This window comes from Chenopodium quinoa, unplaced genomic scaffold (assembly GCF_001683475.1).
Source record: "Chenopodium quinoa cultivar QQ74 unplaced genomic scaffold, ASM168347v1, whole genome shotgun sequence".
Taxonomy (NCBI): Eukaryota; Viridiplantae; Streptophyta; class Magnoliopsida; order Caryophyllales; family Amaranthaceae; genus Chenopodium; species Chenopodium quinoa.
In genome coordinates this window covers 2,682,736-2,825,192 of record NW_018744151.1, presented here as the reverse complement: position 1 = coordinate 2,825,192, position 142,457 = coordinate 2,682,736, and the positions used below count along the sequence as shown (strand labels likewise).

The window sequence follows — 142,457 nt, the reverse complement described above, 5'->3', positions numbered from 1 at the left end:
CAAAGTTTCATACGCGACTGGCCGCAACGTACGACCAGCCGCAATATACTTTTTTTTCTCTCTCTTCTCTATCTCCTATGGTCAAACGCAACGGTTAAAGCTAATACAACGGTCTGATGCAACGGTGATAGCTAATGCAATGGTTCAATGCAACGGATAAAACTAATGCAACCTTTTTGTAAGCTATTGCAACGTTCCTAACATAACCGTTGCATCAGCCTATCAAATGCAACGGAATTTTAGGCTACTGCAACGGTCCAAAAATGACCGTTGCACTAGGTGCTAAAATGTGAAAATTTAAAAAACACGCCTTGTTTCCCGCTCCCATTATTTTATCGAAACTTTGAAATCGTTATTCGGCGGGACATCATTATTTTTTGAAATAAATTCTCACCATGTACATACTCCTAATGTTTATCCTCTACTCTCTTTCTCTCTCCATATCTATCTTGTCTCTCTCTCTCTCTTCAAGTTCCAAACTTCCAACATCAAGCTTAAAATACTTTCAATTATCATATCTTTTTTGTAAGTTTTTGTTTTGTGAAATTTATTTCTTTAATTTTTTCATATTTGAAGTATTAATATGTTTAGTACAATTTTACTTAATTTTTGTTTATAATTATTGACATGCTAATTTTTTTTTATAATTAGCTATTACTAATCAATGAATATTTAGCTAATGCCTTGTTGTATTTAATTATTTTATAGTTAATTTATGTTGGTCATGATATATAGTTCTTTTCAAGTCCATACTATTTCATTCAATTCTTCTACTTCTATTAATTATGTTTTTAGATTATTTTTCTCTTGGGTATTTTGTTTCTTTTGCTCGTCTAGTTTTTAGATTATTATTTATGGGTGTTTCTAAATTTAAGTGTTATTTTTGGGTTTGTGGTTTTATTTAATTTTTTGACATTTAAATTAATTATATAGGCTTGGTTGGTATCAATATATCATTGTACTATGACAAATATTTATTATTACCTTCTCTAACAAATTTATCTAATAAGAAATTCAACTAACTTTTATTTTAATGTAAAGTGATGTGATTAAATGATTTTATTCTCTTATGTAATTAGTTGTTTGTTTTATGTATATAGGTACATGGTGATATGATGATGAACAACATGGTGTATATCAAGGAGGAAGAATGGTGATGGGATTATTGTGACAATATTGTTGGACAATTAGATACATATCAAATTAGGTTTTATAATCTCCTTAATCCTTATATAGGTTTATATATTAGTAAATATTTTGTGAACTATTTAGATAAATATTTTGGGTATGGAATTGTTTGCAAAGTCAAATATCAATGTAAAATTACTTAATGTATATATACATATTTCTAGAGGAAAAATAAAATGGTTGTTATATAATTTTGTTTACATTATTTGTTCTTTGTAGTTTTATTAATTATTTTATTTACTACGTGCATTAAATAATAATAATAATAATGATAATAATAATAATAATAATAATAATAATAATAACAATAATAATAATAATAATAATAATAATAATGATGATGATGATAATAATAATAATGCAGCGATTCTATAAAAAGTAATGAGTGTTGCACTAGAACTAAAAGACCATTGCATTAGGTCTACTACAACGGTTCGTAGGAATTCTAAAGAACCGTTGCATTAGGTTTTATTAACCGTTGCTTTAGGCTCTGATGCAACGGTCCATTGTTGATGGCATAGGACCGTTGCATCAGGTAAAATGAACTGTTGCATTAAACCTAATGCAATGGCTGCAAATGCTATGGTCCTTTCCGTTGCAATAGGTCTATAGCAACGGGTTTTTGCCCTATTGTAACGGTTTTTAGGGGTTGCATTTGCTCGTTTATGTAGTAGTGATACTCCTTTCATGAACTCTCTTCTATCTCTCCTCTCTCCTCTTTCTCTCTCCTATTTTCATCTTCTTTAGTTAGCCCACTCAAATCAAACAAGTTAAATGGAGCAGCGGTGGTAGGGGTAAGGAAGATCTTCGTACTCCGTCGCCGAAAAACAAGCTAGAGGTTTTAAGGTCAAATTCAGCCATGAAAACTCTAGATCTAGAGTTTTCATGACTGAATTTGGCCTTTTTAGCCATATTTCAAGTAAAATTCGAAGCCAATATTAATTTTGTAGTATTTGTTCGTTTTAATTTTTTTTTAAACAATTTTAATGGTTGTTAGTGGTACGGGAGTTGGTGGTGGTGTGGTGGAGTTTAAGATTTTGAGGACGGCGGTTGAAAAAAAGTTGGTGTTGGTGGTGGTTACGGTGGGTTTGGGTTTGGGTGTGGGTTAATGGTTACTAGGTCGGGGGTTACTAGGGGTCACTAGGTTGGTCAGGGGGTTATTAGGTCGGTTAGGGGTTACTAGGTCAGTTAGGGGTTACTTGGGGTAACTAGATCTGTTAGGGGTTACTAGGCTATGAATTACTAGGTCGGTCAGGGGTACTAGATTGGGAGTTATTAGGGGTTACTAGGCTAGTCAGAGGTTACTAAGTCAGTCGTGGGTTACTTTAAAAATGTGAAGACAAAAGAGTGGAAGGTGGGAAAAGAAGACAAAAGAGTGGAAGGTGGGAAAAGAAGACAAAAAGTGGAGGGTGGGAAAAGAGAGTGACTCGTGGAAATGTGAAGCGTCCTTTTCCATCAAACAATACTCCGTAGTTTTTTTTTTTTTTTTTCGTATAAGTTTCATTAATGCTTAATTGCTTTGTTTGTTTGGCATTCAATTACTACCATAATGAAGCGTCCTTTTCCATCAAACAATACTCCGTAGTTTGTTTTTTTTTTCGTATAAGTTTCATTAATGCTTAATTGCTTTGTTTGTTTGGCATTCAATTACTATTTACTACCATAAAATGTACGGAGTATCAACTATCTTGGTTTGACATGTTCTACTCTTGGACTACATAGACATAGTGCTTCAATTATTTTTCTCAATGGGTTGATATGTGCCACTTCAAACACAAACCTAAAGAAGTTACATTTACATTGATATAAAAAAAAATCTTCTTAAGACATTGATAAAGATGGTCTTAGGTCATGCCAGATCTCATGCTCAAAATTCGTATTGAAGAATTTATGAATAATATATTTAAGCCTCAATCCCGACTTATGAGCAATATAATGTTACATGTTGGACAGTAAATCGATCATGTTCGTGCGAGCTCTACACATAGCTTCGAGTGGTTTAGCCTTAGGCATTGTAAGTCCAACACCTTCAGTTAAGTCCACTTTGTCCTCATCAACCCTGTCCCAATCAAAGCATTGAACTAAGGTTGCCAAAGTTAACCCTATCACTTGATTAGCAAGATAAGCACCCGAGCAAGATCTCCTCCCAAGTCCAAAAGGGACCCAAGTGTATCTATAGTCTTCACTCTTTAATCCTTCAAACCTCTCAGGCCTAAACTCCAAAGGGTTCTTCCATAAATTTGGATCCCTATGAACCGCCCACGCGTTGATCATTATAGTTTTACCCTTGTCAATGTGATACCCTGAGATGGTTAAATCCTCGGATGCTAGGTGTCCGACTAGTAATGGGGCTGCTGGGAAGAGTCGAAATGTCTCGTTGATGATGCATTGGATGTAAGGAAGCTTAGGGATATCGAATTCCTCTACTAATCCACCATCACCTTTACAATTTTCGATTTCTTCTCTAGCCTTTTTGAGTACATTAGGGTGGTTAAGCAACAAGGATAATGCCCATTCCATTGTAACAGCTGATGTATCTGTTCCTGCTATCAACATTACCTATAATAATTCAAAAAAATCAATTCTAGTTTTTGTTCAAGTTATGCATCATTATTTTGTTGAGTTTTTTAGAACTTTGCTTTCGTCTGCATAGAAAATTACTAGTGTACATACTCTGTATTAGGCATGAATCAATCATACCAAGAGAATAACAAGGAATTTAAATCCAAAAGTTATGGTATACAAATTATACAAAACTTCATTGTAAATTATAGGCAAGCAGCCCCAACCTCATTTCTTAACTAGATACCGATTAGTTTAGTTGGTTAAACTCTTACAGGTACAACCTATGTTTACTCGAACTCTTCATTTCACCTCACATACCCGTGTCGGACCCTCGACACTCGGACATAGGTGGGACACTTGGGAACTTCATTTTAGTTCAAAATCATTGAAATTTTTCAAAAAAAATAGTCTGGTCAGACACTTGGACACGTATCTGTGTCAGACATGGGTCCCGGGTCCAAGTAACATAGGGTACAACACCACCTATGGACCGAGTTACATCTACATCATTATGTTTTGTAGCTTTCTATACACCAAAAATTTCATTTCTTAAAAATCAGTCAAGTTTAAGTAATTATTAATTTGACTGATTTTTAAGAAATAAAAATTTTGGTGTATTTCATTTCTTAAAAATCAGTCAAGAAATGAAATAATTACTTTTTTTTTTTCTTTCAAAAAAAAAAAAGTAATTGTTTCGGGTGAAAACAATGGGACCTTGTCGAAGGTCCGATGAAGTGGAGAAGACTAGATTCGATCCAAGTAATGTTGGGCCGAAGGTTTCCTGCACAGTAAACATACGTAAACTAGCCTCGGGGGTGTTGCCGAGGAAGGCCCCTCCGATGCTAAAGTCAGTACAGTGTGTAGAAAGAGAACACTATGCAAGAGAATTAATTGCTTGAGGCTTTGCTTGAATGAATGTACAAATGTAATATTGATGGCTTTTATACCTCTGCATACATGGAGAAGTTGGGCCTTAGCCCAATTGGCTTGCCTTGAGGACTGATCTTTGACTTTAGCACAATTGGAGAGATGAACCTTGACCTTGGGCTTTTAATTGGATCATTTAATGCCTAGGCCCAATTGGACTAAATTGGACCCAAACAACTTGCCCCCCAGACCCGATTTGAAAGGATGACGGGTCGGGTTTGATTTAATTAGAAAAGGAGGGAAGTGAATGATTTAATTAATCCAAAATTTTGAATTTAAACCGTAATTAAACCGTAATTAATGAGATAACAACAGTTAAGGCGGATAATTGTGGAAGTTGGACGGATAATGGGCAGTTTAATCGCAAGGTCGTGTGTTTAACGGTTACTTAGTGGGGTATTTAAGAGAAATTGAAACTCGGACTCCCCGTATTCCCATTTCTGGAGATATAATTAGAGGCGCGTCATCTCTCCTCACTTATTCACCAACACAAACCAAGAATTCTCGAGAGAACCCAAGAACCCGCATCAAAACTTCGCAAATTCCCCGAGCATTAAGCTTAGAAACTAGACTCGCCACTACCAATTCGTAAATCGGCAACTTTCGCTTCACATTAAGGTAAATTCCTTTGATTTTAGTTTATTTTTCTTCGAATTTGAACTCCTTCCCTTTTTTTTCGACTTTTTTCTTCGAAATTATCAATGGCGAGAGGAGTTAGGGGTAGAGCCCGTGCTCCAAGAAGAGCAAGACCAATTCCCGATCCCAGGAACAGGATTGGGACCTGGAATGGACAAAGAGCAGAGTCTGACCCTACTGAAGGGATTAGGGCGACTCCAATTTCCTCGGCTCCTCCTCAGAGAACGGAGGGGCCGAGCGCTTCTGGGCGGGACGATGAAGTTCCCGCTGTCCTTTGGGATATCCTTCCCGGGTTTTCAGAGTGGGAGGATGCCGAAGTAGCTTCGGCCATGATAAAGAACCGCCCCTACTCATGGTGGGTGGAGAATGCCGAACAGTATCGGTTTGCCGAACAAATTGAGTTGCATTACGGCATCCTTGAAGCTGATGGGTATTGGTGCCGAATGCCCGTGGCATCCGATAGAATCCATCGTCCACCCCCGGGGTATGTGGGGGTGTACACAAGACAACTTCAGTATGGGCTGAGGTTCCCTTTGGACGTATTCGTCCGAGACTTGCTGATCCATTACAATATTTCCCTATGTCAGCTAACTCCTACTAGCATCCGAAGGGTGATGACATACTTATGGGTCTGCAAGTTTTTCAGGTATGTGCCGAACCTGCACTGCTTCAAAAAGCTTCATCGGCTAGTGCCAAATATTCAAAGTGGGCACGGAAGTCATGGTTCTGGGTGGTACCGGATTGAGTCTCGGCCCCAGTACCTAACCATGTGGACGAACGACTCTTCAGACAAGGACTGGAGAGGTCAATGGATTTGGGTTAGGGCACCCACGGACCCGGGCCACCCTTGCGTCTTCAGCGCTCCCAGGTATCTTGCTGAGCCTGATCCCGACATGGGAAGTTTAGGTCCCCCCGAAGATAACGGCCCAGATCCGAACCTTAATCAACAGAACATCTTCGGCAAGCTGCCGAACCGGGGGGGGGGGGCAGTGGTCGAATGCAGCATATCCCGGAGACTTGGCTCCCCGATACACATTATGTCTTCCAAGAGAACATGTTAGCAGCTGTCGGCCTCAGCCGAAAGTTTAAGGATGGTAAGCTTCTTCGGTTGGGGCCGAGGCCTTTTATTTATCTATTTTCCTCCGTTTTCACTTCGCTCTTTTATGCTGTGCCAACCTAACTGAACTGACCTTTTCCCTCTTCTTTTTCAGAGCGGGACGAGACCAACGTCGGCATTAACTACACTCGTCTTGGCGTCAACCGAGAACGAGTTGTAACTGATCGGGTCCCCTCTATCACTGAACCGAGGCATAGGGAAGTTCATCTAGACTCTTCCCATTTCCAAATTGAGGTTGTTGCTCTGTATCAGAGGCAGAAGCCTTGGTGGAAGAAGAGAGATCCCTGGTTTCAGCTGCTAGACGAAGAAGCTGAAGCTGCCCGTACGGCCGAAGAGGTTGCACGGGTTATTGAAGCTTGTGAAGGAGGAGAAGGGTCCTCCAGGGCTGCTGAAGAAGAAGCTGCAGCTAGGGCAGCTGAAGAAGACGAGGCTTTGCTGAAGACCTCGGTGAGCTTTCAGACTTAATTTTATCTGTTTCTGTTTGTTGTTTGTTTTTTTTTTACTCACATTCTTCCTCCCCCCTGTCTTTTACAGTCCGAAGAGAGTAATAGACATAGAGAAGGGAAAGCCCCTGCTCGTCCCGAAGACCAGATACAAGAAGAGTCTTCAGACTCAGACATGGACGAGCAGCCGCTTCAGAAAAGGCGACGAAGAATGTCCATCATCGGCCTGCATGACTTTCAGCGGAGGCCGATGACCATCGACGTCGAAATAAGGGAACCCGAGGAAGGCAATGGATCGCCGAGGGTTCCCCGGCCACCACCTCAATCACCTCCAAAGACCCCTCCGCCACCTCCCGAGATGGAGGTGGATCAGAAAACTCCCGAACCTAAGGGAGGGGTCCAAGAGGAAGTTTAAGAGAGTGCTGCTGAGCACAGAAATGAGGATGCTGTGATGCCCAGTGCTGAGGGTTTCACAGCAGACATTGCAAGAAAGGTTGAGGCTTTCGTCCTCACACCTGAAGAAGAAGAAGTCATAATAATTGACTTTTCTGAGAAGAAGGGGGATGCCGAGCCATCCAAGATTAAAGAAGCTCCATCGTCATCCTTCCCTTCCTTCCAGACGCTGCAGTCTGGGGAAATGGGTTTCTCGGCCCCTCGAATTCCAATCCCAGATCACATCTGGGACCTCATATGGGGTCAGAACCGAGAAGGTGTTACAGCCTACTTCGGCGATTTTGCTGGCATGTCCGAAGTAGATAGGGCAAGAATCTGGTCGCTGAAGGCCACTGCTGGGATGGGCGAATCCAGCAGATCAGTTCCGGACCCAGCCAGGTCTAACCAACTGCTGATGATGCAGGTGATTCTCCTTGCCTTTATCTCTTTTTCAATTCAGCTCTTCAATTCAGTTTCAGTTATTATTATTATTTTTTTTTCTGTTGACTTGTGCTCCTGTTTCAGTTCGTGCACAATCAGACTCTCACTGTAGAGCTGATAGATACCCTACAAGATAGGGTAGATGCTGCCGAGCACGACAAAAAGGTAGCTAAGGAGGAGTTAAAGCTTGCTAAGCTGAAGCAAGCAGCAGCTGAAGAGAAGCAGCAGAAGGGTGAAGAATATGAGAAAAAAGCTGCTGAAGCCTTCAAAACCTTCTGCGATGCTATGGAGAAGGAAGTTTTTCCCCCACTGATGGAAGGGGAAAAATTCCTCCAAGAGCACATGGGAGTGGGCATCTCCAAATTCAAGGCTACCATTGAGAGCCGAATCCAGGAAGGAGCTGCTGCACAAGCTGAAGTGCAGCAACGGCTAGAAGCTCTTGAAGCCAGCAGAATGGCTGCTGAAGAGATGCTCCAAGCCAGGGATGTCCAACTCTCAGAGGCTGCTGCTGCTGCTGGAAGCTCAGAGAGCTAAGCTCCAAGAAGCTGAGGATCAGCTGAGGCCAAAAAGGAAGAAGTGGCCCAGGCCCAGACAGAGGCTTCCCAAGTTCAGCAGGAGCTGAATGAGCTGAAAGGTTCCTCCTCCAAGCTCGCCGATGAGCTGAAGAAATCCAAGGAAGACTTGGAGGAGACAAAGAAGAAGTTGGCTGATGCTGAGGCTCTACTCAAAGTCCGTGTCTATACCCAGGAAGAATATGAAATGGGTTTCAGAAACGGGTTCAGAGTGTGCCGAAGAGTCTGCCTTCATGCTGAGCCGAAGTTGGACTGGTCCAAATGTGTTGAATGGGTCCAGGATCCCGAAGACCCTCATATGAAGTATGCAACTCCAGTCGAAGCTGAAATCCTTAAGGCTGAGGAAGCCGAAGAAGAAGCTGAGAGAATGGAGTTGGAGGCTGAACAGAGGGAAAGGGAGGCTCGGCAGAGTGCAAAGCCTGCTTCTTCTGCTGCTGGGGCTGAGACCACCATGGGGCCCAACAATGCTGACCAGTCTGATCCTCGGGCTGAAGCATAGGAACTCGGGCAGTCGTCTTCAGAATCTTGCGGTTCATCATGCGCTCAACTTTAGACTTGCCGCTTTCTAAATTTTTGCCTTGTTTGTTTTTGCTTCAGCTTGCCTTGTCGTACAAAACAGTTTATTTTTTTGCTTCTGTACGTATTTCGGCAGCTGTTATTTTCCGCTTGTGGGCGGCTGCCGATATAGTTTCTTAACTTATTTGAACTTGTAGCTCAATTTCTGAGCATAAATTATTAATTTGATGTTCTTTTCTTCAGCTGCTTTGTTTTTTAATGCTTTACTGTTTCTTCAATTCTGCTGAACATAAACTTGCACTGGTAGTGCTTCTTGCCCCCCCCCCCCCCGGAAATTGAAGTATGGCTTCAGCTGAATAAACAATTTCTTTATTTCTTAAAAATGGGTATTCGAAACACAGGGCCAACTAAAGGCAATGCTTCGTATAATGGCTTTCTGGGATACAAGGCTCAGTTAAGGCAATATCCCAGAATTGTCCATGGACTCATGCCTTTGGAGAACAAATCTTACTGAAGCTTGACTTCAGCTGAAAGACTAAAGTTCTTTAAAAAGACGAGTTTGCCAGCAATCAGAAACACAGTTACCCGAAGGCGAAGGTTTCAGACGAGGCTGAATAAACAATTTCCAACAGTTGTTGTTATCCTTGATTTTCTGTCTATCATTGAAAAATGGATATCCGAAACACAGGGCCAACTGAAGGCAATGTTTCGGATAATGGCTTTTTAGGATACAAGGCTCAGTTAAGGCAATATCCCAGAATTGTCCATGGACTCATGTCTTTGGAGAACAAGTCTTACTGAAGCTTGACTTCAGCTGAAAGACTAGGGTTCTTTAAAAAGACGAGTTTTGTCAGCAATCTGAAACCCAGTTACCCGAAGGCGAAGGTTTCAGACGAGGCTGAATAAAAAACCCTTGGAGAGTAGATAGAACCGAGAAAACTTTGAAAGGATAAAAAGTTGCGAATATTTATATAAATGGCGGCTCCAAGGCCTTTCATTAATTCAAAATGTACTTACAAAGATTGTTCTGCCCCGAAGGGTTTACACATGATATTTTTTCAGTACATCAGCGTTCCAGTGATTTTTCAACTCAGTTCCATCCAACTGCCGAAGTCGGTATGTCCCTGGCTGAAGCTCATCACAGATTTCATAAGGCCCTTCCCATGCAGCTGAGAGTTTCCCATGGATTCGGCCTTTCTGAACTGCAGCAGCATTCCGAAGGACAAGGTCTCCAATTTTAAGAGGCCTTGCATGGACCCTTCGTTTATAAAATTTGCTGATTCTCTGCTTATAAGCGGTCATTCTGTCTCGGGCTGAGTCTCTTACTTCGTCGAGGAAATCGAGAGATTCCCTCATCAGTCGCTCATTCTCAGCCGAGAAGTGGTGCACTCGTAGGCTCTCAGAGCCAATTTCCACTGGAAGAACGGCTTCGGCACCATACACCAGTTCAAAAGGTGAATAGCCCGTTGCCACTTTTTCAGTTGTCCGAAGGGACCAAGGGTTCCAGGGAGCTCCTCCAGCCACTTGGACTTTTGATCTTCCACCCTCTTCTTGAGGGCATTTAGGATCTGTTTATTTGCAGCTTCGGCTTGTCCGTTACTTTGCGGGTGGCATACCGCTAAATATGCCAGTTTGATGCCGAACTGATCTGTATACCGCTTCAGTGGTAAGTTATCAAATTGCCTCCCATGATCGAAGACAAATACTCTCGGGATGCCAAAACGAGTGATGATATTCTGCCAGATAAATTTTCTGACAGTTTGCTATGTAATGTTCGAGGCTGCTTCGGCCTCGATCCATTTACTGAAGTAGTCAACACCAACTATCAGCCATTTTTTCTGGTACACAGCCTCTGGAAATGGTCCTAGTATATCCAGTCCCCATTGGGCAAACGGTAGTGGATTAAGGATCGGCTGAAGATCCCTTGCTCGCTGGTGGATAACTGGAGCGTATTTTGACATTTTTCACATTTCCGGACCAGCTCCTTAGCATCTGCGATCATGGTGGGCCAGTAATATCCAGCCCTCAATGCCTTGTGGGCTAAGGTCCTTCCCCCAATGTGGTTCCCACAGATGCCGAGGTGAATCTCCCGTAGGATATAATCTGCATTTGTTGGTCCCACGCATTTCAGCAATGGGGCTGAGAAGGACTTTTTCAGAAGTTCCCCCCTGAAGACAATGAACCTTGAGCTGGTTCTCTTCATCTTGGAGGCCAAAGTTTTATCTTCGGGAGTTTCTCCCCGAAGCTTGAAAGCTAGGATGGGGTCCATCCAACTAGGCTCTGGGTCAGCGCAGTACACTTCAGGTGCTTCGTCGACACTTCTCTCTCGACGCACTTCTACATATACAGATCTGTTCAGCTCGGTAAGAGTTGAACTGGCAAGTTTGGAGAGTGCATCGGCTTGAGTATTTTGACCCCTTGGGATCAGCTGAACCTCAAAAGTTTTCAGCTCTGCAATGACTGACTTGGTCTTGGCAAGATAAGCTATCATGGAGGGCTCTTTGGCCTCGTAGCTGCCGCTAATCTGATATGCAACTAGCTGAGAGTCTGTTTTCAGGCAGACATGATCGGCTTCCAGGGAGATGCACAATTCTAGGCCAGCGATTGCTGCCTCATATTCGGCTTCGTTGTTCGAGGCCTTAAAAGAAAATTTTAGTGCATACTCGAAGGATTTGCCTTCGGGAGAAGTTATCACTACTCCTGCCCCCGAACCGTTTTCGGTGGAAGATCCATCCGTAAACATGGTCCAGACTTTCTTTTCATTGTCTAGCGCTTCTTGGTATGAGCATTCGGCCAAGAAATCCGCTAGAGCTTGAGCCTTAATGACAGCCCTCGGACGGTAGCTGATGCTGAATTCGGTGAGCTCAAAAGCCCACTTGGCTAGCCTACCAGATTTTTCAACCTTGCCGAGAACTTTTTCCAACGGCTGATCAGTTAAGACCACTATCTGATGGCAATCAAAATAGGGCCTCAGCTTCCGAGCAGCTACTACTACCGCGAAAGCGACTTTCTCGAGTAGAGGGTAGCGAGTCTCGGCATCCGTCAGTGTATGACTGACAAAGTAGATCGGTTGCTGAATTTTACTTTCTTCCTTCAGCAGTACTGCACTGATGGTGGCTGGGCTAACGGCCACATACAGGTACAAAGTTTCTCCTTCTGCTGGGCTAGCCAGCGTTGGGAGTTGAGCCAGATGCTCCCGAAGCTGTTTAAAGGCGTCTTTTTGCTCTTCCTCCCAAACGAGCTCTTTTGTTTTCGGGAGTTTCAGGGCTTTGAAGAAAGGTAACCCCTTATCCGAAGCTCTGGAAATGAACCTCGAGAGAGCTGCCATTCTTCCGGTGAGTCGCTGAACATCCCGCTTTGTTTTCGGCTCAGGAAGGTCGAGCGCTGCTTTGACTTTGGAGGGATTGGCATCAATCCCCCTTTTGCTGACTATGAACCCAAGGAATTTCGTTGACTTCACGCCGAAGACACACTTCTTCGGATTCAGCTTCATTTGATGCTTTCTTAAGGTGGCGAAAGTTTCAGCCAGGTCCTTAACATGGTCCTCAGATTTTTTGCTTTTGACGATCGAATCGTCGACATAGACTTCCATGTTTCGGCCCTTTTGATCGGCAAAAACTTGATCCACCAGCCTTTGATAGGTTGCCCCTACATTTTTCAATCCGAAGGGCATCATTTTGTAATTGTACACCCCAGCGTTCGTGACGAATGCCGTCTTTGCTCGATCGTCGGGGTGCATGAAGATCTGATGATACCCCGAGAATGCGTCCATGAAACTAAGCAAGGCATGGCCACTTGTCGAATCGACTAGCTGATCGATCCTCGGCAAGGGATAGAAATCCTTCGGACAAGCCTTATTTAGGTCCGTGAAGTCAACGCACATCCTCCAGGTACCATTGGCCTTCTGAACCATCACCACATTTGCCAGCCATTCTGGATATTGGCAAGGCTCGATGAAGCCTGCCTCCAACAATTTTTTGAACTCGGCTGCGATGTCTCGGTTCTTATTAGCGGAGTAATTCCGCTTCTTTTGCTTAATTGGTCGACACGTTGGGTCAACATTAAGCTTATGGGAGATGAGGTCTGGACTTATCCCGGGCATATCAGCTGCCGAGAAAGCAAACACATCTCTGTTGTCCCGAAGGAGCTGAATAAGTTCACAACGGGTGTTCGGATCAAGGTCCATCCCGATTGTTACACATTTCTCAACGTCTCCTTCGGCCAACTCAACTGTTTCAGTCTGTTGGTCCATGTCCATTGCTGATGGACTGGACTCTTCAGAATCTGGCCTGCTGCCTATGTCAGCAGGTGTCCCAGTCTTTTTGTTCTTCGGCTGGCTCTCTGAGTCTTGCTGTTCAGCTGAAGAGCTAGCCTTTTCCCTTTCGGGCCCTTTACCACTGGGTACAGATCCTTGGGCCGAAGCACTTAGGCCTTTCGGCTTTTTTGTGCTTGGCTCTCTTTCTTTTTCTTTCTCCTCCTCATCCTTGTCGTCATCTGGGCGACTACTGGATGGCTTGAGGTAGTTGCACCTTCGAGCGTCCTTTTGGTTGCCCTGTATCCTCTCGGGGAAGCCAGCGTCTGAGACGTAAATCATCAGCTGATGATAAGTTGAGACGACCCCTTGGATCTCATGAATTATGGGTCTCCCCAAAATCACGTTGTACACTGAAGGAGCGTCAATGACCAAAAATTCAATCATGACGTTCCTGGCTGCCTCATCGCAGCCGATGGTGATAAGAAGTGTCACCTTCCCATCTGGATAAGTTGAAGCCCCGTTGAACCCGGATACCGGGTAGGGTACCGGCGTAAGGTGCTTGGGCTTCAGCTTGATTTGATTGTAGGCCTTTCGGAACAGAATGTTTGCACCGCTGCCACCGTCAACAAGGACCTTACTGACGTCGTGGTTGGCCACCGTGGCGATGATCACCAACGGATCCTCGTGAGGGAACGTTATCCCCCAGCAGTCGGCGGCTTTGAACGTCATGTTCGGCACCGACGATTGGGGAGACTGAATGTCAGCGTTGTTCACCTGGTGAGTCAAAGCCCTAAGGTGTCGCTTGTGCTCCCTCCGAGAGCATATTCCTCCCGAGATAACATTGATCGGAGAGAATTTCCCCTCCGGCTTTTTACTGTTCTTCCGGGGGAAGTCGAGGTCTTGCCGAGAGTCCTTTGCTGACTTCTCGGACTCTTTTTTCTCGCGGTGATCCGCGATGTATTTTTTCAAGTATCTCTTCCGGACCATGTCCTCTATCTGGTCCTTCAGTTGGATACACTCCTCAGTGTTGTGTCCCGGAGACTCGTGGAACTCGCACCACTGATTTTTATTTTTTCGCTGATACCACTCTGGGAGTGGTCTCGGCTTTCGGTAACTCTGCTCCTCCTTCGTCACGCTGTAAATTTTGGCGCGTGGAAGAGAGAGCGGAGTGTAGGACTCGTATCTGCCTGTGTATGAGGCAGATTTTTCCTTCTTTGGGTCGCTGGCCGAAGATTGCTCCGAGGCCTTTGACTTTCCCTTTGCCTTGGCCTTCAGACAAGGGTATTTGTCTTTGTTTCCCTCCCCCAAATTGAGGTTGGGTTTTCACTTTGTTCCATTCTTCGGCTCGGATGAACTTATCCGAGGCATTCAGAGCTTCCTCCAAGGTCTGCGGGGTATGCATGACCATGAAGTCTAGGAACTTCCCGGGCTGAAGGCCATTCTGCATTGCAAAAACGGCTAGCCCCTGGTCCAGCTGAGAGATGCTGGATGACTCGTTACTGAAATGGGTCAGATAGTCTCGGAGGCTTTCGGTTTCCCCCTGTTGCAGACTCATGAGTTCTGCAGTAGCCTTCTCTCGGCGGTTTGCCGTGGAAAACTTGCTCCTAAACTTGGAGGACAGATCATCCCACCCTGTTATGGAGCCTTGCTTTACTCCCTTGGAGATCCACGCTTGCGCGACCCCCTTGAGAGTGGTTGGGAAATATTTGCACCAAGTCGCTTCGGATCTGGGGCAAAGATGCATATGAGTCTCATACGAGGCCACGTGGTCCTTCGGATCCGAGGTCCCGTCATATGTGATGTGCGACGGTATTTTAACTGTGGGCACGTGCTCTTCCAGTATCCATTGCTCGAATGGCGAACTGGCGGGTAGCATAACAGCCTTGCCCTTGTTCCTGGCCGAAGGGACCGCGCTCCGCCCTCTTAGAGAGGTAGGAGTGGTTTTCGTCCCTGGCTGGGAAGTTTGGGCCTCGGCCGCAGGGAACGAGAGGCGACTGTGCACGCTCGGTTCCTTGCCGCCGAGTCGGTCGAGGACGCTTCGGCGAACAGTCTCAGGTTGTTCTCGGTGAGTGGATTCTGGCCGAGAAGCTGAGTTGCTGCTCTTATGCGTTTCTGGTCGGGAGGATGAGTATCCTTTGAAAAATTGAGGGTTCTTTTTCCTCTCTTTTTCATTTTTCCAGGTATCCTCTTCCCACTCTTCCAGTTCCCGGAAGGAAGGAAGCTTCCCACCATCACGGTCTAGCTTCCTCCGTTGATGTCGGGTATGCGGAGGAGTTCGATCACGAGGTGGTGGCATATTTTGTGCCCTCATTGCCTCCATGAGCACTGCCAGCGCTCTTGCCACCTCCTCCGAGTTGGGCCCCGCCAAAGGGGTCCTCGGCCGAGTATGGGAATGAGAGCGCACAGTCGATGGTTGGCTTTGGGGCACTGAATGTGTCCTATGATCGGACTCACCCCTGCTAGACCGAGAGTGACTCGGCCTATGATGAGAGTTATGAATTACGGGAGAAAGGGAATCCTCCCTGTATGATCCTCCCCCGAGCTGGCACCCTTGGGAGAGTTCCGGTCCGGCGAGGGTGATGGTGTAGGGGTTTTAGGCTTTTCGCCTGCTCCTTGACGGAGGCCTTTGCTCTTGCGGTTCTTAGCCATTGCTACTAAGATTATTGCAAGATGATCCTGGTTAGAAATTTGGCTTAAAGATTTTTGAAAGTCTTCCCCACAGACGGCGCCAAATTGTTTCGGGTGAAAACAATGGGACCTTGTCGAAGGTCCGATGAAGTGGAGAAGACTAGATTCGATCCAAGTAATGTTGGGCCGAAGGTTTCCTGCACAGTAAACACACGTAAACTAGCCTCGGGGGTGTTGCCGAGGAAGGCCCCTCCGATGCTAAAGTCAGTACAGTGTGTAGAAAGAGAACACTATGCAAGAGAATTAATTGCTTGAGGCTTTACTTGAATGAATGTACAAATGTAATATTGATGGCTTTTATACCTCTGCATACATGGAGAAGTTAGGCCTTAGCCCAATTGGCTTGCCTTGAGGACTGATCTTTGACTTTAGCACAATTGGAGAGATGAACCTTGACCTTGGGCTTTTAATTGGATCATTTAATGCCTAGGCCCAATTGGACTAAATTGGACCCAAACAGTAATTATTAATTATTTTTTTAAATAAGATAAAATTTGTGATTGTAAAACAAATAAAATCATGGAAAGGATGTCAAGAATAAATGAAAGATAGATAAACTTTAATATGTGCAATAATAAAGGAATACATACCATTATAAACCCTTTGATAATTTGATCAGAGTAAGTAGTAGGGTCTGACTCTTGCAAATCCAGCAACTTAAAAATCATGGCTTTAGTCTCCCCTTGATCATTTTTGGTCCTCCTACACTCTTCAATTAGACCATCTAAAAAACTATCCATCTTCCTCCTTACTGCCACCATCCTTCCCTCGACGTTTCGAAAACCGAAAAACCTCAAAAATGGCAAAGTATCAGCCACATTCGACAGTCCACTAAGCTCAAAAACCTCCCTCATTACCCCAAGAAAATTCTCAGCTTCATTACTTGAGCCAACATCATTTTCATCATCACCAAAAAACAAGTACTTTTTCCCTGTTAATATCCTAGTCAAAATGTTTAAGGACAACCCTGATAACTTTGAGCCTATTTCAACTCTAACAAAGTTTTCTTTACTACTTGAATACAAGCCTTTAACCAAAGATCGAACTTCTTCTACTCTTATACCCTCAAAGGAGCTAACCCGGCTCCTCGAGAGCAGCTCGAGGGTGGTTAGCCTACGTAGGTTCAGCCATAATGGACCATACGAGGCTGATCCAAGGGTAGTCCACTCATAGTGGATGTGCTTCCCTGCAAGAACTTGAGGCCTATTAGCTAAAACAATGTCGTTTTTCGTGAAACATTCTTCGATTGCATCGGGTGAAGAGATTACTACGACACGAAAAGAACCGAGATTTAGAGAGAAAATGGAACCATACTGCAAGGAAAGGTGTTGTAAGGTGCGATGAATGATAGGGTTTTTGAGGAGATGAAGGTGACCTATTATGGGTAAAGAAGGGGGACTTGGTGGTAGAATTTTGTGGCTGTTTTTTGTGTTTATTAGTTTGTTGTATTTTTGAAGGAAGAAGAATATGAAAAATGGAAATATGGTAGAGAATATCAAGGCAAAGAGCCATATTTGATCCATTTTTCTTGCTCTATAACACCAATTTTGATTTTATGCTCTTAATACTAGTGTAGTAGTTTGTAGTATAGTGTTTTTTTTTTTCTTTTTTACAAGTAGAAATAATGATCAAAACATTGCATTATTGGTGGCCACAAGAGCAATTACGTTGTACGATGACTATACTCATTAAGACAACAATCTATTTGGCACTACTTATAAACGTGTTCAATGGTCGTGGCAAATTTGTAATTTTTTTTTTTTTTTTTTTTTTGAGAAAAATATCTTAGTTGAATCAAAGTGATAATCACATGTATGAACTGTATAAGATCAGCACTTCAGCAGCAAGATTATCTAAATCAGGATCCAACTTGATTTATGATTTAGATTATCTGAATCAGAATCCAACTTGATTATGATTTGACCTATATTGTTGTTGGGAAGATATTGTCAATAAGACAATAAGCAATTGACTCCCTATGTGAATACGCCCTTTTTTTTTCTTTTAAAGAGAAAAAAATAACGATGTGTCGAGCTCTAGCTAACCTTATGAGTTTGTCTAAAAATAAAAAAAAAAACTAGCCTTATGACTTACTTCCTCCTTTCTTTTTTATTTTACCTGTCTTTTTTATCACACTTACCAATGCACAATTTTAATGATCAATAATTTTAAAACTACATAAGTAAAAGTTATAAAAGTTATTTCCATCATTTTTATTTACTTGTAACACACTATTTTGGCACGCATTTTAAGGGAGATAGGTAAAACAGATAAATTAATTTTAAAAATTCTATTACCGTTGAGTAAAAAGGAATAAGATGCTACAATTTAAATTTCATAGCTTAATTCATTCGTTTACTTAGTCTAATCGTCTTCTCAAAAAGCGTGATAAAAGGTGTGTTGCACGTATAAAAAATAAAGTGAAGAAAGAAGTATAAGTTATGTCAAATCTATATTATGTGTCCTGACTCCTGAGTGTCCTTACCACTGCTTCCTGTAACTTTTGTTCCTACACCCTTTCTAGCAGCCTCTACTGTAGTCATGTCAGCTAGTGAAATACACCGACTTACTTTTTTTTTTTTAATTTTTTTGCATCACATTCCGAAACTATTAAGACCCAAAAATCTTGTCAAAATAAAAAAGCCTGTTTAATTTGCTTACTCCGTACATATTTCTCTAATACCCTGTAATTTATACGCTTATCCTTGGATTCCATTGACAGGGAAGAACAAGAGCAACAAAGGAAGTGCCTTTTTTAACAAATTATGCCTGAATAACTATCTACTAATTTGTCTCTCCAACCCTTATTTATTCACTAAGTTTCAAGAGATTAAATCTTGTTCATGTATTCACTTCCCTGTAAAATTGATCAACAATCATATCTGCTGCAGTACCGTTTGGTTTCACTTGATTTAATAACTGAAAACCAAGTTGTTTCATATTAGGGGTCGTTTGGTTCATTACAGAAGTGCAAATTCCCATGAAATTTCAATTTGTGGGAAACAAATTTCATCATCAAATTAATGGGAATTCAACAAATTTGTTTGAAGAATGGAGGAAGTAAATTCTCACGGGAATTTCAACTTACCAAGGGGAATTCCCATGTTTTGTGGGAAGTTAAAATCCCCATGAATATTCATTGCCCCCATTTTCACTTTTTTGTGTCAATCAAACAAGAGGTTGAAAATGAAATTCATTGGAATTTTGACTTCCCACAAAATATTTAGCCAGCTAAACAAGGTTAGAGTATCGTAACAACCAAAATTACCAAATACCAGATCGGTACATAGTTTTTCACAAAAGCTGATATGCTCGTTTCCTTAGATGTCGAAGTTAAATTTATCAAGGCAGGATAGAAGCTTTTGAAATAAATATCCTGTATTTTCAGAAAGCTTTCTTGTAATATACATGTACAAATACTGGCAGATACAATGTAAAATGCCTAAAACCTCATAGCTAATTTGTAGTGAGGCAAACCCACTAGTTAGCCGATCATTCGATTAGATGATGGTGAAGAAACAGATCGAGGAAATTAAAGGTGCATTGGCTGGCTAACAATATAGTTGTATCACAAAAACAACTTCCCAAATGCTGGTTAAATCTAGAGACAATAACCTTCTATCTTTCCACTATAACAGCTCCTTAGCAAAATGCAATTCTCCTGGGATTTGGCTTCACAAGAGAGACCAGTACAGTCTTAAGGTCACTAAACATAAGTCCATATTGTTAACGCTAAACAATTCATCCATCACACTTGTGCCAGAGTTCAATCCAAATCAACAAAAATCTACAGCAAGATGAATAATAAGTGTTAACCTTCTTAAAGCCCCCAAAACTTTCAATAGTATGATATATATGAGATGATATATGGCACAAAAGGCTAAACTGTCTGAAGTAGGAGCACAGCTGAAAGTAAATCATGAAGGGGTTTTGATTGCAACTTAAACTAAACTTCTAATCTAACGGATTGTTACAAAATTCCACGTGAAGTATTAACATCAGAAAATTAATGTCATAAATAAAATGATTATTGCAGTTAAATGACAAGCACGACCAACTTCTCATTCAACCTATCTTAATGTGCATTTGATTTTTAGTCGTGCACAAAACAATTAATCAGGATTTTGACGGACGAGTATGTATAAGATAATTGACAACTATTTCTAATGACATACCTCTAGATCTGGAAGGGGCTCATAGGTCTTCTTCTCAATCGAGTCAAAAACAGTTATCCCTGTGATTTTTTGGACTCCGAGTTTAGTTGCAATCAGGTTCTGCAACAGAAACCACAACAATTAGAAAATTTATTGAGTTGTCTGCTTTGGATCACTCTGTAATATAAGTTGCTCTAATTACCAGACATTCAGACAATTGAGTACATAATACTATAGTTTAAATGCACAAATTGGAATCAGGTTTAAAGAGAAACCCACTACAGGAAATCGATTTACAGGTGGAATTAGTGAAGCACCCACAATTTCAATCTCAGTGTGCTCTTCATGGGAAGACACGTCAAACAACATTAGACTATCGTAGTGAATGGTTCAAATCTTTCTTACTCTTGATACCATATAAATTGCCGCATGTCTGCAGAAAACAGAAAGTACTATCCAAAACAGTTGGGCCCTCTGCCTTTTAAGACAGAAATTGTAGGCATATGAAATACTCAAATACATAAAATTTCAATAGTTGTATGTTAACAAGAAGACACTACTTTAGCCAGTGTAAAGAAACTGTTTAATCTCACTAAAGCCAACACTGTACATCCTGTTGGGGTCAGGGGACTACAAAATTCAAGCACAACAAAGCAAATAAGGCAAATAAAAAAGGAAGAGGAATTTAAGCAATTCAATGTCCTAGTAAAATCAGAAAAATGGAAATAACACAGGGAAGCTGTTTACCACTTTCAAATCAGTGGAACTAAGAGCCCGAATCTCTGTCAAAGTCTGTGCAAATGTATCCAAATGTACAAGTTAATAAAGTGCTTTTAGGCTCCATAAGGAGTAAGTATAAAATGTGAGGGAAAAATAAAAACTTCAGAAATGAATTAGATTATATGAATAAAGCTTCAGAAACATATCCAAATGTACAAGTTAATAAAGAGCTTATACAAATAAAGCTTCAGAAAAAAAATTTGAAGTTATATTTATTTTGATGAAATTTTAGTTTATAGGTTTATAGTCATAATGAATTAGATTACCCAAGTACAGTGTACATAGTAAAAAATAACTTCAAAAGTACTTTCATTTTAGTATTTCCTTAGCCCTTATGTTATTTGATAACATATGAATAGACTCGTTAGAGAAAAAACAGTCAAAGTAAAATCCTGAAAACAAAATGCCAAGAAAGAAGTTAATTTTACTACGAAGACAATACCTATAACCAATAATTTGCCAATTAACCAGGTTGGTATACTTATGTGTGTGTGTGTGGGGGGGGGGGGGGTGGCCACATTGGTTTATAGAAAAAACCAAGAATCATTTTGGCATACAAAAAGAGAGACGGCAAAAAATCAGAGCTAGTGCAAGTACAATACTTCACAATTGCCTAATATATATCAAACTTTAATTATTTTTGCTGATTTGAAATTATCCTTATAGAAATTAAATTATTCTTGCTAAATTTAAATTAAATTATATAAAAATCTTCTTCTTTTTTTTTTTCCTTGAGATTCTCTATTTGTTCTAAGTTACAACTTAAGTTATATTTGCTCAACTTAATTTATACTCACTTAATGTAAATTATTTTTACAGAGTTTTATTATTTAAGGTAAAGAGAACAAAACCTTACTTATAACAGTGTTATAATTATTTGTAATATTTAAGAATTTATATAACAATATAATATTAGAAATATGGTTGGAAAAAGAATAAATTATGGCACATGCGGTTAGTTTGGACCTTTTGGTGAAATCCAGGGGTATTAGTCATTGTTTGATTTCCTTTTTTTTCTTTTTAATACCAGAATGTCGTTGGAGATTTCTTTATCCCAATTTAGCAAGACCCGCAGCTTTAATATACCAAATTGGTAATCCGTGTGGCCAAAGGCAGGATGTTGCTACTCTGTTTGGCCACCTTTTGAATCAATGGAAATGCTATTTACAACCTAAGTATCATGTGAAATTCCCTAAACAAAAGATAATAGATAGCATGAACTTTGAAGCAAGATTTACTTTTTGTTCCAAGCAGAACTTACCAGAGTTTGGAGGCCATTAACCATGAACGCCCTCTCCCCATTAGCATCACCTGAAAACCAGATCTCAAATGGCCCCAGGGCCCTCTCAGTTTGGTTTGTGAGACTTAGTTGCACCTGAAAGAGAATCTAGATCAATAAACATAGATCTTCACATCTTGCCCCCCAACACCACCACCCCCAAAACAAGCTTTCCCCTCTTTTTGCTCTTCACTTCTCTGATTTCCAAATAATATTTTCGACTCCTAAGTCCAATATAGATCAACAACCACCTACCACCTAATATGCTTTGCACAGATGAGATGTGCATTTTATATAAATGGGCCAAATTATAAACCACAAGCAATAGAGAAAAAGATTGAGCATTATATTCCTGGATCCTAGAGATCCTACTATGGGCTTGGTCAGGGTTAGTCTAAATATGTGCAGACAATAAATAACCAAACACCTATACTTGTCCCTTTACCATAAGGGCTAGACAGGTGGCCCATGCCATGCACAAGATTAAAATTAATGTTATAATTTATAAGGATAATATACTTGTTGAAAAAAAAAAAGGTTTGGAGTTTAAAATAGCATGTGTAAAAAATTTAGTAAATAAATAAATAATTGATCAAACATTAAGTTTATGGAATGATTATTTACGAATAGTAATCTTGAATACTCTCCTAACTATATGAAGGTTCCTTCGGAGGGAGGGGGAGGGGTAGCTGACCTATAAAGGATGTGGACTGCTGGTTTCTAAAGTTCGGTTAAACCTACAGTAAGTCCAAAAGACCAAAATTTACATGACCTCCCACTCACACGCAACACAGCAGCAAAAAGAACAGTCACCTCAAAGGGTTTGTGCAAGATAATGGCTGGTGGAATCTTCACCACCTGCAAGTCGATTTCTTTGCGAGGAACAGGCTGCAGTACACAAGTTGAATTAGTAGCCAATCATGGGAAAGAGAACAAGAAAACAAATTGACAACAAGCCTAGAGAATTGAATAAAAGAGTGCTGTCATTTATTACGGGAAACCCAATACAGAATCATATAGTATTACTAAAGAAATGTTTATGATATCGCAGATGCACATACATATTAGGGACTCGAGCGATAATTATGAAGCTGAAGCTGTTATAATCTAGTTTTCTATTTTAGTCAACATTTACAGCTTCAGAGAACAGAAGCACAACAATGTCTTTTGTTTTCTGGCATTTGCATAACTATTTTCGAAGACTTTGTAGAAGAGCAGCACAAATGCAATTCCTTCTGTCTATGAACACCCCCACCTCTGGAAGGATTGTCTTCCCCTGAATAAAATGCTAATTCACTTTCAACAGATGGCTAGGTATTTCTTACCAGTTTTATTTTATCTTTTTTTAAAAAGAGTACAAGAAACACACTCATTCATAAATTTGGAAACCTCAAAGGATTTCTTTCTTGCTCATTGTTCTAAGCTCATTTTCCTATATTCCTAAGGTGATAAGGCATGCAAAAGTTAATACCCTAGTTCTGATGTAGATTGTAAACTGTAGTGTATTTCTGCCAAAAGGAAGAAATGAAATGGCTTGTTCCACGGCAAAAATAACCTGGTTCAACCAACATCAGATAACAGTCTCCAAACCTCCCTTTAATTCAGGCTAAAGAAAAGTTTTTATATAAAATTCTAGATAATCAACCTTTCTAGGTCCTTGATACTTGTTACAAAATTTTATATAACAGACAGTATTAAAAGGCGGCAACTAATCATTTTTTATAAAGTATATAGGTCATTTGACAGCAAATGATGTATGGGTCATGAGTAATAGAACAAGCGCTTTGATACGGGTTTCAGAGAGAGGTATATGGAAGTTCCATGTGGAGTCCACTCCACAAAGTAAAAAGGGTATACAACGGCCGTTCTATAACCCGTTACAAAGCTAAGGAGCATATACAAACAGTTACCAGAGTAGCATAAGTAAAATATAATAAAGCACCTTTTTTTTTTTTTTTTGGAAATAAATATAATAAAGCACTTACACTGCCAAGTATGTGCTGTGTCTGCAAGCGGCCTGGCTCCCCCAAGTTTGTACGCCACGTTATTTGAAGTTTACCAAGAATATTGCTTCCCTCAATTCTCGTTTGAGTAGATTCTTGAGCAGACAACTTCAACTGATATAGGAAGTTGTGGATTCCACCTCCAGATTTTATCAGAACCGGTGGCTTAAAAATTTCTTTGTCACTGTAAATAGTTCCAAGTTAAGCTCTGAAAGATAATTGCAAGGGATACTAATCAAGAATCATATCAAGATCTTTCTAACCAACCTAGTAGAATCCTTTTCAGCAAGATTCGTATCAGCTGTTAATACTGTGGCACCCCAATGCTGAGCTGGCTGAAACTCAACTTGGTCCATATAAAGATTTGATTTGGTGTGATTTTCAATACAAGCCTCCAAAAAGGTGAGATCCTGAGACATGATAAGGAAATTTTTTGCTATAAGGAGTAGTCATCAACCAGAACAGCCTTAATTTTTATGCCCTGACCCCATATGTTTTAGAGCTTCCATGAGAACTAAGAACAACAATCAATTTTCAACCTAAGCTATAATTGTTTGCATAACTTTCAGATTGAAAATGCAACAAAATTTTAAAAACTAATAAACTTAAAAAGTTGATTTATCAAGATGATTAACTAAAAAAATACAACGAAAAAATAGCTTTTACCACAACTAGGGCGGCTAACGCGGGCGCTATAAGCCCATAGCTAGCCATGTCCGGCAAGCTCTTTCGGCTTGGCCTTATACTACAAATGTAGTTGTTTGCAGTTAACATTAATGAGGGAAAATATGTAAACAAAAGTTTTTAGGGGGTATACATGTCGGCACACTACTTATAAGAGTTAAAAAGAGGCAGTTAACATTAATGAGGGCAAATAAGTAAACAAACATTTTTAGGGGTACATCAGAATTTTCTTAAGCAATTTAAAAGGTAGGGATATAGCTACTTGATAAAATTTGATTCACAAAGGTAAGTATAGAGTCAGCTGTTTTGACAGTAGAAAGAATATAGATATTTTCAGAAAAAGTGAAAGTACAGAGTCAGAGAAAAACCTGTACCTCAATCTGAAAAATCTATTTCAAACCCCTTTCCCCCAGTTCCCTGAATCTCCAAGCTCAAATAACTGATAAAACCCCAAGAGACCAAAAAATAAGGAAAATAAGCTAAATAGAATACGATATTCCAAACTTCCAAAGCAACTCACATGATAAAGTAACTTCAAACACAAAATCCAACAAAGATGAAAGTAGTATAGTTTCAGTCAAAACAGTGTCTAGGGAGATAGTAATAAGTGAATGCAAGAGAAAGATTCCATTAAAGCTTAGGCCACATAAAAATTTAATAATCAGAGACCTAAGCTTTCATTGTCAAAATAATTGTTTTCACAAATAACTTTTGGCCATCAAAAAGGATCACAAGATAGAATAATCATTACGTTCTAGTGCTCAGCTATCATAAAATATACAACCCCATAACTTTGTAACTCAAAGCAACAATTCTACATGTTCTTTATATTGAAACCTTTTCAACTAAACACAATTCAAAGATAAAGAGGGGACCAAGACATGAAAGTTTCCATCCCACTTCCAAACCTTGTACAGTTCATAAAATATTGTTGATTCTTTTTAGTTGCTCAGCCTGATTTTACAAGCTCAAACTAAACCTTTGAATTTGCAAAAAGCAGAAACAAATAGAATAGATTCACACATTAAAAGGTAGTCATGGACTTACTATCTTCAATAATGCTAAGGAAGAGCGACCTACCTACCTTGACCATACGGACCTGCACCAAAAAATATTGAACATAAGATCCAAGTTCACAAACATGAAATATAAGAAAGAGATAACATAATTTCAGAGCAGAAATCAGTTGTAAAAGTGATGAAGGTGACAAGATGATACCTTTGTTCTAACTGAAAGTGGGTTGGCAACTATGAACTTGAAAAACTGAGGCAGATATTTGCGAACACCATCACTGTCATTGTACATAGCAGAGCATACCAACCTAAATATGACAGAGATAAGAAAAAATTAGTAAAAGGAATCGTAAAAGACAAACATACAATTGAAATAACCAACTTACGTGTGTGCCCCCAATTCTTTCACATCGTGTTCGACTATAAAATCGTAACGTCCCCCAGCACGTATTGTTTCTACAGGCGATTTGGAAGTATCTAATAGCAGTATCCTCTGCCTTTCTGTTTGAATTTCTGCCTGTAACCAGAGACAGATCAGAGAAAATTTAAGCAAAATATCAACATGTTTCTACAAACTATACAGCTGGGCTAATAGAAAAGAACAAACTACGCTATTTCATTGTTTTTTCTGTATGGTTTGTAGTTAAAATCACCCTAATTTTCTCTAACTAAAGAGCCTCAACACAGATTGGTCATAGCTCATAAGCATCCATCTTGATGCAGGGCATTGAATTTGGTTGGTGCGCAGACCTTAATGGTGCCACGTGTCATGACAAGTGAGCATGGAGGGATCTTGGGAGGTCAACTATTGGGTTTGACCATCCTAAGGATCAATCATTATCATTTTTTACAGCTTGTGATAAAGCTGAGGATTCCTTGGAAGGTCAAGTGATAGCATTTGAAACACTGGAGCTTTACTGGTGTGCAAGTTTGCATGAGCGAGCAAAAGAGGCAACAGAAAAAAATGTGAGCATCTGATTGCAAGTAATTGTTTGTGCAAGAGAGTTCAAAACTAAGGAGAAGCACTGCAATGGAATGATGCCTGTGCAAGTTTGCATCAGCATGCAACTTACCCAAGCTGGAATTTTTAGACTACTTTATTGCTTTAAAATGACTTAATCTTAGCCCTTCATTGAAATCCAAGGATCATCAGTAGTAGCAGTAGCAGTAGCAGTAGTAGTAGTAGTAGTAGTAGTAGTAGTAGTAGTAACAACCCCTATAAAGGGAAAAGAAAGATTGTATGGACAACTTTTGATGATTTATGAATAGATGCACTTTTCACTCTCCTGAAGCATATTTGTGAGAATTCAAAATCTTAGTGATTTTTCTCAATCTTATCAAAATTGTGTGAGATTAAGATTGAAACCCTTGATTTCATTAACCTTTGTGATTAGTGAATCAAGTTAGTATCTTTATTGCATTTGTTTAAGTTTCCCAGAAACCCAAAAAAAGATTGCATCTTCAAAAGTCAGCAAATTTCAGATATTTAAGTGGTTTGCTGACGCTTACACACTATGTTACTTGGACACGGCTACCCATGTCCGACACGGGTACGTGTCCATGCGTCCGACTCGGCAATTTTGTGAAAAAATTCCATGATTTTGAACTAAAAGTGAAGTGTCCGGGTGTCATACCCATGTCCAAGTGTCGAGGTTTTGACACGGGTACGTGAAGTGAAATGAAGAGTCCGGGTAACATAGCTTACACATTAATATCTACCAAACATATCATAACAGAAATCTTAAAAATATTCCGCGACTAAAAGCCCATTGTCATCAGAAACAGATCAGTTCCTACAAACCGAAAAAAATAGGATCAAATTTCCAAACATATAGTCCAACTTCAAAAGTTACACAATACCTTGACTAGAAAAACCTAGGTCATAAATCCAACATTTGGATTATAAGGAGTAATGTGGTTCATTCATGCTAAGTGATAGTGGTTTGTCGTACAGATCCACCAAGCTGAAACAACCCTTACAAGTTACAAGAGCTGATCAACCAAATCTAATACGTAGTATTTCAATATCTTTTCCTAAAAAGTCATAAGTTGCAATGATTCTGTAGACAATTTCATAACTTATAGTTTACCAAATTACAAAAATCTGAAGCCAAAACAAATATTGTTTAGCTAGCTAACAACGACCGAGTTTCAAATATTATACTCCACGAACGAACAACCACCAACAATATCTCCACCAATTAATACAACACAAATTTGTACTCGGCAAAAACCACCAAATTGAGACAAATTACATTATTCAATCAACAATCGAATCATCAATCCTTAAGTCCAACATTCCAAATTCTTATTAACTAAACAAAATCATTCCATTTCATTTATAAGTTCCACATCACATACATAATGGCATTTCAGCAAACAACATTATTATCAAATTCCCGAAAAATATACTCAAAAACACGAAATTAAAAACAGAAACATTAAGCATCAACTGACCTTAATAACAATCTCTCGAACCTCAAAATTGGAACTATTATTGATACTAATGTAGCTACAAAACGTCTCTCCCAAATAAATCGCCCTAAAAATCACACAAACAAATAAAAAACACATTAATCAACAAAATTCAATCAATCAAAGTAAAAAACAACAACAAATTCACTCGAGAAAATCCAAACCCGAAGGATTGCGGAAGAACGAGGAGGCCGGAGAGGCCGGAAGCAGAGGATGGATCAGAGAGGAGGAATCGAGAGCGAAAGGAGAGATCGTTGTCGCTGCCATTGTCGCTGTTGTCGGAGGAGAGAGAATGAGGGAGAAGAGAGGAGGAATCGCCTTCGCCGACGAGGAGATCGGCGGGGTCGAAGAGAAGAGGCGTTTCGACGTGAAGAGATGGGCGGCAAAGTCGCATTACTCGGAAGGCGAGGGAGTGGTTCGCCTGAGCTCCGCCGCTTGCTCCGCTCATTTTGGTGGTTTTCCGGTGACTTGACTTTTTGCAGAGAGGAAGGAGGAGGTGAGGTTAGATGTGATCAGTTAGTTTGAAGAAGAGGAGAGAGAGGGAAGGTTATGCTAATTGCAAAATGCAAATGCACTATGGACTTGCGGTCGTATGGAGTATGGAGTATGGAGTATGGACTACAAGAGTACTAGTTTTCGGGAAATGATTTTGGCATATCAAAATTGATTTTGGCACACTCATTATGAGAGCACATTTTTTAATATTCCTCTCGTATTAAGGTAAGCGTTTTTGAGGTTGTCTCAATTTTTCTTATTGTGAAACAAAGTTTGTTGATCAAAGTGTTAAAATTGTAATATTACAGCGATTTTACCCCTAAACCGCTAATTGATGTAGCGGTTTTGGGTAGAGCTGGCAATCTCTGGCACAACACGACACAACAACACGATCGAAACCGGCACGACACAAACACGAAGTTACTGATAGAAAGCACGAAGTCGACACGACACGACACGAAATCAACCCGAACACAATCCGTTTAGATAAAGTGGTCAAATTATGCAACTATCTTACATTTTAAATAGTTTTTGATAAATTTTAAGAACAACACGAAGTTGACACGAGACTAAACACGGATATGACACGACTTTTTGCCAGCTCTAGTTTTGGGCAATCACAGCACAATCACCACCACCATCACCACCACCGCATCCATCTATATGAATAAATCACTCTAAATTGGTAGTCTTAGGACATGTTCTCATTGACTGAACTCAGCTGAACTGAAAGCTGAACTGAACTGAATTTCAACGTATGAGAACAGGCTCTTAGACTCCCTCAGCTCTTAAGGTGGAGTTGTAACTTTAACTTTATGACAGCAATAATTGTATAAATTAGGACTAGACTGATGGGGTGAAGGGTGGTGATATAGAAGAAGCAAGAAGGTACAAAGATGAGAGAAAAATATGGGAGACAAACAAATTGGTTAAAAATCTTAAAATGTACAAAAAGCAATTGACAGGTGAATCAGCGACTTTAGTGAGTTAATTTTAGGTACAATTTTAGTGAGTTAATTTTAGGTACAATTTTGTTGAGGGTGTACCACACGATCTAAGCAAAAAACTATCGGCTTATTGAACTTGTATTTGTTACTTCAGATTTAACAGAAGTGTCAATTCGGATAATCGGATTGGATCTGATGAGGTTGGATCGAGTCAATTTTTAAAGTTGATTCATACCATATTATTATGTCCACGCAAGTTGAAATCTGAATCGGATATTTTTCGGGTCGATTTTAGATTGAGTCGGGTGTGACTTGGCACCTCTAAAATTTAAAACATTGAATACTTTCTGTTGTTGCCAAGTTTTTATCATTATCCAAGTTTTGCAACTTTTAATTTCAAGTCGGTTGTCTACAGTTAACAAATGGGAGTATAAGTGAAACGACTGCATATATGATTTCAAACTCCAATTTGAAGAACATCACTTGGACGCAGCCAAAATTCTTGGACATCAACTAGAAAATTAGTAACGCACTGTACATATCAATAGAGACGTAAAAGTTATACAAAATTGCATTTTATATAAGCTCTGCCATTGCAAAGAGATCAAGCTTTTAATCCCATTCTTACTGCCGATTAGTAGCGCATCAACTGAAACCTCGATTTCACGTCTCCAAGGCATTGACAGGAACCCAACATATATTCAAAGAATGATAACAGCATCTTCCATCCGACACTATCATTTCTGGATTAAAGATCTTTGCTACTCTGTTCTCAACCAGGGTTGAGATCCTTGCAATCTTCTTCATCACCAAGGCTCGAAAGGGTTATTTGCATGCAGACAATGTAAACATCTTCCTCTCATCATCTACCAGTGTGAACACTACAATTACAATGCATATATATTCATAATGTCCTGCAATCCTTAATCAGAAGAATGAATTTCATATTTCTCGGCTAAATAAAGCTTTGTCATGACCTCTTTGACGGAGAGAAAACACTGATTTGGTCAGCAGACTGTAAATAAAAGAATGTACAACCTGGAACACAAACAAAATACACAAATTAGATTTCTTTTTTTTTTTCTTCTTTTTTTTGGAGCACAGTGCAAGAACTAATACAAATTATTAGATATCAGAATCTGCTGAGACAAGATCATGCATCTAATGGTGCATTAATCATGATAAAATAAACAAGATAACATGTCTGTAAAATATGATTCCCAATCATAATCGGATGGTGCAGAAGAAGCAAGAAACAAGGATGAAGAACTATTTATGCACCTGGAGTTCTAATGAATTCAGTTAATAAATAAATAAGAGTTCAGATGTAGTAATGAACCCTAAGATAAATGAGGTTAGCGATGGTTTACCTAACTAACAACGTTTATACCACTCGAACCCATGCTCCACCACACATTGGGCAACCATAAGCCCAACGACTTATCCAGTATGTCTCTCGTTCATTCTGATTGGATGAATTAGTTGAGCCTGATGAGGAAAGAGCCGAGGTTTGACGCAAACACCTTATACACTGCAAGGAATTAACAAATGTTGGAAGAAAGAGCATACTTGTACATAAGAGTAGGCATCTTGGAGAGATGCAGAATCATCGAATAAACGTATATATATACAATTATATTAAGACAGTGGGGTATTTTTTTTATTCAGGGCATGCTTGGATTAAGAAGATGTATTACTAGGGTAATTAAAAGAATATAGGGAAAGAGGAGATAGTGATGGAGTAATTGTAAGGAAAATTATATAGTGCCAGTGTGGTATGAGGTGAAAAAAGAGGAATTAATACTCTCATTTTGTGGTTAATAGTTACACTAGGGGGAGAGTGGTTAATTATTACCCTCATTATGAGGGTTCCATCTCTCTCTTTTCCTCATGGCACAACTATCTTATTTCATTTGTAAACAACTTGTCTCCTACAACACGACCTCTAATTATGGAATTTGTTTGCCATCACTTTTTGTGTTTTTAAAACAAAAAACCAAAAACAGGAAACAAGAAACAAGAAAAAGGTGTTTCCATTTTATTTTATTTTATTTTTTTGGTGGCGAGTTTTCAAAATTATCATAATTTTAATAAATTTGACTAATTTTTTATTCATTATATATATATGACATAGATCAACACATCAATACCAAACGAACCCTTATCAATAATCAATCAAAGCCTTAATCCCATAAAGTGGGTCGGCTACATGAACCAAACGAACCCTTATTTTTTTCAAATTTGACTCTTAATACCCCCTTAATATATTACCCCCGATCCAAGCATGCCCTCAATGTGAAAATGGTGTTTTAAAAATAAATAAATAAAAAGTTAAAAAAGGTATTTAAAAGGAGAGATTCCCCCCAATCAGGAAACGATCAAACTAATTTGAGATGGGTAAAAAAATAAGAAAAGTTTTTATGCTATTTTGGGATGGGAGGAATACTAGATTATGATTTAATAATTCACTTTGGGATTATACCCGGAAACATAATAAGGAACAAAAATGAAGAAGGCATTACCTTGAACCAAACACCCTCCAAACCAGTCTTCCAAACAGCAGTCACCACATCTCGTCGAGATCCCATAATACCAAGATAAGCTCCTAGACCAACTGAAGTATTAAAGCCAAAAGCAGCATCCCTTTCAGACAGCCTGCGTTTCCTTGGCCATAGGCTCTGCACTCCATAGGAAACATCACAACTCTCCATTGAGCTTGAATCAAGTGGATCAACAGAAGTGTTTAGCTTAGAGTCATCTACAGAACCCATTTCATCAAGATCGGACCATGGACCCCCAAACATATTCCGACGATGCCATTCTTCTGCAGGGGGGTGGAGTTCCAACTCACGTAGAAGTAAACCAGCAGCATCTGCACCTCTAGGCCTAGGCATATTCTGCAGAGTACCAAAATTGAGTACAACCAAGAACATGAAGTCATGATCTAGGATACAGAGTTACAGACTACAGAGCAGCAACATTATTAAATAGTACTCCTTGTCAAGCTGAAAGCCATTAAACACAAACTCTAATCATTTTATTCAGCTTTTAAATCCTCAGCAGTCAATATCTTCACTGTATTTTCATCCTTGTCATACAGATTACAGACTGTCAATTACTTAATCGGACGTTAACTTTGCCAGCTTATGAACAGATTTCCACTAGAAGCCTTACATGATAAGCACCCCCCTACCCCCCCGACCCACCCCCCCCCCCCAAAAAAAAAAAAAAAAAAAAAGTCCCCCACGCGTAAAATATAGGAATTTTTTTACAAGTTCAAAGTTACAAATCCTCCAACAAGTGTAATGGAAAACAAGTCAATAAGAACAGCCACAGAAAAGCGTAAACTTTTTGTAAAAAAAAAGGAAAAAAGAAAGCGGATAGAAGTTACCAATGCAATAAAAACAAGAATCCTGACATATTGTAGTCTGATATGCTTTCCATTTCTTTCCACCACAATCAACAGATCAAGAGAAATAGTCTCCACATAATATGCTCTTAATCCCTCCCCAAAGCTACCATTTATCAAAATTTTGGAGGACAACACCCCCTTTGACCCTTTTACGTCATACAAACAATTTAATTACAAGGGGATATCTCACCGAGAAATAATAAGTGTTTCCCAGGTTCTTTATTCAATTATATGTCACAGACAATGAAGAAAATTGGTTTATTTGCACTTGGGATTTGCAGTTTATTTTGATTTAGTCAACACTTCTTATTGCTCTATCAGTGTGTGCTGCAAGATACAAAACAGAATCACAATAATGTTAAGAGAAGACAATGACTACCTGCATATGTGGGCCAAGTGATGCTTCAACAACCTCTGGCAATACGGTATAGTTTCCATCAATATAATGAAGCCGAACCTGGATATTGGACATTCCAACTTGAGAAACAGGCAACGGGTGCGCAAGACCTGCTGTTCTCTTACAGAGATCCATTAGTATCAAAAACAGCACTTTGACCTGCAGCAAGAGCAGATTGAACTTGAAATTGAAACTTGAAAGCTAAACCAACAATCTCCAGATAAAAATATTTAAGTTTTGTATAAAAAAAACATACATCCCCTGTTTTTATATACTTGAAACCAAGCCTTGTGGCATGCACTTTGAGGTCGAGATTATATAATGTAAACAGACAAAATATAAAGAATAATTTTTACACATGATACCTAACCCTATCTAATCCTCTTGATAAAATAACTTTGATAAAATCGCTCGTTTACCTTCACTAATCATCTCCTAAAACTGCGTGCCTAAAAGGTGTGTTGCAAGTAAAAAACTGAGTGTATATATATATATATATATATATATATATATATATACACACACACACACTAGAAGTACAAGTAGCATTTACCTCCTCATATGTGTATCCTTGACCAGCATTACCAGTCCCCATTCTAACTCTGCTGGCAGGACCATCTTCGACTTTGACACCAGCAACTAACTGATTGCTACGAGCACCCTGAGCATCTTCTGACCTGCTTGATACTGGCATGGACTTTGTCTGGTTCTCTTCTACCTTGCTTGCAACATTCGGCTGGGTCTTTTGCATACTTGCATCAGCCAATCTCTGAGAACTTGGGATGCAGCGGGATAGATTTGTTCGTCGGAAAAAAAAGCAGAATAGCAAAAGTTGGCACAGTCTATGCAGGAAATGGCAATCGCCTATAAGCCTGACAGCAGGAGTACCAGGAAAAGTTCCAGTATTTATGCTGATTGGCATATATGAAGTTGGCCCGGTCAAGGGGTTAGGAGTTGAACTAGAAACTCCATCTGGTGTACCACTAATCTTAGCAATAGCACCTTGGACCCAAGCCTGCATTTGTGTGTTTCCTGATGAGCTTGTTGTACCGGTTTGAGCTCCTGAAAGCAGCAGCACAGCAAATATATTTACTGTCAAGGATAGTCAAGTAGATAAATAATAAATAAAAATAGGGGAGGAGCAGCACAGTAAGTCCACATATGCTTAGGGTTAAGAGTGCAAAACTGTAATCGTTAAGTCCCATCACCCTCCAAGCAATAAAAGTTAAAGTTCGGTCTACAGAAACCACAATTTGAAACGATGGAGGGAAAAAAAAAAAAAAAAAAAAAAAAGCTAATACATACTCAGTCTTCACATACTAATATCCATCTTTGATTCCAATATTTTAATGGAAACAAGAAATGCATGATTAATACAGTACCCGAGAGCAGTCAGGGCAACCATTTACAGTCAAAATTTGCCATGACCACAGGAGATACTATCAAGATCTCCTAGCAAAAAGCAACCTTAGACTTGATTTTTAAAATGAGACATATATTGGGCTAGAAGGGTAGCACATTGAAGAAGAATTCCAACCACTCACCCTGACTTGGAGCAGGAGATGAAGAACTCTGTGTAGGACTAGCCACCATATTCCGGTTCCCACCGGTTCCTGCTTGAACAGCATGATTCGCTAATGTGCGACAAAAGCTTGCATAACGACGTAGACGTGTGATAAAATGTGAAGCAAGATCTAGAACAGCATCAACATAGGCCTGTATTAATATGCTCACAATTAGGTTCATGGTAATTGAGAAATATACCAGAGCTTTTTTCAAATATTGATGGTTATAAGCTGAATGAAAGAAAGAAAGGGATCGATTGCATTGATTTATCAGGAATCATTTTTTTTTTCAACAGCCTAGAAGCCACACTCGGAAACTTCTCGTGTTTGTTAAAATTATATTAATTCTTCATCAATTAGAATAAATCTGAAGTGCAATCACAAATATTATTGGACCAGATTTGTTCAGAACATTGAATTTAACAGTACTTGACAAGAGCAAAACAAAAATGGGTTGCCCTGCCCCTCTTCAAATCACAAGTAAAAAAATAAACAAAGCTTTAGCTCCTTAAGCATACCAATATATAAATAAGAATGTCATTTTACCAAGTTCTAATCACAACCCTCCAAACCCTTGATCCTCAACTTTTGTGCTCTCTTGTTTTTTTTTTCAACTTCCCAAAATCTCTAATATTGTTTTCCTTTGGAAGTTTGATATTTCCCATGCATTAGAACATGTGCATTCTAGTACAAATTAAAAAAAGATTCACAAGCTCAAGATCATGTTTATGTCAGTTTTTCTGCTTCGGTAACACAACATTTAATCCGAATTTTTCAGAGGAGATCTGGTATCATTGAGCATTAATAATAAATCAAGTCCTTGAGATAAGATCTAATTATGGAACTATGAACATATTCTTCACGAGGCCTTGCTATTCACTTCCTTATAAAAGCTCAGGTACCAGAAACTCTAAACTTTTGAGAGGCAAAGTAATTTGGGAACCTTTAAAGTTTGGAAATACCATTTTACTTCACCACATTATCAAATTATCATGAATTTAGCAACTAGGGTTTGCTAATCTTGGAGGTAAACAAAATTTTTAGATTAAATAATAATGGTTAGCACAAGATTAAGACCTGAACACTTAAATGCAGCGCTGGATCAACAGCCATGGATTCAGAGTCAATTGAATTCAACATCTCGCCAGAAGCCTGCCAAGGCTCAGAAACTAAAGCTGACGAATTTATCAACGCTGATTCAATTCCCTTCCCAAGCATATCTAACAACAATCTTGCTTGCATATCTAGAACCATAGCTCTGACTTCTTGAGCATTTGTGCCTTCCAGCAACCTGCATTTTATCCTGTCAAGACTCTGCAATACAATAGTACAGATTAAATTTGCCATCCCACAAGAGATTATTAGAAATATTAGAAGAGTCCAAAATAGCCTGGCTGATATGACCAGCATGATTAACCAGCTAATTGACCTGATAAACCAACCCAAACCCCCCATTTGACAGCTATATATATATATGACTAGGTTAAACCCATGCATTGAACAATTTGAATAATTTTTTTTATTTTTTTTTATTTATTTATTTTTATTTTTATTTTTAAAAAAAGTCATTACTCTTTATTTGGAAAATATGTAGCCATAATATCATTCATTTTTTACAAGAATTTTTTATTTAGTCTTAGACTTAAGAGGAAAAAAACTAATAAGGATAATGTCATACAGAGTAAATTGTTTATGATGTCAGCATTGACTTCATTATTTACCCCGTAACAAATAGCATGCCATTGTTCTGCACCTATAAAATAGGAGAGCTGATTGAAATATTAAAGTTGATCAACAAAAACAAATAAAAAAAAGGAACTGACATCATAGATAAAATTGGAGGGAAATTTTTTAATAAGAGCATGTCACGTGTCTAGTTTAGGGGTGAATGATGTCGTTGGCTTGTTTTAGTAATAGTTAATTGATTAATTTACTCTAAATCCTTCTCTTTACAATCCCCAACCAAAAGACCACGTGAACAAAACCTGGATACATTTGGCATAAGGGAGGAGGGGCATAAGGGGGGAGGGGCGGCAGTGGTATAGTGGAGTGAAATGCTGGTGGAGGGGAGTAGTAGTGGTGGTGGTTGTTGTAGATGGAACCGTGGAAGGGTGGTAATAGTATTTTATGTTTTCCCTTTCTTTTTTTACAAAATAAACAATTTAAGACAAATGAGGCTTTTGCTTTCCTTTCTCCCTCTTTCCCTTTCTTTATGTCATTCCCTTTCCCCTTTGCGAACCAAACGGCCCCTAAACAAAAAGAGAAATGACAGCACTACAAAGAGCAACGGACCCGTACATAGAGCAATAGCAGCAATCACCAAATAGCCACACATAACAGAAGAGCTAGAATGCTGAACATTATATAACTACCAAAATCAATTGATTAAATATGACCATGTACAACATTGAATCCCTTTCTACCTATCAATAAACATGCACCCCCTACCAAATGACTAGATGAATTATACCTAGCTACAACAAAAATTCGTGAAAAAGGGACCCATTCAGAATTGACAATAGTATGCACTGGACTCGTACATCTTGCAACAGCTGCAATCGTCAATATAGCATACACAGAACAGACAAGCTAGACTATTCCAACGCTCCCAAACTATGAACAGTACAGGACAAGAAATTATCAACAGAATATGGAAGGTATTATGGTTTAAAAAAAAAAAAAAAAAAAAAGGAATAACATACAGGTCCATATTGCAGTCTGTGCTGAGTAGAGGGCAAGGAATGGAAGTCAGCATCCAAAACAGCAATAACACTGTTCAAGGAAACTGAAAAATGGAAAGCAAGCAAAATAACTTCAGATAAAACATAAACAGAACCATTAGAAGAACATGCAATCAAAGAATTTGAATATAATATCAGACAAGCTAACGTTCTACTTCTTCCTTTCCCCTTCTATGATCTAAATGATAAATTATAGAAAATAGTTTTAGGTATTTTTTTTTTTGTTTCCGGGTATTTTCAGGAAAAGCAAACTCCCATACCAATTCCATCTTCAGCAGCACTTTGTGTACACCCAACAGCATCCCACCAATCTACTCCGACCAAAAGACTCCACCAAAACCTGCTGATGAACACAAATATCAGAAAACACTATAGTAACCAGAATGAGAAACTTCAAAAGACAGACCTGCGAGATTGAAAATTCAAATTGTAGTGCTTCATAAACATACACCCTTTGCCCTAATTTTAGTATCTTAAGGATGCTTTCTAGCATCAACTTTTTTTAGCAATTTAGAAAAAAGGGGGTACTTCCAGAACCTACAGGCTCTTTTGGCATTTGTCTTTAGATCAAGACAAGGTGTTTTGGGATAATCATAAAGAGAAAGAGGGTGGTGAGCAGGAAAGACTGATTCCAAAAAAAAAAAAAAATTACATACATAGTTACAGTTTACCTTTCTGCAATAGCACGTTCCCAGGTAGGAGAACTGGATTTTGCTTGATTACTGGGAACAGAAGGTGGAAGAACACGGATTATCTTCAGCATAGTGCAATCTTTACTAGTGTCATGCCATACAGAAGCTGAGCAGCAGCTTGTTGAAGAAAAAGCAGGAGCAGCTATGGCTGAGCCAACATTAATCTGATATGTATCAACAGGTGTGAAGTTTGGCCCTGAAAAAATATGGATTCCACCACGTAAAAAAGCAATAGCAACTTCACCGCCATGAGCAGCGTATACAATGCGAGCAAGTGTCCTAACGTCACTGGGCATATTAAAGTGATCAAATGTGACTTTTTTTTTCTTATCACCAGCTGACTCAGGTTTGAGTTGAACATCAGAAGTTGGTCCTGCTGATGCTACTTGCTGACACTTAAAATCATCAGTTGGTGGGATGCTTTTGTTGACCTTGGTATCCCAAACAGTTTGCATGGGTGGCTGCCCTCCGAAATTGGAAGGACTCCCAAATATCTGGTGAAGGACAACAGGTTTAAGACATGATTCCCAACGCTGCACTCTCCATCCTGTGATTGAGGGACCCTCATCTGGGTCATATGGAGACATGTACTGCCCTGCAAAACAAGAATAAAACACATTATTCTCAGATTACATGAGAAGCAAAGATGTAAAGCAATGCAACAAATGCATTATCAAATTAATCAACACGTTTAACTAGTACATCTCAAGACACCTAAAATTCCAAGTACCTTTAGCAAGCAGTATGAAAAAAAAAAGTGGATACAAAAACATAAATCGGCCTAGGTTTATAAATTGCTTGTTATTCTTTCCAATAGTATACCTTACTTAAAAGAAGCAATGCAATATCTAGCACTTGAAAAGAACCTGGTCGTAAATCTCTCTCCCTCATTCATGCCTCACTCTCCCACGCTCTTGCATTTCTCTCAGACGACTGACAACCAACCAATGACCAGATCCTACTAGAACCACAGGGAGGGGTGTTTGCCTTTAATATCCCATACCGATTTCATGCAAGCTGGGAGTTCAACTTTCGACCTAGGTTTTATTAATTACAAAGTAATTCCTGGTCGAAGGTTGACATTAAAATTCAAATGCTACAGCTCTCTCCATAGAGACCCAAGATCAACAGAGACTCATAAGTAATGCTAAATCAAGAGAGAATCAAGTAAAACATTCAAAGAGGGAATAGGTATATGGTAATGTTGATCAACACTGCACAGCTTCATTTATGACTAAACAACAATTCCTGGGACAAGATCAATATTAGGGACAATAGGAAGCATGTCTGCAATTACAAGAAGCATGATTATATACATCTAAGACCTACCCCACTCTGTAGGCAAAACCACATTTAGGGCGTTAGGCTAATGGCTTATGATATAAACAATATACTAACTACAAAGTCTAATGTTTCTTCAAATTAGGAGAGCATAAATCTAATGATGATCAATTCGCATTTTCTAGGAAAAACAAACATAGATCAAGAATATCCAACAGCACAAGACATGGAAGCATTCTCAAATGTAACAAAATGTTTGAAGTAAAATACCCTCAACTATCACCACTGTAATAACTGAACCACCGCGAGTTGGATCAAATGAAACAGCCGTGACACCAGAACCCCATGTAGTGGTTGCAGCTGATTGTGATGCAGCCTCTGGACTCACATATGCCGAGAAATTAGAGACTGGTGAACAATACAATGATACATTTTCAGTAAAATCTTTATCTGAGTGTTTTTTCCCTTGTTTTGCCTCTGATATGAAGTATTCTTGCCAGTCAAACAAATAAGCTGCAAGGGGGGCAAACCCTGACCAACTAGGGGGATTGACTGAAGGAGGGACTACATTGCTTATTGTAGTCTTTGGAGTTGCTTCAAATCCATTTCCAGGTCCTGGAGTGACCTCCCAGACAACTACTGTTGATGGATTTACTATAGGGACACCTGCAACATGCATGGCTCCTGAGTCTGTCACAATTGCATCAGCTGCCATGATCCCGCTGGGTCCCGCCCCCAAGAGCCCTTTGCTGGTGCAAAACCACTTCGCTGATGCACCGTCTCGAGGTGGCCAATGAGACCAGTGAAGTTGGACGGATCCAGAAGAAAATACAGAACATACACAAAGAATATTCGGCCACCTAGCTGAGAAGACAAGCAAAATAGAGAAAAAGCATATCAATAATTTAAAACAATGTGTTAACTAAATAAAAGTGCAGAAGAGCAGTGAAAATACACACAACCAAATTCTTCAGCTTGGCAAAAAGCTAGATGCTACCCTAAACAAGATTGAGACAATAAAAGTAAGGTCATGGATAAAACTCAAGTAATGGAACTTATTTAATCCACCTAAGTAATGTTATTCAGAGCTGCGACACATTTTCTAGAACAGATGTCTCAAGGAACCGAATTTCTTCAAGCACTACAACAACAGGAGACTTGACTCGAAACTAAAAGTTATCAAGCTCTGTATAAGGCCCGAGAGAAGGGAAAAAATCTTCCTAGATGCAGCCTTGAATATGCAGTTTTCCAGCCATTGAAAGACATTCGAATAAATAAAAGCCGTCATAAAAATATACAGATTTACTTACTGTAGTATCTAATTATAGCTAATAAAGTCTGACTTGTCATTGAATATCACGAATAGTTTTAGAGAGAACATGATTTTACTCGCATTGCTGAAAGGTAAACCAAAAGCAGAGTAGGACACATACTAGTATAATACAATCACATGCAGACTTTGTTGATCAGAGATGGGATGATATAAACAACTAAAAAAAATTAGAGTGCAATCGTGCAAGTTAAATGGAATGGAAGTATCCAAAGACAAAACAACTTTCTATGCCAAAATAATAGGCAATATCATGATCATCGCCTAGTTTTGTACCTTTCAATAACATAACTATCTATAGAAGAAAAGTACAATGACTTTATAGCATACCACTCACAGAACAATATATCCTCAACTACGAATATAGTTACTTACAACCAACAAGAGTTTCCACAAAAAATTAACAGAAATGTCAGGCAAAAATTGTAATGGGCAATACTCAGCCAACCTGAAGTTTGAGGAAGTTGAGGAAGGAACTTTTCCTCAAAAGTTGACTTCAAGCTTGTAGAATTATTGGATTTTGCAGAAAGCCACCTATACTGATCAAGGATAAGTAAAAAGTCACACAGGGACCAAAATATAAGATACAGAAGTATCTGAACTTAAACAGTTGACTACACATGTGACCAAATTATAGGTTAAAGAAGTATCTGAACTTCAAAAAGTTGACTACACATTATGACCAAAAATCCATTGTCCAGAAAGTAAGGAAAGTATTTATACCCGACAACAACAGAAAAACAGAACAGATTTTCAAAAAAATTATTTTTAAGGGGTGTAAGAAGAAGAATTGATCGCCAAGATTACGTTTGCACAAACACTGGACTGATACCAGAAATGACAAAAGGAGAAATTCCCACTCTGACAGTTGAGGCTTGAGGGTTGACATAATGACATACATCTCAAAGTATATAACAGCGAGCTAAACTATATTAGGAGTCTATTGCTAATTGCTATAGAAGCATAAGATAATTAGACAAGTAGGATAAAAACAAAGATACCAACAGCTTAGATACAATAAAAAAACAACAAACCAAGACTCCAAGAAAGAGAGTATTTTTAAAACCTACACATCACTTATAAAATACCGACAATCTGCCAGGAGAAAAACTGTTCAATATCATACTTGTGCTCAAATGCATAAAAGTATCTAGAAACTAGACTTGCATCAATGCAAGTGGTAAGGATGTTATGAAAATTAAGAGCTGAAGTGATATAGCAAGCATGTTACAAGCTGACAACCAACAGAAGAACATTTATACAAACTAAAGACCTATGCTAACTGATGGATTTGGGTGCAGTTATCAGGTACAGGAGCTTGTCCGAGACAACATGGGTACATTAGGACATCTTATGAAATATTTACACCAGTTCAACATTTACAGCTTTTTACAGAATCCTCCTTTTTCAATCTTCATTTCTTAATTACCGGCCCCGCAGCTAAAGTCATCTCTTTTTTTCCTACTTTTTCTATTAACTCGTCGAATAGGCAGTCCAGCAGTAGTTAGAAAGCAACGAGTTTATAAAGCCAAATTTGGAAAATGATTTAAGATATCAAATACTCAAATCTAGCAATTATGCAAAAACCACGTGTGTATTAAAAAATTCTAACGATGTATATGGCCAATGGACTTTCTGGCAATTGCTGATGGAAAGAAAAGGTGATTGATATCATTCCAATCTCCGGAAAAGGAAATGGCAATTTGCATAGAAATCATCAATGGGGTGTCACTATCCAGCAACTGTTAAAACCCTTCAAGGCCAAGAACTCTAGTTTAAGAACCAACATTTCCCATTTATTGGGTACAGTAATTGCTCTTTTTTTTCCAGTAATTGAAACTCTCTGGTTTCACTCTATAAAAGGATTACATGTAGTGCATCAGGAACATCACAAAGCAGAAGTATTAATTATACAATGACTATTAAACACATAAGAAGATAATTACCGGAGAAACACCAGAGAGCCATTTTGTTACAACTGCAATATCTTGCCTCCATTCATGTTCACGCTGCCAGGAACTAGCATCTCGCACGAGGTTAGCTGGCCCCTGATTAGAATTTTATTAGGGTCTCTTAAAGCACTTGAAAAGTTGAAAGACCAAAAAGAAAGCATAATAACGGAATTCAATAGAATCACCATATATATATAACAAATACACATTTTTTTATAAGAAGAGGACTTAAGCCAACATAAGAAGTTTGAGAAAGTAAATAAGCAGACAATGAAAAAAAAAACAAACAAATTACTCCCAAGGATTCAATGGGTAATCTAACCTGTGTTGGCTGAGACCAAATTGTTACTCTTCCGTAGAAGTTTGCGATTAATAATGCCCGCGGACAAGAAGGCGGAGACCACTCAATAAACTGAACTGAATCACGGGGGCAATCTGCATATGATGTCCAAAACAGGTCATACCAAACCATTGCAATTTAACATGACTTCAAAGAAAAAGTTATACCATCCAATGATTAGGACCATGTTTGAAATGATTCAGTTTCATTGAAAAAATGTGTTTAAAAAAGGTGAAAGAGAGTGGGGGAATGAAAGATTCATTTGGCACGTTTTTTGTGGTTTGCTTATATTTTCCACCAAGGTAAGGCTAAAATTTCTTTCTCAGTTGTCAAGGGGTCAGGATGAGAAAAGACATTTTATTACTTTGCAGAACTTCTCAGAATTAGGGGGTTAATCAATAGAAGCTCTGCAGATTTTATGAGATGATACTCTACAAGTCTCTGGGCATTGGGATGAAACTAGGCCAAATGTCAAGGGGTCAGGATAAAAAAAGACATCTATTAATCTTCTTCAAATCATTGGGCACTGAGATGAAACTAGGCCACTTTAAGGATAATGAAACCCTTATGCTCTCAAAATAATACATAACTTGTTTGTCTGTGTTTATAGATTCTCAAAATCAATTGAAATATTCTTGTAATTAGTAAATATCGAAGATGTTGTTCAGGCTATAAACATTGTCAATTAGACCACTTGAATCAAGTCACTACTCACTAAAGAGTACTTTCATCTAGAGTCTAAACATTATCAATTAGACCTAAAACGAACTAGAAAATAGCATGACTTAACCTTTGTTAAGTGTTAGGGAGCAAATGAAAAGTTCTGCATAACTTATAGGGAAAAATGAAAATCTCAAAGTAGCAATACTAAAACAGGAAGAATGTCAAGGAATCAGAATGACATTTAATACATGAGCAAACTACATCTTGGATCTAATCTATTCACATCCACCAGAAACTAATTTAAACAAAAGCAAAATCAAAAGAAGAAACCTAAAATCAATCATAGTAATTTAATCAGCAGCTCAGTAATAATACCTGCTATGACATTAAATACAGCACTCTCGGTGGGTCGCTCTGGAATAACTATGTGTATAGGGATCCAAAAAGGCGGATTGGCACTGGAGCTACAACGTTAAAGTAGATCAGAAGCATCAGAGCAACATTTCTAATTAGATTTAAATTAATGAAAAATGCTCAAACTACTACTCAAAACAGATTCTCAGCTGTCAAGGCAAATTCTCACACCACTTAATTAAAAAAAAAATTAAAAAATAACAGTGAAGTATTTAAGAAATTGTCCAATATTCACAATCCACCGATAAGTGATAAATCTGGTTTGGCAAGTTCATGTATGTAAACTAGGAGGCCCAAGGAAAGTCAATAATGCCAAAATAAAAGCAGCTATCTTATATTCTTTATGTTAACCACAGACCTTCACTAATCAAACAACAATCTTACATCTGGTCCAGATTCAGAGACCCAACATCTGCACAACATACAGCAGATCACTCCATGAATTCAGGTGGATCCATCTTTCCCCTTCAATACATCCCCTTCCTACCTCGTACCCACCCACCCCCCTCCTCATTTTCTTTTCTACTCCCTCTGCCCCATATTGTTTTTCCCATTTGCCAATTTCCACGGGAATTAAGAATTGGGAGGAGTAAGTACAGAAGTACATTAAAAAGAGAGAAGTACAAAAAATGTGAGTAAGGCACAAATATTAAGTACATGAAAAAGAAAAAAAAGTACATGCACATGAATGGAGGCACAAATATGTAGAGTGGGTAAAAACCAAAAAAAAATGAAGGCAATTTGGTCTTTTCAATGTGTCCAAAAATGGGAAAAGGGAAATGGGAAGATTATTTTGGGAAGTCCAAAATGAATAATGGGAAAAACAAAATGGGACGGAGCGAGTATATTTCTTTTAAAGTCACAAATTTTATTGAAGATAAGTTAATCCAATAACACCCAAAATACTCTTCTTTCTTTTTCTCTCTGCTATGGCATTTAAAGTTTAAACTGCCAGAAAAAAAGAACCCAGGTTAAATAACTGCATGTAGCACAAACAAAAAAATAACTTGATGTGGCTTAGATTTTCCAGCATAATGCAACAGGATGCACTACAGCATCATTCTCTTCTTTACTTTGCAGATTTGATTCTAATTGACTTCTGGTAGAGTAAAAAAATTGACCAAGTCCCTGAAACAATTTACTGTGGGACAAGCACAGACATGTCCCTGCAAATTTTCATTACATGAAAATCCATGATCCAGGCAGTAACCTTAATAAAATAGATGATATTAACACAGGGTATGAAAGAGTGCATAGCTGATGCACCAACACTTTTAATAAATAAAAAGTCATATCCAATGACTGAAAAATTAATTACAGGCCTTCTTGTGTAAGAAGACAATTTACATAGATAGCACTTTCAAAGACAGTGGGAAAAAAATATGTGAAAGAAAATTGGTAGCATCTATATAAAAAGGTAATATTCCAGGAGAGAAAAAAGAAGGCAAAATGAAGATCAAAAGGGTCAAGTCAGAATTGATTTAGGAAATCAACTCTTCCTCGTTCAAAGGCAAAGTGCAAAATGAAGGTGCAAAAGAAATTTTGTAGCACTTATACTAAGAATAATCCAAGAGGAAAAAGATGACATGAAGACTGAGTAGTGACTAACAGGGTCAAAGAATGTCATACCCAAAAAATTAAAAATTATCATGCCCTTCTTGGTTTGTTGAACTTGCAATGTCCGATTTATGTTATTAATTTTAGCCCTTTGGGGGTTGTTTCAAAAAGAGGGGAAAAAAAAAAAAAAAAAAAAAAAAAAAAAAACTCCTTCCTCCTTTAAAAATAAATTCTACCTCCGTTACATATTATTTGCAACGATTAGACATTTTCCCTCTCTACTTTATGTCAAATCGTTGCAAATAATATGTAACGGAGGTAGTATATAAACACTGGGTTATTCCACAACAAGGGGTAAGGATACCTTTATTTCATCATCAATAATAAAACCAGTAAGTATTTAAACTTCAATTCTTACATCTATTCAGTTTGCTGGAATCTTATTTAATAAAAGGTGAAAATATGTCATTTCAGTGTGCTGTGAATCTTATTGACAATCATCAACATGATAATTAACTAGATAAATGTTTTTTTCCATCTCATCATCTTCATTTTCAAATATGAGGAAATAGTTGACCATCTCAACATAAAGTGACTGGTAGAGAACACTCCACTAATTTGACTGTCAGAAAAACAGCTTATACAGCTTATGGTGATAAACTATAAAAAAAGAGCCAAAATAAAGAATATAACAATAAGCTAAGTTAGCTAACCTTGGAATTCTAGCACAAGTTTCTGAAGCACATGCTACTGCATTCAGCTTCCCACACCAGGCAACAGCGCTTTAAGAACAGAAAACAACATAGTCTGGGTAAGTATTGAAAGAGATAAGGCTATAAAGCAAAGGCCTAATTTGCCAAACAAACAACAAATCAAAACCAGACTTGTTGATTATAAATTTTAATGGGATAAAAATAATGAAAAATTACAGGGCATAGAGCCATTTGACAATGTCAGCTAGATATTAAGTCCATATCATTATTACTACTCTTGAAGTTCATTATTATTACCAACCTTCCTCAACAGCCTAGAACACCAACAAAAGAGAATATTACAACGAAAAAAGTTGCCAAATATATCTAGCACAAAAATTAAAAAGCCTTAAATCTTTAACAAGATGATTAATTATAATTACATGAAGTTCCACGCTTATAACTGAAATAGGATCAGGACCGTTTTCAGTAATCAGCAAACTGCATGTTGTTTAATACGATAATCCATCTAGATTACATGTGTTTACCCTATATACGAAGTATAAATCAAAATTTAGACCCAATCCCATTCATGGCAACCGGCAATTTGGTTCCATAAGCTACTCAATTGATATTTTCTAGTGCCCACCCACACACCAAACATATTTCCAACCAAGAAATTGTAAACAAACTGTTACCTAACATGAGAAGCTGCCTCGGTGAACAGACTGTTAACTAACTCTTCATCAAAGCCACCCTATAATATTCTTTAACTTCCTAACTATCTCACTAATACAAGTATTATACATCATCTTCCTCGAACAAACAACCAGACACATCTACTTTTGCATTTTTATCAATTTTCCCAAAATAAACTCTCTTAAAAACTAGATTGTAGAGTATACTTTAAAAATATACTATATCAATAAAAACCCATTTCATACTTCAACAAGTAAATGCTAAAATTAATACAAATGAGGCAAATCAAATAAAGGGCAACACCTAAAATCATCAATCATTAAGAAATCACACCCCAAATAAATTAACTCAAAAACAAAATTATAGAGCATAAACCCCAAATAAAATAAACCCATTTCAAATTTAAGAAGTAGATTCCAAAAATGAGGTCAATGAAATTAAAAGTTGATGCAACTGAAGTAGAGTAAAAAGGAGGGAAATACCTAAAATTGCGACAAAGATCAGGAACACTCATTTTATGAAGCAAATTGGAGCGAGGTTGGTTCAATTTGATAGAAAAAACAGTAGCAGGATGACTATTAACAGAATCATCATCCATGGGATCATCAGATTTCTCCATGAAAGCTTCTTCTTCAGCTTCAAATTTCTCAGAATCAACGGCAACAACTTCAGAAGCAGGTTGAGGAGGTGGGGTAGAAGAATCAGGTTCAGGGTTAGTGTGATTATTAATAGAAGAAGAAGAAGTCATCTCTTGGAACACTAAAAGATGCCCTAAATTTATATGGAAAAGAGAAAAGGGGAGAGAGAGAGAAAAGTGGGGGAAAAAGGGGGGAAGAATTGTGGGTAGTGGTGGAAGAAAGTCGCGATTGAGGGCGACAGCAATGACTGTAGGAGGAGAGAGAAAGAGTGAGTGGGGTGAATGTGATTTTCAGATTTTGGATTGAATTCAATTGATTTGGGGAAAATTGGATTTTTTTGCTGAGATGAGATCAGCTGAAATTAGGGTTCTTGAAGAAGGAGACAAAGAAGGGGAAAATGATATTCCAGGTGTTTTTATTGTTTTTTGGAGTATTCATTTTTTTTCTAAAAGGACAATGAATTGGAGATTGTTTGCTGTTTTGCAGTCAATCAGAAATGGATCAATTTTAATTGTTGTTGAAGTTTTTTTAAGTGCGAGTAGAGGAGTAATTATAAGTTTATTGTATTAATTTTTACTTCTAACATTCACTCGAGATTGATTCGATACATTTATGATAAATGAGTTGGAGTCTTTGTCAACGTTGGACGAATTAATGGAAGAACGTCATTTGTTCATAGTTTGGAGACGTCCGAATAGAGGGCGTATTCGGTAGTAGCTTTTAGGGGGCGTAGTGTATAGATTTGGTATCGGGAATGGGGTTAAGGTGTTATCGGATTGGAACTTGATATTTATTGTCATGTGTTTGATTCAATTCTGGAATGGAATCTCTCACTATTGTCTATTCCTTCCTTTTATTTGATACCTAAGGGAATGGAATGGACTAAATTCACCTCTTCCCCCAAAGTTTCTAAACCCCAATGGGTTTGAGGTATGGGTTAATAATCCATACTTGTGACAACCAAATATATAGTATGGGTTTTAATCATTCTAGACTCATACTTATATTCCGCGAACCAAAACATCTTAGTGGTTTGACTTATTCAGACCATTACTTAGTAAAAAATATGAGTATTTGGTAATGTAATGATGGGAGTAAAGTTTTAATTTGTGGTTGGAGTAACCTTTGTGAAAAGTTAATACTATTAGCTTTTGTGAAAAAACTAGGTAGTTGTTGGAATTTTTCTTCTCTCTCTCTCTCTCTCTCTCTCTCTCTCTCTCTCTATATATATATATATATATATATATAGGGGAGGGATCCGGTAAGAACCTCTCCTTATATAAGAACTCAATCTTATATAAGAACCCCTCTTTATGTTCTAAACTTTTTTCGGCTTATGTTCTAAAGTTTTCCTATGTTCTAATTTTTTTTCTGCTTATGTTCTAATTATTTCATATATTCTAAATTATTTTTTCAGCTTACATTCTAAATTTTTTCATATGTTCTAAATTATTTTTTCAACTTATGTTTTAAATTTTTTCCTATATTCTAAATTATTTTTTCAGATTATGTTCTTAATTTTTTCCTATGTTCTAAATTATTTTTCATATGTTCTAAATTTAGCCTATGTTTTAAATTTTTTTTCCTATATTCTATATTATTTTTTCGGCTTATGTTTTAAATTTTTTCCTATGTTCTAAATTATTTTTTCAACTTATGTTTTAAATTTTTTTCCTATATTCTAAATTATTTTTTTCAGTTTATGTTCTAAATTATTTTTCATATGTTTTAAATGTTTGTTTGTTTATGTTCTAAATTTTTTTTTTCTATGTTCTAAATAATTTTTTTCAGCATATGTTCTAAATTTTTTCTTATGTTCTAAATTTTTTTTTCAGCTTATGTTCTAAATTTTTTCCTATGTTCTAAATTATTTTTTAGCTTATGTTCTAAATTTTTTCCTATATTCTAAATTATTTTTCATATATTCTAAATGTTTGTTTGTTTAGGTTCTAAATTTTTCATATGTTCTAAATTTTTTTTCCTATATTATACATTTTTTTTCCTTATGTTCTAAATTTTTTTTTCAGCTTATGTTTTAAATTTTTTTCTATGTTCTAAATTTTTTTTTCAGCTTACGTTCTAAATTTTTTCTTATGTTTTAAAAGTTGGTTTGCTTATGTTCTAAATTTTCCTATAATCTAAATTTTTTTCCTAAATTCTAAAGTTTTTCTTATGTTCTAAATTTTTTCCTATATTTTAAATTATTTTTTCAGCTTATGTTTTAAATTTTTTTTCTATGTTCGAAATTATTTTTTCAATTTATGTTCTAAATTTTTTCCTATGTTCTAAATTATTTTTCATATGTTTGTTTGTTTATGTTCTAAATTTTTCCTATGTAGTAATTTTTTTTCCTATATTCTATATTATTTTTTCAGCTTATGTTCTAAATTTTTTCCTATGTTTTAAATTATTTTTTCAGCTTATGTTCTAAATTTTTTCCTATGTTCTAGATATTTGTTTTCTTATGCTTTAAATTCTTCTTCTTGTTTTTTTTTTGGTTGTTGTAAATAGGTGCGTAGTCCTGGAGTTGATATAAATATCCTATGTGTTGCCCCTAGACATGCTACGCGAGAGGTAAGATATAACTTTTGTCTGCTTCTATACTTTTTCCATTATTTTTTGCTACTTTAGTGCCCCTTAACTTGTTATATTTTACTGGATATAGGAAGATTTCTTCGAAGAACTCCATTAGATGCTTTCTGAGATGCCTGAGGTTACAAAGTTGCACCCTGTGCCTGATGCTTTTATCCCGGTGATGAGATTTAAGTTCAATGGGGTGTCCATAGATCTTCTTTATGCAAAATTGTCGCATTTGAGTTTCTACATTGTATGTGATTGTTTTCCTCGGCTTCTATGGGAGGGTGTTGATTTATATTAAAAACCTATTAGCTCAAGTGGTAGAGCACTATGCAAATGCATAGTTGATATAGGTTCGAATCCTACATAGGCAATATTTATAAATAACTATAAGAAAAACTTTAGAAAATAGGTAGTAAAAGTTTAGAACATAAAAAAAAAAAAAAACTTAGAACATAAGTAGACTGAATTTAGAACATAGGCAAAAGAATTTTGAACATAGGAAAGAATATTTTAAACATAGGAAATAAAAACCGTTAGAACATAGGTAGAAAAAATTTAGAATATAGGAAAAAATTAGAACATAGGTTGAAAAAATTTAGAACACAGGAAAAAAAAACTTTAGAACATAAGTAGACTAAATTTAGAACATAGAAAAAAATTTTTTTGAACATAGATAAAAGAATATTTAGAATATAGGTAAAAGAATATTTAGAACGTAAACAAAAAAGAAAAAAAAAAAAAGAAACTTTAGAACATAGGTAGTAAAAATTTAGAACTTAGGAAAAAAAAACTTTAGAACATAAGTAGACTGAATTTAGATCATAGGCAAAAGAATTTAGAACATAGGTAAAAGAATATTTAGAACATAAGAAGAAGAAAAAAAACTTTAGAACATAGGTTGGAAAAATTTAAAAAAAAAAAAAAAAAAAAAAACTTTAGTATATAAGTAGACTAAATTTGGAACATAGAAAAAAAAAATTAGAAAATAGGTAGACTAGATTTAGAACATAAGAGTAGGCAAAAAAATTTAAAACATAAAAAAAGAATTACAGAAATGCCATTACTAAAGGATGGTTTTAGATGGTTGGATCAAAACTAATAAATGGTTGAGATTGGTTCTTATATAAGATTGAGTTCTTATATAGAGGAGGGTTCTTACATGAGCCTTCCTCTATATATATATATATATATATATATATATATATATATATATATATATATATATATTATTTTACAATTAATAGCTAGTCAACCGCTACTTTATCAAATACTACCTATACTTAATTATTTATTATTTTCACATCTAACAGCTACAACTACAGCTACAGATAACAGCTACCATCACAACTAACAATTATCTCTACATTTATGTTTTACCAAACACGCCCTAGATTATCGTAATTGACGTCAACGTTAACACCAGTTAAAGAGATGTTGATACAACTTATTCACAACATACATCAACGTTGGTTTAAGTTGTCATTGTTTTCTTGTACTCAGTTTACATTTATTATGTAGCGAAAGTAGTTGTATTTGTGACAGCTTATTTCTTGAAGATCATATGGAGTGAAATGTAGTTTTATTTGTATGCTTCTTTTATTGAGTATATACTTAATAGATGATACATCCTGTAATTCTCTTATAATTATGAGCAAAAAGAATCCTTGTGATGATTGTGGGCAGTGGTGAATAAGATGAACATGAGTTAGGAATTAAACAAATGAACATTGAGTCGTTACACACACAACTATCCAAATAAAAATCCAAATACTCCCTTCGTTACATATTACTCACAATAAAGGAATATTTTATGTCTCATAAATAGTTATGAGTAATATGTAACGGAGGGAGTATATATAATTTAGAAATCAAGCGGTAAAAAAAAACTCGAGTTCTTGACCATTTATTAGCATGTGATAGACAAAAAATGTTTATTAACATTAGAAACTTGGGTTATGTCCCTAGGGCACCCACATTACAAACGTGCATAAGTACTTCCCCTGATTTTAAAAAAAAAACAAAAGTCATAACTTAAACTTCTTGCCGAATAAACTATTGCACTTTTTTAAAAAAAGCTACTTTGTATTATAGATGAATGGTGGAGACTTTGTTAACGAATACTCACTCTTTAAGTGCTTGATGAGTTTGATTATACCACTATTCTCGCAAACCGCCTAGACTAATTTTTATGCTTTATATTTAATAAAATCAAATATAGCCATATAATATTTTATTATTATTTTTTTTGACAGGTTAGTCATATAAACATTTGTTAAAATCGTCTCAATGTATATATTTACCAAGTATAACTTTTTGTAATGTACTTACTGTTATTCGTAAATAAAGATATTAATAGTTAAAGTTTTGCATTGACAATTGTATTGGTCAAAGTGGGGAAAATTAAAAACATCTCTTTATATGTACTCAGGTGAACATAAAGGTAAGTCATATAGATGCACCCAAGGATAGTTTTTTTTTGCCCATTTGATATTTCCCATTTTAAGATTTTAAAATGACCAAAACATATTAAATGAGCAGAAAATACCCTTCGATACACCTTACATCTAGATGTATACAAACTTTTTTAAATAAAAATGTAAAGAGGAAGCAAGAAAATAGCATAACAACAAACTAAACAATATAATTAAGACCATCAACAAACTAATAATAACAATTGGGACAATCTTCAAGGAATAGAGTGAATACGCTACTTTTTTCCTTGTAAATGTAAACAAATGTAATATCTGGCTAGAATTGTCACAAGTCAACTTGTAATTCTTGATCTATGCACCGCATGGTGCTCCTAGTAAAAAAAATATAGCAAAATGAACATTGCTATAAATTGTTATACTCCATCCGTCCTATAGTATAATTCATGTTTTCCTATTTTAGAGTACCAAAATGTTGTTTCTGCTTATATTTTTTTATAATATGTAAAGACAATTATACCCTCACTTTTTAAACTTTATTCATTCTTCTTCTAACATTATCCTTGAATTTTGCACATAATTTGTACTTTTCTCTACTTTTCTCTCTAACTTTTGTGCTTGTACTTTTCACTTTTATTAATGTACTTCATCTACTTTCTCCTCCTAATTTTTAAATACCGTGAAAAACACACAAACAAGAACTATATTATGGGACGAAGGGAGTAACTTGTAAATAACATGGGTTATATATAGAAAATGGAAAAATTGATGGGAATAATCCCACCTTTTGAGCGTCGGAGATTAATAATCCCACCTTTAATATCAATCCGCTGAAAATAGTCCCGGGTGACCAGTAACCGGTTGAAGAGGTAATTTTTTTTTATTAAGTTAATTTTACACGTGTCACAATTTGATTCGTCCAAAATAAAAATAATAATAAAAAAAAGTAAAAACAAAAACAAAAAAAAGAAAAGAAAACCAACACCACCTCAGCCACACCACAACCACCACCATACCAAACCCATAATCAGAACCACTACCCCACCACCCAGACCCAAAACCACCGCCACCACTAGCCACACCCGAAACTACCGTACTGCAATCCACCCCAGCTAACCCAACCCCAATACCACCTTCAAAAAATAAAAAACCCACCAATCCCAAAACCACCTTCAATAATCGAAAACCCACCAATTCGACTGAATCGAAGCCGAGGAAAAGGGAGGGAAGCCGAGATTGGGACGGAGGAAGGGGACGGAACCCACTAGTGCCAGACCCTCCCCCTCCCCTGAACCACTACGCCGACGACAACCAACCCAGCCCCAATGGTGGGATTTCGAAAAATCAAAACCCACCACACCAGACTTAGAAGAAGAAGGCTGAATCGGGACGGGGAAGGGGCGAGGTGAAGAGGAGGGAGGTGTACGGTGGTTTGGCGCCCAGAATCCGACGGCGAAGGGGCGAGGTGAAGAGGAGGGAGGCGTGGTGGTGGTTTAAACGTGCCTGAGTTTCGTGGAATCGTGGGTGAGGGAGGGGGTTGGTGATTCAGGTGGTTCAGGGGAGGGGGAAGGTCTGGCGCTGCCACCAGCGCTGTCGCCGGCGTCGTGTCTGAGGGCTTGGTGGTCGGAGACGCTTTGCAGGGGATCGGAATCAGGGGCGGTGATAGTGGCTGGAATTGGTGGGTTTGGTTTTTAATTATTAATTTTTTTTCCAAAAAAAAATCTATTTTTTTTCAAAAAAATTATTTTATTTTATATTTATTTTTTTTACCAATCACAGACTGCCACGTGTCATGTAACTTGTTATAACAGGTTACATGACCGGTTGAGACTATTTTCAGCGGATTGATATCAAAGGTGGGATTATTAAAAAGAATCCCAAAGGTGGGATTATTAATCTCCAACGCTCAAAAGGTGGGATTATTCCCATCAATTTTTCCATAGAAAATAACATGTTATTATTTGTAAAGAAAATAACACAATGGTAAAACAAATATAATACCCAAAGGAACAAACGAACATGGGCATAAAAAGAACATATTATTCAATCTCAACTTTAAACAAGATAAAAAAAAAAAAAAAACTTGTAACCTACTAAACCGGTTACCCATGACATGTGTTTGGGTGTAATTGGTCTAGATATTAAATTTTGATCTTTTTAAAATAAACAATTTATTTAAAATAAAAAAATAAAAATCCCTCCCAACCCCCCTTCCGACCGTGGTGGTCAACACATATCCCCCACCCCTAGGCCTACCTTCACGCACGTCATCGACAGGCCAGACGTCCGTCCACCCCAATCCCCACCCAATCGATCGGCTGTCGAATTTGCCTTGCCATTGAACTTCTTCTCAAGCTGTCTCACCAACCGACTGTGAATTTTGCGGAATTTGAAGGTTCGATAATGGACAGAGGGGGTGGAATTTGTTGAAACCCACTGTAGCCCACTTGTGAGTTTGTCACATTAGAGAAAGAGGAGAGATGTTCCACTTTATAAGGTTGAAGAGTAACTCCTACTATTACCAATTGGTTTTAGTATAGAATCTCCTAAGCCTAGTTTGATAATCAAACTCTCCTCCTCCTTGTTCGAGTTGCCAGACCCATTTCATATTATTTCGTAATTTAAAAGAATCGATGATCGGGAAGGGGAGGAATCTAGACTGATTTGGCCGGGGTGGAATCGAGGCTACTTTGGTCGGGAAGGTGAGAAATCGAGGAGTGTGCGTAGGATTTTTTTGGTGGTGGTAGTTGTCAACGGTGGTCAAGAAAGGGAGGAATCAGGCCAGCTATGGAGGGGTGGGGAGTTCCGAACTGGCGGTGAGAGACTGAGGTTGGCAACGGTGGTTGGGAAGGGGAGGGGAAGGTTTTTGGTGGTGGGGATGGGTGGAGTAGTGGTGGTGTTTGGGGAAAGGAGAGAGAAGAAAAAAAATCAAAAAAAATTATTTAAGCCAATCATATAGCGACACATGACATTGTTAACCCGTTTTATCAGGTTGCATCTGATTTTGTCTTGTTTAAAGTTGTAATATTCAAGGATAATTCAAAGGTTGTATTATTTATAAAAAAAAAATAAAAAAAAAAATCAAAAGAAGTATTATTAATGACAATTTTTCCAAGAACGTATTATGCTCGTGTTTTTTGAAAATGTATGTAATGCTTTTTTTTTGCCATTTTCTCTATATATGCATAATATTCATTCTGGGTGACCATAAAATTTAAGAATATGGTTACGTCATAGTCGCCATATGTATACGAGTGGACAAGTTAGCGAAGTTGGTAAAATCACTAATTAGTATTCTACGAACAAGTTGCAGTCATCTTAAAGTCATGACTACGAAACATATGAAAGCTTCAAACATCAAACCAAACGAAAAGTCAAAAACACAAATTACATGAAAATTCGAATGTGTACACACTCAACCAAAATGGCCAAATTGTGGACCAAAAACAAGAAATTGTATCAAAATTTGGAAATTAAAAATTTTATACGAGTGAAAATATTTTTCATACAGCATATCCAACCACTTAGTTTCAGGTTTCTATTCTCTCTCCTACCTTTTTCCATTTCCAGCTTATGTAATAGGGTAGCAAGATAAAGACATTTCTCAATTTTAAAATTAAATTCAATTTATTTTTTTTCCTTTTTATATCAATTTTTTGGACCATTTTCTTGCCATAAAAACCATCTTTTTAATTTTTTTTTTTGTTTATAAAAAAACTATTGGAAACTTTTTTGTTTGTTACCTATAAAATCCAAAAAAGTCAAAAGGGTTGAAGGGGTTTAATCAATTTTAGTATTAAAGTTCAGATTTTAAAGCCTTTTTAATGATAACTACCATCATCATCTTCTGCAAGCACAAGGTAATTAATTATCTAATCCGTACTGTTTTATTTTGATTTTATGTTGAATTATGCTTGAAATTCTGATCATGGTGTTTTGTCTTAGATCTTTTTTGTGTTTAATTTATTTGGGTTTCTTTGACATTTTATCTTCGATATGAGGTTCAGCTCAATTTTGAGTTCAAGTAAACTAAGATTCAGTTCATTACTCCAATTTTGATTGAGCAAGGAATGATGGGATTTTTCTTTTCTTTTTTTATTTTCATTTTTCAGTTTGTGGGGGTAATTTAATTCTATAATCATGATATGATTTATATTTTGGTGGGCTGAGGTAATATTTTATACTATAGTTTTATGTTGCTGATCATGTGGATGGGTTTATGCAAAAGCTGCTTCAATAATTTAATGTTACTTAGAAAAAAAAATTGGATTTTTTTTATACTTATACTACTTAAATTCCTGTATTAATTTCTGGGTACAGACAATTTCTGGGGTTTTTTTTGTCTTTAATGATTTGTCTCAAATGAGTTTTGTAATACATCTTGCAAACAAGCAGATATGAACTGTGGCTGCTTTGGAAACCCTTCTTCACAGAAGAAAAAGAATCCTGCTGCACATCTGAGCGAAGTAGACGGTAAGCTTTACTAAGAAACATAATATTATCTTAACTATTTAGTACTATACATGTTCAATATTGTGTAATTTCTACAATATGTTTAAAATTTAGTTGATTAGTTCATTGTAATCGTGATAATGTTGCTCACTGACTCACTAATTGGTCAATAGAAGTTATTCTGGTTATGTCTAGTATTAATTTATCTTATTCCCTTCTCGTAGTGAAGGGGTTTCTTGGTATTGAGTACTCGAATGTAATAACTTCTTGTATTGACTTAATGACTAATGATCAGTCGAGGATATCTCTATAACATGGGAATGTAGGGCCATTTTTTCTGCCCCAAAACGTTGTAGTCAAAAGTGCACAACTCTCACAAGTAAGCATGAGCACAAGTAATGGTAAAGAATTGGTTGAAGTGACATGATACGCGTATAATACTACTGGAAGCATGCAAACACCTGAGATTTCCTAGTTTCTGAAACCCCGCCGTTTCCTCGTTAATGAAACCTGGAAATGGCTGAAACTTAAGGAATTCCTGTTTTCAAAACGCTTCCTTAACCAAAACCCAAGTCATTTTCATGCTACATAGATACTCAGACCAGGAATTTTTTTTTGACTTTTGTTGTCGAAGGTTTAATAAGACCTTTCAGATTCTCAGTGGATATTTCTGTAGGATTATATCTTGTATATGTTCTACCCTTAGGTAGCTATCCATAACAATGTTTAGCTAGTACAAGGTTTGATCATAAAAGTCAAATGTGGTCAGTTTGAGGAAGAAGGAGCAATTATGGAACGGTTATATTTTCATGCGACACGAGTCACAGTTGAATAAGTGATATCTGTTTTGTTGGTGTTATGACTTATGAGTGATTGGTTCAGTCTCAAGTTCCCGCTAGTAGTTCCACTTTTTTTTTCTACATATATGAATATATCATACATGATACATGTTAATGTTTAGTAATTCTTTGATTGTGTTGTGAGACGGTTCTTTTTGAATGAGTGGTTTAGCCATGTAAGTTGCACATTCATTTTCCCATGAATCCAGCACACAGAATTTATCACCCTGAATTTAGGTTGAGTTACATCTTTCTTATTGATCTTGTTTTTAACTGTCAGTATTATTTTGACAATTTAAGAAGCCATATTGTCCCCTTTTTATTCAACACCTTTTCCCTTTTGAAGCTAATATAATTTCTTTTATTTTGTAAACAGGGCAGTTGCTTAAGAACATCAGACACTTTTCATACAGCGAGTTAAGAGAAGCAACAAATAATTTTAATTTGAGCAATAAAATAGGGCGTGGAGGCTTTGGAACAGTATATAAGGTAATCGATGTATATCCTTGTGGTTGTGTTGTGGTTTTATGGTGCTTAACTGCTTAGTGTTTGGATTGACTGCTAAATATTTTTCTCTTAGTCACTTTTTCCTAAGTTGTCATTTAATTCATCTCCATGCCCTCACAATTCCTATTTTTTTCAAGTTCTCTCTTAATGTTGTATTTATACTCCTTTCTGTAATTATGTAGCCATACACTTTGTGAAATATTATTTCAGTTGCGTGATTGATCTCCCATGTACTTTATAAAATACAATTGGTTCTCTAAGAAGACTGAATGATACTTATTGATCTAATTGTTTATTTTGGCTAGGGAACCTTCAAAAGTGGACTGCAAGTTGCAGTGAAAACACTCTCTGCTGAATCAAAACAAGGATTGCGTGAATTTTTGACTGAGATAAATACTATTTCGAATGTCAGGCACCCAAACCTAGTTGAGTTAATTGGATGCTGTGTCGAAGGAGCTAACCGCATCTTAGTATATGAGTTTGTTGTAAATAACAGTCTCGACCGTGCATTAATAGGTAAGATCAAAATTTTTATAGAATAAGCTGAGCAGCCTCTTAGTGATTCTTACTTGATGGTCTTTGCAAAAAGTTGTGTTTTAACTGTTACTTTATTAGGTTATACCAGTGATCGTAGTAAGCTTGATTGGGATAAGAGGTCTGCTATATGTTTGGGTACTGCCAAGGCTCTTGCTTTTCTTCATGAAGAACTTGTGCCACATATAGTGCATAGGGATATCAAAGCGAGTAATGTCCTCCTTGATAAAGACTTTTTACCAAAGATTGGCGATTTTGGGTTGGCTAAACTTTTCCCTGACGATATTACTCATATCAGCACCAGAATAGCTGGAACAACGTACGTATTCTTTACTTTGTCAAAGCTTTTTCTCTATTAGTTATGCTTCCATTCCTCTGTTCATCTGACAGGAAGTGCTTGCTTAATAAGATTGGGCTTGTATATGAATTGTATAAAACATTAGTAACTTAACCAAGTCAAGGTCAATTACTCCATTTCAAAGGTTCACACTTGTTAAGATCGGACTTGTAATATGCAATGTATAAAACATTAGTGACTTAACCAAGTCATGGTCAATCACTCCATTTATTAGGTTCACACTTATTAAGATCGGACTTGTAAAATGCATTGTATAAAGCATTAGTTACCTAACCAAGTCATGGTCAACTACTCCATAGTTGAGGTTTTGCACCTACCCCATCTTGTGCTAAATGCTTTATGCCATAAATATCTTTTTAGGTGGGGTTTCAGCTTCCACTTTTGAGTTCAACTTGATGATTTGTGACCATTGATGATTTAAGATGAATCTTTATCAAGGCCCTATACATTATTAGTTCATTATTCTCACCTTAACATTGGTTCTGCGTTTGCACTCGATTCCAAAACAAATGGGATTGAAAAAGGGTGAAAATTTGTGGAGTCCTAAATTTACTCATTTTTTGGATTATGATGCAGCGGCTACTTGGCACCTGAATATGCTATGGGTGGTCATCTGACTATGAAGGCAGATGTTTACAGCTTTGGTGTGCTTATACTTGAAATAGTTAGTGGTCAAAGCAGTTCCAAGTCAAATTGGGGTGGATCAAATAAACTTCTTCTCGAATGGGTATGTACATTTATCGTTGCACCTTAGCCTTTTTCTTTGCTATCTTTCCATCTCTTTTTTTGGCTGGCTTTTTATTAAAGCTTAAACAACATGACTTGTGGCTTGGTAGTCTCATAATGCTCAGACTACTAGCAAACATCCGGTGCAGTTATTCTGAGTTCATACTTCCCCTCCTGTACTAATATGCTATTTGTTTAAAGTTGTTATGCTTTCTGGTTGACAATATGGTTTACCTAGCTCATAGAGATGGTATGGTTTCATTCACTAGGCTTGGCAATTGTACGAGGAAGGGAGATTACTGGAGCTAGTGGATTCAGAAATGGGGGAATATCCAGAGGACATGGTTATGAGGTACATGATAGTGGCTTTCTTCTGCACCCAAGCTGGTGCTAATAGAAGGCCGCTGATGAGTCAGGTTATTGAAATGCTGTCTCCGAAAGTACGTCTAAACGAGAAGGAGTTGGCAGCCCCAGGGTTCTTTCCAGATACCCAAAAGGGTAAGACATCTGTTGGCTCTAGCTCTATTCACATTAGCTCTGCCCCCATCACCATCTCTGAAGTGATCCCCAGATGAAGAATGAAGTTAGACATAATTCTTTAATTGATTCTTCAAAGTATTGTTTCTCATTCATTATGGTGCGCCCTTTCAATGGCAGACATTGGCGCATAGATCCTATTTGATGATTTAATAGAAAGAGATTTGATGTCTAATTTTTTCTAGCAGCTATCAGCATGAGAATGATGCATAATAATTTTGTTTCAGTGGTAATCTCCAAGATGCATAACTATATCAGTGTTAAAAGGACGGCTTGACAGTACACCATGATGCATTGCGATTATTTTTCTTAAAGAGCCAATTTTATGGGATTCTATATTGAATGCTTTTATTTGCTACCTCCGTTTCACATTGTAAGCAACACTGGGGTATTTTTTGTAAGATAAAAAAAATTCAATTGTAGCAAATAATGTGAAACAGAAGTAATATTTATTCATTTATTTATTATTATTTTTTATTTTCTCGAGTACAAACACATCTCACAAGGGTAGCTTATAGTTCCTAAAACTGTTTTTCTAAGGTGAGAAAAGCCTAGCTTTCAAGGACAGATGAAATATTATTACCATAATAATAGTTTAGATTACAAACTTTGCCACTCCAATGCAAAATTGAAATGCATGTCAAATGTCATAAACTACAGCGTACAGGTGCAAGTAAACTGAAATTTAACAAATTAATTGGCTACGAAAAAATTAACAAATTGACATTGTTACAGCAAAAGTTCTCAAGGAGCAACAAGTTTCGAGTTTTTGTTAACATAACACGAAAAACAAATCCAAAACCTTGATACCAACTCCCCAAATGAGAGAACTAAAGAATATAAATTCTACGCCTGAAAAAAGACAGAAGTCTCATGGACTGAACACGGAACAAAAAATACATCATTTTCTTTCTCCGTAATACATGACATTGGGAGGATCAGAAGAGTGTGTAATTAGGATCCCGTATGAAAATAAAACAAGCAAAAAAGAGATTTGGACAACATATTCATGTATAATCAATCAAGCAGCTGCTACTGGCTCAGCTTCTGGAGTTGGCTGCTCGGCTTCTGGGGCTGGTTGCTCAACTTCTGGGGTTGGTTGCTCAGCTTCGGACTTTTGAGTACCATTGGCAGTAGCACCTTTTTCAGAACCAGAGGTCTTTTTTGTTGCATCTTTACCAGTTTTGGCATCTTTCCCGCCCTTTCCATCTTTGCCATCCTTGGCAGGCTCAGGTTTTGGTGGAATCATATGGGGTGGGGGCGTATGCTTCAGCTTCACTAGTATCTGTCGCATCCTGCCCATATCAGTGGGTTTCCCAGGCTTTGGACCTTGGATAACAGTGATTGATGTCTTCTTTTCTTCTTCTTTCTTTCCTCTCCTCTTCTCGATGGTAGGAACCTCATGAGGAATGAGTTCAGCTATTGTTTTCCAGTACTGTTTGTCTGCTTCTTTATGGAACTTCTCTTGGTTGGCCAAGTATATCTGCTCAGTGCAAAGCCCATAGAACATACATTTAGAGAAGGGTGAAATTGGCAATAAAGCAGAGCATGGCAGCATAAATAAAATATACCTTTTCTTTGTCCCTATTGTTCTTTATGTTGGTTTCAGTGTTAAGTTTTCTCTTCTCGAAAAATGCACGCTTGTACTCCTCAGCTTCTTCAATGATTTGCATTCGCATTTCCTTCTCCTTTTTCTCCTTTTCCTCCAGCCTAATGGCATTTTGACTGTACCACCACCATCCAAAACAAATTTAAACACTTAATATATTTCCTGGTAAAATCTAAAAATTCACAAGTGAGTACCACCAAAAAGAACATTCTTTCCAGCTTACAAATTCTTTGCAAAGTAAAAAAGGCTAGGGTCAAAGGAAGAACAAACACATGTGTTATCATAGGACCAATATACCTTTCCCCTAACCTGCGACATGTGTGTGATTTTTAAAAACACATGTATTCCGTTGTTGAATTGAATAATGAAAGATATAACACATGTAATATTGGTAGTCTGAAAATTTCAAGCATGATAAAGGTATTATACATTATATTAATCACAGACAGCAAAGCTCACAGTAGCCTAGCCATTGGCATGTCATCTCCATTTGACCATTTCCATTAAATAATATCACATTTCTATTTAAGATTGCCCAGCATCAAAGTCCACCTTTTACATTTAGTTTGGAAAACTTGCAAGTTGTGGCAAACCCATTATATAATACAGTCCAAATGAAAATTGGTCTACTATGTGGTTTACTCAACCCTAATTAATAGGGACGTTATGGCCATTAGTCAACAGGTCATAGACTAGCTCAATAAGGTCTTGGGGATAACTGGGCGTGGAGATGTACCTAGGGGGCGTTCTGTTCAACTTATTGTAACTTATTCCAGAAACAATACATCAAATAAGTTTCAACAAGTCCAATAAGTTCCACAAGTTCAAATAAGTTTTAATGTGTTCAATTTACAACTACAACATATATAGATAAGTCCAATACAGTTTTCCAGAAAATTCTCTAGAGGCAGTGTGGCACCACATCAACTACTTTATTGTTGGGAGATTAGATAGGGACTTGGGGGCAAAGCCTAAGAAATAGGAAGTATAAGTCTGTTCAGAATTGAAGGCTTAATGCGCCAAGCAACATTAGCCAATACAATGACTGTTAATTAAACAAACATTACCTACCAGCACTCTGGAAAGTTAGAGATAGCCTTAAACAAAACCTGGATTTCTTTCTTGCTAGTTTTATATCTTTCATTATTTAACAACAAATGCCTTGCTAATGAGGTGCATGCATCAACTAATTAATGCAATTAAAAGTTGTGAAAGGATTTTAGCTATTGTATTTATAAGCAAAAGTCAATCCGAGAATGGTTTAAAGATTCTTTCTTCCCAGATACAAGGCAATTCTTAGCAAAATCTACAATTTTTTAAAGTTCAATAAATATTGCACGCTCACCAGAACCTCACTTAATCCTAAAACAAAGATAAGAGGAGACAACTTTAGAAAGTCATCTTAGTTACACAAAGTGATGGAGACAATAAAATGTGATTGTGATGCACATCTTACCTCAATTAACCTTCAGCACGAAGCTTAAATATTTAATTAGGTATGAGTTGTAAAGATTACAAAATAGTGCAGTTCTACATAATAATATAATATAACCTCATGTTATAAGTGAATATAAGGAATTAAGAATCAGGACAACTTCTCATATCACAATCTTCTTTTGGTAGTTGGACGAACTTAGGCAACATCATCAAGCTACAAAACAAAATTCTTCAATTACTTGCATAGCTGTACAGCACACGATGTTTGAACTACCTAAACTAACATGCTCATACACCAAAATCGGTGGTGAATGGTGCACTCTTTTCTACCCTTCAACCCTCCATTCTTTAATATCTCCCATCTACACATCAGGTGTAACACTAACCATCAAACAATACTGTACTGTAATAAATGATGTCAGAAACAGCCAATTATGCAGTCGAAGATTGTACTGCAAACTTTAGCAAAGCGGGATGAGCTTTTAGTGGTGTAGTTAGAGGACTGAGAGCATTATACAGAATCTGGAGCGATTGTAAATAGTTTGGGGGTGGTCATTTCGAGGCTGAATGGGAGAGGTAGTAGGGGCTTCTTTTGAAAAATTATACATGAATTCATTATTCCATTACCATAAGTAATCGAGTGTGCTCAGATTCTCTACATAGAAAGCATGTAAAGTGCCTAATTCCTTCTATATTTTCCTTGTCTGTGTTACTAATACAGGAACATCTCACTCTTATGCTGTTAAAAATGAAATTAAGGTTGAGGAAGAATATCTTTCCCAGAACGGTAGTTTTCAAGTTTTTGAAAAAGTAATTAAGCTGGCCTGCTCAGTTATGTCTTCCCGGGAATAAATAAGATTTTACTTATTTGAAGACTAAAGAAAATGCCACATTACTCATCACATGTCTAACGACTCTCATCTTCCTCCACTCCTCCCTCAGTCCCTCTATCCCCTGAAAATTACTCCCTTTTCATCTCCCCAGTCTCCTATTTCTCTCTTAACATTCCCAGCAAGAAACCAAGCACTGAAAAAGAAGTTTTCAATTCCAAATCATTTCTTCTTAACCAAATGCGGCCTTAATTGAATCTTCATTTTTAACACCTCAAGGATACTACTTTATTAAAACAAGAATTCACATAATCCGGATCTCATAGTCTGATGTTTGGGTAGTACCTCATGTAATAACACCATATTAAGGAAGCATCTCAAAAATTTCCCAACGAACCAACGAATCCTCGAATTAAACTCCAGATAGATCTAACAACAAGATTCACTGCCTGATTAGCACAATTCAATTAAAACCGCCGCCACAGCAAGACAAATCTCAATGATGGCAATATCTACGAACACTCGAGACACACGGAATCTTATCCCTAACCAATCAAGATTATACACATTCTATGAAATTACTTCCCTAATAGATTAATAATACAACAATAAATTCATTCCCAAGCTTGGATCCAATTCATAATGAGAAGAATTAATGTTTCACTCAATTATAATCATATAGTATATGCATCTAAAGATTGAAACAAACACTCTACATCAACAATAACTCAAAATTCAAAACAAAACAAAATCATCAACACGAACAAAAATCTAAACAAAATTCAAAATTCAATAGATCTAACAAAAACAAAACAATTAAGATCAAATCTGAGAAATCGAAGCTCACCGACGCCACTCACGAAGAGCAGACCCTTCCTCATTCATCTGATCAGGTGGAGGAAGAACAGGACCATCAGAGGAGAAAATACCGTCTTCATCAGCTCCCAAATCGTAGGGTTTTCCATTACCATTAGAAACAGGGATCGGATCACTGAACGGAGAATCAGCATAATTAGGGTTTCCACCAAATGGCATCGGAGAATCATCTTCGATAACCTCAGTCTCAACGGTAACCTCATCAATGGCGGGACCGAAACCGGAGGAATCGAAACGTTGCGAAGAATCGAAGCCACCATAACCATCGTCGAAGGGAGGATCGGTGGTTCTGAGCTCATCGCCATCGTTGCTGAAGGTGTCGAAGGAAGACATGGTGACTCTCTCTCTAGGTTTCTCTCTCCTTGTTGCGTAGTTTCTCTCTCTAGATTTGGTTCTCCGAGAGTAGGTTGAGAGCTCGGAGTGCAAAAATGGCGGATCTCGGTGATCTGAGAAATTTTACTGGTGCTTCCAAAGTTTCTGAGTTTTTATATGACTCATAAAGTAGTAATTATCGGTAGACTTTTGTTTTAATTATTTAATCATTTTTTACGTAATTTTTTTTAAAAGTCATTTTTAAAAAAATTACTTTTCGTAATATACTACGGAATACCTTTGTTTTTTTAGTTGACACGTTTTTACTTAATCACTACGGAGTATTATAGATTTTTTTTATCGTGTTTTGTGATTATTATTAATGCGTAATGAAAATAATAATTTGTGGGGTCTTATTAGATTCGCCATGATATATTCAAAATATCAACTTTTTATAATCATTACTTATTTGTGGTTAAATTTATTAACGGTTGAATTTGTGCATGACAAACGAACGTTTCAATTAAAAAGAAACAGGTACCTCCACTTTATTTACTTCCAACTATTTGACCTAATATGTGAGTAAAAATAGCTAATCGTTACGCGTAATTTTTTTTTTTCGAGGAAATCGTTACATGGAATATGAAACGGAGGCAGTATTATTAATTTTTTTTAAATCTATTATTGTTATAATGTCGGTGTTATTAAAGGTTTTATTTAGCAATAATCATGTTATTAAAGGTTCAATTCACTTAATAATCATGTTGATGTGTTTTTTTATTTGCATTAGTTTGACCGGTACATTTGTCGAAATGCAACTTTGACCATATCTTTAATTGTATTATTAGTAAAACTTATAACAAAATTATATCATGAAACTAGACATTATGACTAATCTAATGATATATTATATAAAAACATGAAAAAACATGTATTTATTTTACGGAGGTGAAAAAATTAAGTCAATCATGGTATGTAAATAGTGCAAAAAAAAAAAAAAAAAAAGGTGTGAAAACATTATATATTGTATTTTATGAATTTTATTACTTGAATCGTGTTGTACTTGAATCAATTCTAGGTATGATATAAAAGGCGACTTTTATTGCCTTCTCATATGTTGCAGTATCCTTGTTATATGTTTCAGTTTAGTTGATCTTCCAAACTATTAAGTGATCAAACTTGTAAATATGATACCATTGTTGTTGTATAATGATGCTCAAGTTGTGTTTCTTGAACATATTTGTTGAGCATTCTTTATTAGACTTTCGAAAATCAAGCACTGCAAAGTATAAATATATCCAAGAAGTAAACAATTTCTCCTTTGCCTGAAAGAAAATGGGCAATACGGAGTATTCTTTATAACTCGGCTCGATCTTGCAAATTCTGCACAAAAATTGCTGCAACTAATGACTACTTTTCATAGGTTTTGTTTGCAGAATATGATGATCCTATTGTGCAACTAATACTAGCTATAAAAATGCTATGAATATCATACAAGGCATATTATGATACATCAGAATGAAATTGGTCAATGTACTGGCTTCTAACAAAATTCAGCCAGACCAAGTTTGCCATTGTCAGATGTATATGTAAGCCAAAAATATGTAGCTTCCCCGTCCTGCAAGCAAAGAGCCACCTTGACCAAAATCGCCAAGAGGTATGCTTGTTAACCAATCTTCTACGGCAATGAGTCTCAACTGTACATCATGCGTTCTACTAGTCAAGTATATACCCCTCCAAAGCCCTAGGGTGAAGAGACATCTCAAAAGATCATATCCGATTCTCCAAGAGATTATACACTGAATAGACTGTGATGAATAGACTTCAGCATTTTTTCCAAACGACCATTGAATAATCTCAAAGTTGGATAAGTAGGAAAAATGGTAAATTGGATAAGTTGGAAAAATGGTTTAATTTTGGTTCTAAGCATACACTCGACATCAACCTCAACACAATTACTCGAGTTTGTCAAGAAAATTTAAGTATCCAAAGAAGGCTGATCGAAAAAATTGGGTTCTTAGGGGAATGAAGGGGGTCCCATGGTCCAGGCACCCAATGCTGGTGCCAGGTGTGGATATTAGTATATTACTGTACATGGCCACACCATTTGATCACAAAAGAAAGCATTGCAGTTCTTGGTTTCAAGGCACAGGTGATGCATTCCTTGGATATCTTGAAGATGCCATATGTTCTAAAACCCGAGAGTAATCTGGTTTTAGGCGTTTGCTGGTCATCGCTTGCAACAACCTGTAATTCATATGATCAAACAGTGAAAAACTCTTATAGCAAGTCAATTCAATAGCATTCCAAGCAAAAGTCACAGGCTCACAGCTTATGAGATACAATCAAAGCCTACTAAGATTTCATTTATTTTTTAAAAATTTTAATTAATTTATTTATTTGTATTTTCTCGTTGTAATCTAAGCAGCTAAGACTATCATCCCTTTCTCAATGCCGAAGCATGGAGTATCATGTTAAAAAAAACATACATCAAGAACTCATAAACTCAAGTTTTACTACCCTTGGCTGCTCTACACTCCATCTTGAGATTATGTTAATTTAATTTTGATTTCAAATTTAATCACCCTGCCTGCCTTTCCTTGGCCATCAACAATATCCATAACTATTCTACAGATAAGATTTGGGCATACAAAGGCCAAACTAATTATACAGAAAAGTCTAAGAGTACTAACCGCGGAGAACTTGGACGCTTAGTGTTTTGACCCAGCATGGATTTAAGAGTTGCAAGAGCCATCTCAGCGGCCTGGTAAAAGGCAGAAAAAGATTACATAATCTCCTTGATAAAGAGGCCACACAATTCTAGTTCATTCAATCTGTCTCTTTGTGTGAAAGTGCACGTGTTAGTGTCTCTTAAGATATTGGAGGATTGCAAAAGACTTAACAGAAAGAGCTAATACCTGGATCTTTGCCTCATCCAATGATGATCCTGTGCCCTTGCCCAGAACTTGTCCATTTACTTCCACCTACATAACAATTTAGACCAGAGAGACACAATCAATAAGTGAAACCAAGATTAAATCATTAGAACCTTGTTACACTGTCACATGAAAGAGATCTCCATTTATCGGGCCCAGATACAAGTGTCCCAACCCCCCATGACTGCATAGTCAGACTATTCACAGGCCCCCTTTCACACACATGTTAGTCAAGGTGACAAACTTGCAAGTACTAAAAAAAAATTATTAGAAATTTATTCTGGACAGATGGAATTAAACAAAACAACAAAACAAAATCACAAGTAACCTCACGCTAGATTTAGTACCTCCATGTGTATTTCATCTCTGTTGACTTGATTAGTTGAAGTCGGAGACTGACCTTTAAAATCCACATCAAGACCCTCTCTCATGCACTGGAAATGACAACCAATAATTCAATCATATAGATTAAAAGAGAAGGCAAAATTTGACGATAGACATATATATTACCACCTACCAATTGTTTAAGAGCAGGAACTGAGCCCATGGGGTCCTTAGAGCCATCTACAATAGAGTCATCCAGTCCGGTGAGCTCCGATGAAGGTACTGTCTCTTCTTTTCTTGAATTTGCATCACTAACAAAACCCATCCCACTTGGACTCTGACCCCTACTTGTATCACTTTGTGGTGTGCCAGCATCAGACTTATGGGTCAAATATCTATCTGCAATTACCAAGTATCAAATGCTCAGAATCACCAATAAATCAGATTACATATGAATCAAATATGTATGAGTATCTGCAATTTAGCAGAACAATCATTTGAAGGCAGGACCAAAAAAAAAAAACAGTTGCGGAATTTAGAACTGAGTTTTTGATATGATAATAAAAGCAGAAGAATTCCTCAATCTTTGGGATTGATATACCGAAACCCTTTACTTGATTCCACAATGAGATAAAGAGGGTCAGGAGAGAAGAATTTTTTTTTTATAATCACAAAATAACCAAGTACAACCGGCCAGAAGATAAAATCCATCCAAAGATACAAGCCATCCAACGATACAAGTGATGCAGAAGGGAATACTAATCTACTGGACAATATTCAATGTGAAATCAGAAATGGCTTCTAATCAATAGCCAACAACACAAGGTTAATCAAAGGCAACAACGAAAACATCTAATCTCACAATTCTCACAATGAAATCGAAAAAAAAAAACTGAGGCATGCTGAAAGGGAAGGAAGACGGATTGGTAATTTGGTATACAAGCAGGAGTTTTATAGGAGTATAATAAAATTACGAGCTTCCTTGATAGTGTGGCGAGTAGAAATGATTTGTTTCTTAGGAACAGGACATCAACTCCATATTGGAAAGGCAGGATTAGTATTTTGGAACAGCATCTCCATACCAGATATGTTATTGTAGCAGTAAAGCCAAATTTGTTGATATGTAAGCAATGGAGTTTATAGAGAGGCAGAGAAGAAAATGATAAATAAAACAAAAAAAGATGGAAATTTTTTTCAGGTAACCTTACCAGCCAAATTCATCAAAGCAGCTTCTGCACAACGTTGCTGGGCTTCCCTTCTGGTTATACCAGTTCCTTCACCGATTTTCTCTCCAACAAAATAAGCCTACAAAGTAATAAGTTATAAGAGTTATAGCAAGATTCATCAGGTAAACAACATGAACAGAAAATCCATTAAATTGAGTGAACACCAGAATTCAGACAGCAAATCAACACCATCAGAAGAATTTAATATACCATGTAAGCAATAATGTCGAAAAAGACAGACAGTTAAGTAACTGTAATAAGAGAGCCTAGTTTATTTTAGGTAGTTTTCTCTGAATATCAGATACAGCCAAATTATAAACAAGAACATAAAAGAGAAGCTTTATGTTAAATGAAATTGAATTACAAAGATTACATACAGAATCCACAAACCAATATACAGTTATACACCACTAAAAATTACCCCCAAAAGCTACAAGTGCCAAGTAATAGTAGCAATTCTAACATTCCAATCCATGACCTTATTAGCATGCTACAGTGTACTCTTAAGTATAAACCAAAGAACATCAGAATGACACATATTTTTAAGTTGGTTATGAGGAAAAACTGGTGCAATAGAAAGTTACAAAAAAAAAAAAAGATCAATTCTAGCATAGTAAGATTTAAGACAGGTAGACAACCTCCATAGAGAACTTCAACTCTGGGGTAGCAACCAACCCTGGTTTAAACTCAACCTGCAATATTCATGTAAGTCAACATAAAGGTAGAAACAAGTGAGATAAATAAATTATTTAAGTCTCCTTAACCTCTTTCATTATCACCAATGTGATTACCTTGGTTCCCAACCTCATTGCAATGTCATGTAAAGCAGCTGAAGGGCTCTCTGCCAAAGTACTGTTTTTTTCAGATTCGACTTCAAAATCTTTGTTGCTTGAAGCTGATCGGCTCAAAGAGATTTCATCACCTTCAAAAGGGAACAACAACAATAATAAATTCAAAAAAGAAAAATCATAATTTAATAAATAATAATATCATAGGGCATGTATACAAAACAAAACACACACACACACACACACACACACACACACACACACAAAAAAAAAAAGAGAGAGAGAGAGAGAGAGAGGAAAAAAGAAAAGAGATTAAAAAAAAAGGTTTCTGCTAAAGAATGTCCGTGGGGCGTTGGATTTGATTTATATTTAGTATGGATTTCCAAATCCTTAATATTAGATATCTAACTTAATTAAAAGAAAAGAATCTTTATAATTTCCAAAGTATCAGAATATTTAATTCACTTACTTTTTCATAATAAACCATGCTAGTACTATTTACTCCGTATTTCTTTCCCTCTCTATATACCAATATGGTAATAGTACCCAAGTTACCCACCCCCAACCAGTGTAGCCGCCTCTGCCCAGAAGGCAGAAGCTACCTCCAGTCACCAGTCACCCAAAAGCTACCACTACCACCACCACCTGCCCCCTCCATAGTCCCAACCACCACCTGCCCCCTCCATAGTCCCAACCACCACCACACAACCATGTCATAAACAAGAAAAAAGCCCCTCTTTCGAATTCGCACCGCCACAACCGCTTGGCATTTCCTTGCCCCTTTACATGGAAGAAACATTATTGGGACAGCGGTAAATCATCAACGGCTTCACCATCGATTTTAAAATGAAAACCCTATAGAAAAGGAAAGAAAAAAGGGGAAGAATCAACCCTTTCGAGAAAGCTGTGATGACAACATGATGCTTTTGGATGCTATTTCCACAGTACAGAATATGACACTAATTTCTTGCAGTGGCTTGTTAATGATAGGTCAGAGAATAAATTTTGGCTATGAAGATTTGGGTATGGTTATGAAGAACCAGTTTACAAGGAAATAGGGTTGGAGAAGAATCAATGGAGGTATTACAAGTGGTGGAGATTAGAGGGTGAAGGAGGGTAGATTTTTTACTCAAAAATTTTACAGTATAGGGATGAACTTTTAAGGGGAAGCAAAATCGTGTAACATGGGTAGGAAGCATTTAATGTTTGCTGCAATTAATATTAAGGGAAAACAAAAGAAGACATATATAATTTATGAAACTGGCATGCATCCTGGCTCCAGGGACTCTTTCATAGTAAAAATTTCTCATTTATTGCTATTTATTTATTATTCTCCTTAACAAGTGCCCCAGAGGCGCTCATTATCATTTGACATAAATAAAAATAAGAATGGCAAAGATCCAGAATCCAAAATTCCAAATGGCTCCCAAAAACAGAGGTTCATACATGCAAGTAGAAAGTAACTTGATCATGTCGCTAACAAAATAATGCCAGCAAGACTTATTGCTGATTTAGCACATTTGTCCAATACGCAACTTAGACCCAAAACCAGCCTATATGACGTTATGACCAAAAGTTCAAAAAAGTCCCGTTTTCATGATATGCAATGCTATCAAGTCAAAAGACTTAAAACACTAGCTTAATAATAATAAGAAGAGATCATAAAGAAGCTGTAGAGGAGCTTAACAAGTCGGGAAGGAAAAAAAAATGGCAGATTCCTCCCCCTCACAAACACCATTACAACAGACTGTAAGGATTTTCTCTACGTAAAAAAAGGTGCGCCAAGCCAATAAGTTAAACACTTTCAAATTAATCAACATGATCAACCACTATTTTTGGAGAGTAGAAAGAGACAGGTTATCCAGGCCATAGAGGAATCCTGAATTGTAAATTATAAAGCTTCCCGCATTAATACATAAGAGAAATACATTTCTAATCTTAACAAAGCAGGACAGAAATGGACTACTCCGTACTACGAAGGCAAGTAAAGTGACAACCAGAAATTAAACTCATTTCTATATTACTATGATTGTGTTGACTTATTTTTTCTGAGGAATCCAGGAAATTATTCAATTATTAACTCATTCGTAGCATACCTTATCAACAACCAAGAAATATAATTCTATTCAATAAATAATCAGTTTAGCCTTTAGATATGAGCAATAATATACCATCTTCCCATATCAACCACCAAGTCTAATGAGTACTATTACAAATTAAAACAGCCATCCAAAGCATGCACATGACAACGCTTTGAAAAGAAGATTGGATAGATTTAGTTACTCACAAATATACTTCCATGAAATATGCAAATGAAGAAACAGGCAATTCACTTAAGTAGGAACAGAGCAAGCACCAGTCACAAATCAAAATGCAACAACCCCACAATTAAATGAAGATATGTAATTCAAGTCAATAATTACCTCGAAATGACTGATGGCTAGGCACTGAAAAGTTTGACCTCAACCTGTCATCTCTGCGAGGAGCCTGCAGAAAAGAAACTCAGCATGGAACAAAAAAAAGGAACGGTAGAATGCTTCAAAGCAAGTAGCATATGCCTTAGTACACACCTAGATTTTAGGTCCAAGTCAAAAAGCTAAAACTTACTTCTCTAGGCAGTCTTTGTTTTTCAGGAAAAGAACGATCAGGCCAAACTGGACTCCCCCCTTTTCGTGGAAAAGAAGGGGGAGGTGGCCACTGCTTCTCAACATGTACAGCATCAGGAGGTATAGAAAACTCTTTAGCTGGTGGTCGGCCCAGAGGACTCATGTGCATGTGATCCTCGACTTGAAACCAGCTCCCACGTGATTGTACCCGTTGAACAGGACCTGGAACAGGGCCAGACATAGAAACAGGACCTGGAACTGAGACTGAGACTGGAGCTGGGCTGGGACCTGCAACAGGCACTGAACCAGGGACCGGAACAGTCGCAGGAACAGAACCTGGAGCTGCAACAGGAGCTTGAGCAGGAGTTCTTACTGGAAATGGAGACTCGTTTGGTCTCATATCTTGGCCATGCTGCAATATGAGCAGTCGTCTCCTTGTATCAGGATCTAGCTCAGATTCAGGTACTTCACCTTCTTCTCGAGCGGGAGAATTATGCAGCCCTAGGTCCTTAGGACCAATATTACCTAAAGGTCTAGCCAATGGACCTGCTTGTGAATATAGGTTACCATAAGGTGCAATGGATGCTTGGGGTGCAGACTGTGGAATTGTCATGGAAGCAGGAGCAACAGTGAACGGGATAGAAGATGCAAGCCTATGATCAAGATTAACATTCACCGAAGAAGTTGCACTTGGAAGTGACAGGGCTGAAGAGGATAAAACTGCTTCCTGGAGGATGAGAAAAGCCAAATATATTTTCAACTCGATAAGAAGAATAACATAGAAGATCAAATTAATAACGGAAAAAGTCTCGAATTCCTAACTGAAACCACGAAAAAAGAAGAAAAGAGCTGCCAAATCCCCATAGTTGTCCCCCAAGGAGGGATAAATTACCTTAAGCCTTCTTTCAACCTCTGCATCCGCCATCCCGTCAAAACAAATTGTTTCTTTATTTCCATTGGAACCAGAGCCATCATCCTGTAGGTAACGATGTTAACAACATGCCAAGCATGAAAACAAGCAGCTGACAAATAACAGCAACAACTGTTGCCCATATACAGAAGCAAAGCACCAAATAACCAATAACAACAGGAAACATCTTCCAGGGGCCAGAATATATAAAATTAATGGAAAAAGTAGCAAAAATACCTCTGATACCATATAATTGCTCACGTCAGGTGGTGAAGGTAAATCTTTGGGATCATCTTCAAAAGAAACCTCAGACAACCTTTGTAAGAGACCCTCGTCAAAGTCTCTGTAGTGAAACATGTAAGCAAAAGTTTTTAGAAGAAGATATAACATAGAACAATGCAAAAATCAAAAGCCCTACTCAGTCCAGGCAATGACCAAAGGCTTTCTTTTTTACCTTTATCAGTAACAAAATAGATAAATATCAAAATCATGTAATGTCCTCACAAGAACATAACCTTGATACAATTAATACTAATGGTATAACAGATGGAAATGACTTACTTGAAAAAACCACCTCGAACATTGCAAGCTACATTTCTAGCCACACAGAGAACTGGGATGGCATTACTTGCCTGACATAATAAGACACATATGGTTAAAATGCTGGAATGTGAACAAAGTAGGTTAATAACCAATTAGTGGCTCTATGAAGACTTATATATACATACCTCAGCTTGGGGTGCATAATAAGGAGCAAATGCAGGAACAACATGCACCCGAGGCTGATCTTTCTCGTCCCAAACCTTTAGACGATCATCAATCACCAAAGCCATTTTGGGATGACAAATTCCGCCATGGAAAACATTAAACAGCGACTTCTTTAATCCTATCAAATAAATGAAACATAGAAAATGATTACAATTCAACAACAACAACAACAACAACAACAACAACAAAAGAAAAAAAAAAGAAAAAGAAAAATAAAGTGTGCACACTCTTCTTGGCATGGAGGAAATTTTACAAACCATGTTTTTTTTAGCTCTTACCAGACTTGACACAAACAATGCGATCCAAAAGTTCCCTCCCACCTATCAAACTTGATTCAGGATCGAGAAGCCTCCACATTTCTAAAGCATAATCTCTTTCAGCCATAGTACAAACATAAACCTCAAAACGTTTACGACCTCTGGCAGTTAGATAGCTGCGGAGATCCTCCCATGCAGGTCTTAATCTTACAAGAACACTTGTATCACGAATCTGGACACATGCATCAAATAAGCATTTGCCGAAACAGAAACAAAACAACTTATGCATAGATATTTAATTATCTGCACACTAAAAACTTATTGACCTAAAAAGTAGCATCACCTATTCACATATCAATGTCAAGACACTCACAAGTGAAGTAAACACATTAATTTGCCAACACTTGATCAGACAGAGATAATATGACATTAGATTAAAAGGGGGAAATTTCAAAGCAGTAATACCGGCCAGTTCAGCATAATTATCAAACAGGCAACATACCTGAGGATTTATTCGAGTAAGGACGATGTTTTTATCCTGTAACCGAATAAGTGGGCGAACAACAGTTTGATGGTTGTCAGAAAGAGCTGGAATAACTTCTGCTTGAATTTTATGGACTTTTCCATTGTCCACCACCTGATCAGTTTCAGCATATTGCTTAAGTATTGCCTTGTCTTCTTGGTAGCGCTTCACTTCTGCCATCATGCCTGCCAATCGTTGCGGGTCAACTTCTACACTCATTTTCCTTTGCAAGGCCTCAATTCTATCTTCGAAAGACCGCAGTGTATTTGCAACTATCAGTGTCTCATCAAGATCAAATACAATACCAAGACATCTAAGATTTAACATCCCAAGACAAGATTCATATAACCCTGGCATGACACAGAAACCCCAGAAACAAGCGGCTATTACACCATCCGTTCTCCTAGTACGCATTGCCACCAAATGGATCTCCTGATCACCAAAAGGCACCACAGCAGTCTGCAAAAAAAAAATCATAAGAATTTAATACTACAAGTAATTAATGTACCCAATGCCTAATCCAGAATTACAATTCATCTGACGCAAAACCATGAATCTCTACACCATTCCAGTTCACTTCACTAAAACCATAGCATCTGACCACAAAAGAATTGAACCCACAAATTAGGTTTTTGTTTTTTTTCTTATCATTTTCCTCATAAACACTATCAAAGAACACGAGTTATTTTTCATTTCTCCAGTTATTTCAAAGGTTCAATCTTTTTAATCCCAATTACAACTTATTTTTCATTCTTTTCGTTTCTTCAATTTAACATGAACCAAAATACTAAACGCAAGTCCAAATGTATTCAATCCAGAGTCAAATCAAAATATACATCATAATCCAAATTAGTACAGTTGTTCAGATAAAATGGCAATCACTTTAACTAATTATAATCAAAATGGACAGCCAACCCAACCAAAAATAAATTTCCTACATTCCAAATTCCAAATTATATATCCCACAAGTCCAGTTATTATTATCATTATAATTAATAATCCGAATTCATTCGTGTTTCGGTTCAATTCGCGGTAATCAATCGATTCGAGTCATAAGTTGTTGTTGTTGCAGTTTGGTATTGTTGTTGTTGGATTGGATTAGGGGTTTTACCTTGTTACCTCTGAGACAGGTAGAATGCAATGCAAAAATCTGGGAATCTTGTTGTTGATGTTGTTGAAAATAGTGCAACTTCTCCATCATTTTGAAAGAAACACCACCAGATGATTTTGTAATAGTATGAAGAACAGCAAGTGGTGGACATCTCTCACTTGCTTGTGAATAATCACTTATCCTCAACCCCTTCATCAATAATTCTATGTTGTTGTTGTTGTTCTCAAAATAAATCTCTACTTCACCCAGTAGATTATCACCTTGGTATACTACCGTTTTGATCATTGTTTTTGATTCAATTTTTTTTTTTTTTAATTTTTTTAAGAAAATTAAAAGAAAAATCAAATTTTAAAAGAAAAAAATTAGGGGGATTATTTTCTGACTTCAAATTTTTCTGGGTTCGAATTCGATCTGGAATGAATTAGGGTTTCTGATTTTTCGAATTTCTTCGTCTTCTTCGTCGTCTTCTTCCGACAGATTCAAAATTCAACATGTAAACAAGCAGATCTATCAAATTCCAAAAAAAATTAATAAGAAAAAAAATCCATAAAAAAAAGAGAGGTGAAATTAGGGTTTGTAAGTGAATAATCTGGCCAAATTTTAAGCAGATCTGATCTGTAAGAAAGAACAATGATCAAAAACGCTAGCGTCAACCAACTCAGATGGATCAAATTCGATAGATTTAGTCCGTCATATGAAGATTTTTATTAGGGTTTTTGATAATTTTTCTCTTTCTATTGTAATTTTTGTTGATGATGATAGTATGATGGAATCTTCGGCGAGAAAAAGAGGAAAACAAAAATTTGTATGAAAGAGAAAATGGAGAGAGAAAAACCCTAGTTTATTCGAAAGGAGGTCAATTTTGGAACTCCAAAAAAGCTGTGGTTGAGGCTATTACAATTTATTTAAATATAAAATGAATTTTAGGGTACTTGTATAGTCGTTTAAATATATAGTGATAATTGTGCTTGTGTTTCTATGTGCTTTGCTAGGCTACGGGGGAGGGTTTCCTTCTACCACTAGTTTTTGGTTTTCATGAGGGTTACGTTTTAGGTTCGCAGCAACTGCGTAAATGTCGTGTTATAGAATCTGCGCTTGATTATGCACACACTTGTACTTAACATTCATGCTTAACTGGACGTGATATTAATGTCGCTTATAATTTACTGAGTTGTTATAGTTGTATCTAGCAAGATTAGGTTAGATTTTATTATCATAATCCGTGATTCGTGAGACGGTAAGAAGATGATTTGTTTGCTTGCCTGTATGATAAAAGTCTTTTGATTTAAAGGATAAAAGCTCATTCTTACACAATAATGACTAATTAAGGCTATGTTTTGACATTGTTTTGGTTTGCTTGGTTTTTTCTTAATTTCAAGCATAAAGCAAAACTAGTTCCACAAAATTATTTATAAAAGACAAGTTCCCCAATGTTTGAACTTGATCAAAGCGAAAAAATAAACAAAAAGTTGTCTCTATCTCACTATCTCTCTCTCTCACACGACTTACTAGCCCAATCAACCAACTCAACTCCCATAAAAATGTTGGTCTCCTCTGGTTATTTTCGCCAGCAAGCCTTTTCTTTCGTTTTAGGTTGTTGGTTGCATCTTTTTATAGGATTTAGCTCATGGTTTCATGGATTATTTGCTCATATCAATAGTTTTTCGTTTGGGTTGCTACTTTTTTTGTCACATGAGTTGCAGATGATTATTATGGAGGAGTTCATACAATGTTATTTATGGTTACAGTAAGATTCATGGGAAAAACCAAGCATGAAGAAGAAAATCCGATGAAAGTGTTCGTATAATGTTATTTTTGGTTACAGTAATACTAGGTAGTGTGAGTGACAAGCTTGATATCTTCTCAATAGTTAAATAGTGGGAAAAAAACACAAAAAGTTTTGAAAACTTAAAATGAAATCTGATTTTAGTTTTAATAAAACTAAAAATGATGACAAACGATGCCTAAATGATTACTAATGGGTTTTAGAAGTTGAACTTGCATAGTTTGCTCAAATAAGGTAAGATAGCCTCCTAATAACAATTAGTGTTTAGTTGACATATTTTGCCACAAATTAAGATTGCAAATTTGTATTAAAAAAAAAACAAAAATAAAGATTGCAAACAGTTAGTGTTATGTCACAATTTCAAAAAAGAAAATGACCGATAAATAGATTATGTTTTACGTTTTTTCTTTACATTTTTGAACACTTAAGGAATTATTTACTTGCAACGATCCTTAACATTTATTCAGTTCCCATTATATTCCATTTACTTTTTTGTCTCGAATCTTTTTGTGTAAATAATTTGATGGTTGTAAAATAAAGTTCTTGTTACCTATTTGGTACAAATGCGAAACCGATAAAACTGCTAACAACTTACATTTTTAATGATTATTCATATTTCCCTTTTATATTAAAACCCTAATCCTCCTAGTCAAAAGTAAGTTGATGGCATTAAAATGAGGTAACTGTTACTTATTTGACACAAGTATGGACGAACAGTGGTGGATGCAGATTTCTATGAATAGTGGGTCACCACCATCCACCGACTACCATAGCAATCAGTAACAATGCATAAAAAAAACATTAAAAGTGAATGTTTCATAGAGGTTCATTCTATGAGTAATCATCCCTCTCATGTATCCGTTACGCAACTCCGTCTATAAGAGGAAGTTGAAAATTAGATTGGGAAATTTGTCTTTAAAGAGAATCAGAACCAGAACTAGAACTTAGTTACCCGAATCAGCCCAAGAATTACCTTGCGAAAGGACCCCTTAATCTGACGCAAGATTTTACCATGAGTACAATTTTAAAGAGGCGCGACACAATGATTGAGGGATATCTTTCTATACTTGTATATGTATATATTATAAAATTTAAATATGATAGATTCTCTCTTTATTTAACTTTCATTTGTAATGTTTGACTTTTATGATCAACTTTTTACAATTTTGACTTTAAACAATTATTGTAAGTTTTTATAAAAAAAAAATTTTAACATTAAATTTGATTAGAAATTTATATTCAAAATATCAACTTTTTAACGTAGTTTTCCTAGTATTAAAGCTATAATTTTCATTTTCAACTTTTTGGGATGCAAGCTTTTTTTCAAAGAATCTTCATTTTTCCAAAGAAGGTGATTAAGCAGATTGAAACTTGTTGCAGATTAATTTTTTAGATCGGTGATATTGCTATATTCCTTTTCCATTTGCTCTTAGGCAATCAAGAAGATTATGTCTTGCAGAAATTCAGAACAAGTTATATGCTATTGACAGGCTTGGGAGTGTCCTGTGATCCTATACGTGCTCTTTGTCGAGCCATTGCTGAATCTGCTTAATTAGCATCTTTTCTTTGCGCGTTCCAAGTCTGCTGAATCCGGAGTAGTATTTTGAGGGTCCTGGGTTGCAATAGATCACTTGAGCACTTGAACTTATAATTGGATCGGACAGTGTAATTAAACCTAGCAGAACGTACAAGGTTTCTTCTGAGCTTTACTGAGGCCATACATCAGAATTAGAGGAAGCGCTGTTATTTTTAGAAATGCTTATAGGATCGGAGTTATATCAGTTTCCATGTTGCTTGCAGATCAGATGTTCTTAAGCTGATCGATGTGTGTAGATTACTTTTGCAAATAGCAGGGTTCTCTGCTATTAGTTGCCTTTGCTGGTGTTGTTTTGAGGCTAGGCCTTTTGCTGTAACTTTGGTTACATTTTGGTAATAAAATCTCTTATTATTTGCTTAAAAAAAGCTAGAATTTCCAACCACAACTAATTAACAATAAGCTAGAATTTTAAGTTCCTTCCACCAAAGAAAAAACACAACAAGTGCAGTATACTAGATTGCAGTTTCCATAATTTCAAGCCTGTTGCTTTGGAAAGCAAAATGGGTTTGTGGAGCTTGGTAATTCCAAATATGATCATCTATTTTACACTAGATCATTTATTAACATTGTTTTATAGATATTCACATTAATAGAAGTATATATAATGTCCGAGAAACCGAGATCAACATCATTTGTCCTTATTATCTATATACCTAAAAAATTATGTACACGTATCGAGCAGATTTTAAAATTGCAATTTTTTAGCCCATATATATATCGAATGTGTAAACCTAAAAAAAAAAAATCTCTACAAGAATTTCATCAAACATGTAATATTATGTATAGTACTAGTCTCCAAACCAAAATGTAGAGTACATGATAAATTTTTAAATGGTACAAGAAAAAAAATACCATATATTGACTACCATGAGTCCATGACAATGATGAAATCTATATCAACTTTTATCAAATTAATTTACCAAATTGCTGCATAAACCTTACATATTATGACAATTAAGGGAAAAACAATTTTATCATAATAAACTAACGCTTATATTTTGTAAAGAGAATCAAAGATCTCCAAAAAAAAAACCATCACAATTACCAATTAGAAAGACTACTACAACACAAGCAACAAATTAAACGCTAAGCAATCAAAGCTCCTCACCACGGCCTTGCGACGTCGTCCCCTGGCCCTTACCCTTCACGCCATCAGTAGCTTTCTTTTTGGCACTTCCATACCCTTCCTTGGCCTTCTCCTTAGCCCATTTTAAATTTCCTACCGCCTCGGCCTCCTTGAACTTCGCCTCCTCGGGTATCTTAGTCCCCCATTTATTAGCCGTCTCCTCGGCCTCTTGGTCTGTTTGAGACAATGTTTCCTTTGCTTGCTCAACCTTTTGAGCTACATTATCTTTGGCTTCCTTAGCCTTTTCCGCGGCTACTTCTGCCTCTCGTTGAGCCTTGTTTTTAACTTTCTTTGAGGCATATTCTACATTATCTTGGATCATTTCCTTTGCATCTTGAGCCTTCTCAATGGTTACATCTTTCATTGAAGCGGCCTTATTAGCCGCCTCACTAACAGTTTCATAGGCTTTCTCCTTGGCTTGTCGAGTTGTTTCACTTGCCTTCTTTGATACCTCTTCAGCATTGTCTCGAACACTTTCTCCAGCTTTACGCGCCTTCTCTGTGGCAGAGTCCTTATAAGATGATGCCTTGTTAGCGGCTTCTTTGGATTTCTCAAGAGTAGCGTCTTTAACATCTGAAGCCTTCTTAGCAGCATCACTAGCCGTTTCATATGCTTTATCCTTTGCTTGTCTAGTTGCTTCACTCGCCTTATTCGAGGCCTCTTTAGCATTGTCTCGAACTTTATCTCCCACTTCTTTAGCCTTATCAGTGGCAGAGTCCTTGAACGATGAGGCCTTGTTTGCGGCCTCATTAGCTTGTTCATATCCTTTATCCCTCGCTTCTTTCAACTTCTCAAGTGTAGCATCTTTAACATTTGAAGCCTTCTTCCCTGCCTCATTAGCAGTTTCATATGCTTTGTCCTTTGCTTGTCGAGTTGATTCACTAGTCTTTTTGGACACCTCTTCAGCATTGTCTCGGACCTTGTTTCCCACTTCTTTGGCCTTATCAGTGGCGGAGTCCTTAACCGATGAAGCCTTGTTAGCGGCCTCATTAGCACGTTCGTATCCTTTATCCCTTGCTTCTTTAGACTTCTCAAGAGTAGCATCTTTGACATTTGAGGCCTTATTGGCTGCTTCATTAGCAGCTTCATGTGTCTTATCCTTTGCTTGTTTACACTTCTCCTTTGTTTTGCCGGAGGCTTCCTTGGCAGTTTCACACGCCTTCGATTTTAAATCTCCGGCAGCGTCGGACATATGTTCTCCAGTATCTGCACGCCCAAGAGACATACATCAATATATACTATATGGTCTGCATCATGCTAATAGTTATTGTAGATCACTTACTGTAAAAAAAAAAAAAAACATTACTAAATAAAATCTTACATTCTTACATATATGCATTATGCAATCAACCATATTCTCTTCTAACATTCTTACAAATTCTAGCATGATCAAAGTAGTATTTTGGCCATAATCCATAGTTAATACGAAGTATAAAGTTCAAAACAAGCAACAAAATCGGACTGTCAAATTTGGACTTGTTATAATATCAACCACTTGTATGTGCATTCTCAGTTTAAAAAAAAAAATATATCAACAATACGCCATATCTTTATTATGCATAAAATCACAGATTGCATTGGCTTTATATCTAGCACAAGTTAAACAATTAAATCAGCATTTAATGCCGGTTAAGTCTTGGATAAGACGGTCTCACAATAACTAATCGAGTGCCAGTTAAGTCTTGGATAAGACGAGCTTACACTAACTAATCGAGACATATAATATACTAGAATATATATGATACTCTTAAGCAAGTAAGATTTGCCCCAAAATAATAAATAAACAAAGTAAACTTGATCTCATGGTAACTAATACTACAAGCAGGTTATTATAATCTATAAAGCAATCTCATACAAGTTAATATTTCTCTTTAATTTCGATCTACATATTTTCACAAGACAAAACTATATATAAATCAAATCGATATTCAAAGTATTTTAAATTTAATTTATTAGTCTCAAATAGTATATAACTACTTATCCAAAGACCAAACTATTCATCTCAAACCACTATATCAACGTACTAGCATGAATCAAACAACAAAATTTTTCAAGGCAATGTTAAACCATATAATATTACTTTGTACATTATATACAAAGTAGTTTTAAAAGACCCTCTTCACGAGGAAAACTCCAAACTAGTGCAATTACTAGTACAATTATATACAATTATATAATCTCTGTTTTTTGGAGTTGATACTTTTCTAATATCACGCTTGCTAACGCATACTTTTAACGATTAATATCTCTAATTTATCAACATTATAAAAATATATAAAGTGAACATAAATATATTTTATCGTATCTATAAACCACGAAAACGAGTCAAAATGTGTTGTGTGAATAGTATAAAAGTCAAACGGTGTCAACTAAAAAAACAAAGGGAGTATATACGTACCCGTAACGACTTGGTCGATATTATCTTCATTGGTTGAGGGCGCATCAACATGATCATCACTCTTCAAGCCAAGGCCCTTTTGAATTTTCTCCTTAGCCCATTCAGTCCAAGGGGCAGCCTCTTCAGAGAATTCATCCTCTGCTTGATCAATACCGTCTTTTGCTGCTTTTGTGTTCCCCTCTAGCAATTCCACCGCCGCGGTTATCCCTCCATATGCAACGCTGGAGTTGCCATCAACTATCGACACTGTTGCCGCCGCCACCACCACTAGTAGGACTACTTGCACGACCACTTTTGACCACCTAAAATCCACCATTTTTCTCCCGGGAAAAAAATAGATGTATTTTTTTGCTTTTGTTAAGGGTTTAAACTATATATGTAAGTAAATTAACTGCAAGAGAATAAGAGATTGTTGTTCAAGTAGATAATAAAATGTTTAGGCAGTTGATGGGGGTACAAATAAAGAGATGTACGTATTTTAGAAGGTGTTAACGTGTTCATGGGATGGACACCTGTCCTCTTATCAAGCCAAGTTGTGATGCCTTCGTGTCACTGTGAATATGTGACATCTATTTGCCTCTTTTTTAAAAAAAAAAAAAAAAATCCTAATAATTTTTTCTTGAATAAAATTTGATGTTCCATCTATATTTTCACAATATTAATTTTCTTTTTTAATACTCTGTAGTTTATATCTAATAATAATTAAAGATAAAATGAAATACGTAGTATATAAATTATACCAAACAATCTTAATTAAAATCAAGAGTAAATTTGTTTATATCTTTTATAGTATGTAGTAGTTCTTAAGATCTGTTCTTTTCAACTTAATTTCAGTTCAATTCAGTTTTTAATTTTCTTTTCTCATAAACATTCCAGTTCAACTCAACTTAATAAATCAGAACAGACCCTTAGTGATATGATTAAGGGTTTGTTCACATTTAGTTAATTTCAATTCAGTTATGTTTAGTGCAGTTTAGCTCCAATCATTTCAGTTCAGTTTAGTAATAACATAATTCTACACTTGCATTCAGTAACAAGAATACCAGACAAGTATGTTTCAAAAAGATGGACTAAGTTTGCAAAAACAGAGGCATGGGATAGGTTGAAGAATCAGGATCCTACACATCAATATATTCCATGGAGACAAACAATGATAAGGAAATACTAAAATCTAATCTTAAAGAGTCAAGAAAATGAATAAACAAGAGAATTTATGGAAGAAAGTTTCAGAAACAGTCTTAAAATGGTGGATGACTTACTTGCTAGTGCTACCCAGAGAGAAAGTGCAGAAGCTTCTAATGTTCCTGATGTGGCAGACAGCAATCACAGCAATGATGATGTTTCTTCGGCATTGAGTACAAGCACAAGTGTACCAATAATACTTGATCCACAAAGGGATGTAACAAAAGGTAGAAGCAAGATAGCAAAAGGAGGTCTTGAAAAAAGCAAGAGAAAAAGAAAACCAGCACTGCCACCTCCACATTTAGAATTTGGATCTAAAACACCTAATTTGAGACTCTTTTAGGAACTTTTTTAGATCATTTTTTTAAAAAAAAATTAATGTAATTTGTATTCTAAAACTATATATATTTTTTTTTACTATGTGACTAGTTTAATGAATATGTGATTGACACTATTATTAGCATATCTTTATTTAGTTAAACGTTTAAATTAAGAGTGACCCTTTTAACAAAAGCAATGAACCTTTTTTAAGCAAAAAGTGACCCTTTTAACAGAAAAAAGTGAACCTTTAATTTACTGAAAAAAGTGACCCTTTAAACATAATAAACCATTTACATAAAAGTAATTCTTTTCATGAATAAAAGTGATCCTTTTTCTAAATAAAAATGACCCTTTTCATAGCTAAAATTACCCTTTTTAAAAATAAAGTCTACATTTTTCTTGTTTAAAATTTACCCTTTCTATAAATAAAAGTTACCCTTTTTCTGCATAAAAGTTACCCCATAAAAAACAGAAAAAAAAAAACCCCTGACCCTTTTAATTTACAGACTAAAGTGACCCTTTTCACATAATAAACCATTTACATAAAAGTGAACCTTTTCATGAATAGAAGTGACCCTTTTTCTACATAAAAGTGACCCTTTTCATAGCTAAAGTTACCATTTCTAACAATAAAATCTACCTTTTTCTTGCTTAAAAGTTACCCTTTCTATAAATAAAAGTTACCCTTTTCTGCATAAAAGTTACCCCATAAAAATAAACCTTTTAATTACTTTATGTATTCACATACATCAGAATTCCAAAAACAACTAAAGCTTTAAACTAAGTTTAATTACATCATTGAACTTAATGTATGCACATACATTAAGTTTTTTCATTGTTTAAAAAAAACCCCTGACCTAATCAGCTAACAACAATAAATTATTTCACTATTTAGAAGGAGTAAACTTTTTTCCCTGCTTTTTTGCCCTTTTTCCTTTGGTCTTTTCCTCTTCTCCCTCTGCCTTTGCTTCTGCTTCTGCTGCCATTTTTCTTTCTTCTGTTTCTCTCTTCTTCTTCGCAGCAATTGCAGCCTTTAATCTTTCTTCAATTCCATTGACATAAGCAGGATCTTTCTTCTTCTCATTGAACTTGTGTAATTCTGACAACACATCGTTCCTAGATTCATTCAAATCACATAGCACTAGTGTGGTACAGATCTCTCCTCGTAAAAATTTCCTTCCATTAATCTCACAACAGCAAAAAAAAAATTATCAATATGTAATTAATAAAAGCATTAGAAATGAAAAAACTACAGAAACTATATAGATAATTACTGTTTTGATTTCATTTAATTTGAAAGATTCGCCAACAAAATGGAGCATGTGATACATGACAAAGACCCCACAGTCCAAATTGTCAACTTTTTCTTTTCTCCATTCCAACTCAACAACTTCAAAACCATAAGAAGGTAGCTGAGAACTCTTTGGATGATTTCTTTTGCCAAGAAAAGCACCCATTTGAACACACTGACATAAAATATAAAAGTTTAGAATACATTAAAATAAAAAAAAAGTTAAAATGGAAACAATGAATCAACAGTAAAATAACAAAAAAACAAACACAAACATACCATTTTTGAACACAATTCTTTTGTATAAACAAGAGCAGAATCAGTCCAGATAATGTTGTCAAGATAATATACGAACTCTTTTGTATGATCAATAACATACAAAATGTAGTGATCCTCAATAAGAACATGAAAATAGATCTGAAAGAGCAAAATTAAAAGAGATTTAAACAGAGCATATCATAAACAAAACTCTTTAAAATTTATTACATTAAGTTTAGATAAATATACCAGATCAGCATCCATTATATCACATTCTGGATTCTCATAGCTAACCCAACCTTCCCATAGGTCGTGCAAATCCTTAACAGCACTAGAAATGTTACCTTTGCCAATATTGTCACAAACATGGAAGAATGCAAACTATTAAAGTATAAGATCTCAATAATATATATATAAAGTAAATGTGTTAAGATATAAAAAAAAGAATGAAATAACTTACACTCTGCCTAACACCGAAGAAGAATTTTCGAGGACCAGTAGCCTAAAAACATGCTTTCTCATTCAAATACAGACAGAAGCAATCAATAACGCACCATCGAATCCTGAGTGGAGCAACAAGGGACACCATGTCTTCTCTTGGAATTAAAAAGTTCATTCCAAAAGTAACAAGGCTCTCACTGAAACAATAAAAAATAAGATCAGCATTAAAAAAAAACAAAAAAATATAAGGAAAAAAAAACAGATAAAAGAATAATTATAATAAAAAAGGACACTTAACTTCCTATCCATTGAAACATCCTTCAGCAAACAATAATCGAGAATTTCCAAATGTAACTGAGGCAAATTCTTGAAAATCCGAGCATTGCTCTTTACAAAAAGAGTTACAAAAGGCACCTGCACACCTACTGGTCCACAGTCCAGAGAGCATAGAGATTTATTTGCTCTGAAGATACGTCGAGGAGGTTCATTTTTATCAATATGCCCGACAGGAATATTTTCAGTAGGACCAGGAATGATAGCAGAAGGTCCAGAACCATTAAGGCCTTCATTAACTATTTTTCCATGACCATTGTCATCATCCTTAGGAATATTTTCATTGAAACCTTGTGCAGGTTCTTTTTCAGGAACAACATCTTTGTTACCTTCTGTAGGTTCATAAAAACCGCGAAACAAATCATGTACAGACTTCATTTTATTACACTCATCAATTAAACCATCTAAAATCTTCAGATAATGAGGATCAGAGAGTAGCAGTTCAGTTTGAGAAACTGAAACAGAATCATCAGAAGATAATGAAACACTTCTGCGAGAAGTAATCAGATCATTCAAGGTTTGAAAACCAGTTGACTGAACAAATAATAAAACATCCATATTTCTTTTAAACAAAAGAAACATTTCATGAACAACCTACAAACATATGAACAAAGAAAAAAAATAAATGTTACAAATAAAAATAATAAAATAAGTAGGAAATCTAAATATATGCTAAAAGTGACCCTTTTAAATGCATAAAGTGACCCTTTTAAATGAAAAAAGTTACCCTTTTGTATGAATAAAGTAACCCTTTTAACTTAATATTCAAGATAACTTTAATGCATATAAAGGGTAACTTCGTTGCAAAAAAAGGGTAACTTTGGTACACAAAAAGGGTAACCTTGGTACACAAAAAGGTAACTTTTGTACACAAAAAGGGTAACTTTTGTACACAAAAAGCAATAATAACTAAACATATAAGAAAACAGAACACTTACATCAGTTGAATTTTTTTTAATTTCTTCATCAGTCATAATACCTTCTGGAAGCTCAAATGCAACAATGCGACCAGTGGTACCACTTGTAGAAGCACCCTTATCATAACACAAAGTAGGAGCTGGCTTAAAAACAGTTTCCCTAAAATTAAGCTGTGACACAGGATATGTAAAAGTATCCAACGGTCCCTGCCCATAACCACCAGCTTTGATCTCTAACTTAATCCGCTTCTTAATCTTTACATCCGTCCAATGTTGAATCAAAGGAAGAGTACTACTTTCCTTTTCACCTTGAAAATTTAGACGATGAAAATACATAATTTGCAAAGCCAGCAAACAACCACTAACATTTTGAGCAGTTTCATCATCCTTATACTTCTGAACAGCTTTCTTTAACTTCTTCAAAACATATGAACACTAATCGAAAGTTTTAATTTCATCAACTTTTTCAACAACTTTCAACAATTTCAATGAAACAGTCCTATTAGTAGTAGGAGCTAAAAAGCTAGACATAGCTTGAAGAACAAAACACCTCTTAAATTGTTCCCCTCCATCAACCATCCGAGACTCCGATTTCGACAAATGAAGAGGTTGCTTACCAGAAAGACCATAATCAGATCTCCATGCCTGAATGATACGTTTATCTACACTTTCATCTTCAGAATTTTTATTAAGTTCAGGAACATAAATATCACTCAAAGGCAAGCAAAACACATCGCATATATCATTTCTAATAACAACAAATTCTTTACCAGTAGCGATGGTAAACATGCAGCTACCAGCATTGAAGTTTTCAACAAGCCAAGGTAGCATTTGACGATTAAGAGTTTTCAATTTAAGATGTAATAAACCTCCAAAACCAATTTCTTCAACAGCCTGTTTTTGCTCAGGACTAAAGTTCTGCAGCAAAATTTCCAATGAATAGGGTCTACATCTTGCAATCAAGCTTCTTTGCTCCCTAAATAGAAAAAAAAGAAAGAAAGTGTAACTAAAACAATATAAAATAAAAACAAAATATAATTAAAAATGTAAAAAAAAAAATAGGATATTTTGGATTTTAACACCTGACAAAAGGCTGAAAATGGTTTTTAACACCCCCCAAAAAAAAACTTTTATTTTAACACCTCCCAAAAATATAAAAGTTGGAAGTTAACACCAGTTAACGATTTCCGTCACGGAAATTTAACGTGGGTCCCACAAATTGGCTTCAACTTCAATTTTCACCCAGCAAAACACGAAACTTCCTCTCTGAACCTTCATTTCATTGATTTTATCCATTACAGATTTTTGGTGCTCATAATTTACAGATTTACAGATTTTTGGTGCTCATAAATCAAACCATACAAAAAATAAATAAAAATTCAACACCGGTTCATCTTCTCCTTCGTTGGAGAACAAAGCGACTGAGAACTTCCATTTTTTTTACCACCAATTCCGCCGCCCATAAAGGGCCCTGTACGGCTACTGACCAAGCCTTCGCAGCCAGCAAACATGTTAACTGGGGACCGGCCACCAAAATTAAATCAACCACCCAAGAAACCAACCTTGCCCCATCCCGTTAGCCACCCAGCTCCCTCCCCCGACCGACGACCGGCGAACCCATCCCACCCCTTTTCCCCACAAACGCAACCCAACCCTCTCCCTTTTCCCCTGCTGCCCCGACCCAAGCCACCACACCGAAACCACAATCAAAGATCTGAATCGCCGCAACCACCACCACTACCACCACTCTTCTGCAACACTTTGCTCCAAACCCTAACGAATCGACCCGCCTTAACCTTTTCGGCCACCCTAACCCCTAAACCACCACACCGTAACTTTTTTCGGCAAACTTAAATTGATTTCTAGACGAGGTTCGATGGATCTGCGATTTGCTCTGATTTCGGGAATTGATGTTGGGAATTGATTTTTTGCGGTTTGAGTGAGGAGGTGGCTGCAGGGGTTGCGATTGTGGGCTGGTATTTGGAGAGGAGCTGATTTGGTTGCGAGAACGGGGAAAGGGAAGGGGGGTGGGTTCGGTTGGCAGCGTAGGGGTGGGGGAAAGGGAGGGGGGAGGGAAGGGGTGGCAGTTGAGGGGAGGGTGGGCAAGAACGAAGGAAAGAGTTTGGGATGGCAGCCATGAAGATGAAGGGAGGAAGAAGACGAAGAAAAGATGAAGGGAGGAATAAGAAGAAAAAATGGGATGGCAGCCACGAAGGTGGGTTTCGTAAAAAATTGAAAACGAAGGAGAGTTGAAGCCAATTTATGGGACCCACGTTAAATTTCCGTGACGGAAATCGTTAACTGGTGTTAACTTCCAACTTTTATATTTTTGGGAGGTGTTAAAATAAAAGTTTTTTTTTGGGGGGTGTTAAAAACCATTTTCAGCCTTTTGTCAGGTGTTAAAATCCAAAATATCCAAAAAAATATGTATACTTACACAAAAGATTCAGAATCAGAATCAGAAAGCATTTCATAATCAGAATCTTCCATTGTATTAGCTTTCTTACGTACAATTTTGGCCTCTTTAGGAACTATTTTGGCCTTCTCAGACTCTGGTTTGTCACTCTTAGAAATAATTAAGCCCTTCTCAGGAATTTTAACAGCCTTTTTAGGTACTGCTTTGCTCTTCTCAGGAGCTATCTGGGTCTTTTTTGGTACTGGTTTAGCCTTAGCAGGCTCTTTAGGCTTTCCTTTTCCTTTTGTAGGCATTTTATAACGATAACCACCTATTGAGCCAATTGTATTGAATTATTACAGTGAAATAATTACAAATTCAGAAATTACTCATGGAAAAATATAGAATAATGTGCATAAATGACACTTTTAAATGCATAAAGTGACCCTTTTAACAGCACAAAGTAACCCTTTTAACAGCACAAAGTGACCCTTTTAACATCACAAAGTGACCCTTTTAACATCACAAAGTGACCCTTTTAACAGCATAAAGTGACCCTTTTATATGCATAAAGTGACCCTTTTAACAACATAAAGTGACCCTTTTAACAGCATAAAGTGACCTTTTATATGCATAAAGTGACCCTTTTAACAGCATAAAGTGACCCTTTTAACAGCATAAAGTGACCCTTTTATATGCAAAAAATGACCCTTTTAACTGAAAAAGTTATTCATTTAACAACATACAGTGACTCTTTTAACAACATAAAGTCACCTTTTTAACATCATAAAGTGAACATTGTCAAAGCATATAAATGACACATATGCAGATATGCCTACTATACTCATAATCTAACTAAAACATAAAACCTAAACCAATAATCAGTTTAATTAGCATTCTCTGACTAAAACCTAACATACAAAATTTGAAGAATAATAAGCAATGAATAAAATAAAGTTCTGAAAACAAACATGCAAAATTTATTGGAAAGTTTTTTATAATATTTAATTTATTTTTCTCAAATAGTGGATCCAATAAAATTACTTTTATATTCTCTCTCCTCCAATTTACCTTCTACCAACCCCATTACCCCACTATCTCCATATTTTAATACTTTCTTTAATTTCTCTTAAAACTCCGCACATGGAGAAATGAAATAAGTATTTAAAAACGGAGGGAGTTTCACGTCATTTCAAAACTCTAATATCAGCATATAAATGGACCATCTCAATTAAAAAATTTAAGATATGATTGAAGTTCAGAATTGATTTATATATTCTATAGAGTATATTTCTATCACATAAAATGTATTGGTTTATCTCATACATTAGCACAGCTACACTCTAATAAAGATTAATTAACCAAAAAAAAAATTAACTCACCTGACCAAAAACAAAATAACGTACTCAAACTACGACGACGTCTAAAAGTTGACACGTGCTCAAACCATTCAACTCGTTACACCATACCATTACATCTGTTATTACTATCCAGCAGCTGCATTATCGTCAATATCTTTAGTTTCTAACACCACTTCTAACAAAAAAACGTAACATAATAAACTTCGTCACACTTACAACAAAGAAAGAATAATTATATATATATATATATATATATATATATATATATATATTCTCAACTCTTTATTTTTCCGGGAAAAATATGGCGGCATCTCGGTGGCCTACACTTGAGGTACAGGTGCTCTTACTAGTGGTGGTGGTGGCGGTTGCAGTGGCGAGGGTGAATGGTAATGGTTCAATAGCGACTGCGGCGGTGCAAGAGATGGTTGATGATCCAGGATCAGCGTCGAAGAGTTGGGGTCGAGCTGCCAAGGAAGCCACCGATTGGGGGAAGGATATGATTGTGCAGGCCCTCCGGTTGAACCGCTCGGGTTGTTGGGTTGGTGGCGATGCTCCTCAGGCCACACAAGGTATTGCTAACTAATTACTATATGGTGTACTACCTTCGTTTTATTATGTTCTTTACTTCTGTCTTACACTTGCTAGTATCATCAGTGTCTTTAATTATTGAGACAAATTAAATTTAACAATGGATTACAAATTAAAGTATGTTGGTAATAGCTACCACTATTAGTAATTTAACATAATGAGACAATTTTAACATTATAATTTATAAAGTATGGGGAAATTAAATTTGCTACAGTACTTACAACGGGTAAAAGTACCCATTTTATGTGTGTTAACTTATAAGCTATAACCATCAAAATTTATTTTTGTAAAATTAGGGCCGGTTCTTTTCAGCTTAATTTTAGTTCAATTCAGTTCCTAATTCCCTTCTCTCATCCGTAAACCATTCAACTCATTTCTGTAAATAAGAACAGACCCTTACAACTAAAAAAGTCACCATACATTTTCTAATACAATAAAAATTTCAATTTCGCCCACTTTTACTGGAATTTGTTGTCATTAATCATTTATGGGTAATGTTATATGTAGCCCTAAGGGCTATATATAAGCATTAAATATGTATAAATCAGTGTTATTAGTGTTGGAAATTGTATAAAATTAGGAATTCGTGACAAAAAATACGCGTAAATCAGTGTTATTAGTGTTTATATTTTGATGATTTCTTAACTTTTTACGATTTTCAAGTGTAAATTTAATGTTTATATGTAGTTCTAACTTCTAAGGGCTATGTATAACATTTTCCATCATTTATTGATATAAAAAATAACTCCCAACCAATATTAGTTTGCAATTATTTATTGATATAATGACATTATACTGAAAGTGCTCGAAAATTGAATTTTGGTTGTAGTTTATAATGCACTTTTTGTTGTAATTTATAAAATAAAATTTGTTGGGTGTCACTCGTAAAATGACTAAAATCAATACTTTTATTGGCTGTAATTGGCAAAATTGTGAATGAAATTATTAGAAATTTCTTTTACTATTTTTTTTTATACGGAATGTTGACTTTGTACACAATTCAATTCAATTTATTTTCCTTACTAATCATCTTTGGTAACTAATTATTTTTAGAAAAAATATGCATGAAATGTATGTGAGATTTTGTTAGAGGGGTTGTAACGTCGTGTAAATGTCACCTTAATTGTCATCCAATTGGTACTTTTATATGTAGGCTATTTACAGTTATATAGCAATTAGAAAAGAAAAACAATTAAAAATTAATTGATCAATAACATATACAAGTATATATGTATGTTGATCTCTTGGGCATGCAGATAAGGGAGAGCTAAGGTCCAACATTCCTAGAGAGGCAACATCAAGGGCATATGAAACCCCCGAGGAAGCCTCCATTAGAGCAAAGCGAAATTGCCAACAATCAATGAAATCATGTGAAACTAAGGATGTTCCGGTTGAGAAGGCTCCTCCTGTGACACAATTTGCCGCTGTTGAGACATCTAAACATGCCAAGCTATGGGGTGATAAGATGGGTGAGACAATTCGACGTATAAAGGATAAAGCTAAATCTGCAGCTAACAAGGCTATGTTAATGAAAAATGCTGCTTTTGGGAATTTAGAAAGCCAAGAAGTAAAGGGTAAGATAACCCAAGAGAATGTTGTGGAAGACCTAGGTAAAGATCAAGAAGAAATGGCTGACCAAAAGGCCGAGGAGGAAAAGGAGAAAGTGAGCCAAAATGCTCGAAATGCCAAGAAAATGAAGGGTAACAAAAGGAGGAAGAAGGTGATAGATGAACGGAAGGTGAACGAAGATTCGAATGAGCTTTAATTTAGATCGATTATGGATGATATTGTGAAGGAGAAGGCTACAGATGGGCATGATATAGTACTAAGGAGAGGGTCTTGGACTCTTGGGGATGTCTATGATGAGAATTATAGTTGACTTTTTAAGTAAAAAAAGTTGACTTGGTTTGGTTTTGGAAGTTTTTATTTTATTATTGTTGATAGTTAAAACATGTTTTTGGGATGTATTTAAGTGATTAGATGATAGAGCAGGGATAGATGTAATATATAATAAGTTCGTAATTACTCCGTAGAATTTTTGTGATGGCATGAGAGCATAGAACTACAAACTAGTTGAACCATTATACTTGTTTTTTTTATGTAGTATTGTATATAAGATATTGTGAAAATTTTGCATTGACATTATTGTTATGTTTGCTCTTCTAATAAACTAGACAATTACCTTAATTAGTCTTGCTTTAAGTTACACAAGTACCTCCTAAAGCAAGTAGCTATTTGACTATCAATAATTTTCATTGATAAATTAAATTAGCCATCAAGTACTCATCGTTTATGTGTTTGCATGTTTGATTGACAATATAATCCAATTATGTATTGTACTTAATTTTTTTAAGGTCTCACTTTTTTTTTCTCTCTCTCTTTTCAATTCCATTCAATTAAAATTTAATAGATTGTCAAAAAAAACATTATAAAGTGAAACATGTCTATAGGGAAAACAATTGAAAACGGAATCACAACGAGGGTATATATTTTAAGTTGTCGTCTAACACGAATTTTCATATGTGACTGGCTACACCGTGTGGCCATTCACATTTTTTTTGAACCAATGGTTGGGGTTACTCACTCGAACAAGAGTTATTTACTCGGTCAGGGATTACTCAGTCGGTCATTGATTACTCGATCGGTCATAAGTCACTCAATCAGAAATTACTCGTCGGCCAAGGATTACTTATTGTGTGTCATACGATGTAGCCAGCAGGCCAGCCGCACAAAAGTTGTTGGCCGTCTAAAAGTGACACAGTGACATAAGTCACAAAATTGTTTGTACTCCCTCCGTTTCTTTTTACTCGCAACAAATACTATAAATGGTCGTTACACATTACTTGCAACAAACTATTTTCTTTCCTTTTACGGTAACTTTTTTTGTATGACTTTACAAAATTACCCTTACTTTTATTTTTAAACACCCTAATTAAACTACTGATTTTATCATATTAACTTAAACTCTACATTGATTAACTAAATCATTTCCACCAAAATCATTCCCCTACCAATTAATTTCATCATCACTTTCATTTCCCAACCACCACCACTACCATCACCACCACTACTACCACCACCACCATACCCAAAATTTCTCTCTCTTTCTTCACCGATCTCCTCTCAATTCGACCGCAAACCTCGCCAGAAGTCTCATTCTTCACCGATCTCCCCTCAATCTGGGTTGTGGGTTTTAGGTTCGAAAATCGGGGTTCGTTGGTGGTGGGTTCGTTCGCATGTATTGATTCATGGGTTTTGGGGTTCGTAATCTGAGTTCGTGGGTGGTAATGGGTTGTAGATTCGAGGGTGGTGGCGGATTTTGGGTTCTAGGTTCTGGGTTGTGGCGGATTTATGCGAAAGGGACGAATTTTATGTTAAATTGCGGATCTTTGGTTCTGGGTGGTGGCGAATTTTGGTGGTTCTGGGTTCGTGGGTTTTGGGGTTGTAGGTGGTGGTGGGTTGTAGTTGGTTCGGTGTTTAGGGGTGGATTGTAGTGGGTTCGGTGTTTAGGGTTGTGGGTTGTAGTGGGTTCGGTCTTTGCTGGTTTCGTGGTGGTGGGTGGTTTCGTGGTGTTAAATGGTGGTGTTGGGTGGTTCCGTGGTGCTTGATGGTGGTGTTGGGTGGTTCCGTGGTGCTTGATGGTGGTGTTGGGTAGTGTCGTGATGCTAGGTGGTGGTGCTAGGTGGACAGGTGGTGGTGGTGGTGGTTCGGTGAATTCTAGTTTCTGGGCTGTTAACTTTAATTTTTTTTTAAGTAGGATTAACACACTTAAGTGTATGCCCTTATTTTTCATTAATCATGGTTTCAATATTTTGCCTAGGAGTCCGCAAACTACTAGTTTGTTGCGACTAAAAAGTGACGGAGGGAGTATACTAGCATCATCCTAATAAGATTAAGAGTCTGTTCTCTTCCGTTGAAATTCAGTTCAGTTTAGTTCAGTTCAGTTCAGCTCAGCTCTTAATTTACGTCTAATGATATTGCTAATGATATAAAGCCAAATTTCATTCTTTTAAGCTCTTATTACAACAACAACAATAACAACAATAATCAATAACTTAATACTAAAAGCGAAACCAGTGATGACATGTCATTCACTGGTTAAAAATTTTCCCTCCATTCTTTATCTTTCCTTATGAAAAATATTTATAGCCTATAATATTTACTTTCCATTTTTGCGATTATATTTTTGTCATCAATCAATAACTTAATACTAAAAGCGAAACCAGTGATGACACATGTCATTCACTGGTTAAAAAATTTCCCTCCATTCTTTATCTTTCCTTATGAAAAATATTTATAGCCTATAATATTTACTTTCCATTTTTGTGATTATATTTTTGTCATACGCACTCAAACGAAATATTTTTGAAAGTATATTTTTTTACAGTAATTCTATTTTTTTTTAGCATATAATTGTTAAATTAATGTAGTAATTTACTATATAATTATTAAAATCTGTGCATTGCACGGGACTTTAACTAATAATAATAATAATAATAATAATAATCATCAATAAATAATAATAATAATGATAATAATAACAATAATAATTGAAATAATAATACTAATAATAATAATCAATAAATATTAATAATAATCATCAATAAATAATAATAATAATAATAACAACAATAATAATTGAAATAATAATACTAATAATAATAATCAATAAATAGTAATAATAATCATCAATAAATAATACGGATTTTTCACCAAATACCACTGAGTTTAAACTTAATTCACCGTATACCACCAAAAACTTTGTAATACACCTTGTACCACTCAATAACTGTACATTAACACGAAATGCCTTTTTCCTTAACTGCCGTTAGTCTGCCGTTTGAGGGAATTTACCAATTTGCCCTTATACATCAAACTGGCGCCATCAATAGGGTTGACTCCCCCAAACATCACACTTGTAATTCGAAAAAATTAACCCCCCATTTTCCCTTTCCATTGAAGCGTCTCTCTGTTCTTCACCATTGAAGTTGATCCTCAAAAATTAATCCAAAAGCTGTAAACTTTCTTCGATCTAAAGTAGATGTTGCTAGCAGGACGACAATTAGGGCTTTTCGATTGAACACGGAACCTGGTTGGTGCGGTTTGAGAGAGGAAGTTGTTCGTGACTGAATTTCGCTCGAAATTCTTACCTGGGCTGGGTTAAGCTTTCTAAAGGTAATATTCTTCTCATTGATTAGATTTTCGAGCTCTGATTTTGTTGTTTTTTGCGAAATTGAGTTAGGGTTAGAGTTTATTCGAAAATGATTATGTTAGTTTGGATGTTATGCTATTAACTTCGAATGATTAGTTTGGAAGTTGTTAACTGGTGATTAGATTAAGTTTGATGTTAACTGGTGATGTGATGTTAATTGTTGTTGCTTATTATTCATTGTTAGGATGAGTGCATTGTGGCTATTAGTTCGTTCGCCAGGTGGTAGTTTTGATGTTAGGGTGGATGACATTGATAAGACCAATTTGATGGAGTTGTTTGAGTATATGTTTGAGGATTCAGTAAAGCAGAATGTTTTCCTCCCTAAGTACTTCGCTTTGTTTGTGAGTAAACCTAGAACTAATCGTAAGCTAGAGTTAGTTGATGATGGGGCAATGTTGAAAATGTGGGAGTGGAATGAAGGGAAGGATAAAATAGAAGTGTTCATAGAAGAGACAGAAAACCCATATGTTGTCTTCCAGTCTGCAGAAACTAGTTGGGAAAGAACTTTGAAGATCAGGGCTGACAAAATTAGGCAGAAGGAGGAAGAGAGAAGGAGAAATGCAGAGGCTGAAGAAGTTGAGGAGGAGCTTAATGCTCAAGAACCATTTACTGTTGCTGTAGAGGTCCCTATTGTGAATGCAGAAGAAGATAAGACTGAATATGTTAGGGTATTCCACACTGCAGCAGCTGATGAGTCATTTCCAGGAGATTCTCAACCTCAACCTTCACAAAATGAACCATCTCAACCCTCAAATGAAAAAAGTAAGACACCATCACCACCCAAAAAATCTCCTACAAGGAAAAAAGTAACTCCAAGGAAGAAAAAAAACCCAACCTAAGCAGTCAACTCAACCAAGTCAGCCTACATCTCCACCACCAAGTCAACACCCTTCTCCACTAGCAACACCAACACACCATGCTTCCCCAAATAACCCACACATGCATGAATCACCACCCCAAGCCAGGCAGCCTACACCACCCCCACCACCACCACCACCACCACCCCAACCCAGTGCTGCTTCTAGTTATGTTGACAAGCCTAAAGTGCAATCTAGAGTTAAACCAAAAGAGTGGAGGGTGCCAAGAAGCACAGCAAAAAAGTATGGTGTTGAGGTTGTGAAGAATAAAATAGGAGGGAGGGAAGTGAATACAGGGAGCAAAAAACCTGTGCAAGTTGAGGACAGTGATGGTGAATCTGATCCATGGCCTTCTGAGGATAGTGAAAATGATGACTATGAATTTTCAGAAGCTGGGGATGATTTGGATATGGAATTGAACCTTGATGATGAGTATATTGTGGAAGAAGAAGACCTAGCTGATAATATACAAGAGTAGACTTTTGAAGACTACCTGGATGGGACTCATGTTTTAGACAAGCTGTACAAAAATGGCAAGGTCTGGTCTAACTTACCATTTGGGTCAATTCAACTTGAACCTTGGTTAATATTTGAAACCAAGGAACAATTTCATGATGTCTTCAGAGATTTTTTCATACAAGAAGGCTTTGCTGTGATAGTAGACTATGCTGACAATCATAGATATACTGCAAGGTGTCTGATCAATGATTGCAGTTGGAGGATTCATGCAGCAGTCCTTGTTGATAAAGTCAGCTGGGCAATAAAGATACTAGAAGGGGAACATAAAACTTGTGGGAGGCTGAAAGAGAATCCTATGGTGTCTTCAGCATGGCTTTGCAGACATTTGAGGCCAGATCTGGAAGCAAACCCAGATATCCCTGTTGATGCACTGCAAAGGATGTGCCTGGAGAGGTATAGGATCTAAGTAAAGTCCAGGCTGTTTTACAAAGTGAAGTGTTTGGCCAGGGAAAAAATTCATGGTGGTTTTGCCCAGTCCTATGCTCTGTTACCAAAATATGCTGAGATGATAAAGGCCACCAATCCTGGCTCATATGCTCTCATTACTTGGACTGACAGTGGGGGTGTAGGGAATAATTTCAAGCCTTTAATCCCACTACCTTGAACCCCACTGTGATCATACACTAAAGTACGGTGGCGTCCAAGAGCAAAAGAGTCGCCAACAAGTTTTTAAGGAACTTGTAAACCGTTCACGAGGTGAAGGTTACACCCCTTAACGATCCAAGAGATCGTCAACTCCATAAGGTCATGAACCAAATAAGGGTTTGGGGATGAAGGTACAAATCCAACCTAAAAAAGATTGAACCTGCCCTAATAATAGGCCTCTACTTTATTCTGATCGTATTCATGTGCGCTTTCTGATTAACATACAATCAATAGGATTAACCCTAAACCTGTTTAATCTATGCTGGTTGAATATTAATGCACAAATAAATCTATTATCGGCGATCACTTGAAATTATAATCATATTAACCCTAACAAGATTATTAATTATCTTATTAAGCGTGATTACAAGTACAAATTCCCTTTAACATGCATAAAAGGTGTGATCAAGCAATAAAGAATAAGAATTAAGCAACATAATAAATAATCAACATCAATAATTATAATAATATCAATCATAATCATAATAATCATAATCATGTTAAAGCATAGCAAGATCCTAGGCATGATACTAACAAGATTAATAACAAACCCTAGCATGTCACTAAACAATAAAAATCAAATCTTTAGCCCTAACATGATACTAACAATCATAAATATTAGGAAGAATATAAGAAGCATCGTAACAATCACATTTAATATTAAAAATACCCTAGACATGATACTAGGAATATCATAATAACAATATAAACATGATTTCTACATCATAATATCAATAAATCAATAAAGTACTTACTTTGATGCCTCGTACCTCTTTCTAATAACAAAATACACATGTTAGTAACTTCAAGGAAAATAATAATCAAACAATTAAATTAAATAATTGAAATAGAAATTTGGGACCAAACCCTCAGAAATTAAAACCTTTCACGTCTAGGGCGAAGGCAACTTCGAATATGGCTAGGTGTTTCTAGATCTTGCGAATGCGGAATTTTGTATGAAAAAACAAGGTTTAGAAAAGAGAGAGAGAATAATCAAGAAAATCTTGATGAGAGTTGGTGAATTGAAATAAGAATTGATGAAATCTCGTCCCTGAAAACGGAGTTTTTAATACGATATTTATAGAGAAAATCAGCCAAAAAAGATAATTTAACAAAACAGAGTCTGACGACCACAAAACAGCATTGGCGCCAACCCTGGCTAAATGGCGCCAGGCACCAGTGGCTAGCGTCTGGCGCCAAGCCTGGTTCCAGGCGCCAAGGCCTGGGGTTGGACGCCAAACTGGTTTTCAACGCGTTTTCGAAATAAGTTTACCGTACTGGAAGATAAAATAATATAATTTCTTCGAAAATGCTATTTGATCTTGATTAAAACTCTGAAAAGTCAACAAAGTCAACTTATCAATGCTAATTGAATTAGGAATGAAAAGAACCTTCTAGAAGATTCTAGAAGACCAAAACCATTCCTAATTGCATTAGGAATGATAAATCATATTAGGCCCCCTCCTAGATCATTGGGCCGTACATAAAGCTCAAACCGGGTCCAGTTTAGTAAATTGGCCATAACTTCCTCAATATTTATCGGAATTGGGCTTATAATATATCGTTGGAAAGGTCTTTGCAAGCTCCATCCAAATACACCACTATTGGACCCATATCATGGACCAACCAAACCGAATTGGCTGTTTTCTTAAAATAAGTTTTCAAAAACAAAGAGAAGAGAAAAGAAATAAAAACTATCTGCAACACTAGACCTTTCCACACTTTCGTTTCATTCGATTATGATTCGACGTGAAAGGTAATCATCACTGGGTTTGGTTTTGGGGAGACACAAATGGGTGACTACAGGGGGCAATGGTGAAAAGTTCAAGGTATGTTTCATCTCTTTTGCAGCTCAGGTGAAAGGGTTCTTGGGTGGCTGCAGACCCATTATAGAGTTTGATGGTTCCCATCTCAGTGGCTATTACAAAGGAGTCATGCTCACTGCAGTGTCCATTGATGGCAATAATGAGATTTTTGTGATAGCTTATGGTTTGGTTGATACAGAGAGTATAGACAACTGGACTTACTTTTTCAGAAACCTAAGGATCTTATTTGCACAATATGGATCTGAAAGGGATGACTGGACTTTTATAAGTGACAGGATGAGGGTTAGTTTCTTGCTTTTTAAAATAATTAAACTTTGTCTTTCTTTTGTTAATTTTCAGTAACTAAGTTTGTGTTTGTATGTTGAAGGGTGTTGAATCAGCCCTTTTTGAGGTATTCCCAAGAGCAACTAGGAGGGTATGCTGTCAGCATGTGTACTCTAACTGCATAAAAGCTAGGTGGAGTGGGACAGAGTTTCATAAACTCTTTTGGATTGCAGCCAATGCATACAATGCATATGTGTATGACAAGGCAATGTCAAAGATCAAGAAATATGATGAAGCAGCATTTGACTACCTTACAGCTACTGAAGAGCAATGGAGTAGGTACATGTTTGACAGAACAGTTTGTTGTGATCATAACACAACAAACTTTGTCGAGTCATTCAACTCATGTACAAAGGACAACAGAGATTTGCCTGTCCTGACTTTATTGGAAGGTAACATCTGACCCCTTAATTTCTTTGTGATTAAACAGTAAGCACCATGTTCTGATTGTGTTTTTTTTTTTTTTTTTTTTTTTTTTTTTTTTTTTTTTTTTTTGGGACTTAAACCAGCTGTAAGGAATTGGTGCATGAAAAGGATGGGTTCTAGGTTTGACAACGCAATTGATATGGATCCTAATGAGCTAACAGAGTTTGCTAAGGGAGTTTTGGAGACAAGAAGTGAGGAGTCCAGATTGTGTCATGTGACAGCAGCTGGTGGTGGAGAGTTTGAGGTCAGGGATGGGCATGTGAAGTTCTCTGTCACACTTCAGACAATGACCTGTGGTTGTGGGAAGTGGCAAGGGTCAGGAATACCACGCAGACATGGTCTAAGGGTCATATACAACCAAAGACTTCAAGCTAGAGATTATGTGTCACCATACTTCAAGGGAGCTGCTTACAAGCTGACTTATGGAGACCACATCCATCCCATGTCAGATCCAAGCCACTGGCTAGCATTTGATGTGCCTGAAATAGCACCACCAACTGTCAAAAGAGCTGCAGGCAGACTAGCTAAGCAGAGAAGGAGAGCACCTCATGAAGCAAGAAAAGGAAAGAGGCACAAGAATAACAAGTGCAGTCTTTGCAAGGAGTTGGGACACAATGCAAAAACCTGTAAGGCAAGAAAGGAAGCAGCAAAACAAGCAGAAAATGCAGCATCCAGTTCACAGCAAGGCAAAGGAAGAGGGAGGAAGAGAAAGGCTGATAGTTAGAATCCTTGAAGCTGCCATAAATTATGTATAATTTTTTGGGGAAAACATTTCAAACTTGTGTCAGGTTTTTTTTGGACAAAATGTTAAGCACTTAGTTGTTTTGCAACAAACTTGTTTATTACATTTCAAGAAAATGTACTACAACCATTGCAAAATCATGTAGCCCTAAATTTTTTGAAGACAAATAGCTACCAATTCAACTTGCATATTACTTTTAGCAATGAAAGTTTGTTTACATTTTTACTCTAGCTTTTAGAAGTGTGACTTGATTAGTATCTCCCTCAAACACTACATTTATATAAACAAAGTAGCCCGTTACAAGTGTGCAAGGGTTATTTTTAAAAAAAATATTACCGTTACAAAAAAATGGGTAAGTAGTGAAATAACTTTTAAATAATGGTATATGGTGAAATAATTTTTCACAGTAGTGGTATATGGTGAATTGGTAAATTCCCTCAAACGGCTGACTAACGACAGTTAAGGAAAAAGACATTTCGTGTTAATGTACAGTTACTGAGTGGTACAAGGTGTATTACAAAGTTTTTGGTGGTATACGGTGAATTAAGTTTAAACTCAGTGGTATTTTGTCAAAAATCCATAAATAATAATAATAATAATAATAATAATAATAATAATACTAATAATAATAATCAATAAATAATAATAATAATAATCATCAATAATTAATAATAATAATAATAATATTAATAATAATATGTACATTTGTATATACACATATGTATAGTAATAAATAATCAAAGATCACTAATCCGTAGTTAAAAATCACTAATTAATAAGTTCAGTTCAGTTCAGTCTAGTTCAGCTGAGTTCAGTCAATCGGAACAGGCCCTAAGTCCATATGAACATACTCCGTACTCGGAAAGAATTGTACTGTAATGGGTAATCTTGGACAGGGTGATGCTTGGCGTACCATCATCATTCGTAGCTCCTGTGGCGAGGCAAATGAGTTAATCGTAATGCAATAAAGTTAGTGTTTGTTCGTTCATACGAAGTAAGAGATTAAGAGCTGAATTGTGATTTGTGAATAAATAAAAAAACAAAAAAAGTTGATAAGTAAAAATTAAATCTCGCCCTAAATCGTACGGTTTAAATTTCAATTTCAAGTTTTCAACCCAACGTCAACGGGTAATTTAACGCCCAACCCTTTTTTCAAATTACCTTAACTACCCCTACTCCCAACAAAAGTAGTACAAAAATCAATGTAATTTCATAAAACTTTTAGGGGTAAAATCGGAATTACGAGACGCCATTTTCAAATTCACCCAAAACTCCAAAAAGTAGAAAAAAAAATCTCCAGAAATCAAATCCTCATTTTCTCTCTCCTCTCACCTTCGAAAAACAGCTCGAAGATCTTCTTCTACTCTCTGAAAAACCCCCAATTTTGGAGCCGTTGAATTTCAAATTCTTCAAAAAATTGACAAAGATTCAAATTCTTCGAAATTAATTTCCCCAATTTTCAAAAAAATTCATCAAAAAAAGAAATGATTGTGAGAACATACGGGCGGCGGAAGATCGGGAGAAGTTTATCAGATTTATCCTTTGAAGACGACGTTTTAATGGAGGAAGAAGAAGACGACCCTTTTACTTTCAGGGAAACAACAACAACAACAACAACAACAACATCAACCTCGTATTCTCAATTCCAAGAAAGCCCTCAAGAAATCGGGAGTTTTACATTTTCATCCCAAGATTCGACTCGTTGGGTTAACTCAGAGAGTGAGAACAGTAGCTCAATGGCTTCTTTGCAGCTTTTGGCGCCTGGAAAAGGGAGGAGAGAGAAAGCGAGGAAGTTGAATGATGGGAGGAGAGAGATTAAGAAAGAAAAGGCGGTATCGAGGCGGAATACGGTGACGATGACGGCGACAACGGCAACTTTGATGGAGACGCAGGAGTATGGGGAGATGATGGAGTGTGTGGATGAGGTTGATTTTGCATTGGATGGGTTGAGGAGAGGGCAAGGGGTTAGGGTTCGGCGGGCGAGTTTGCTGTCTTTGTTGAATGTTTGTGGGTCTCCTCATCACCGCCGTCTTCTTAAAGCTCAAGGGTATGAATGATTTTATGAATGAATTATCAATTTAATTTTGGTCTTAATTTATCTAATTTTCGTTGTTTCGAATTGGGTATGTCATATGTGTAGTGTAATATTGTTTCGAATTGGGTATTATGAATTTGGGGAATTGTATGATTAAATAGGGCGGATTAAATTTCAGTTAAGTTTGTAGGGAAATTGTGAGTTTGCTTCGAAACAAACCGGAAGAGAATTACTTTGGAACAAATTAGAATATAGGATTTGCTTTGGAGTTTATATTAGTCCTGTGAAAGGTACATTTTGCTTCTGAGAACATTTTGAGTTTGGCAATAAATTGAAACTCTTGATAATGTGTATTGTCTTAGTGCGCTCTTAGCAGTTGTTAGAGCTTAGAAGACATGAGGTGAATAATCGAAAGGTGAGAGGTGAAGATTCCGAGGTCAAGGAGTCAAAGTGAACATTAATCTAGGGTATGAAAACTAAGGACAAAGAAAAAAAAAGTGGAGAGAAAAAAAAGTGGGTGGATGAATGTGAGTCCCAACTTAAAAACCACAGAGAAAATGCCTTTTTGGGTATATGTTAACCTTTTTGAGCTGAGATAGAAGGATTAATTAATATAAAGATTAGATGGCTTAGGATTGACTGATTGAGGAACCTTATTATTTTGCACATTAGATTGAAAAGCTATGAAGTAGGCTGTTTGTTTTTCTGTAGATATGTCAGTATTACGTCCATTAAAGATTTATTTACCATTCTTTACAATTGCTTCACCTCATTATCAACACAGCCTCCTCATGGTTTACGATATGTTATTTTGTTATATTTTTTCAGCATGGCAAAGACTATTATTGATACAATCTTGAATTTAAGCCTTGATGATTCACCAAGCAATCTGGCTGCTGCAACTCTGTTTTATGTACTGACAAGTGATGTAAGTAATTGCTGAAATCTATATTAAACGCTTCTCTTAAATCTTTTTTCTGGTTGAACTTGAATGTAGCCGTTCTCAATCTATACTTTATTTGCTTACTCAATTTTATCATATTGATGTTACTCTTATAACTTATATTTGGAATGGTAGTTTTGAACTTATTTTTTATGTCATCCAGGGGCTTGGTTTCTCTGCCCATTCTTGTATGCCTGTGTAATTTATGCATGTATAGGGTTAAAGTTGCATATGCTGGAATGCACCATATTACACTCAAAGCATGATGGGTATGATGTTGAGTAATATTGCCTGGTTGTTGCTCACGTCCAGAATTATCGAACTACATATTTTCTAGGTTGTCTAGTCATCAATTAGCTTGCTGTTACTCATATCTTCCCCTCCCAGTATATGTAAATGTGTTTTCTGTGGGTAAGGCGTTGATAATCTGGATTTGTTAATTAATCTGTGAGCCACTGCACGAGTAAGGTTTAGGTTGCATTACTGGGTCATGTTGGATAGGATGATATTGGCCATATTGCAGTCCTAATCTTTAAGTATATTTGATTGCACATCATTTCTGAAATAAGTTAATTAGTAGGTCATATACGTAGAACTGGTTTCATAATTAACTTCACAAAATCATACACAAGCAAAGCCTTTTTCCCCCCCTTGTCACTAATACAATCGATTTAGATGTCATCCTTGTGATGGATTTAAAGTGGTCGTAAGATTGAGTTGGCTTTTCATTGACTCAGTCAGAAAAGATAGTGTTGCTTCTGTCTTTTAGACACTCCAAAAAGGAAAGTGATGTTACTTTTAAGAAAAATATGACGTATTCTTGGTCCTGCTTTCATCTTTTGTTCATTTCTGCTAGCTTTAAGTTCCTTGTACAGGATTCCAGTTGCTTTGTAATGTTTCTGTATATAAAAAAAGCTTGTAATGTTTCTGTATATAAAAGAAGCTTCTCTAACTTCAATAAAATTTGCTACTTGTATTGATAGTAGGTGGGGAATTATAAAATTGATGATGAGCTGCTCTCTCTCTCTTTCTCTCTCGCTCTCCTAAATATTTTTAAGTTATCCATACTTAAGTGTTTCAGTTTTGATATTTGTTATTTTAGGGTCAGGACAGTTACCTTTTGGATTCATTCCCATCCGTTCGATTTCTGCTAAAGTTGTTGAAACCAGTAGTTGCTGAAACTGCTCCTGAAAAAGCACCAAGCATCAGCCAGAAACTTCTTGCGCTGCGGAAGGATTTGCTTCTGTCACAGGATATGACAAAGAAAACTGATTCAAGCTCCTCTACATTAATCCAAAAGGTTTTGGAGACTTTTGTTAGCTGCAAGGATTTGAAGGCTAGCAATGCAGAGAATGATGACTTTTCTAGGCCAGAGTTGAATCCAAACTGGGTATCTTTGTTGACTCTTGAAAAGGCTTGCTTGTCTTCAATTTCTATTGAAGGTAAGGCGTAATTACTTTTTTTTTTTTATACATGCATTGTCATATTAATTTTTCATCTCTAGTTTTTGTAAGCACTCAACTTAAAGAGTTAGGATATGTTACATTTTCCTAGTCTGAGTCATGTCCTGGCTACCCAACCTTATTTTATTCTGCTCTTCACTACTTATAAATTTGGGTCTATTTCATTCCCATCTAGCTGAGGCTTTCCACTCTACATAACTCCTTTTCCTTGTGGAAGAAGTCTTCTGCTTGTCTTCTCAAATCTCAGCAATGACTAGCTGTTTGCTTATTGATGAGGCTTTCTATGTGGCACGAAATATTTGTTCGTCCACGTGTTCTTCTATTTTTTCTTGTGGGAATTGTATGGGGGTGAATGTCTCAAAGGGACTCCTATGTGGAACTCCCTTCCCTCTTTGGCCAATATTCCTTTGTTTTAGCTTCTCCCATCTTATTATGGAACATATACATTTTCTACACGGGATTTTGGTAAAATGAATTAACAAAATCAACATTAAAAGTTGTGAAAGAGTATAATTTATTTGGTAGGAGAAGATTCTACCTGTGTTTATGTATATTGCAATATTCGGGGCTTGTTTATTAGTGAAAAGTCAGAGCTATTTGTGCAGCTGTATACTGATATATGATTTTGTTTTGAGCCCCCAACCCAACCCACCCCCTCTTCCCACAAAGTTTAAAAAAAGAACTTTTTTTAATAAGACAAAAACATTCATAACCATCCACAATCTAAAATTATAAACTTTGTATACATCAGCTTGCACCTGATAGGACAAAAGCTAGAAAACTATCTTTCTATATCAGTAAAGACTAGAATAGACCCGGTCTACAATAACTTATTGTAGACCCAACCTTCTATTATACCATACGAATGTGATTATACCATACGAAATGTGATTATATTACTACAAAAGTGATTATATCATCCTGAAACTGTTGTGTAAATGTATCACTCAAAAAGTGAATTTATCATTATAAAAAGTATCAAATAGTAAATTACATCATTCAAAAGATGATTTTTAAATTTTATCATCCTAAAGATAATTATATAATCTCATTAATTCAAAATATGACTCACAAAAAGATAAATATATCGCCTAAAAAAGTGATTATATAATCCAGAATGTGATTATATAATTTGAAAGTGTCAAATTTTGGGTCTACAATAATTTATTATAGATCGGGTCCATACAAGACCAATTGATTCCTAGTACAACAAAATACTTATTTATTTCATAGTCATTATTTTTTTTAGCATTTCTACATATTAGTATTTTGTCATTGTTGTAGAATTCTCAAGCTTCTCTACAATTGAATACTTTTCTTAACTTCTTCCATGTTCTTTGATAGCTTTTCTTCTTTTGTGTACTCTCAGATACCACTGGCACAGTAAGGAAAACAGGTGGCAAGTTCAAGGAAAAGTTACGAGAGCTAGGGGGACTTGATGCAGTTTTTGAGCTTGCAATAAATTTTCATTCCACTTTGGAGGTGTGAGCTTGTATGTTTATTGCATCATTTGGTTTGTTATGCATTGAGATGCTGTCATCCTAATATGTAAAAAGTGAATTTTTTGTTTTGTGTGTGTGTGTGTGTGTGCGCGCGCGCGTGCGTGTGTGTGTGAAGCTGCAGTGCAGCGATTAACCCTTTTTGTAAAATAGTTTTATTGTGTGCACAATTTGTGTCTTATTGTTTCTTTTGTATTTATCTAAACAACTTATGATCACACCCTTATTGCGTGTCGCTGTACCATGAGAATTTTAGTACATTATGGGAGTTCTCACTATTTAGTTGGGTTACTGTAAATTTTTTCCTCTTTCGTTTATGTTTGGCTTGTTAATTGTATGAATTGGAAGCTAATAATTGTGCTATGATTTAATGGCTTTGTGTCTGGTTAACTGTTTACTTTGGTGAGCAAATTGTATTTTGTGAAAGTAAGTTTGTGATTAGTTATATTATTTTGTTTGGAGTTAATATTCAACAAAGCCCGTGAAGAGGGTGATTTCATATTCTGCAGAAAAAGTGTAATTGTATAATATATCAGTACATGTCTTGGCTGAAAATGAGACGGCATTGGTAACGTGGTTAAATAGATTCCTTGTTCTTAAATGTAGTTCCTTCTGTTAGGGGAGTAGGGAGTAGGATGTGGGTCAGTGAGCTAGTTATTAGCTAAGTTAGTTTGAATAATTGTTACATGATTTAATTTTAATACTTCTTATATGTTTTGCTGTGCTGTGATAATTTGACTTAAAATTCTCCTCCAGGATTCAATTGAGCATGTTACAGCTTCCACTAGGAAGTTAAAAAATGGAAAACTACAAAGTCTGCCACTGCTTTTGAAGTGCTTAAAGATTATGGAGAATTCAACATTTTTGAGCAAGGAAAATCAGGTAAATGATGTACTGTTGTTTACATTTCGTTTTCTCTGCTACTTCTTTCATATATTGAAGGCAAAAATACTCCTAAATTTTGAATATCCTTGAATTTCCAGTCTCTTGCACTTAAAATTTAAACTTTGTAATTCCAGAGTCACTTGCTTGGACTAAAAGGAAACTTGGCTGCTGGTCAAGGCTCTTCTTTATCCTTTGTAAAACTCATGATCAGTTTCATCAAGATTCTGTCAGGTATATTAGACAACTTGGTGATTTGATTTTTTTTTTTTTTTTTTTTTGGGGTAAAATCTTTCACTTGAAGGATCAGCCTTTCCATGTTGATATGATTTACCTAATGTTTCTTGTTTTTCATTCATGCGCAGAGCTCGCACTACTGAGAATTTCCTCCACAAACTCTAGTCCTGAAATGCCTACAAGTCATTCAAATGGGTCGGATCGTTATCGTGAATTTAATTTTAATGCAGAACAGAAAGGTAGCTGCTATATTCTTTAAATTTTGTGGGCTTAATCTGACTTTAGCGTAATAATTGCTTAATTTCTTGGGATCAGCTGTCTTTAACATAATAACTATAGAGTTAACTTGTAAAATTAGGTTTGTGTTATCAGCGTAGCTGTGTACATGACTTGATGTAGGTTTCCATAGAAATTGCCTTTATTTTTTTTTATAGAACATTCTCTTTTAATAAGTTTTTTTTTTCCTTAATGGCTTATTCATTTTATTTTTAATATTTCAGTGGACAGCAATGGGGTATTTTCCTTCCGTTCATCTCAAGAGTGTAGTAGCTCAGGAAGGTACTCTTCGGATACAGGTTTGAGTACATCCCAGACCAGCCAGAGATTGTCATCAAATTCTGGAGCTACAACAGGGTTTGGTGTGGGAAATTGTTTGTTAGAGAAAGCAGCTAGTTCCTTTGGATCTGGTTCATGCAGTCAAACATCAAAAAGCTCTAGTGTTGGAGCACCTGCAACCGCTCATAGTTCAAAAACAAAGCTGGCTCTTGCTAAAAGCCCATATGATGATGATGATGACATGTTTATAGATCTTGAGGACAGTCAAGATCCTTTTGCATTTGATGAAGAGGACCTTGCGCCCTCGAAGTGGGAAACGCTACGAGGGAGGCATAGAGGACAGCGCAAACAAAAAAGAAGGCCATCATTTAGAAATGCTGTGGAGGAATGTTTCTCCCTGCCAATGTTTAGTCAGGAAGACTCTGTATCTCAGACAATGTTAAGCCAAGAAGATTTTTGCAATGGCGAACAAAACGTGGGAAATCGTATTTCAAGTGACACTTCATGTACAACTGCTATTGACGAAGAAAACTCCGGCCTTGTTGCTGATTGCCTGTTGACTGCTATCAAGGTAAGATTTGTTGCTCAGTTTATGCCTACAATCTTAACAGTCTATTCATCGTTTCAATGCTGTACTCGACTATTTAAGTTGTATCTCCTTAATGATCTGTGTATGCCTTTCACCTGGAAAATCCTCTTCAAAATTCTTCTTTGCGCCAGGTTAATATTTTTAAAAAAAAAAAAAAGAAAATCATTTACATTTTTTTGGAAGTACAGCCTTGCTGATTCTATAGAATTTTGGCTGGTCTCCAATCAAGGACCAGAAAATCTGTCATATCTTGTGCACTTGACTCTTGCTTTGGAATTTCTGTTTATGGATTCAGCTGTTTCATGTACATATTTGTAAGATGGGATTTTAAGCCAAGATAGACCCTAAATTTTTTTTACAGGTGCTCATGAACCTGACAAATGATAATGCTGTTGGCTGTGAGCAAATTGCTGCTTGTGGTGGACTTGAAACGCTCTCATCTTTGATAGCAAGACACTTCCCTAAACTCAGTGTTTTCACTTCTAGTGAGAAAAAAGAGAAAACCTTGTTCGCTGGTACAACCATGGAACTTGAAAGTCAGACAGATATACATCTAAATGACCAAGAGTTAGACTTTCTTGTTACAATTCTGGGCTTGCTTGTTAATATGGTGGAGAACAATGGTGATAACAGGTTAGTTAGAATGAAAACTCCTGCTATTGGTTCCTGTTTCACCTACCTTGTTTCTGTTGATGCTAATGCTGTGTATTATCAAGCGTAAGATTTTCTTTAGTTGGTCATCTAATGATTAATTTTAGTAAACTGTATGTGAACCTTTGATGTGTTATTTATCGGGAGTTATGTAGTATATGCTGCCTTGAGATGTTAGGATTCATTGTTAGTGTGGTTATTTGGAGAGAAAACTTACAATTCTTTTCATTTTTATTCCATGTGTTGCCTGTATCTAACTTTTTTTGGTACTGTCTTGGTCTCCTGGTATCCTCTGAATTGTATGATTGCTAGATGTCTTGTTAATTAGAAATATGTGGAAGATATGTATCGATAGATGTGAATGTGCTATTTGGACTAGATTTACTCTTCCTTTTGACCCATTTCTGGTTAAAGAAATAATGTGTAGTTATTTGAAGTATTGTATTCCTATGTGGTTTTGGAGGTTTCTGTAGGACTGTAGCCATTACTATTAGGGTCAAGGCTTTGTTGTAAGTGTTATCAGCTTTCAAGTCAAATGTGAAGTAGTAATTTTAGAGTGTTCATATGTGTGGGGAGATTTTAATTTCATAATATAATTTGTGCATTACAAAAGAAGTGAAGATTTATCACCAAATTTGTATGATTGCAGAACTGGTTTATTAAGTTTCTCTTTGTAAAAACTTCTGATGAATTGTGATCAAAATTCCTTTCGCTGTGGAGATCATTATTTGTGGATGTATGCCATTTCAAAGTTTTACTTAATATATATCAGTATCTAGCTCCTTTGTCCTCAAGCCGAAGTTATGATGTATTTTGCAGATCGCGGCTTGCAGCGGCTGAGGTTTCGTTACAGGGATCAAGTCGGCTGTCTGAAGTTCATACTGGGGTGATACCGCTATTATGCTCCATATTTTTGGCTAATAGAGGAGCTGGTGAAGCAGCCGAAGAAGAACTTCAGTCTTTGGTGAGTGATAAAGCTTTTCCATTTTTAGTTCTCATCCTTTTTGCTTATCTTTCAAGTATTCAACTGTGGAAGCTGTCCTTTGGGGAGTTGGCTGGGGCAGAACCAATGAGTTTTCATTGCTTTTGAAGATTTTTTTTCTTGGAGATGGGAAGGGTGTGTTTAATTGCAAGTGCAAATTTGAAACAAACACTAGCATCTGGCATGATGCAAATGAATTAGCTGTTCAAAATGGTGGAAATGTAGAAATTAAAATTGACAGAAGTCATATTACTTGTGGTCAAAATGTTGATATGTATTATGTCTAAACATGGATATTTCTCCATTGTGCACAGGATGCTGAAGAAGTGGTTTTGCAAGGGGAGAAAGAGGCTGAGAAGATGATTGTAGAAGCATACGCTGCTCTACTGCTGGCATTTCTCTCAACTGAGAGGTTTTTTTTCTTCCCTTTGCTTTGTATATATGCTATGATTATGCTTCTTGTCTTAGTTCCTAGTATTGAAGGCATTTCTTTGATATAACCAGCAAAAGCATACGCAGTGCTATTGCAAATTATCTACCGGATCACAGCTTGAAAATTCTTGTACCTGTGCTGGAGAGATTTGTGGTAAGTTGATATAATGTTATTCCATTTTATTTTTGTTGGAAGGAGCGAAATTGAATTTAAATAAGTTCAGGACATTAGCTGAGAGCAACAGATGTTTTACAGTAAGTCAGTAACTGTATTTAATGTCGTACCATGATTTTTCTGACTACACAAACTCGTGGAATTTGCTTCCTCTCTCTTCCTGTTGCCATTCATATTGCTTTACAACCCTTTTAGTGATAAATTGACACATTAATCTGACTTGTTTTTTTTATCTTTGTTCCAGACGTTTCATCTGACATTGAACATGATCTCGCCAGAGACTCATAGAACCGTGAGTGAAGTAATTGAATCATGTACACTGCCTTAAAAAGCAAAAGAACCAGGGTTGTGTACAGGTTTCCCTGTTTTTATTGGTCGATAATATCTTAGTCTTGGTTGATTAAATGGTGATTAATGCCCTTGCTCTTAGGATCCTTTTGGGATTATCAACTCCAAAATAGCATAACCCCAAAATAGCAAAGAAGAAAAATCGATGTTTAATGGTCAACCGAGGTTGAAAATTGTAGTTTATGATTTAGTCATTAGCCACACTTTTCTTTTTTTTTTTTTTTTTTTTTTTTTTTTTTTCTTTTTTTTTTTTTTTTTCTTCAGGTTTCTGTATTTTTGGCGCTCTTGTAATTCTTTTATTTCACAGCAAAGTCTTAGCTCTATATCCCACCTTGTTTTGAGGATGAGGATAGCTTATAGTGTATACAAAGATGATGGCAATGTGTTAGAATCCAACTCCTTTTGATGTATTAGATTCCATTTAAGTGCTTTCCTAGAGTTTAGGTTATGTTTTCTTAGCTTGAGGTCCCATTATTGTGTTACTGTCAGATCAGTGTTCACTAGGGATTCTCCTTGTATGTCATTTAAAGCTCTTTAGAGGGCGAATGATTAATGAAATCTTAAAGCCTTCTACCAAGTGTTGCCTTGCTTTTATGCTTGTTGGTTGTTAGACCTTTATAGATATTGTGTCTTACTTGCATATTAGCTCCCCTCCAACCCAACTTGATGCGCTAAGGACTCGTGGTTCGGACCCGCTTGTGCCCGCTTTGAAGTATCGGTCGTCACAAGCCCCGACCACCCGCACTCTGTCGTCCAGATAGACGTGAGTGCTCCTGAGATTCTATTGCCCGCTTGTGTTGCTTTGTGCTCACAAGCCCCTCTTCCGCTCAAGGCTAGCGTTCTTGCCGCCAAAAGGCTAGAGCGCGCCGCACGTTTCGGGGTCCAAACTCCCGGACCGTGACACAATGCCTATAATCAAAAGTTGTAATGTGTAATTGCTCTCCTTGCCCTTGTAGCATCGTATTGGTTTCATCTCTTTTGTGTATTACGCAATTTACTCTTACTCCCTCAATCCAAGAATACGTCAATTATGTTTGGTTTGTATTGATGTCATATTATCTAACTAATAATAGATGATAGTTTAACCGAGAATAATACAAAAGGCTTCCCTCCCCCATTTTCTCTCATGTCCCTTGATCACTCCCTTCCCAGCACAACAATGTGTCAACGACTCAGCATCTCCTGCTCTTGCTCATCACCCCTACCGGCCTCCTTACACTGCTAGCAATGCCGTCAGCAGTTGAGTGCATTGCATTCAATTCAATGAGTTGTTTCTCTAAATTTACGATGGGGTATAATTTTTCCAAAGGCTGAGAATTACCTGAAATGGCATAGTATATAGTATATAGCATATGTAATACGTCATATTCCATTAAATTTGACAACGAACTGCTGTGATGAAAAGATTTAAACAATGATAGGATATGATTCAAAGTGTTCAGAAGGGCATCTTCTTCGGCAAAGATCTTTTTAACACAAAAAAGACAAGTTTGCGCAATCAAAAGTAGGATGGGAGTATCTGTCTTTACCCACAAAGCTATTTACTTCTCTTTATCATGTTTCCTTAGCATGGATACACAAGAAATACTGAGGGAGTAAGAAAGAGACCTTAGAGATGTCTAGGTGGTCGACAATTCCAAGGAGATCATCGACAAGATCCTTAAACGTCGCCGTTTTAGGATTAGTGGGTTGGTGCAATGGCTTTAAAACCAGCATTTGATAAACCAACCATCTGATGACGCCACGTGTACCATATTTCAGGTAACCCATGTAGTAGAATCACCACCGTTGATCCTTATCATATATTATCACATTAGGATCAACGGTGGTGATTCTACTACATCATGTTAGAAAGAAAGAGGAGAGAGAGAAAGTCATACCAGTTCCAATTTCAGCAATGTGAAACTTCAATCCTCTTACTTCAATGCGGCTGTGCTGAATTTGGTCCATCTTTTGACTTTTAACTCTAACTAACATGCACTCTTTTGCTTTCTTCTTACACCTATTAACCTATTTAAATACTCAAATAATGAGTACAATAGTAAAAAAAAATATTCTCTTCGTTTTTTAAAAAAATCTAATGTAACTCTATTTATTATATGATTAAAAAGGAGTTGGAATAATATTTTAGGGAATACTTTATCATAAAAATAATATAAAAGATTTGGAATAATATTAATATATTTTTGTAGTCAAATCAAATATTCACCCAAAAAAAAAAAAGGTTAAAAGGAAAATGAGAGTTTTGGAGGAAAAAAAATAACACCAGGATGTGACATGTGTCACTCTCAGTATCTATTTTAGTATTAAGTTATTGATTAAGGGACAGATAGAGTACTAACTTGGTTAAGAATGATTGTTGATTTTTCGGATTTTACATTTTTTTTTCTTGAAATACGGTGATATTTAATAATCAGTCTAATTTTGTATGTTAGCTTGTTTGTTTTTTAAAAAAAAAGTAGTACAAGTAGTATAATTTAAGGTCTGTTACTGACTCAGCTGAACTGAACTGAGCTGAACTGAAATGAATATTTTATAAGAGAAGGAAATTAGGAGCTAAACTGAACTGAACTGAATTGAAAATAAACGTATGAGAACGGACCCTTAGTAAAACCACAAGTACTAATCGAGTAAGGGTATGTTCTCTTCAGCTTAGTTTCCGTTCAACTCCAATCAATTCAATTCAGCTAGGTTCAGTAAATTAAAACATGCCCTAACAATGCTACTCGAGTATAATTTAGTAAAACCACAAATACTAATCGAGTAACAATTAGCATTGTTCATCGATCTAAGACCGGACCGGACCGGACCAAACCGACCTGAACCTGCAAATCGAAGACCTAAAATTTTAATTTCAAGAACCGAAGATCAAACCGATTAAGCTAAGACCGAACCCGGACCGAACCGAAAAAATCGGGCCAAAACTCGGAGTAGACTGCTTTAGACCAATTTTAGAATTTTATTTAAAAAGATGCTAAATTTTTAATAATATTATAGAAAACTCGAAAAAAGTATAGGAAAAACTCTAGTTTAGCATCTTTTTTTTGTATGTTAAGTAAAAAAAAAAAGCTCATATAATTAAAGTTTTCAAAGGTTATTAAGAATAATATTAACCATTATCTAAGATTTTATGCATAAATTTAAGAAAAATATTAGTCCGGTCGAAGACTAGTTTTTATGGGGTTTTGGACTGGACCAAAGGCCCGGAAAATAAATTATTAGATCCAGAGACCGGACTGGTTAATTCGGTTCGATCCGATCCGATCCGAGGTCGGTCCAGGATTTTTTTCAATCCAAACCGATTTCTGAACACCCCTACTAACATTGCTACAAAGTATGTCTTTTTGTGTTGGGTTGTGTTGTGTTGTGTCATGGCCACAGTTTTGGCTTAACGAGTGGCATCTTAGAAGGGTGAAGTGGTAAATTCAAAGTTGTAAGATTTTCCCTCCATTGGGCAGTTAACTTTCCGCCGGAGATCCACAAAATTTATTACAGCACCCAGTAATAAAACACTGCGTCACCACTTTATTTCAAAATCTTTCTTCCAAAATTAAAGATAAATTAAAATAAAGACAAGATCAATCAACCGTATTATTCGCTCCATTGCTCAAAAAAAAAAAAAAAAAAAAAAAAAAAAAAAAAAAGTAGATAATTAAACTAAGGAGAGAGAAAAAATCGCAGCTGAATTATAGAGAGAGAAAGTAGAGAGAGAAAAAATGGTGAACAAGTGAAGTATAGCAGAAAAGTATCAACTCCAATGCGATCGAGCAAGATCATACTTCTCAATTTTTTCATTTTTATTTTTCTGGTAAAAGTTTATTATGATTGATTTTTTTTTGAATTTAAGAATTCGGCTGAAATTTTAGCTGAATTTGATTGTCTGAGTTTTGATTTTGAATTGAAGTTCAAATTTTGAGATCAGATCGTTGAGTAATTTTAATTTCTGATTGAAGATCTGGTTAAGATTTTGGGAATTGCTATTGTTTGATTAGCTACTGATATGCACAATTCTTAAAATTCGATTTTTTTGGGATTTTTTTACTTGGTTTTAGTTGTAGAGAATCATGATTATCTGCAGATTCGATTTGATTTTTATGAAAATTTGATGAATTTGGATATGATGTAATCGAAAATCAATTCGAATTTAATGCATATACTCTCCAATTAGAAAATTTTGATATTCGATTTTACGCTACTTGATTTTCTACCAAATGTTCGACATATGACAATTGGTAGCTCACAGCTAATGACGTTAGATTACTATTATTTTTTCGTCGAAAATGGTAAAACAATGGAGTCTTGAGTCGATCAGTGTAATTAATGTTCGAGTTTGTACTAGCTGGAGCTAGTAGTGGAGTGAGTTAGTTATGAACATTATATGTTGCGCTGTTCTAGTTTGTAAGAAAATTTTTCTGTTCCACTACTAATTTAGAGGTAGGAGTAATTTTAATTTTTTTTTTTTCTGGGTTATGCATTTGTATGAATCTGTTTACAGTCTTGAATTTTCGAGTTGTAGTTAAAATTCAGTGTATATTTACTTAATTTCTTTTCGGTGTTCATGTCATTTACGAATATACACAGGTTTTTAGATTGGTATGCTAATGTTTTAACAAATATTTGGAGAAAAATTGGGTGTTATATAAGTATATTGTAGTAGTATGTATGAATTTTATTGAGCTTGCAGTTTTTCTTCAGTGTTAAATAAGCTAATTCCTAGTTACTGTATATGATCAGGGGTTAGTATAACGAATAGAGGAGCAGCAGATTATGGCAGACTTGGAAAACTTACTCCTAGAGGCAGCTGGAAGAACTGGAGGATCAGGTAGAAGCAGGCACTCGGCTCCTTCATCAAGAAGGCGACGTGAAAATGCCTATTCAGATGATGGGAGTGACTCCAAGGATGAGGATTCGGATGACAATCGGGGTTATGGAGGAAGGAAGTCCAGTGGACCCCAAGTCCCATTGAAAAAGAGGGGTAAAGACAGAGATGATGATCAGGGCAGTCAGGATGATGAGGAGGGTGGGGAAGGTTCTGGTCGTGGGGGTGGGGGTGGGGGTGGAAGTGGGGATGATTCGGATGTTGGGAGTGATCTATACAAGGACGAGGATGACAGACAACAGCTTGCTCAATTGACTGAGCTTGAGAGAGAGTTGATCTTATCTGATCGAGCAACGAAGCTAGATGATAAGAAGTTGCATGAAAGAGTTAAATCAAGGTGGAAGAATGACAGTAAGCCTCAACCTAAGAGAGAAAGTACTCCTCCTTTAGCTTCCTCTCGTGGGGTACGTACATCTGCAAGGTCTGCTGACCGAGCAGCTCATAAGGGCGATAAGGCTGAAGCTTTGAATGAGTTGCGAGCAAAGAGGATGAGGCAACAGGGAAATGATGCAGCCAGAGATCGTTCAGGGTCCCGGGGTTACTCACCTGTCAAAAGAAAAGCTTTTACCTCTACTGGTCTGAGCAGCTCAAGCCAGAGCGACAGTGAAAGTGATTCTCAGAGTGAAGATGGGAGATCAAAAAGGGGTGGGAGATTAGATGATAGTGATGATGAGATGTCTAAGCCCAAGTCGAATATCCCCACGTATGAAGACATCAAAGGAATTACAATTAGGAGGTCAAAGCTAGCAAAATGGTTCATGGAGCCTTTCTTTGAGGAGTTAATTGTAGGTTGTTTCGTAAGAGTGGGCATTGGTATGAAGTCTGGGCAGAGCATCTACAGGTTATGCATAGTCCGGAATGTAGATGCTTCAGACCCTGATAAGCAATATAAGCTTGAAAACAAGATGACTTACAAGTACTTGAACTGTGTGTGGGGTAGTGAAAGTTCTGCTGCTAGGTGGCAGATGGCTCGAGTTTCTGACTCTCCTCCTCTTGAAGAAGAGTACATCCAGTGGAAGAAAGAGGTGGAGCGCAACAGTGGAAGGATGCCTACTAGGCAAGAAGTTTCAGAAAAGAAGGAAGAAATCGAAAAAACAAACTCTTTTGTTTACTCTGCAGAAACTGTGAAGCATATGTTACAGGAGAAAAAATCTGCTGCAACAAGGCCCTTGAACATTGCAGCTGAGAAGGAAAGGCTGAGAAGAGAAATGGAAGCAGCACAATACAGGAATGATGAAGCTCAAGTGGCGAAAATTAAGGCTAGGTTAGAGGAACTGGCAGCTGTTCGGCTAGCACAGGATAATAAAAATTCCAAGGCGCACAGACTGTCAGAGATGAATAGAAAGAATAGAGTTGAAAACTTCAAGAATGCATCAGAAGTGAAGCCAATGAACGCTAACCTCAAATCGGGAGAAGCTGGTTATGATCCCTTCTCTAGGAGGTGGACTAGGTCTATTAATTATTATTCTGCAGGTGATAAGAACAAGGCAGCTGGTGGAGCTGAAGAAAGTGCCGAGATCAAGGGAGGAGAGAAGTCTGGAGTTGTTGCCACAGTAGCAGCCTTAGAGGCTGCCGCTGATGCTGGAAAGTTGGTGGATACAATGGCCCCTGTGGACCAAGGGACAGAATATAATATGCTGCACAATTTCGACTTACCAATCTCATTGAACACACTGCAGAGGTTTGGAGGAGTGCAGGGTGTTTTATCAGGATTTATGGCTAGGAAGCAAAGGCTTGAGGCAACAATGGGACTTCAAGTCCCAGAGAATGATGGTCGTAGACATGCATTGACTCTGTCAGTGAGTGATTACAAAAGGCGAAGAGGTCTGCTATGAGTTAGTGTTTGCTTAGTATCTGTTCATGTTGGACATTTGGTTTATACCCAGGACAGAATCCCAGATGGGTTTATTGATGGGTTGTCCAACTATTGTAAGTTTGTAACATTAGAATCCACACACACTATTTATTTTCCATTATGATCTAATAACCTCATACTCGTATTTCTGTAGTGCTCCAAGCCTATAATGTCTCTGGTGAACTCGTGTATTAACTGAGATGGACTCAATTCAGGTTATAGTGGTATTACTTCTTGTGGTATTCATCCTCATTCCTAGCTTGTTTTTCAACAGCTTTTCGCTTGCTTGTATCATAGTTGATTAGTTGAAAACTCGTAGAATGATTATTCAGCATGAAATTTTTAGTACTATTTTATACTATTCGTTTACTTCTTATATCTTTGCTTTAATCAATGATTCAATTGGCGTTCTGTTTCAGCCTTTCAGGGTCATGGATTTCTTGAAGACTACTAATGAAGATGCTTCCCAGTTCACCTGTGCAACAATGCTGTTAATTTGCTATGACAAAATTTTCCCTTGGTGCGATGCAGGAAAGAAATACGAAGTACCTAGTAAGAAGAAAAACTCAAAGCTCTATGTCCATGACTTCAATGGAGGTTGTATAAGCAATATATACCCGCGAGTGAGCTCACCCCTTTTTCAGTCAAAAATGCCCCCCTATGAAGTCACAGCAATTCCAAAGCATCCCTTTCGAAATGCATCTATCATCCCTGGACTTTACATGGCTATATTTCTCGAAATACAGGAAAAACAAACGTTGCAGTGTGCTAAACTGCTAATCACTTCTGTTACAAATGTCAACCTAGGAGCAGTTTTCTTGTGTTTGACTGGGTACAAGCGCACAAAAAGGCCCATTACTTTTGACATAGAACCAGTTCAAGGAAATTCTAACCTACTATATGAACATACACCAGAGTTAGAGCGTTCTGAAGGGAATTTGAGGAGGAAAACCTGCTTTGGTGGCTTTCGTTTAAGTACAGTAAACTATAATAAGAATATATATATACAGATGTGTAGTGAATCAGGGATGCTAAACATGATTTTCAGCCTTAGTTCCATAACAACTTAGAGCTCCTTTTGAACATCACCAACCGAACTCTCTGTCTGCCTCACTGCCTGTCTACTGAAGGATGCATAGCCTACATTATTTTACGCAGCGAAAAGGTGAAATGAAACTTGCAGTGGATATATCCTCTTACTTTGAGTCTGTGACCAACCTTCTGCTGGAACGAAATCAGGAATTTCATAGAAAATTTTATCTACTCTGATAACCCTACCAAATTAATGAAGTGCAAAAACTAGTAAACAATTAGCCTATCCTTATAAGTTATAATATATGGAGAAAAACAAGTGTGAGGTATAGCTCAAGTGTTTAGATTACCCCTTTCGATTCCAGAAGATTTTGAGATCGATTCTCATTACCTTAAAGGAATAGAGTATGGATCCTTATGTTACATCGTTACATGGAATAAAGTATTAGTCGTAAATTTTAGTACACATTAATGATATTATGGAGAAAAAGTAACCTCGGACAAGCCAAAGTATTCTATTGTCACTCAATGTTTCCCCAAACTTAGAGCTCGAATAAGCTAAGAAAAAGTCAAATCATGCATGCCTAAAACAAACAAGTTGAAAAGGCAAAGGGTCAAGCTCATGTCACTCTATGATTAGTTTGAAATATCTAACAATTAAAACGATGATTTTTAAATTTAATTCCATAAATATAATGATGGGGATAGGATTTTTTTTTTCCTTATTAATTTTACTCTTAAAAATTGTTTAAATTTAGAAAATCATGACAAAAACACATTAATTACACCGATTTGCGCGTGTTTTTGTCATGAATTCCTAACTTTATACATTTTTCAAGAGTAAATTCAATGCTTATATATAGCCCTTAGGGCTATGTATAGCATTACCCTAATTTTAATTACATAAATTGATAGAAATTGTTGGGCAATATCTTTCAATTTAATTAGGTGGCATTTATGGTAATCATGTTTTAACGACTATGTCTCAATATTTTCAAAAAAAAAAAAAGTACGGTAGTATTGTTTTTATTATTGCTTGGACTAATAAAATAAAATGGAAACAATTTTTTTTTTTGTGAAATTATATACGTAGTATAAAATGTCTTTCATAAAGCTTAGGTATGTGTCAATGTGTCATCACAATTTCAAAATATATGGTTAATAAATTATGTCATCACTATTTCAACTACATTTCTTATTTTTTAAACCAATTTTTTGATATGTGTATTGCGCATGTTAAAAAAACCTCATATATTGCCTTGATGGAATTGCTATTTGTTACAATAAATTACAAGAATATCTATTCTTAGATAACTAATCGACATAGTAGGTAGAAAATTACCTTAAACTAGTATTCCTCATTAGAATTTGCCCTTTCCATATATATACCATTTTTTATAAGATTTACCTTAAACATTTGGTTATTTGTAGTGAAAAAATTATAATTGTAGTGAAAAAATTATAATTGTAGTTCATGTGCCTTAAAACACAAGTTAGACATAGGGTCTATTCACATTTACTTAATTTCAATTCAATTTAGTTCAGCTTATTTCAGCTCTTAATTTCCATCTCTCATAAAATATTCATTTCAACTCAGCTTCAGTTCAGTTCAGCTCTAATCAGTTCAGTTCAGTAAATGTGAACAGGCTCATAAAAATACGACAACAATGAATATACCTAAGTTTAATCGGCAATTAGGACATGATTTCAAGATACCTCATGTAATTATGAAATAAACTATACATTGTACAAATTATTAGTCAATAGAACAAATCACCTGATTGAAATTCTCCTATATCATAACAAATTGAATTATGAAGCCACCTATGCTTGCTTAACTAGATGATACCTTATTTTTTATTTTAAAGAAGTTGATCCCTTATTATTGTTTAAATGATATAGTCATATATGGTCATTAAAATAATAGACAAGTCAAGATCACGATTAATTCAATTAATCTTATTAAGTCAACTTTGGTATAAGATAATAAATTTTCATTACCCTACTAAATAAATTATTTAATTAAATATTTTGATTGTGATATAAGAATATTTCCAAATAAAATTATGGCATGAGCCTTGCGTCTCATAGTTTCTAAGTTAGCTTAATCCTAATCCAATAATTCTTTTAATTTCACACTTACTATAAACATCTTTTGCGCGCCTACTTATGAAATACACTAAAATCATCATTTTTACACCCTTCTAATTCTCTTACTAAAATCTTGTAAACACCCATTTATTTTTATTTAACCAAAAACTTGAAAAAAAAAAATAACACACAAAAACCATGGATAAACCACCTACTCATTGTACTAGGAATGATGATTTCTCTAAACTTCAATCTCTATTTTCTAAAAATCTTCCTAAAAAACCAATTAATCTTTGCTTCCCTACTTCGATTTTCGCCATTGTTCTTCTTTTAATTCTTGGGTATAATTCCTTCACTATATTCTATTTTATCCCAATTTTTTCAATGGAAAATGTTAAAGAAACAGAGAAAAATATGCCCATTTCTCAATTATCCTCATCTAGAGCTAATTTTGCTATGAATGATGAGAGTTTTCCTATGTTTTCGACGAAAACCCATGTCAAATCTCCCCATAATTCTCCTAAATTCACTCACTTAAGTCCTAAAATGATCCGAAGAGTTAGACAAGTGATCAAACCTCCTTCTCAAGAGCCTCTTCATGATGAAATGAGATCATTTTCGAAGCGAGTGAGGCGATTTTTCGATGAGAATTCGTGCAAGTTTCGGGTGTTTATGACATGGATATCGTCGATTAAGTCTTTTGGAGACCGTGAAAAGTTCACCATTGAAAGCCTCTTTAAGTTCCACCCAAATGCTTGTTTGATCATAGTGTCAAATTCAATGGACTCAAACAGAGGATCACAAATTTTAGAACCCTTTGTAAGGTTGAATTACAAGGTAATGGCGGTTTCGCCCGATTTTAAGTTCATATTCAAGAATACAATGGCTGCCATTTGGTATCAACAACTAGAAAAGGGGAATGTTAAGCCAGGAGAAATTTCATTAGGCCAAAATCTTTCGAATTTGCTTAGACTTGCTCTGCTTTATAAGTATGGTGGAGTGTATATGGACACCGATTTCATTGTTATAAAGAGATTAGACACTCTAAGGAATGTGATCGGAGCACAAACCGTTGATCCAAAGACGAAAAATTGGAGTAGATTGAACAATGCTTTGATGATATTTGATAAGAAACACCCTCTTTTGATCAAATTTATTGTGGAATTTGCACTTACTTTCAATGGTAACAAGTGGGGGCATAATGGTCCTTATCTTGTTTCAAGGGTTGTGGAGAGGGTAACCAATAGTAGCACGAAAGGCGGTGCGAATGAATTTACGGTTTTGCCCCCGTCTGCGTTTTATGTCGTGGGTTGGGGTAAGGTTGGTGACCTATTTCAAAAGCCCGTGGATGAACTTCATCAGAAGTGGCTAGATGATAAGATTGATCAAATTGAAAGAGATAGTTACGCGATTCACTTGTGGAATAGGCAAAGTAGAGAGATTAAGGTTGAAGATGGAAGTATAATCAGTCAATTGATGAAGAAATCTTGTGTTTTTTGCAATTTGTCAAGAACAATCTCTTAAATTGGTACAAATGAGGTAATCTTGGATGCTTGTATCAATAACTATTTGATCATCCAATTGCTATCAAATATGAAGTATTATGGTAACTTATCAGATGATGAAAACTTTCATGATTCGTCTAATTCATAAGTCATGCTATTTTGTAACTTTTGGGATTTAAAATCCTTTGTAAAACATTAGTTGTAATTAAATAGTTTTTTTTTTCTTCCTTAAAAAAGTTGGAAAAGAATATTGAAAATAAAGTTAAGACATTGAGCATCTTTTGGTGTGAATTTTTTTTTTCAATACTTGCTATGTTTAGTTGAAGATTTTGTCACATATAGTATTTTTATAGCAATGTTGTCAACATAGCGTGTCAATATGGTGGCTTGCAAATTGCAACATAGGTCTCAAATCATTTTCATTATGCATTATTGTTGGAGTTTAATTGGGATTTCATCTTCATGCTAAGTAGATATAGTGTATTGTAATTAATTGGTCTTATCTTATCCTAAGAGTAATTTGACAATAAATCAATAATGCTTAATTTAATTGCTTACCATGTTAGTACTATTTGAGATTATTCCCCACAATCTTTTTCCCATTAGTTTTGTTCTCCTTACCTCACATTTCGTATCAAGTTTAAATTATTCTTACTAATTTAAACTTATTTTTATTAATTAGAAATTATCTTTATGCATGCATTCGCGTTTGTATTTTTATAAAATAATAAAAACACTGAATTTACTTGATTGAAAGCTATACTACGTAGTACGTATTACTAATACTACGTATCAATGACAAAGAAAACAACACCTAAGTCATCACACCCATTTTACTTTTTTGAGTAACACAAAAAAACATAACAGGCCAACAAATTAAGAAGCTTGTTGCCCTACTAATTGGGCGATTTGGCGCCTCAAGCTAGCTCTACTCCTAACTCCTAAGGGAAGATCATTTCCTATATTTCTTGTGATCAAACTTATCGCATTAATAGGATTGGAAATGTATATCCCTACCTTTTAAAAAGTATGTAATAACTCTTATGAATAGGATTTGGACAATTTTAACTTCTAAAATGTTGCTTCCAAAAAAAAAAAACTTCTAAAATATTTATTTACTTAATTACCCCCATTAATGGTAATTAGCTCTTTTTTTAAGCTTTTAAGAATAGTGTGCAAACATTTATACCCCTGAAAATATTTTTTAACATATTTTTCATCATTAATGCTACTAACAAATAAAGTTGTTATGTAATATCAAATCGAAAGAGTTTCCTCAACATTGCTAGCTATGGTAAAATTATCATTAAAATCGGCCACCCTAGTTATGGTAAAGTTATCATTAAAACAAAAGGTCAAACAATCAGAAATCTTATTTTTCCCTTATATGAATACTAGTATGACATAGGTTTTGTTCTCTTCATCTTATCCCTGTTACTTATATTATTCTTGTTTATATCATATTAGAACAAATGAGACGACAATATTATAAAGATACTTAGTCTAGTCTAAGTTAAAAATTAAACTTGGCCAAACCTGGCGGCTAGGATAATTCAAATTATGCTAGACCATAACAAATAAACAAGGCCAAGCCATATTAGAACTGAAAAACTTCAAGTCAAAACACCTTAAACAATTTGAAGAGGACAAAGGCATATATATTATATAGTAAAAAATAAGAATGCGAGATATTGGTTTATGACATTAGCTTATTTTGAAAGTATTGTACTACAAGTTACATAAAATGAAGTATATGATAATAATTGAATGATAAAATTAAAATTTGTCACACACCCACACCTATGATAATCATATACTTCCTCCGTTCTTTTTTTACTTGACTCGCTTTGATTTTTACACTATTCACCACCCCTTTTTTGACCGTCTTTTGTGAATAATATATATAAGGTAAACTGGTAAAACATATTCATGTGATATCTTTTTGAATTTGTTTCAATAAGTAATATCATAATATATAACTTTTATAATTTTTATTTATGGAGAATTAAAGTTATTGATTATTAAAGTTTTACATTGATAAGCGTGATAAAAGAAACAGGTCAAGTAAAAAAAAAGTAAAGAACGGAGGAAGTAAATATTAAAAAGTGACAACAAAAACACAAATTATTTTTTTGTTCTAAGTTTTCAAATTTATTAAAAAGGACGAATTTGAATAGGCATTGTACCTTATATTCCTCGTTTTATTTATTTTTGATGGTGATTTTTGCAGATAAAGTATGTAAAACAATACAATAAAACTAATTTGGTGATGAAATGCTAGCATATGGTCATATAAAATATGAAGATGCATCCGTTGAAAGTATAAGTTCCACTAGGTAAAACACAAAAATTTTGAGATTTTTAACAAAGAATAAAACAATAAGTAATACAATAGTACTATAGTAGTTATTAACGTTGTGTTTGGAAAAAAAGGTCGTACAATTGCATGGTATGGTGTTGGCCTTTGGACAGCTCATTTCGTCTTTTAATTAATTAATTATACTATTAATTAATTTCAATTAAAAGTAACGTCTTATTACAATGTACCCATTTTTATTTAAATACATGTATTCATGGAGTAATTTGATGGAGACGTGAGCATACAAATATATATTATTGAAGTATAATCCAAAACTTAGGAATATAATCTTGTTAGCACTGCCGGCTAGCGCCACCCATGACGATAATAAAACGTATATTTAGTTGCTTTTTTTATGTGGATATGGCAAATATATACTTCAACTCGAATGTTAAGAAAGATTACACTATATTCCAACGGTGTAAGGAAACAAAAAACAAAAAACAAAATAATGCGTGGTTAGTGAGATGTGGCCAGAGTTTGTTATAAATGAAGTATGCTGCTTGATTTGCCTCTCAAAACCAATTTGTCTCTCTAAAACAATGAATGGTATTTTGTATTGTTAGTTAATGGAGTTGATGACATAAAGGTGGCCACTTTCAAAGTTACGATTATCAAATATTTGAACCTAAGAGCTAAAGAGTCCATTTCATAGCTAAAGAGTCGATGCTTTCGCGTTTAGAAAATTTTATTTTAAGTTTATTGTTTTGAAATCTTTCTTCCCAAACGTATATGTGCTCTGTATATGTATATGTATATGGATTGGAAATTTTGGAATACAATTAATTTTTTCAATAATCTCTCTATTTCATATACATGGGTTAAGAGGCTAGAATATATGTCTTCTTTTCAGATTCACGGAACAAGACCTTTTTTTTATTGTTGAAACTCTAACATACGCATAAACTATACCTAAATGAGTAAATGTTGACATATACATGTCAATATTTGACTCCTAACCTTATACATATTGAAAGCTAGACCAACTTTTAACTTCAATATTTTGATTCCTTCATCACTAACATATACAAGTAACAACTAACAGGTAACAAGTACTCCATGTATGAATTGTTTGGGTGCCAAAACGATTCTCTATTTGGAGCCTTATTTCTCAATTGGGCCACAGCCCAATATGCGTAAGTCATGTCCAGTGCAAGCAAATCATCCCAAAAGGCCATAAATAGATCACTAAAAGAGCCCATGCGCTCAAGACATGACACGTATTAATGTATAGTCCCTCCGTTTTTAAATACTTGCTTTATTTCTATACACGCGGAATTTTTGGAGAAATTGAAGAAAGTAATAAAATATGAAGACAGTGGGGTAATTTGAAAAATAAAAAATTATAAAAAGCAAAAGTAGTGAAGATAATTGGGGGAGAGAGAATATGAAATTAATAAAATATGATTTATGTTAGATCCAAAGTCCACTAGGTTTAAATATTATAAAAGATTTTTAAATAAGGAAATGGAGGAAGTATTTAAAAATGGTCGAAAAAGAAAAGTGGAGTAAGTATTTTAAAAACACAGGGAGTATATCCAAAACGCCCTATATTATTTACTTTCCCATTAGTATAAGTAGTCCAATTTATGCCATAATCAGATATCCACAATTAGCCTCAAGTAATTACTCTCTTGCACAGCATTTAATACTTTCAACTTGTATTAAAGATTTAACTTAGGCATCGAAGGGGCGTTTCTCGGACAACCTCCAAGGCTAGTTAACATGATTAGATGTACAAGAAACCCTCACCCCAAAGTCAATTGGAACGAACCCTGTCTTCAACCCATTGGACTAAGGACCCTCTTTGGTCCATACTGTTTATACCAAAACATGAAGCATTGGAGCACAATTAATTTTTCTACCTCTCTAATATACCTCATTACATTAGGTATGAGAGATTGGAACATGGCCTTCTACTTGAGATTCATGGAAACTATTGGTTGAAACTTACTGTAACATATGTAACTCCTGAGTTATGTTTTCTTGATAATAAAAAGAAGCTCCTACATCTGTGCGATAGTACATACCAAGTACTATGTAGTAGGACTTTAGGAGTTCAAATTTCACAATCTTTTGCTTATTTTGTGACATCTATTGTCACATTTAGTACAAATCGGATCTTTGATTTGAGGTTCAAACTTTGTAAGAACAAATGTAGGATTATAACATATAGAAAGAATGTGCCATACATGAAACCAATCCTCCAAACTTCTTCATTTAGAGGTATCCACATCAAAGCAACTTACATTAAACTCACTCACACTTGATGAAGCAACCCCTAACCCCCCGCCCCCCTCTCTTTTTCCTTGTTCTCAACATACTGCAGCTGCGGTTTAAACTATTGTTTTCTCATCATCCGTAAAGAATAATTGTATAACCTGCTTTGATTCGTACCAAACAACCTTTTAGGCGTATCACATGAGTTGATGCCAAACTCCAAAAAAGAATCCCCAAAGCTTATCATATCCTGTTCTATAAACACTCTGTAGTCCCTGGTCCCTGTAAGTAAATCCTCGTCTATGAAGTCTCACTGGACACATGGTGAAAACGAAGCAATGAACTATGCTCCGTTTGGTTCCTTGGGCACAAGGCTCACGGTGTCTGCAAGCTCCATTTCACCTGATCCTGGGAGTTTATCTTCATCAAACATCACCTCGATCTCTTCCAGAGATTTCCCTCTGGTTTCAGGCACACACTTGTACACGAATACAACAGACAAGGCTGAGATGACAGCAAATACAAAGAAGGTTCCAGCCACGGTGATTGCATGGGCAGCTGAAAGGAAGGACATCGAGATTAGGCCACTGCTGACCCTACTTCCAACAGCCCCAAGACCTGATGCCTGAGCTCGAAGCCTAAGAGGGAAAATTTCTGAACTCAAAACCCAGCAAATTGGACCAATTCCTACTGAAAAGAAGGCCACATTTCCACAAACAAACAGCAAAGCCAATCTAATACCAATTGGCTCATGCCCGAGTAAGGCTAAGCTTAGGCTGAGCCCTATCAAACAAACAGTCATTCCAACTGTGCTCACATAAAGCAAAGGCTTTCTACCTAGATGATCAATGAGATATATAGCGATTAAGATACAGAAAGTTTTTGTAAATCCGACAGCCATTGTTGCAGCAAGAAGCTCTGTGTTGCTACTTATTCCAGCATCTTTAAATATTGTAGGGCTGTAATATACAACAGTGTCAATACCCGTTATCTGCTGGAAAATCTGAATTCCACACCCTGCAATTAACATCTTTCTAACAGCTGGAGTTGGATGTAAGAGTTCCTGCCAAACTGATTTTGTTTCATACTTGTCAGCATTTGTGGTTCCTGCAGCTTGCTGTATATCTGATAATTTCTCCTCTACTTCTTTTTCGTTATCAATAGTTTTCTGAAGAACAACCTTTGCTTCATCAATACGATTCTGCATTACCAGCCATCTAGGAGATTCAGGGATGATTAAGAGTGCACCACCGATGAAAATGGAAGGGAGAATCCCAACACCAAGCATTATTCTCCAATTAATATGAGCAGGAAGCCCCGAAAATACATAATTTGAAATGTAACCCAATAGAATACCAAAGTTTATGAAGATCTCAGGAAAGGATGTTAATGATCCTCTAGCAATTGCTGGTGCTATCTCAGCTATGTAGACAGGAGCTATCATGATACCAAAGCCAATTCCTACTCCAGCAAAAAGCCTTCCTGCGAGTAACACCCCGAAATTTGGTGCTAATGCCATTATACCAGCCCCTACTTGAAAAATCATGGCTGCTAATGCCATTGTCCATTTCCTACCTATGGTGTCAGACGTCTTTCCACCGGCTAAACTGCCTAATAACGAAATTATGCTTAGGATTCCGACGAGGACTTCTATTTGAACATCTGATATTTTCAAGTCCTCTTGAATGAATATAACTGCTCCACTCATCACCCCAACATCTAAAACAAAAATTTGCAAACATTAACTTCACTTGATCACTTCTAGATGAAGCATGACAACAACAGTTCAAACTGCATCAGTGCTGAAATCTTCTTTAACAGCTCTAACTTGATAGCTGTTTAAACTACTTCTACATAAAAATAGACTCCATACTATATTAGTATATTACTATGTTCACTTGAAAGTAACATACTACAATAGCATTTACAAGAAAATAAACATACAACTACAACAAGTATGAAATAATGTGTCTATATCAGGACACTATATATGACAAATGCACAAATCCTCATATACAAAGTCCGAAAGAAAAATCAAGGTCTAGTGGTAAAGATTTGTATCTCAGACTCTCATATCACGAACAAGAGCGTGCATCACTCCATACCATCAATTTTGTAGCATACTCCGTATTAATTATCAATTTATCGTACACGAGTACATCAAATTGCAAATGTAATACATTAAAAATCAAAAATATTGATATCACATACAAGTACCTAAAATATGTCTAACTGATGAAAAGTTCAATATACTACATGACCAAATGCTCTTTCCTCACCCCACTAAACATTTGCAATTTACAATACGTACCAATGTACCATACAACATTTTTAATTCAACCTAAGAAAAGAATCAATGTACTTATGTACATATACAACCCAAAGTGGTAAGAACCAACAAATAATATTATTCTATTTCAGCATTTAGTTTAACTATTTGAACACTTCATTATTCAAGTGCACACAAAATCAGATTCATAAATATACTACCTCCGTTAAAGGTTATGTGCAACGATTTGACATAAAATAAAGAGGGAAAATGTCTGATCGTTACACATAACTTGTAACAGAGGTAGTAATATGAATGTGCACCAACTTTACAAATAAAACATATGTGCATTAACAAAACAAATAAAAGTATTTGCACCAAAAAAAAAAAATGCAAGATTTTAATGCTAATCAAATTGGGATAAACAAAAAAATTAAAAATTAAGAAAGAATAAATAGAAATTAAGAAGGGAAATAAAAATTACCATAACCAAGTAGAACAGAATTGAGAGAAGCAAAAACAGCAGAAGCCATGACAAATTTCCTGGTATTTCTTTTCCTCATAATTTGTGCCTCATTTTCTGAAATTACACTCAAATCTGAATCCATTCTTCTATATTTATTCTTTATATTTTTCAATCCCATATTTTCCATCCCATTTTCTTCAATAACACCCATCTTCATTATTCTCTTCTATAATAACTCCCAAAAAATCAGAACAAAAAAATAATCAAAAAATAAAATAATATTGGGTTTGTATTGAATTTATACAATCATTTCTTCAAATTTTATGAAATGAGAGATCTTTGTGAAGAAAATTCATAGAGTATTGGACAAAAAAAAAGTGATGCTGAGTCAAAAAGTGGGTGCTGTGTAAATTTCAACTTTTTTTTTTAATTATTTTTATTAAGACAAAAACACCCAAATTTCACGCAAATATTCTTGGAGAGAGACTTTGCGCTTCATTTCTTTTTTGGGTAATGGAATAACGTTGAATCAGATGTTGCCACGTAGCTGATGGAATCTTAGTGAGTGACGTGGCAGTTGTTGGTGGTGAGGTGCATGGTAGGGTTTGTGGGGATGTGTTGTAGAGTAATATGGCCCTTTGATTAGGAATTTGGTTGATGGTGTCGGTGTAAGGATTATAGTCGCTTCATTGTTCATTCAATTATAATCAATTAGGGCATGTTCTCATTAACTGAAATGAACTGAGCTGAATTAAATTTATTAGAGCTGAACTGAAATTTATGTTTTATAAGAGAAAGAAATTAGAAGCTGAGTTGAATTGAAATGAAAATAATCGTATGAGAATAAGCCCTTAGTCAATTACACTACCTTGTCAAAAAAAATTGTAATCAATTACAATATTCTATATAATATAATGTATATACTCTATCCCTAAAAAAATAATTAAAAAAATCTATATACTCAATAACTTTATTTGATTTTATTTGCATTAGATATTCCATATCTAAAAGTTGGAATATCCATTATCCGAATCTCATCCAAAATGTTTTGAATATCTAATATCAAATATCCATAATATTTAAGATATACATTGCTAGATATGTGAAAAAATATATTAAAAAAATATCACAAATTCTTATATGTGACTAATCACATATTATAAGGCAATTAATTAAGTAATAAGGGTCCGGTGATGAGCAAATGGGTTACTTTAACGTATGTACGTAGGTTACTTATATGCGAAAAAAGGGTTGCTTTCTAAAATATGTGGAATTATTCCTTTATTTTTCGAATGAATAAATGGGTTATTGATTTCCAAATTACTTGATTTTAACCGTATAATAAATTTAGGTTACTTTTATATACTATGGGCGTGTTAGGCGCTAGCGTTTGAGTAACTTTTAAGGGTTTGACCCAAGTCAAACCACTACTTAACAAAAAAATGTGAGTGCTTGGCAAAATAATGGTTATGGTAGCTTTTATGAAAAGTTAGAAATATTAGCTTTTGAAATTTGAGTTAGCTGTTGAAAATTTAATCTATAGTTTAAAAATATTATATTGATTTTTATGTATAACAGCTAATCAACTGCTACTTTACCGAACACTCGTACCTTATTAATTTTCTATATTCACTGCTAACAGCTAAAAGTTACCTACACAACTAACAACTACCTTCACAACTATATTTTGTCGTACACGCCCTGCATGGGGTTACTCTTATGAAAAAAATAGGGTTAATCATATATTTAAATGATTACTCTCATAAACCAATGTGTCCACACCATGTGCCTAGCCACATACAAGACTTTCCAAAAAAAATATTTAATTTTGATTTTTAACATAAAATATAAATTAATAACCAAAGTTTTCGATATTTAAATTGGATATTCGTTATTTGATACAAAATCATGAAATTAGTATCGGATAAGATAAACTAAATTATCAAATCGGATAGATGTTCGAATCTTAATTCTGATCGATAGTTTTGCTCAACCCTCAATTCGATGGGATTAATCATTTTCTATAGAAAACCGTTTTTAATGGAAGATTAATAATGAAAGAGGGTTTTCTACTTTTCCTTTAAGTGTTTTTTTAGGAAAACATATACTCTTGTATAAATTTTTACAATTGAAAATTAATAACCTATTCATTGTGACGATTTCAACAACTACCCACATGACTATATTTTTTTTTCTTATCACAAATAAATAGTGCAAAAAGTAGAAATGGAACAACTATAACATGTTTATTGTCTTCTTATTTTGTATGTATAATGAAATGAAATATAAAATATAACATTCCTCTATATATTAAAACTATATCTTAGACCATATGATTGTTTAAAAAATTACTACGTAAATGATAAATTAGTATAAATGTTTTTTATTAACCAACTAAGTATATAAAATTATGTATTACACTTAATGAGTAGGAATAATATAATAAATTCCGATTTATTGATATTTGGTCAATTTTTTTTTTCCTAAAGTATGATAATATATGAAAGTATTAGGGATATAAAAATGAAAAGAATGAAATTTTAATCAATCAAATTTTCTTACATGATTATATGCATAAATAAAGTGTTGGTACCAAAATGAATATGATCTCCACCAGACAGATGTAATGCTTTAGTTAGTACACGAAAATGCATACCATGATTCTTCTATCTATCAATAACTGCGTGCAATGATAAGCTATATTGGTGAATTACCTTCATTTTGCTATGTTATTCGTATTAGAAATAGGCGATGAACTAATTTAAGGTATCAAAAAATTGTAAATTCCCTTTTAATAATAATGATAATTGTTATTACAGATGTGAGAAAAAACAAATAAAGAATACAAGTCAATATAAATAACGCCACAGATTTATGTGGTTCACCAAAAATGAGTTGGTTACGTCCACGGGAAGACGAAAGTATTAGTTTTATTGATCTTGCGGAAAATTGAGTACGTACTGATTCAGAAATATTTGAGATTAATCACATAAAACAAATTGATTGTCTTTTAGATTTCTCATGTTATCTCTATCAGAACTCGCAGATGAGAAATACACAAAAGGCTATCAGAATTCTGAATTATCACTCAACTAATGATTGTCACGACTAGGAAATAACCTAAGAGTATTTATAATAACCCCTGTACTAGGAATGAAAGGCCTTAATTAAGGAAATAAGACCCACGAACAAACTACTCAAAATCGGCCAAAAACCCCCAAGCATGGGCGTGTCACACAGGGCATGGATGTGTCCTGGACTAGAAACAAAGCAGTAACTTGAAAACAAAACGACACGGGCATGTGCTGATTTTGACATAGGCATGTCAGTGTGAGTGCTTATATTTTCCGTTGAGGCACACCCATGTCTCCCTAAGGCATGGTCGTATCTCGCTACATCTTCCCAGCTTCTTCGTTGCGGCATGCCCATGTCTACTTAAGACATGGGCGTGTCTTACTGCAAAGCCCCAACTAGGCAACACAAGCTTCCTTGCTCCTGAATTTCCTAGCTCCTAATTCAAGGCACTATTTCTTGACAATCTCCACCTTGATTTGAATCCCCTCACAATAAAACCTGTACTAGATGCACACAACGCCAGATGTACCAGATGCACACGACGCCAGATGTACCAGATAACAGACGGATATCACAGAAAACAAATAATCAAAAACAAATTCTCCTTGCTCAGATTTGCCTTCGCTAGGCACCAGATTTGTGTCGTCCAACACCAAATCAGATTTGCCTCATCAGGCACAGATTGCCCCCTAAAACCTATTAATAGCTTCGAATAGTTTGTAAGTCCAAGCACTGTGATTCACCCATAACTAATACGAGAATAGTATAGAAAACTGTATTCTCACGACCAAAATCATTTCCCTCAAACACTAGTCTTGTTAAATAAAAAAAAAAAAAAAAAAAAAAAGCCGTGTGATAAGAGTCGGCTTTTTTTCACGTGACACATAACATATCTTTCCGAATATATAAAAATCAAAACAAAACTTTCGGATTTAACCTTTTATTCATTCTCTCTAAAATTTTCCCTTCATTCAATCTGATAATCGGAAACCCAGACACTCCGAAATAGTGAGATAGCCGACTGTTGCGACGGCCATGACGGTGGAGGTTGTGAATACCGGCGTCGATTCCGCTGCGGCGGCGACGGTTTTCCAGAACGGCGGCGTCGCTAATGGAGATATCAATGCAAACCCTAAAAAATCGAAGGAGAACGATCGTCGCCGCCGTCGTCGTAAGCAGAAGAAGAAGAAGAGTGCTTCTTCTCAACCTAAAGATGATGGAGATGATAGTGATGCTGATGGTGGTGTCTCTAATGGCGACGTTCCTCAACAGGTTTTTCTCTCTCTCCTTTTGTGTTGTTGTTGATTTTCTATGGTTAGGGTTAGGGTTTTGGTTTTTGGTGAGTTTAGGGTTTTGATTTTGGGGTTTGTGTTTTGGTTGATGTTTTTGTGTGTGGTTTTGATTGGCATTAGGTTTTAGGGTTTCTTACTATGGAAGTTTGTATGCTGAGATTAGAGTTTATTTTCTGGCTTATTCTTTAAATTGAGTTAGTTGATTTGAGGATTTTTGTTAAGAGATGAGTTTTTAATGTGATTTTTGTTCATGTTTTTGGATGTTATTATGCTGAATTCATCTTTTTCCTCTTTCTATGAATTGGAAGTTAATTATAGGCTACTTGTGATGAGGATTAATCCAAAACAACTTGCTTGCTCATAGTATGAAATGATAGGCTATACAATTTCCCCTCGAAGATTTGTCGATGACACAGTTGAACCAAGGTTGGCTACATGTTGTGGTAGATGTTTGTGTTCAAATGTCGCCTCCACCCGTCCTTTTGCAATCAGCATTTTCATTCGACTTGTACACACTTGATTGGTAAACCTTGTTGTATTGCATGATGATGAACAAGTATAAAATTGCTCGGGATTAAATTGTTTTGCTTGTTGTTTGCTAAGATGTGGATGCTAATGCTATCATCATGAGGTTGCTTCTACCATGTAAAGGGGCAGTTTTTTCTTGTCCTATTGGCGGGTACTTTACATCATTCATGAGTGGTTTCTTTCTTTTGGCTGTTTAGAAGTTAATGGCAAGTTTTGCTTAATATTTTTTTTTTTTCTATACCTGGTATTTTCAAATTACAACACTAACAAAATGTTCAACATATTTTTGTCACTTTTCCTGTCATTCTACATTTGACTTATCTAGTGGAGGTGATAATGAAAAGCTTGAATTGTGGAGGCGATAAAGAAAAGCTTGAATTGTGGAGGCAACAGTTCTATTGAAATAAAATAGGGTTGAGTGTGAAAGTGTCTGTGAGTGGGATCTTAATAACTATATTGCAGAACTAGATTGGAGGGAAGTACCCATCATCAAAAATAAAAGGTGTATTTATTAAGATGTTTTGTTATACTATATGGATTATGTTTATATAACTCAATGGATAGAATATAAGTTTAATTGTGGGTTAGGTACCAAAAACTTTTATGGTGAGCGATCAAGGGTAATTTTGAATTATAGAGTTCGGATTGAAAATCGTTTATTGTGATTCGATTGAGCGTTGATTGGGGGTAAAAGAAGGGATTAAAGCATAGGGAAGTTCAAGTTCACTGAAAGAATTTATAGAGAGGCTCATCTCTGGTATTGGAAGGGGTGGATAAAATTCTCTGTTTGTTTCGGTGGTTAAGTTATGCATAGAGGCATGTATAGCCAAGTTGAAGAAGGGATCAAAAGGTCTAGCTGTAAATACAAGCAGTCCCCCTTTCCAAAACACAGTTGATGGTGAGCGGGATTGGTCAAAATTTGTGATCCACTAAGGCTATTTTTGTATTAAATTTTAAATGTAGATCAATAGATTTTCTCTTCTTTTAATCTGCTGGTGATTGAGTTTTGCAATTACCTTTGATGTGTCTTCATTGGATTTAACACTTTGTTGGATTGAAAGGAATAGAAGGGAAATGGAGGGATGTATAATCTTTCATTTGGATAAAAAATGAGAAGGGATGAGAATTGGAGGGAGGGAAATGAAAGTTTTAAATTGCAAGGAATTGGTCTCTCCATCAATGGAGAGATTTGAAAGGAATACTTATCATTCTTCCCCCCTTTCCCCCCTTTCCCCTTTCCCCCTTCTTTTCCTTCCTCTTTTTCTATACACACTGTAAAAGTTTTTTCTGTCTTCTTCTGTTGTGATTGCAGATGTTATAATTTATTGTGAATGTATAATTAATTCTTTGTTTGATAATCACAGCTTCCATTGTCTTACTTTGTTGTCTATTGTGGAATCTACAATGTGTTGCGAGGCTCTTCCTGCTCTTCATCGAGTTTCTTTGGGCAATATATTACCCTTGTGCTCTCTTTTCATTTTTTTCAGGTTTTGGAAGAAGTTGAGGTGACATATGTTCCTGAAAAAGCTGACTTGGATGATGACTTGCTTGATGATTTTAAAAGGGTTTTTGAGAAATTCTCATTCAAAGAACCTGAAGGAGATGAGGTATTGTGATTGCTAGTGTTTTTTTCACTTAAAGATTATTGAACATTTTGAGCTTAACATCAACTTTTTCTGTTTGCATTAATTGACTCAGGCTGATGAAAAAAAGGATGAGATAGATCAAGATGCAGCTGCAAAGAAGAAAGCTGACTCAGATTCTGACGAGGAAGATCAGGATAATCAACTGAAGGAGAAAGGGATCTCAAATAAGAAAAAGAAGGTATTGCTTTTATTTAACAATTTTATGTTTATTTTCCTCTGTGTATAGTATGTATTTTAGAAAGTAATGTCTTCCTCCAGTGTAATACCTTTTTTCTGTCTTCTTTACTCCTTTTCAGCTGCAAAGGAGGATGAAGATTGCCGAGCTGAAGCAGATTTGCCGAAGGCCTGATGTGGTGGAGGTGTGTAGCTTATTTTATGTTCTAAAGATTTTACTGATTAATGCAACATGTTTCTCCCCTATTCATTTTTGTTTCATTTGGGTTGGGGGATATGTGTGACAAATCCAGATTATAAAATTTGAGGGGTGCTATGATCACCTTTGGTAATAATGTTATTTGAACTTGAGTACTCGTGTCTGCCATGGCCATGTGTCCAAATAAAGTGTCCATACCCTTGTCGGGGTGTTAAAGACACAACATGGGTACTTGAAGTGACACGAAGAGAGTTTAATATGTTACTTATGTTACTCATGCTACTCGGACACACCCGACATCGGTACTTTTTAAGTGTCCGATTTTGCTATTCTTTGACCTATGGTTTTGGCCTTGGATTGAATGTCAAAGTGTTCATATGACTGTTGGAGCGTCATTGATCAGACACAGATGCTTGAGGTGAAATGAAGTGTTGAGTAACATAGTTTGTGCTGTTGAATTGATTTTGACTAGTTTGGGATTTTATTACCATTTTTTTGTTGCTCTGCCCCATTGAATACTTCTGATTATGTTTGATTTTTTTCAGATCTGGGATGCAACTGCTCATGACCCGAAGTTGCTGGTGTTCCTCAAGTCCTACAGAAATACGGTTCCTGTCCCTAGGCATTGGTGTCAGAAGAGGAAGTATTTGCAGGTTAGCACATGTTGCTGATGTACCCTCTACTTATATTACTAAATGTATGCATAAGCATGGGTCTATTAGTTTGTGTGATTTGGGGGAGAGGGTGAGGTCGATAACAGTCGATGAGGTGTTATCTTATACGCATATATGTGGTTCTTGCAGGGTAGCGGCTGTGACATTCATGGAGACGAGACAGGTAGGTTTCTGCCAAGGGACCATTGAGTGGGTTCTCTTGTAACATGTCAGGCGGTTTGGGCTGGGTTGTAGAACATGATTGATATCTGATATTGTTGGTTTAAAGATGTTTAAGTTGTATATTTGCTTTTCCCACATTGATATTCAGTGTGTTTGTGATCTTGTCAGTGTTATGTCTCTACTTGGTTTCAGCTTCCTCAGCACACTTGAGTATTGCTTAGGCTGAACATGTTTGCCCCAGATGATCTGAGATCTGGCTAAAATTCTAGATTGGACTCACAGTTTAACATCTAAAATTCTAAATTGTATTTTATTTTCGGTTAAATTTTATGCCCATATTGAATTATGAACTTTTCCCTCATCGGGTGTTGACCAATGTTTTGCAGGGGAAGCGTGGTATCGAAAAGCAGCCGTTTCAGCTTCCTGATTTTATTGCTGCAACGGGTATCGAAAAGATTAGACAGGTAACCTTAAAAACTACGTATAAGGGATTGTTGACCTGTGTAGTTTTAAATTGTGGAATGTGGTGTAAACCTGAGATAAGGAAACTTGCACTTCTCATGTATGCTGAAGCAATCTTTATTTGCCTATTTGGTCTTGGCCTTCTGTACTTTTATTAATGATTCCTTTATTTTATGATTTGGTGACATTTGAAAAAAGTTAAGCTCATTGTCTTCCTCTTTTCCTTTTGGAATTTGAGGGGAAGAAATTTGCTTCTGGTTGGCTCTTAGATTGTCAGTCCTTGTGTTGACATAGTCTGATCTTTAATAAAAAGTTGACCTAGATAATTTTTTTTTTCTGATTGGATTGATGAGCTGTTATTAGTGCATGTTGACTTCTCTACTTGATGTCTTGTTGTCATTATCCATGTAATATTTGCATGTAGTTTAGGGGCTCTTGTTAGATTGTAATTGAATAAGATAATTTGCTGTTACAAAGAATACTCGGTCATGAATATGGGTTTGGTAAGGTTTAATCTTCACTTCATTTCTTTACCTATCTACAGGCTTATATTGAAAAGGAAGATAGTAAGAAGTTAAAGCAAAAACAACGGGAACGCATGCAGCCAAAGATGGGCAAAATGGATATTGATTATCAGGTTTGTTGATTTTCCTGGTGTCTGGTGCATTGTGCTGTGCCTTGTATTATATGGCTTGATTATGGAAGTGTCCTTGATAGTCTTGGTGATGGCTGGTTTGACATTATCTTTTCTTTCATTCTTTCAGGTTCTGCATGA

At 36.0% G+C, this 142,457-nt stretch overlaps 14 protein-coding genes across 16 annotated transcripts in view; 7 read left to right on the top strand and 7 right to left on the bottom strand.

Moving 5' to 3' along the window:
- Positions 1–2,969: 2,969 nt before the first annotated feature.
- Positions 2,970–18,517, bottom strand: LOC110693591 (isoflavone 2'-hydroxylase-like). Its single transcript, XM_021870725.1, has 2 exons — positions 16,371–18,517; positions 2,970–3,747 (listed from the first exon to the last, which is right to left on the bottom strand). Exons 1-2 carry the CDS (start codon positions 17,301–17,303, stop codon positions 3,127–3,129), a joined length of 1,554 nt encoding a protein of 517 aa, XP_021726417.1. The 5' UTR covers positions 17,304–18,517; the 3' UTR covers positions 2,970–3,126.
- A 464-nt stretch (positions 18,518–18,981) lies between these two features.
- LOC110693592 (trafficking protein particle complex subunit 13-like) lies at positions 18,982–28,771 on the bottom strand. Of its 2 annotated transcripts, XM_021870726.1 has the most exons (12): positions 28,333–28,769; positions 28,151–28,235; positions 26,080–26,210; positions 25,899–26,001; positions 25,765–25,779; positions 24,264–24,406; positions 23,979–24,180; positions 22,807–22,881; positions 21,976–22,089; positions 20,682–20,726; positions 19,956–20,054; positions 18,985–19,567 (listed from the first exon to the last, which is right to left on the bottom strand). In XM_021870726.1, exons 1-12 carry the CDS (start codon positions 28,614–28,616, stop codon positions 19,547–19,549), a joined length of 1,317 nt encoding a protein of 438 aa, XP_021726418.1. In that variant the 5' UTR covers positions 28,617–28,769; the 3' UTR covers positions 18,985–19,546. The 2 variants fall into 2 exon arrangements, with proteins under 2 accessions (XP_021726419.1, XP_021726418.1); XM_021870727.1 differs by lacking the exon at positions 20,682–20,726 and having other exon boundaries at positions 18,982–19,567; positions 28,333–28,771.
- Positions 28,772–30,041: 1,270 nt separating this feature from the next.
- LOC110693590 (mediator of RNA polymerase II transcription subunit 16-like) lies at positions 30,042–48,591 on the bottom strand. Its single transcript, XM_021870724.1, has 17 exons — positions 47,828–48,591; positions 46,668–46,736; positions 44,359–44,447; positions 43,303–43,415; positions 42,975–43,076; positions 41,477–41,567; positions 39,969–40,562; positions 38,397–39,012; positions 37,986–38,065; positions 37,687–37,769; positions 36,062–36,298; positions 34,964–35,135; positions 33,973–34,481; positions 33,402–33,578; positions 32,133–32,507; positions 30,981–31,141; positions 30,042–30,648 (listed from the first exon to the last, which is right to left on the bottom strand). The coding sequence occupies exons 1-16, from the start codon at positions 48,091–48,093 to the stop codon at positions 30,995–30,997; spliced, it is 3,720 nt and encodes a 1,239-aa protein (XP_021726416.1). The 5' UTR covers positions 48,094–48,591; the 3' UTR covers positions 30,042–30,648; positions 30,981–30,994.
- Positions 48,592–56,353: 7,762 nt separating this feature from the next.
- LOC110693588 (cold-responsive protein kinase 1-like) lies at positions 56,354–61,303 on the top strand. Of its 2 annotated transcripts, XM_021870722.1 has the most exons (8): positions 56,354–56,852; positions 57,388–57,465; positions 58,660–58,772; positions 59,096–59,306; positions 59,406–59,643; positions 60,259–60,409; positions 60,678–60,906; positions 61,173–61,303. In XM_021870722.1, exons 2-8 carry the CDS (start codon positions 57,390–57,392, stop codon positions 61,220–61,222), a joined length of 1,068 nt encoding a protein of 355 aa, XP_021726414.1. In that variant the 5' UTR covers positions 56,354–56,852; positions 57,388–57,389; the 3' UTR covers positions 61,223–61,303. The 2 variants fall into 2 exon arrangements, with proteins under 2 accessions (XP_021726414.1, XP_021726413.1); XM_021870721.1 differs by having other exon boundaries at positions 56,355–56,852; positions 60,678–61,303.
- A 324-nt stretch (positions 61,304–61,627) lies between these two features.
- On the bottom strand, positions 61,628–66,185 carry LOC110693589 (clathrin light chain 2-like). The gene is made up of 3 exons (XM_021870723.1): positions 65,669–66,185; positions 62,517–62,670; positions 61,628–62,428 (listed from the first exon to the last, which is right to left on the bottom strand). The coding sequence occupies exons 1-3, from the start codon at positions 66,028–66,030 to the stop codon at positions 61,967–61,969; spliced, it is 978 nt and encodes a 325-aa protein (XP_021726415.1). The 5' UTR covers positions 66,031–66,185; the 3' UTR covers positions 61,628–61,966.
- Positions 66,186–67,315: 1,130 nt separating this feature from the next.
- On the bottom strand, positions 67,316–77,743 carry LOC110693587 (RNA polymerase II C-terminal domain phosphatase-like 1). The gene is made up of 17 exons (XM_021870720.1): positions 77,459–77,743; positions 76,327–76,806; positions 75,846–76,056; positions 75,528–75,685; positions 75,361–75,431; positions 75,037–75,142; positions 74,782–74,865; positions 73,891–74,616; positions 73,707–73,770; positions 71,287–71,417; positions 71,134–71,187; positions 70,478–70,574; positions 69,463–69,668; positions 69,293–69,379; positions 68,928–68,993; positions 68,703–68,773; positions 67,316–68,256 (listed from the first exon to the last, which is right to left on the bottom strand). Exons 1-17 carry the CDS (start codon positions 77,741–77,743, stop codon positions 68,151–68,153), a joined length of 3,003 nt encoding a protein of 1,000 aa, XP_021726412.1. The 3' UTR covers positions 67,316–68,150.
- Positions 77,744–81,726: 3,983 nt separating this feature from the next.
- LOC110693586 (late embryogenesis abundant protein At3g53040-like) lies at positions 81,727–84,821 on the bottom strand. Its single transcript, XM_021870719.1, has 2 exons — positions 84,366–84,821; positions 81,727–83,173 (listed from the first exon to the last, which is right to left on the bottom strand). Exons 1-2 carry the CDS (start codon positions 84,679–84,681, stop codon positions 81,936–81,938), a joined length of 1,554 nt encoding a protein of 517 aa, XP_021726411.1. The 5' UTR covers positions 84,682–84,821; the 3' UTR covers positions 81,727–81,935.
- An 8,344-nt stretch (positions 84,822–93,165) lies between these two features.
- LOC110693403 lies at positions 93,166–95,481 on the top strand. Its single transcript, XM_021870525.1, has 2 exons — positions 93,166–93,433; positions 94,709–95,481. Exons 1-2 carry the CDS (start codon positions 93,166–93,168, stop codon positions 95,215–95,217), a joined length of 777 nt encoding a protein of 258 aa, XP_021726217.1. The 3' UTR covers positions 95,218–95,481.
- A 7,889-nt stretch (positions 95,482–103,370) lies between these two features.
- Positions 103,371–103,985, top strand: LOC110693402. The gene has a single exon (XM_021870524.1). The coding sequence runs from the start codon at positions 103,371–103,373 to the stop codon at positions 103,983–103,985; it is 615 nt and encodes a 204-aa protein (XP_021726216.1).
- A 990-nt stretch (positions 103,986–104,975) lies between these two features.
- LOC110693585 lies at positions 104,976–115,190 on the top strand. Its single transcript, XM_021870718.1, has 13 exons — positions 104,976–106,050; positions 106,867–106,966; positions 108,084–108,423; positions 109,814–109,926; positions 110,700–110,825; positions 110,963–111,059; positions 111,191–111,301; positions 111,563–112,188; positions 112,568–112,839; positions 113,677–113,821; positions 114,154–114,251; positions 114,344–114,425; positions 114,691–115,190. Exons 1-13 carry the CDS (start codon positions 105,488–105,490, stop codon positions 114,772–114,774), a joined length of 2,757 nt encoding a protein of 918 aa, XP_021726410.1. The 5' UTR covers positions 104,976–105,487; the 3' UTR covers positions 114,775–115,190.
- A 3,081-nt stretch (positions 115,191–118,271) lies between these two features.
- On the top strand, positions 118,272–121,843 carry LOC110693583 (protein RTF1 homolog). Its single transcript, XM_021870716.1, has 2 exons — positions 118,272–118,602; positions 119,529–121,843. Exon 2 carries the CDS (start codon positions 119,562–119,564, stop codon positions 121,506–121,508), a length of 1,947 nt encoding a protein of 648 aa, XP_021726408.1. The 5' UTR covers positions 118,272–118,602; positions 119,529–119,561; the 3' UTR covers positions 121,509–121,843.
- A 2,831-nt stretch (positions 121,844–124,674) lies between these two features.
- LOC110693584 (lactosylceramide 4-alpha-galactosyltransferase-like) lies at positions 124,675–126,636 on the top strand. Its single transcript, XM_021870717.1, has one exon. It carries the CDS (start codon positions 124,850–124,852, stop codon positions 126,173–126,175), a length of 1,326 nt encoding a protein of 441 aa, XP_021726409.1. The 5' UTR covers positions 124,675–124,849; the 3' UTR covers positions 126,176–126,636.
- Positions 126,637–130,471: 3,835 nt separating this feature from the next.
- Positions 130,472–133,927, bottom strand: LOC110693582 (probable polyol transporter 4). The gene is made up of 2 exons (XM_021870715.1): positions 133,489–133,927; positions 130,472–132,454 (listed from the first exon to the last, which is right to left on the bottom strand). Exons 1-2 carry the CDS (start codon positions 133,685–133,687, stop codon positions 131,079–131,081), a joined length of 1,575 nt encoding a protein of 524 aa, XP_021726407.1. The 5' UTR covers positions 133,688–133,927; the 3' UTR covers positions 130,472–131,078.
- A 3,508-nt stretch (positions 133,928–137,435) lies between these two features.
- The window catches only part of LOC110693581 (splicing factor 3B subunit 2-like), an 8,634-nt gene continuing 3,612 nt past the window's right edge, over positions 137,436–142,457 (top strand). The window contains exons 1-8 of the mRNA XM_021870714.1: positions 137,436–137,817; positions 139,853–139,972; positions 140,064–140,189; positions 140,308–140,370; positions 140,930–141,037; positions 141,607–141,684; positions 142,227–142,319; positions 142,447–142,457. The exon at positions 142,447–142,457 is cut by the window's right edge and continues 76 nt beyond it. Coding sequence (XP_021726406.1) covers positions 137,581–137,817; positions 139,853–139,972; positions 140,064–140,189; positions 140,308–140,370; positions 140,930–141,037; positions 141,607–141,684; positions 142,227–142,319; positions 142,447–142,457 — 836 coding nt within the window. The 5' untranslated portion in view covers positions 137,436–137,580. The remainder of the gene's footprint in view (positions 137,818–139,852; positions 139,973–140,063; positions 140,190–140,307; positions 140,371–140,929; positions 141,038–141,606; positions 141,685–142,226; positions 142,320–142,446) is intronic.

Coding starts and splice junctions, on each gene's coding strand:
- LOC110693591 (XM_021870725.1), bottom strand. CDS start 17,303: ATGGATCAAATATGGCTCTTTGCCTTGATATTCTCTACCATATTTCCA. Junction 3,748..16,370: donor TTATCAAAGGGTTTATAATG/GTATGTATTCCT, acceptor GAATTATTATAG/GTAATGTTGATAGCAGGAAC.
- LOC110693592 (XM_021870726.1), bottom strand. CDS start 28,616: ATGAGCGGAGCAAGCGGCGGAGCTCAGGCGAACCACTCCCTCGCCTTC. Junction 28,236..28,332: donor GTTCTTCCGCAATCCTTCGG/GTTTGGATTTTC, acceptor TGTGATTTTTAG/GGCGATTTATTTGGGAGAGA. Junction 24,181..24,263: donor GCTGAAAAGGATTCTACTAG/GTTGGTTAGAAA, acceptor AACTATTTACAG/TGACAAAGAAATTTTTAAGC.
- LOC110693590 (XM_021870724.1), bottom strand. CDS start 48,093: ATGACTTCTTCTTCTTCTATTAATAATCACACTAACCCTGAACCTGAT. Junction 44,448..46,667: donor ACTTGTGCTAGAATTCCAAG/GTTAGCTAACTT, acceptor TTAACGTTGTAG/CTCCAGTGCCAATCCGCCTT. Junction 36,299..37,686: donor ACAGACTGCAATATGGACCT/GTATGTTATTCC, acceptor ATTGTATTGCAG/AGTCTTGACAGGATAAAATG.
- LOC110693588 (XM_021870721.1), top strand. CDS start 57,390: ATGAACTGTGGCTGCTTTGGAAACCCTTCTTCACAGAAGAAAAAGAAT. Junction 57,466..58,659: donor ACATCTGAGCGAAGTAGACG/GTAAGCTTTACT, acceptor TTTTGTAAACAG/GGCAGTTGCTTAAGAACATC. Junction 58,773..59,095: donor GCTTTGGAACAGTATATAAG/GTAATCGATGTA, acceptor TATTTTGGCTAG/GGAACCTTCAAAAGTGGACT.
- LOC110693589 (XM_021870723.1), bottom strand. CDS start 66,030: ATGTCTTCCTTCGACACCTTCAGCAACGATGGCGATGAGCTCAGAACC. Junction 62,671..65,668: donor GCTCTTCGTGAGTGGCGTCG/GTGAGCTTCGAT, acceptor GTGGTGGTACAG/TCAAAATGCCATTAGGCTGG. Junction 62,429..62,516: donor ACAATAGGGACAAAGAAAAG/GTATATTTTATT, acceptor TGCACTGAGCAG/ATATACTTGGCCAACCAAGA.
- LOC110693587 (XM_021870720.1), bottom strand. CDS start 77,743: ATGATCAAAACGGTAGTATACCAAGGTGATAATCTACTGGGTGAAGTA. Junction 75,432..75,527: donor ATTATGCACCCCAAGCTGAG/GTATGTATATAT, acceptor TTATTATGTCAG/GCAAGTAATGCCATCCCAGT. Junction 75,143..75,360: donor GTTCGAGGTGGTTTTTTCAA/GTAAGTCATTTC, acceptor GTTTCACTACAG/AGACTTTGACGAGGGTCTCT.
- LOC110693586 (XM_021870719.1), bottom strand. CDS start 84,681: ATGGTGGATTTTAGGTGGTCAAAAGTGGTCGTGCAAGTAGTCCTACTA. Junction 83,174..84,365: donor TATCGACCAAGTCGTTACGG/GTACGTATATAC, acceptor TTGGGCGTGCAG/ATACTGGAGAACATATGTCC.
- LOC110693403 (XM_021870525.1), top strand. CDS start 93,166: ATGGCGGCATCTCGGTGGCCTACACTTGAGGTACAGGTGCTCTTACTA. Junction 93,434..94,708: donor TGCTCCTCAGGCCACACAAG/GTATTGCTAACT, acceptor TTGGGCATGCAG/ATAAGGGAGAGCTAAGGTCC.
- LOC110693402 (XM_021870524.1), top strand. CDS start 103,371: ATGGGTTCTAGGTTTGACAACGCAATTGATATGGATCCTAATGAGCTA.
- LOC110693585 (XM_021870718.1), top strand. CDS start 105,488: ATGATTGTGAGAACATACGGGCGGCGGAAGATCGGGAGAAGTTTATCA. Junction 112,840..113,676: donor GAGAACAATGGTGATAACAG/GTTAGTTAGAAT, acceptor TGTATTTTGCAG/ATCGCGGCTTGCAGCGGCTG. Junction 114,252..114,343: donor GCATTTCTCTCAACTGAGAG/GTTTTTTTTCTT, acceptor TGATATAACCAG/CAAAAGCATACGCAGTGCTA.
- LOC110693583 (XM_021870716.1), top strand. CDS start 119,562: ATGGCAGACTTGGAAAACTTACTCCTAGAGGCAGCTGGAAGAACTGGA.
- LOC110693584 (XM_021870717.1), top strand. CDS start 124,850: ATGGATAAACCACCTACTCATTGTACTAGGAATGATGATTTCTCTAAA.
- LOC110693582 (XM_021870715.1), bottom strand. CDS start 133,687: ATGAAGATGGGTGTTATTGAAGAAAATGGGATGGAAAATATGGGATTG. Junction 132,455..133,488: donor TTCTGTTCTACTTGGTTATG/GTAATTTTTATT, acceptor TTTTTGTTTTAG/ATGTTGGGGTGATGAGTGGA.